Genomic DNA, 144,179 nt, shown 5'->3' with positions numbered 1-144,179 from the left:
AAGCCGGGGGACCTCCCTCCCCCAGCCAAGGGAAGCCATGAGGGACTGTGCTACCCGGCCTGGATACTACGTTTATTTCCCATGGTTTTTGCAATCTGCAAATCAGCAGATTCCCTTATGCGCCTACACTACCAGGCCCTGCGTTTCAAGCACAAAACTGGGCGACTGTTTGGGCAGACGCCAAGCTAGCTGCAGGAGTTTTTTTCATACCCCAGTGGCACCTGGAACCTCAGTGAGACAGAACCATTTACTGCCCTGGAAAGAGGGCTGAAGCCAGGGTGATCTCTCTCAGCAGGTCCCACTCCCATAGAGCCCAGCAAGCTAAGAACCACTGGCTTGAAATTCTCGCTGCTGGCACAGCAGTCTGAAGTCAACCAGGATCTAGCTTGGTGGGAGGAGGGGTGTCTGCCATTACTGAGGCTTTATTATTCGGTTTTCCCCTGACACTGCTAAGGAGGCTGGGAGATTTGGGCTGGGCGGAATTCACCACAACGTGGCAAAGCGGCTGTGGCCAGACTGCTTCTCTAGATTCCTCCTCAAAGGGCAGAGCATCTCTAAAGTAAAGGCAACAGCCCCAGTTGGGAGCCCTCTTGACCCCTGGGAGCCCTGTTGGGAGCCCCAACAGCCTCCCAACAGGGGTCAACAGACACCTCATACAGGAGAGCTCTGGCTGGCATCAGGCCTGTGTCCCGCTGGGACAAAGCTTCCAGAGGAAGAAGCAGGCAGCAATCTTTGCTGCTCTGCGGCCTCTACTTGTGATACTGCTGTTCTGCAGCCTCCACTGGTGATACCCAGTTGAACAGGGTCTGAGGTGGACCTCCCACAAACTGCAGCAGACCTGCAGAAGAGAGGCCTGATTGTTAGAAGAAAAACTAACAAACAGAAAGTAAAAGCATCAACATCAACAAAAAAGACCCCCACACAAAAACCCCATCCAAAGGTTATCAACCTCAAAGATCAAAAGTAGAAAAATCCACAAAGATAAGGAAAAACCAGCGAAAAATGCAAAAATTCCAAAAACCAGAATGCTACTTCTCCAAATGATCACAACTCCTCTCCAGCAAGGGCACAAAACTAGATGGAGAATGAGACTGATAAACTGACAGAAGTAGGCTTCAGAAGGTGGGGCATAAGGAGCATGTTCTAACCCAATGTTAGAAGCTAAAAACCTTGATAAAAGGTTACAGGAATTGCTAACAAGAATAACCAGTTTCGAGAAGAACATAAATGATCTGATGGAGCTGAAAAACACAGCATGAGAACTTTGTGAAGCATACCCAAGTATCAATAGCTGAATCAATCAAGCAGAAGAGAAGATATCAGAAATTGAAGATCAACTTACTGAAATAAAGAGTGAAGACAAGATTAAAGAAAAAAGAATGAAATAGAACAAACAAAACCTCCAACAAATATGGGACTATGTGAAAAGACCAAACCTATGATTGATTGGGGTCCCTGAAACTGATGGGGAGAACGGAACCAAGTTGGAAAACACACTTCAGGATATGATGGTGGAGAACTTTCCCCACCTAGCAAGAGAGGCCAACATTCAAATTCAGGAAACACAGAGAACATCATGAAGATACTCCTCGAGAAGAGCAATCCCAGACACATAATCATCAGATTCCCCAAGGTTGAAATGAAGGAAAAAAATGTTAAGGGCAGCCACAGAGAAAGGTCAGGTTACCTACAAAGGGAAGCCCATCAGACTAACAGCTGATCTCTCTGCAGAAACCCTACAAGGCAGAAGAGAGTGGGGGCCAATATTCAACACTCTTAAGGAAAAGAATTTTCAACCCAGAATTTCATATCCAGCCAAACTAAGCTTCATAAGTGAAGGAGAAATAAAATCCTTTACAGACAAGCAAATGCTGAGAGATTTTGTCGCCACCAGGCCTGCCTTACAAGACCTCCTGAAGCAAGCACTAAACATGGAAAGGAACAACCGGTACCAGCCACTGCAAAAACACACCAAATTGTAAAGACCACTGATGCTAGGGAGAAACTGCATCAACTAACAGGCAAAATAAATAGCTAGCATTATAATGACAGGATCAAATTCACACATAACAATATTAACCTTAAATATAAATGGACTAACAGACTGGCAAATTGGATAAAGAGTCAAGACCCATTGGTGTGCTGTATTCAGGAGACCCATCTCACGTGCAAAGACACATATAGGCTCAAAATAAAGGGTTGGAGAAATATTTACCAAGCAAATGGAAAGCAAATAAAAGCAGAAGTTGCAATCGTAGTCTCTGATAAAATAAACTTTAAACCAACAAAGATCAAAAAAGACAAAGAAGGGCATTAAATAATGGTAAAGGGATCAATTCAACAAGAAGAGCTAACTATCCTAAATATATATGCACCCAATACAGCAGCACCCGGATTCATAAAACAAGTTCTTAGAGAACTACAAAGAAACTTAGACTCCCACACAATAATAGTGGGAGATTTTTAACTCCCCACTGTCAATATTAGACAGATCAATGAGACACAAAATTAACAAGGATATTCAGGACTTAAACTTAGCTCTAGAACAACTGACCTAATAGACATCTACAGAACTCTCCACCCCAAATAGACAGAATATACATTCTTCTCAGCACCACATAGCACTTATTCTAAATCGACCATATAATTGGAAGTAAAACACTTCTCAGCAAATACAAAAGAACAGAAATCATAACAAACAGCCTCTCAGACCACAGTGCAATCAAATTAGAACTCAGGATGAAGAAACTCATTCAAAACCACATAACTAATGGAAACTGAACAACCTGCTCCTGAATGAATACTGGGTAAATAACGAAATTAAGGCAGAAATAAAGAAGTTCTTTGAAACCAATGAGAACAAAGACACAACATACCAGAATCTCTGGGACATCACTAAAGCTGTGTTAAGAGGGAATTTTATAGTACTAAATGCCCACATTAGAAAGCTGGAAAGATCTGAATTTGACACCCGAACATCACAATAAAAGAACTAAAGAAGTGGCCAGGCATGGTGGCTCATGCCTGTAATCCCAGCACTTTGGGAGGCCAAGGTGGGCAGATCACGAGGTCAGGAGATCGAGACCATCCTTGCTAACACAGTGAAACCCCGTCTCTATTGAAAATACAAAAAAATTAGCCAGGTGTGGTGGTGGGCACCTGTAGTCCCAGCTACTCGGGAGGCTGAGGCAGGAGAATGGCGTGAGCCCAGGAGGCGGAGCTTTCAGTGAGCCGAGATCGTGCCACTGCACTCCAGCCTGGGTGACAAAGTGAGACTCCATCTCAAAAAAAAAAAAAAAAAAAAAAGGAAAGAACAAAAACTAGAGGAGCAAGAGCAAACAAATTCAAAAACTAGCAAAAGACAAGAAATAACTAAGATCAGAGCAGAACAGAAGGAGATAGAGACACGAAAAACCCTTCAAAATATCAATGAATCCAGGAGCTGGTTTTTTTTAAAAGATTAACACAATAGATTGACCACTAGCCAGACTAATAAAGAAGAAAACAGAAGAATCAAATAGACACAATAAAAAATGATAAAGAGGATATCACCACTGATCCCACAGAAATACAAACTACCATCAGAGAATACTATAAACACCTCTACACAAATCAACTAGAAAATCTAGAAGAAATGTATAAGTTCCTGGACATATACACCCTCCCAAGACTGAATCGAGAAGAAGTCGAATCCCCAAATAGACCAATAACAAGTTCTGAAATTGAGGCAGTAATTAATAGCCTACCAACGAAAAGAAAACCAGGACCAGACAGATTCACAGCCTAATTCTACCAGAGGTACAAAGAGGAGCTGGTACCATTCTTTCTGAAACTATTCCAAACAATGGAAAAAGACAGACTTCTCCCTAACTCATTTTATGAGGCCAACATCATCCTAATACCAAAACCTGGCAGAGATAGAACAAAAAAGAGAAAATTTCGGGCCAATATCCCTGATGAAGATCGATGTAAAAATCCTCAATAAAATACTGGCAAACTGAATCCAGTAGCATATTATGAAGCTCATCCACCATGATCAAGTCAGCTTCATCCCTGGGATGCAAGGCTGGTTCAACATATGCAAATCAATAAACGTAACCCATCACATAAATAGAACCAATGACAAAAGCCACAATTATCTCAATAGATGCAGAAAAGGCCTTTAATAAAATTCAACATTCCCTCATGCTAAAAACTCTCAATAAACTAGGTATTGATGGAACATACCTTAAAATAATAAGAGCTATTTATGACAAACCCATAGCCAATATCATATTGAATGGGCAAAAGCTGGAAGCAGTCCCTTTGAAAATAGGCACAAGACAAGCATGCCCTCTCTCACCACTCCTATTCAACATAGTACTGGAAGTTCCAGGGCAATCAGGCAAGAGAAAGAAATAAAGGGTACTTAAATAGGAAGAGAGAAAGTCAAATTTTCTCTGTTTGCAGATGACATGACCGTATATTTAGAAAACCCCATTGTCTCAGCCCAAAAACTCCTTAAGCTGATAAGCAACTTCAGCAAAGTCTCAGAATACAAAATCAATGTACAAAAATCACAGGCATTCCTATACACCAATAATAGACGAGCAGAGAGTCAAATCATGAGTGAACTCCCATTCACAATTGCTAAAAAGAGAATAAAACACTTAGAAATACAAACGTGAAGGACCTCTTCAAGGAGAACTAAAAACCACTGCTCAAGAAAATAAGAGAGGACACAAACAAATGGAAAAATATTCCATGCTCATGGATAGGAAAAATCAATATTATGAAAACAGCCATGTTGCCCAAAGTAATTTATAGATTCAATGTTATTCCCATCAAGCTACCATTTATTTTCTTCACAGAATTAGAAAAAAACTACTTTAAATTTCACATGGAACAAAAAAAGGAGCCGGAATAGCCAAGACAATCCTAAGCAGAAAGAACAAAGCTGGAGGCATCACACTACACAACTTCAAACTATGCTACAGGGCTACAGTAACCAAAGCAGCATGGTACTGGTACCAAAACAGATATGTAGACCAATGGAACAGAATAGAGACTTAAGAAGTAAGACTACACATCTGCAATCATCTGATCTTCAACAAACCTGATAAAAACAAGCAATGGGGAAAGGATTCCCTATTTAATAAATGGTGCTGGGAAAACTGGCCAGCCATATGTAGAAAGCTGAAACTGGACCCCTTCCTTACACCTTATACAAAAATAAACTCAAGATGGATTAAAGACTTAAATGTAAAGCCAAAAACCATATAAACACTAGAAGAAAACCTAGGCAATACTATTCAGGACATAGGCATGGGCAAAGACTTCATGACTAAAACACCAAAAGCAATGGCAACAAAAGCCAAAATTGACAAATGGGATCTAATAAAACTAAAGAGCTTCTGCACAGCAAAAGAAACTATCATCAGAGTGAACAGGCAACCTATAGAATGGGAGAACATTTTTGCAACCTCTCCATCTGACAAAGATGTAATATCCAGAATCTACAAGGAATTTAAACAAATTTACAAGAAAAAAACAAACAACCCCATCAAAAAGTGGGCAAAGGATATGAACAGACACTTCTCAAAAGAAGGCATTTATACAGCCAACAAACATGAAAAAATGCTCATCATCACTGGTCATCAGAGAAATGCAAATCAAAACCACAATAAGATACCATCTCATGCCAGTTAGAACGGCGATCATTAAAAAGTCAGAAACAACAGATGCTAGAGAGGTTGTGGAGAAATAGGAACGCTTTTACACAGTTGGTGGGAGTGTAAATTAGTTCAATCATTGTGGAAGACAGTGTGACGATTCCTCAAGGATCTAGAATCAGAAATACCCCTTGACTCAGCAATCCCATTACTGGATATATACCCAAAGTATTATAAATCATTCTACTATAAAGACGCATGCACACATATATTTATTGCAGCACTATTTACAACAGCAAAGACTTGGAACCAACTCCAATGCCCATCAATGATAGACTGGATAAAGAAAATGTGGCACATATACACCATGGAATACTATACAGCTATAAAAAGAATGAGTTCATGTCCTTTGCAGGGACATGGATGAAGCTGGAAACCATCATTCTCAGCAAACAAACACAGGAACAGAAAACCAAACACTGCACGTTCTCACTCATAGTGGGAGTTGAACAATGAGAACACATGGACACAGGGAGGGGAACATCACATACCAGGGCCTGGCAAGGGTTGGGAGAAGGGGAGGGAGAGCATTAGGACAAATACCTAATGTATGTGGGGCTTAAAACCTAGATGACAGGTTGATAGGTGCAGCAAACCACCATGGCACATGTATACCTATGTAACAAACCTGTATGTTCTGCACATGTACCCCAGAACTTAAAGTAAATTTTATTTTAAAAAGAATTAATGGAAATGCAGAAAAGATCAGTGAAAAATATGAACTGGTATCATTATCAATTTGATTGCCAGATATGTCTTCTAAGTGTTTCACTTTCTATTCCGCTACTACAAAAGTTTGTGCCAGAATCTATTTAAAATAAATACAACACATAATCTCAAAAAAAAATGAAAGGGGACCAAACTACAGAAAGAGACTATATTAAAAAATTATTTTAAGAATACCGTATAACTTTTACACCAATAATTTTGAAAATCTGGGTGAAATGGATAATTTCTAGGAAAATTAGTCCAAGAATTGTCCTATGAAATAGAAGACTTACATAAACCTGTTAATCACTGAAGAATGTATAATAATAGTCAATAATCTACCTTAAAAGTCACCATTTCCAAAAATGTTGTGGGTGTTTGACAAAGCCATCTAGGAACAGAATAATGAAACTTTCCAAACATTTTTTCCATATTAAAAAAATGGTAAATGACACCACACAGCTATAAGGCTGGTATAATCTTGATACCAAAACTGACAAATAAGGGAAAGAAAATGATAGCCCACCTCACATATGAACCTTGATATAAAAGCATATAACCTTGATACAAAAATTGAACAAGCACAAGAGAACTACAGGCCAGCATTTTTCACAGGAGTGCTAATAGCATTTTTGTTGAGACCGTTCTTCATTTAGCATCGCTAGTCACCATTTCCTCAATTATAGTAGGACTCCCCCAACTCACACACTCAATAAACTGACAACCAAAAGCACCTCCAGATATTTCCAAATGCCTTCTTGAGGGGTAGTTTTGCCCAACTGAGGATCAACGCTATAGGCAATCTCATTTATAAACACAGATTTTTAAAATGCCAAATAAAATACTAGTCACTCAAATCCTGCAGTAGATTTAAAAAGATCCATTGTGCCCCAATAGGCTAATCCTAGGACTGCAGGGAAGGTTTAACATTTAAAGATTTGTCAACGTGGAACAGGGCACTAACTCCTTACTTAGAAAACTGGCAATTAAAGGGAAAGAGTTAAGAATTTACTGTGTCTTTCCCATAGAAACTGTGTTTTAGGCTTACCAAATAACCCTAGTAGATGAAGGATAGTTCTTCTTACAGAGGAATTCTAGCTGATGAATACTGAAAGAATGATAGAATTAGAAAATCATTACTTTGAAATCCCTAATGAAATAATTGATTCGAATAACAATTATCAAATAAATGGTAAAGCAATGCAAAAGGTGAAAGGATGATGGAGAACTTTACAATGAAGGGATCAGACTATCACCACCTCAATCCATTTTTAGTATTACTAAAAGTGAGACAACTGCAAATTACATAAAAGGAAGTATAATAATTTTAAAAACCTGAATCTAATCAAGTCTTTTTATTCTTTTTTTGAGACAAGGTCTCACTCTGTTGACCAGGCTGGACTGCAGTAGCATGATCACTGCCCACTGCAGCCTTGACCTCCCCAGGCTCACGTGATTCTTCTACCTCAGCCTCCCAAGTAGCTGGGACTACAGGCGTGGGCCACCACAGCAGCTCATTTTTGCATTTTTTTAAAGACGAGTTTTCACCATATTGTCCAGGCTGATCTTGAACTCCTGGGCTCAAGCGATCCGCCCACCTCCCAAAGTGCTGAGATTACAGGTATGAGCCACACCACCCAGTCTAATCAAGTCTTTAGCTTTACATTCCAGTTTACAAGAAACAACAGGCAATACAGAAACAAGTAAAGTAACACCTCAAGGAAGTAATCAGTCAAATCCAGAATATGGGACAGTCTAGAGGACAAATGCCAAGTTTCTTCAACAAGCCAATGTCATTATGATAAAAGAGAGGAGGTACTGTTTGGTTTTAGCTTTTAAAATTTTTTAAAGAAACTTAAGAGATATAACATATTACAATAAGGTGACCTCAATTGGATCTGGATTCCAACAAACCTCAATGGCAAAAACATTTTCAGACAATTAGAAAAATCAGATTATTCACCAAGTATTAGTGTGAAAATGGCATTGTGACTATATGAGAAGATGTTCTTTTTGCTATAATTCTTTTGCTATGCATACTGAAATATTGAGGAGTGAAATTATATGATATTCCTGATTAGCCTAAAATATTCCAGCATAAAAGAGGGGAACAGCATAGTTGAAACAAGTATGGCAAAATGTTGATGGCTACTGAAGCTGAGTTATGAGTATGTAGGGGGTTTTATTGTACATTCTACTGTTATGTACATTTGGAAATTTTAATAAAAAATTGTTAAAGCTATCAATGCAATTTTATGCATTAATAATGTAAAGGGAGAAAACTATATGTCCAACTTACAGGTGAAAAAACAATGGATAAAGCTTTCCTTTTTCATCCATTCTTGTTTTTGGTTTTTGTTTTTGGTTTTTTTGTTTTTGTTTTTGTTTTTGTTGTTGTTGTTGTTTTGAGACATGGTCTCGCTCTGTCGCCCAGGCTGGAGTACAGTGGTGCAGTCACAGCTCACTGAAGTCTCAACCATCCCAGGCTCAAGCAATCCTACTATCTCAGCCCTCACCAAGTATCTTGGATTCTGTACAGGCACATGCCACCACACCTCGCTAATTTGTTTTTATTATTATTTTGTAGGGACGAGGTTTTGCTATGTCTCAAACTCCTGGACTCAAGTGATCTACTCTACCTAGCCTCCCAAATTGCTAGGATTACAGGCATGATCATTCTTGTTTTTAAAAAGCCTCAAAAAGGCAGAAATTCAACAGAGTTTATTTGACTTAATAAAGGGTAACTGCCAGACACCCACAGCAAACCTAATACTTGATGACATTTTAGAAGCATTCCCATTAAATGGAAGGATAAAATAAAGATATTTGATATTGCTATGATTCAAATTTAAATCGGAGGTCCTAGCCAATGCATTAAAACACAAAAAGCACACATGGTATACAGGCTAAAGACAAAGAGACAAAAACTATCAGTATTTGTAATCATCTGTTTTCCTACCAAGAAAATCCAATAGAATCAACAAAAAATCTATTAGAAAGAAAAGAGAATTTATTAGTAAAGTTGCTGGCACAAGACAACATACAAAAACCAATAGCTTTCTTATACTCCTATAGTAATTACAAAATGAAAGAAAAAGTTCTATTCACGGTAGCAACAAAAATGAAGTTATCTAGAAATAAAGCAAACAAGATATGTTCAAAATATTTACAGAGAGAAGTACGAAGTATTACTAAAGGACTTAAAAATTTGGATAAATGGAAAGTCATACCATGTTTATTTATATAAAGACTCATTCATGTAAAGATGCTAACTCTCCCTGGTTAAACCTGTAAACTCAGTGAAATACCAAATAAAAATGCTAATAAGATCCACATGGGTGTGATAATCTGCATTTAAAATTCATTGAAATAGTAAATATGTAAAAATAACCACAAAAATGAAAGGAGGCTCTTTCAATGCCAGATAACAAACATATTATAAAAATATAAAAATGAAAAGTATTACAAAAATATAAAAATGAAAAGTGAATATAAAAATGAAAACATATTATAAAAATATAAAAATGAAAGGTGTGGATACAGGTATAAATAAATGGATCAACAGAATCAAATAGAGAATCCTGAAACAAACCCAAGTATTCATAAGAATCTAATATTGATTAAAAGTAGTATTTAAAAGTCAGTGGAGAAAAGAAAGAGGCATGTAAGATATTCATTACAGCAGGTTTTACACTGGCAAAAATTTAGAAATAACCATGTCAGTGGGGAAATGGCTACACAAATTATAGTCTATTTATTCTAGTAGAATATCCTAGTTTTATCCTAGTATTCATAGTAGAATACTATGCAACCAAGAAAATGGTAGATTTATATGTATTAACATGAAAAGCTGTCAGACATTATGTTGGGTGAAAGTAGCAAACAGCAAAACAATACATATAGCATAACACAATTCATATTTTTAAGGCCACTAAATAATATTATAAATTCCCTACACATGCAGACGTGTTTGTAAATGCTTGTGAATGAATTTTAAAAGATGCAAGAGAGATTCCATTCCAAGATGGCTGAATAGGAACAGCTCCAGTCTGCAGCTCCCAGCATGATCAACGCAGAAGGTGGTGATTTCTGCATTTCCAACTGAGGTACCTGGTTCATCTCATTGGGACTGGCTGGACAGTGCGTGCAGCCCATAGAGGGTGAGCCAAAGCAGGGCAGGGTATCGCCTCACCCAGGAAGCACAAGAGGTGGGGAGATTTCCCTTTCCTAGCCAAGGGAAGCCGTGACACACTGTACCTGGAAAATCAGGACACTCCCACCCAAATTCTATGCTTCACCAATGGTCTTAGCAAACGGCACACCAGGAGATTATATCCTGCACCTGGCTCAGTGGGTCCCATGCCCATAGAGCCTTGCTCACTGCTAGCACAGCAGTCTGAGATTAACTGGCGAGGCAGCAGCCTGGCAGGGGGAGGGGCATCCACCACTGCTGAGGCTTGAGTAGGTAAACAAAAATGCTGGGGAAGCTCAAACTGGACGCAGCCCACTGCAGCTCTGCAAGGCCTGCTGCCTCTGTAGACCCCACCTCTGGGGGCAGGGCATAGCTGAACAAAAAGCAGCAGAAACTCCTGCAGACTTAAACGTCCCTGTCTGACAGTTCTGAAGAGAGCAGTGGTTCCCCCAGCATGGTGTTTGAGCTCTGAGAAAAGACAGACTGCCTCCTCAAGTGGGTCCCTGACCCCCATGTAGCCTAACGGGCAGACACCTCCCAGTAGGGGATGACTGACACCTCATACAGGCAGGTGCCCCTCTGGGGTGAAGCTTCCAGAGGAAGGATTAGGCAGCCATATTTGCTGTTCTGCAGCCTCCACTTGTGATACCCAGGAAAACAGGGCCTGGAGTGGACCTCCAGCAAACTCCAACAGACCTGCAGCTGAAGGACCTGACTGTTAGAAGGAAAACTAATAAACAGAAAGGAACAGCATCAACATCAACAAAAAGGACATCCACACCAAAACCCCATCTGTAGGTCACCATCATCAAAGAGCAAAGGTAGATAAAACCACAAAGATGGGGAGAAACCAGAGCAGGAAAGCTGAAAATTCTAAAAACCAGAGCACCTCTTCTCCTCCAAAGGATCGCAGCTCCTCGCCAGCAATGGAACAAAGCTGGACGGCGAATGACTTTGACGAGCTGATAGAAGTAGGCTTCGGAAGGTCGGTAATAACAAACTTCTCTGAGCTAAAGGAGGATGTTTGAACCCATTGCAAGGAGGCTAAAAACCTTGAAAAAAGATTAGATGAATGGCTAACTAGAATAAACAGTGCAGAGAAGACCTTAAATGACCTGATGGAGCTGAAAACCATGGCACAAGAACTACGTGATGCATGCACAAGCTTCAACAGCTGATTAAATCAAGTGGAAGAATATCAGTCATTGAAGATCAAATTATTGAAATAAAGCAAGAAGAGAAGTTTAGAGAAAAAAAGAGTAAAAAGAAACAAACAAAGCCCTCCAAGAAATATGAGACTACGTGAAAAGACCAAATCTACGTTTGATTGGTGTACCTGAAAGTGACAGGAAGAATGGAACCAAGTTGGAAAACACTCTTCAGGATATTAATTATCCAGGAGAGTTGCCCCAACCTAGCAAGGCAGGCCAACATTCAAATTCAAGAAACACAGAGAACACCACAAAGATACTCCCTGAGAAGAGCAACCCCAAGACACATAACTGTCAGTTTCACCAAGGTTGAAATGAAATGTTAAGGGCAGCCAGAGAGAAAGCTCAGGTTACCCACAAAGGGAAGCCCATCAGACTAACAGCAGATCTCTTGGCAGAAACTCTACAAGCCAGAAGAGAGTCGGGGCCAATATTCAACATTCTTAAATAATTTTCAACTCAGAATTTCATATCCAGCCAAACTAAGCTTTGTAAGTGAAGGAGAAGTAAAATCCTTCACAGACAAGCAAATGCTGAGAGATTCTGTCACCACCAGGCCTGTCTTACAAGACCTCCTGAAGGAAGCACTAAGCATGGAAAGGAACAACCAGTATCAGCCACTGCAAAAACATTCCAAATTGCAAAGACCATTGACGCTAGGAAGAAACTGCATCAACTAATGGGCAAAATAACCAGGAAACATCATAATGACAGGATCAAATTCATACATAACAATATTAACCCTAAATATAAATGGGCTGAATGCCCCAATTAAAATACACAGACTACCAAACTGGATAAGACTTCAAGACCCATCAGTATGCTGTATTCAGGAGACCATCTCACATGCAGAGAAACACATAGGCTCAAAATAAAGGGATGGAGGAAGATCTACCAAGCAAATGGAAAACAAAAAAAAGTAGGGGTTGCAATCCTACTCTCTGATGAAACAGACTTTAAACCAACAGAGGTCAAAAGAGACAAAGAAGGCCGTTACATAATGGTAAAGGGATCAATTCAACAAGAAGAGCTAACTATCCTAAATATATATGCACCCAATACAGGAGCACCCAGGTTCATAAAGCAAGTCCTTAGAGACCTACAAAGAGACTTAGACTCCCACACAATAATAATGGGAGACTTTAACACCCCACTGTCAATATTAGACAGATCAATGAGACAGAAGTTTAACAAGGATATACAAGACTTGAACTCAGCTCAGCACCAAGGAGAGCTAATAGACATCTACAGAACTCTCCACCCCAAATCAACAGAATATACATTCTTCTCAGCACCACATTGCACTTATCCCAAAATTGACCACATAGCTGGAAGTAAAGTACTCCTCAGCAAATGTAAAAGAACGGAAATCACAACAAACTGTCTCTCAGACCACAGTGCAATCAAATTAGAGCTCAGGATTAAGAAACTCACTCAAAACCGCACAACTACATGGAAACTGAATAACCTGCTCCTGAATGACTACTGGGTAAATAAGGAAACGAAGGCAGAAATTTATTTGAAACCAATGAGAACAATGAGACAACATACCAGAATCTCTGGGACACATTTAAAGCAGTGTGTAGAGGGAAATTTATATCACTAAATGCCCACAAAAGAAAGCAGGAAAGATCTAAGATCGACACCCTAACATCACAATTAAAAGAACTAGAGAAGCAAGAGCAAACAAATTCAAAAGCCAACAGAAGGCAAGAAATAACTACGATCAGAGCAGAACTGAATGAGATACAGAAACAAAAAAACCCTTCAAAAAAATCAATGAATCCAGGAGCTGGTTTTTTGAAAAGATCAACAAAATTGATAGACTGCTAGCAAGACTAATAACGAAGAAAAGAGAGAAGAATCAAATAGACACAATAAAAAATGATAAAGGGGATATCACCACCGATCCCACAGAAATACAAACTACCATCAGAGAATACTACCAACACCTCTATGCAAATAAACTAGAAAATCAAAATCTAGAAGAAATGGATAAATTCCTGGACTCATACACCCTCCCAAGACTAAACCAGGAAGAAGTTGAATCTCTGAACAGACCAATAACAGGCTCTGAAATTGAGGCAATAATGAATAGCCTATCAACCAAAAAAAGTCCAGGACCAAACGGATTCACAGCTGGATTCTACCAGAGGTACAAAGAGGAAACTATTCCAATCAATAGAAAAAGAGGGAATCCTCCCTAACTCATTTTATGAGGCCAGCATCATCCTGATACCAAAGCCTGGCAGAGATACAACAAAAAAAAGAGAATTTTAGACCAATATCCCTAATGAACATTGATGTGAAAATCCTCAATAAAATACTGGCAAACCGAATACAGCAGCACATCAAAAAGCTTATCCACCATGATCAAGTGGGCTTCATCCCTGGGATGCAAGGCTGGTTCAACATACGCAAATCAATATATGTAATCCATCACATACACAGAACCAATGACAAAAGCCACATTATTATCTCAATAGATGCAGGAAAGGCCTTCAACAAAATTCAACAGCCCTTCATGCTAAAAACTCTCAATAAACTAGGTGTTGATGGACCGTATCTCAAAATAATAAGAGCTATTTATGACAAACCCATAGCCAATATCATACTGAATGGGCAAAAGCTGGAAGCAGCCCCTTTGAAAACTGGCACAAGACAGGGATGCCCTCTCTCACCACTCCTATTCAACATAGTGTTGGAAGTTCTGGCCAGGGCAATCAAGTAAGAGAAAGAGATAAAGGGCATTCAATTAGGAAAAGAGGAAGTCAAATTGTCCCTGTTTGCAGATGACATGATTGTATATTTAGAAAACCCCATCGTCTCAGCCCAAAACCTCCTTAAGCTGATAAGCAACTTCAGCAAAGTCTCAGGATACAAAATTAATGTGCAAAAATCACAAGCATTCCTATACACCAAGAACAGACAAACAGCCAAATCATGAGTGAACTCCCATTCACATTTGCTACAATGAGAATAAAATACCTAGGAATCCAATTCACAAGGTAAGTGAAGTAGCTCTTCAAGGAGAACTACAAACCACTGCTCGACAAAATAAAAGAGGACACAAACAAATGGAAGAACATTTCATGCTCATGGATAGGAAGAATCAATATCATGAAAATGGCCTCACTGCCCGAGGTAATTTATAGATTCAATGCCATCCCCATCAAGCTACAAATGACTTTCTTCACAGAATTGGAAAAAACTACTTCAAATTTCATATGGAACCAAAAAAGAGCCTGCATTGCCAAGACAATCCTAAGCAAAAAGAACAAAGCTGGAGGCATCTCGCTACCTGACTTCAAACTATACTACAAGGCTACAGTAACCAAAACAGCATGGTACTGGTACCAAAACAGAGAGATAGACCAATGGAACAGAACAGAGGCCTCAGAAATAACACCACACATCTACAACCATCTGATCTTTGACAAACCTGAGAAAAACAAGAAATGGGGAAAGGATCCCCTATTTAATAAATGGTGCTGGGAAAACTGGCTAGCCATATGCAGAAAGCTGAAACTGGATCTTTTCCTTACACCTTATACAAAAATGAATTCAAGATGTATTAAAGACATTAGTGTTAGACCTAAAACCATAAAAACTCTAGAAGAAAACCTAGCAATGCCATTCAGGACATAGGCATGGGCAAGAACTTCATGACTAAAACACCAAAAGCAATGGCAACAAAAGCCAAAATAGACAACTGGAATCTAATTAAACTAAAGAGCTTCTACACAGTAAAATAAACTACCATCAGAGTGAGCAGGCAACCAACAGAATGGCAGTAAAGTTTTGCAATCTACCCATCTGACAATGGGCTAATGTCCAGAATCTACAAAGAACTTAAACAAATTTACAAGAAAAAAACAATCCCATGAAAAAGTGGGCAAAGGATATGAACAGACACTTCTCAAAAGAAGACATTTATGTAGCCAACAGACACATGAAAAAATGCTCATCATCACTGGTCATCAGAGAAATGCAAATCAAAACCACAATGAGATACCATCTCACACCAGTTAGAATGGCAATCATTAAAAAGTCAGGAAACAACAGGTGCTGGAGAGGATGTGGAGAAATAGGAATGCTTTTACACTGTTGGTGGGAGTGTAAACTAGTTCAACCATTGTGGAAGACAGTGTGGCGATTCCTCAAGGATCTAGAACTAGAAATACCATTTGATCCAGCGATCCCATTACTGGGTATATACCCAAAGGACTAAAATCATGCTACTATAAAGACACATGCACACGTTTATTGCGGCACTATTCACCATAGCAAATACTTGGAACCAACTCAAATGTCCATCAATGATAGACTGGGTTAAGAAAATGTGGCACATATATACCATGGAATACTATGCAGCCATAAAAAGGATGAGTTCATGTCCTTTGCAGGGACATGGATGCAGCTGGAAACCATCATTCTGAGCAAACTATCACAAGGACAGAAAACTAACCACCACATGTTCTCACTCATAGGTGGGAATTGAACAATGAGAACACTTGGACATAGGGCGGGGAACATCACACACAGGGGCCTGTCATGGGATGGGGGGCAGGAGGAGGGATAGCATTAGGAGAAATACCTAATGTCAATGACGAGTTAATGGGTGCAGCAAACCAACACGGCACATGTATACCGATGTAACAAACTGCACATTGTGCACATGTACCCTAGAACTTAAAGTATAATTTTAAAAAAAAGATGCAGGAGAAGAGTCAAATAGTGAGTAGAGACAGAGGAGGTAGAGAGGAAATCAATGATGATCAAAGGAAGTGTTCAGCTTCCGTGTAGTGCTCTAATCTTTCAAAAGAAAAATGTATTCATGTATCATGTGTAATTAAATCAATAAATAAGAAATTAAAAGGCCGTATAACATTATGAATGAATCATGTTATGTAAATATGTATATAAATACTTATTTATTCACATAGAATGCATGGAAAGAAGATTGTAAGGACACTCACCAAACTATGGACAGTTGGCTGTTTATTGGGGGTTTTTTGGGTTTTTTATTTTTGGTGACATGTCAGAGAGCAGTCAGGAAAGGCAAGTTTCAAGATTTACTCTCTCTATACCTGTGTATTATTTTGATCTTTTACCACGAAAATATGCTTATATATTATTAATTTAAAAATAAAGGCATGAAAAAAGTCAAAGACACATGGTTGAGTGGAAAAAGCTAGTTGCAAGATAACACAGTATTAACCTATTACATAAAAAGAAAACCAACGCACCAAAAACATAAATATTTTGCATGTGTTTTATATAGTAGATAAAATTGCAAATGAAACAAAGAATAGTTGTCACATTTGAGGTAAGGCATTCAACTGGGTGGAGGTGAAGGAAAACAATCAGGTGACTAAGAGCCCAGCTCCAACAATAATTAGCTGTATGACCACATGCAAGTTACATGACCTCTTTGTGCCCTCAGTGTCTCTATCTGTAAAATGGAAAAAAATAACAGTACCTATTTCATGGATTGTTGTAAAGAGTAAACGTGCTAATCTCTTTAAAGAATTTAGAGTGGTGTTGGGCACAGTAAGGCCTATATAAGCATTTATTCTCATTGTTACACTTTTCTACATTTTTACAATTTTTATAATAATATATTCTTATATTCCTCATGTAATTCCTTGTGTATTCCTATAATTTTAAAAATAAAATTTGAAGCATAATATTAGAGAAAAAAGTTATAGAATGGCATATTGCAATTTTGTTAAACTTTTATTTTAGGTTTGGGGTATATGTGCAGTACAGGTTTGTTATATAGGTAAGCTCATGTCACAGGGGTTTGGTTTAGATTATTTTGTTATCCAGGTACTAAGCATAGTATCTGATAGTATTTTTCCTAATCCTCTCCCTCTTCCTACCCTCCTCCTTCAGGTAGTCCCCATTGTCTCTTGCTCCCTTCTTTCTGCCCATTGGTTTTCATTATTTAGCTCCCACATTTAAGTGTGAACATGCAGTATTTGTTTTTCTGTTCCTGCATTAATTTGCTAAGGATAATGACCTCCAGCTGCGTCATGTTCCTACAAAGGACATGATCTCATTCTTTTCTCTTTTTTTTTGGCTGCATAGCATTCCATCATGTATATGTATCACATTTTCTTTATCCAGTCTATCATTGACGGGCATTTAGGCTGATTCCATGTCTTTGCTATTGTGAACAGTGTACACTGCAAAATAATTTATAATTAGAGACAACTTAAATGTCTATCAATAGGGCAATAGTTAAATAAGTCATCACACATCGATAACATGGAATACTTTGCAACTCTTAAGAATGAGTTGGGCCGGGCTTGGTGGCTCACACCTGTAATCCCAGCACTTTGGGAGCCCGAGGTGGGAGGATTGGTTGAGTCCAGGAGTTTGAGATTAGCCTGGGCAAAACGGTGACACCCTATCTCTATTTGTATTAGTAATAAATTTTTTTTAAAGAAAAGAATGAGTTGGATGTCTATGTATGGACACTGAAATATAACCATTGTACATTTAGCATTCTTTAAAGTGATGAAATGGTATGTATCATTTTATATATTATATATGCATACATCTATTATACGCATTTACATATTATGTATTTTATGTATACACACACACATACACACATGCTCCCCTATACTAACGTACACATAAACTGGCCTTTCACAATTTATCCTATACGCTTATGTGTTTGACTTTTTTCTTTGAGACGGGGTCTCCTCTGTCACCCAGGCTGGAATGCAGTGGCATGATCACAGCTCACTGCAGCCTCAACTTCCCCAGGCTCAGGTGATCCTCCCACCTCAGTTTCCCCAGTAGCTGGAACCACAGGCATGCGCCACCATGCCTGGCTAATTTTTTATATTTTTTGTAAAAATGGAGTTTGTCCAGGTTGCCCAGACTGATCTCAAACTCCTGGGCTTAAGTGATCCACCAACTTTGAGCTTCCAAAATGCTAGGATTACTGGTGCCAGCCATCGTGCCTGGCCTGGTTATCATGTCATCCAAATATTACCAATGCTCACAGTATAAAGCCCAAATCCTTAAGGAGCCTGCCACCCAGCCTCAGCTCATATTACTCTCCTATGGCTAGAGTAATTCTTAATATGCTCTAGTCATAGGAGATATCTTTCAGTTCTTCAAATTACTATACATATTCTAGTTTCAGGTCTTTGCACATGCTGTTTCCTCTACCTGGAACACGTCTTCCACCTACCCACCATCCACCTCCATCTACCCTAATTTATCTTTCAGTCTTCATCACTTCTTCAGGGAAGGCTCCCCTAACTTTCCAGACAGGGTTAGTCTGGAAACTAACCCTGTTATAACACTTACAGAACACTTATTTTTCATTCATAGCTTTTTTTTTTTTTTTTTTTTTTTGAGAAAGTTTTACTCTTGTTGCCCAGGCTGGAGTGCAATGGCGCAATCTCGGCTCACAGCAACCTCCGCCTTTTGGATTCAAGCGATTCTCCTGCCTCAGCCTCCCGAGTAGCTAGGATTATAGGCACATGCCACCACGCCCAGGTAATTTTTGTATTTTTAGTAGAGATAGAGTTTCACGATCTTGGCCAGGCTGGTCTCAAACTCCTGACCTTGTGATACATCTGCCTCAGGCTCCCAAAGTTTTGGGATTACAGACGTGAGCCACTGCGCCTGGCCCATTCATAGCTCTTATCACAGTTTACAGCTTTCTATTTATAGGTAGGATTATTAATGTCTCTTATTACTCCTATTCGACTGTAAACTCCATGACAGCATCATTCTTGTCTGTCTTGTTACATCCTGACATCTAGTAAAGGCTCAGTAAATATTTGTGAAATAAATAACAGCCTTCCATTAATTAGGATGAACCTTGGCTTTGGCACTGGCTCCACTTTCGTCTCCATTTCAATCCCTGCCATCATGTAAGCAACATCAATGTCTGTGGATGACTCATCCAACATGTTAGCTTCACTGCCCTTTGATCTCCTCTACTTCAGCAACCTCTGACCACATGCCACTTTCTAAGTCATTACTAGTCATTAGTTTCCTAGACCACCCAATAGACATGGAGCTGCTCCACTTTAGAATAACTGAACTCTACTAGCCTAATCTCTGGCTACAACCTCCTAGTCCAGTTACTTCTTGGTTCTCAGAACACCCACTCCTCATTCTTTCTTTTTTTAAAAAAATTTCGATCAAGGACTCATTTCACAGCCAAACATTTTTCATTCTCATCAAGATCTCCCATCCTTTGATTTCTCCCATTCTGCAGCTCATTATCACCTCATGGCTTCAATCCCTACCCAGTGTAGGTGCCATGGTGCATCACTTCAACCACTTTCTTGCTGGCTACTTCACTGCCCTTGCATTTTAAATCTACCATTTATTGAGCAATTACTGTGAGCAACATTACATACATTATCTCTGCAACCTCTCACAAAATCCTTGAGGTAGTATCAGCATTGTCCCCTTTCACGGATAAGGAAACAGATTCTAAAAGAGGTGAAGTAGACTTCCAGGGCACTGGTGCTTGCTGGGGTGAGCTGGGTGGCAGTTAGGTGGCACAGTCTTGAGTGCCTCTGCTGCCAACTGTGAGCAAAGTCTTGCCACTGGCAGCCTGGCATGGCACTCCAACTGTAGCTGTGTCAGTGTGTTATGATGCCCTCCCACATCAACCTGGCTGGAATCTCCACTAGTAAAGTGAAATACTCAAGGCTCAACAGCACAGATGATGGCTACATTGACCTTCAGTTTAAGAAAAGCCCTCCTAAGATCCCCTATAAGGCCACTGCACTTGCCACTGTGCTGTTTTTCAATTGGTAACTTTCTCATTATCATAGGCTCACCTTCTGGCTACATCAGCAAAGCAGGGGCAGACTGGGAAGTTCCAGTCCTGATCATTGACATTCTGGTATTCCTGCCCAGATTTTACCACCTGCACAGAGCCTACTATGCATCCAAAGGATTACTTCTAGGGCTTACCAGGATTACTTCTAGAGGTTGCTCCTAAAATGACATTCCAAACTTTGATGACTAGCACCCACTTCAGCCCCTAGGAGAAGAGTTACATTGAGACTGTGCCCAGCTTCAGGATATTGAGCAAAAACCAAAGCTAACTAAGGGTTAGGGAATTCTGCAGTTTACAGAAGTTTAACAAAACAATGGCCAGATTTTATGGGTCCATCCCAAAAAATGTTAACTGAGCTTACAATTTGCTAATTAAAACATGCTCTATTTTTCATCTCCTGGCCCTGGCAAAAGCTCTTGACAAGTTTTTCCATATGAATATGTATTATGGAAGAATAGCAATGCTAACTGTCTAAGAAAATGGGAGGTTATTCTCTAGTGGAAAGTGTTGTTCCCACCACCCTCTTTAGAGTTGAACATTTCTTTTAAATAATCTTCATTGTCCATTTGTTCTTGCAGCAAATCGAATAATGCTGTATGTCTAACTTCTTATTACTAAGTAATTTGTTTTTAAAATATCTCAATATCTAATCTCCTACACTTATGTCTACCTTCATGTTCTGGTGGAAGACCTTGATAAAGTCAAATATCAGTGTGGGTCCATCTGTAACATTTTTCACTTGTTTTCTTATTGATAACAACCAGGAATTTTTTTAACCACAGAAGAAGTTTTCAAAGTGTAAACCCTTTCTCTATTTACCAATCCTTGGCCAGTTCTGATCCAGTTCACCAATAGGTTGGGCAGCATATAATTTGGGTCGTTGGGTCTTTTGTAGATCAGTATGTTCTGCATATGATGTCTTTAAGTAATGGACTTTTAGTTGTTTCCTAATGAAAAATGTAGATAAGTGGTTATTAGAGTTTATAACTCTATTGCTAGCACCTTATACTATGATGTCATTCTGCTAAAGATCGAAAGACTCAGCCTGGATCTCCAGAGGACTAGATTGTCTTAGGTTGAATCTGTTTCCTAGCTTGCAGAAAGTGACTTATATTAAAAAGAAATTAAAATGTTGAAATCCCCCAAAAAAGAAATCACGTAATTTGTGCAAGATCACACAGCTAGAAAGTGGTGGAGCAGGGTGCAATTGGGATCTCAAGGAGATAGGTCTGACTCCATGGTCTGTGCTCCAAACCAGTAAGCTATTTTGCCTCTCAGAGGGAAAGATAACTGACTGCAACATGGAGAATGAAAGAGGGAAGCAGGCGCAGGCAAATGTGAAGATTTGGAGACCATGGCAGCAATCCAAGTGAGAGTTGATGGTGGACTAATAATTATCTACTTGAACACTGCAAATAATTCCAAATAAAGTCCCACTTACTTCAGGCATGTGACTTTACAGGATGAACTTGGTGGGCTTTGGCTGACAGCACAACTAGGTATGCCTATAAGAAACCAAAAGAAATCAGTAGTTTAAGACATTATTTCAGAATAAAACTTTTAACTTTAACTTTTCTGCAAACGTATATATACACACACATATATAAAATATATGCACACATTATTTATTCCTAGGTATGCAGCTGTTTATTAAAGGCTTCCCATGTTCTGGGAATTTATTATAGTCTTATTTAAACTTCCAACTACCCTGTGAACTATCATTTTATAAATGAGGAATGTGAGGCTGGGTGCAGTGCCTCAGGCCTTTAATCCCAGCACTTTGGGAGGCTGAAGCAGGTGGATCGCTTGAGGTCAGGAGCTCCAAACCAGCCTAGACAACATGGAGCGATCCCATCTCTACAACAAATGCAAAAATTAGCCAGGCGTGGTGGTGTGTGCCTGTAATCCCAGCTACTTGGGAGGCTGAAACAGGAGAATTGCTTGAACCCGGGAGGCGTAGGCTGCAGTGAGCCGAGATTGCGCCACTGCACTCCAGCCTGGGTGACAGAGCGAGACTCAGTCTCAGTAAATAAATAAATAAATAAACAAACAAATAAAGTGATGCACAAGAAGATCAAGAAAACTGCTTAATGTCACAGTTAGTTAATCGTAAAGATGGGATCAGAAGGCAAGTCTGCTGCTCTCCTTCTAGTCACTTATCCAACGAAATACCAACCTTAGTTAGATTCATACTCCCTGACACCACCCACAGGCCATCAGGGCCGGGACCGGGGGCGAGGGGGGACGGGAATCACGCAAGAAAGCAACTACAAATCTCCACTTTCCAACCTTATCAAGGAACTAACCCGCAAAACCTGTGCTAGTGATCTGCCAGGGAGGGGCCGAGCTTTATTCTGAAGGCCTCGAGGCACCCTTCCGCAGTCTTACTCTGGGCAGTGATCCCATTTTACACTCCCCACTCTGCTGGCACCATGTCCAACAGGGGCAGCAAACCTAGCCTCAAAGCCACACCAACCCAAGGACAGCGGCTGTTCCATTTCTTCTCTCATAGAATCAAAAGACACAATGGCGGATATCAACGTAATCTATTTGGGTCTCTCCCCGTTTAAAACCATAATCTAGGATCTACAGATGACCATCAGTGGGTTCACGAACCCTCTGTGCTTACATGCAAATCATGGGCATTTTTTAAAAATGCCCAGGCTGAGTCTTTCGATCTTTAGCAGAATGACATCATAGTATAAGGTCAATTGGTCAATCGTTTTCTTTATTTTCAAACGGTGCCATGTGCATCCTACCGCCCACCTCAAGAAAAACAAACAGGTTAAGAATCCTAACTTAAAGCTCTGTCAGCAAGAGCTTCTAGGCCATTTTTACTCTCAGATACGCATGCATCTGGCTCCTGCCGTCCGTCGACCTTCCTTCCTGCTCTCCCCTCCCCACCACGCACGCAACCACCAAGCACGCGCCCCAAACGCACGCACCCGCCATGCACGCATCCCCACGTACGGACGCCCACGCACGCACGCACGCACTCCACGCGCACGCATATATATTATTAATAAATCTATATCCCCTCACGCACACCTCCACATGCACACGCACGCACATCCCCCAAGGGCTTCTCCATGTCACCAGTCGCACACTCCCACGTCCGCATCTGTGTAAATCACATCTTCGCATCTCCCCCACACATCTCCACACGCACACAAGCATTCCCGCACGCGCGCGCCTCCCCACGTACGCACCTCTCTACACCCTTTCATACACACTCATGCCTACTCACTACACGTACCAGCCCACTTGCACGCGCTTGCACTCTCCACATGCACTGCTCGGAGCTTTTCCCCCTCTCTCCTCCCAATGGCTGGCTTCTGGAGCCGACCTTTCCACGCCCCCAAGCTTCGCTGCAGCTAGGTCCCTCCCTAGCGCGCTGAGCTCACCGCGCCGGAGCCGGTCGCAGCCACACAGGCCCGTCCGACTGGGCCACAGCTTCCCACCTCACATCCCAGGAGACACCAGGCGGGGCGTGGCACCTCCCACGCGCGGCTCGAGGGAACTCCCAGGATTTCCCGTCCTTCCGAATTCGGGGGGGTCAGGGGACTGCGGGGAGGCGTTTCTCATCCTCGCTGGGGAAAGCGCTCACCTGATGCCCAAAGTCAGTTTGCTCTTCCTCTACCTCCTGCCGGGGGGAAGGGATTCCACGAGAAAGCCAAGGTCTTTGGGGCGGAGAAGGGGAAATGACTCAGAGAGGAGGCGGCCCAGAGGGAGGGGCTAGTCTGGAAAGGGAGGGCAATGGAGTGCCGGAGGGAAAGGGGAGAAAAAAAGAGGATGGGAAAATCGCGTCGGAGGCAGTTTTGGGGGTGTCTAGCAAAGACCTGGAAGGCCTTCTCGGTTAACCCTGACTTCAAGAGCTGCTGCACTGGGTCATTTATTTCCTCAGTGCTGGGCCTTAAACTTTACCTGATACCCAAAACAGCCATGGCTAAGACCCTTGGCTAGCAGCTCACCAGGCATATAGGAATCTGCAGGTCTGGGCATGGGCGCAGAGATTGATTAACTCTTCATGTTCGAGGGAGTCAATAATAGTCTTAACCTTATAGGATTGCTGGGAGGATTGAGTGAATCACTGCAGCTCAAGTGCTTGGCATAGTGCCAGGCACACTGTAGGCAACCAATGATAGCGCCTATGATTCAAAAAGTCTTCATTCCTTGATACTCTGTCTTCCCTCTAGATTATGAGTCTCATGAGGACAGGGATTATGTATCTTATTCATCACCGAACTCCAGCACCTGCCTCAAAGAGACTATCAATAAAATATTTGTTGAATGAGTGAATAAATGAATGGCGGAATGATAACTTGGAGTGGTGGCTGTACCAGGACTGTCTCTTCTGCCTTTTAAGGGATGTATTTGTGGCAGTTTGGTTTGGGAAGATCATAATTGGAGAAGGTGGCACACAGGATCCCTGTTAGTTGCTATATCAAGTGACCTCCTCTGGCCTTGGGAAGTAGAATATCTTTGGCAATTCCCTGCGTGTACACATTGAAGACTCTCAGATGGCTGACCTGAAATTTGAAACAGAGACACCACTAGCTAAAACAGTATTTGCATTTTGTACAGTTATCAAGCAGGATTGGGGAGAGGGCTGAAGCAGAAAGCTCAAAAGTAATGGTGGCAGAGTATTGGCAAGGGAGGTTCAAGTGAAGTGAAGTGTGTAAGGGGAAGGATAGTCACCCCAAAAGGGATTCTGAGGATGGTCCTAAAGTAACAGTAATGTCATCCACTTCTCTGTCCCAGTCCCGATGATCTGCCCTCATGTCCCAATATTCTTGAGGTAGGTATGCACATCAGGCTCCTGTCACTACATTCACTAAATTTGCATTTACGGTAATTCATACTGTTAGGGCTAGAAGGGACCTTAGAAATTACCCGTACTCTTTAATTCCTAGTTGAAAAACTAAGAGCCAGAGATAGCAAAGGACCCAGGCCTTGGAATTCTCTGGCCTTGGTACTGAATCTTTCAGAGATTGAATTTATTTTATATCCTAATTATGCATTTAATCTCTGCCCCATCCCCATCCCCACCCCCAACTCCCAAAATACTGAGAAAAATGAAAGGACGTGAATGGAAGGTCAGCAGAAGGGAAGAAGAGAAGAGGTACTTCAAAAGACCCTGACTTTGCTTCCTTTTGCTTTCCCCTGAGGAAGTTACCTGGCCCTTCAACTAGTCTCTGTATGAGAATGGCTCTACCCTAGCACCCTAGCCACTTGGCAATATCTACAATGATCCCTCGAGAAAAGGCTTGAAACACAGCTAATCTGAGTCTTGGCAGAATGCCTGTGATCCTTCCAGAGCACAAGGGACGGGAGGCCTGAGAGGAGCTGCTTCAAGATAATTTCCCACTTGCCTCCTTATCTCCCTTGGCAAGCTTCATGAGACAGATTTTCATAGCCTGCCACCTCTCAGGTATGTCTGATGAGGTACAAGACTTCCTGACCCACTTCCCTCAGAATAGAGCTACAGACTATAAAGCCACTTAAATGCAGTCTATAATTGGCTTCTTAGCAGTGAGGTATCCCACAAGTAATTTGGAAGTCTTCTGGTCCCTTGTGTTTCAGTGTCATCCTTTTTGTTGTTTGGGACAAGGACCATTTGGAGCTGGAAACTTTGACTGTGTTTCATTTCACTGTGTAAATAATAAACTTTGAATCTAAAAGTGATTCCTTGTATCTTTACCTACTAAATCAGTCAGGCCTTGGACTTGGACTTGCCATATGTGCTTGACAGCTGCTTACTGTGAATTTCACATTTTTGGGTCATCTCATGACCCTCTCTTATCACTGAGGGAGTTAAGTCAAACAAAGAGGTGTTGATCATAGTAGCTTTTTCGTATCACTATACATCAAAGGGAAAATCAGCCCAAATTCAATTTCCTGGGACTTTTAATCTGCCTGGAAGAGTAGCAGATCCTCTTTGTATACTGTGTGCAAGGCCAGCCCTTGTGCTCTAGAAGGATCACAGGCATTGTGCTAAGTGAGACTCAGTTGTCATCTATATCCCCTTTGAAAGAGTCCTCTTGGTCCAAAATATTTCCCCTGGCAGGGGCTTAGCCTGCCAAGGCATTGTCGGCTGACCCTGCTAAACTGGAAAGTCTGAAGCTTGCCCTCTCCAACTTGTCAGTCCCAAGTCAGACAACAAAAACATTTTCCCTGGAAGGTTCTTGTTAACATTTCTTGTTTTCTGAGAAACAATACCTTGTTTTCTGTGTGAATTTTGCCCACATTCCTCCATTAGCACATTATTGGTGGCTAATTTATTAATTCTTCTAATTGTTTCCTTTGAAGGAACCTGGCCTTAAAGAATAATGGAAAGAAGCAGTCATGGGAATCCTGGACCAGGAATATGTGCCTGAGAGGGATTATACACGTGGTGCTGGTGAGTTCACCCAACTTCACAGTGTATGAGGTGGCCTACTTGTCGTTCTGCTTATCAGATTCTAATTCTATTCAACCAGCATTTACTAAGCACATACTATGTACAAGTCTCCATGCTAGATCTTGGTAAGAGCTTCCACTTGCACTCCAGTGTCTCTAGCAAATGCTCCCTCTGTCAACTACCACTATTAACTCATTGAGTTCATAGATGTAAAACTATCTGAGAAGCAGTATTGAATTGGGTACTCCATTGTAAATGTTGGGAATATTTTTCATCTTAATATCCCACCACAGAAGTGAGAAGAGTACTAGGAACAGAACTAGTGGTTAATAACTGCTCTTGAATGACCCGACAAGATCAGTCGCAATTGTAATTTTTGTGTTGTGCCCAACAGTATAGGAAAACCAGCTTGATCTTCCATTCCTGGAAATTCACGGTGGAGGAGAGTCATTCTCATTAGCTGTCATGCTATATACATTTCTAATAACCTTGTAACAACCTATTTGGTCTCTGTTACTCCTAACCATCGTAACTGAGACCTCCTCCCTCCGAACTACAGGCTCAGATTCTCTGAAACTCTGGGACCAATTCTATTCTCAGATAGCGAAGCATAAAGAATCCCGTATCTGCCCGGTTCTGGCACATTAAATGGAGATGGCCTTTCCAAACATCATCACACACACACAAAAATATTAAAATCTTAGCTATGGGTAATAGCCCTATATTTGGTATTTGCCTAGGTTGCTCTTCAATTAAACCATTAAACACACAATGTTCCAAATTCTTTTCTCCTTTATATTTTACTCCTCTTACCTTTGGGCTATAGTTCTTATAGGCCCCTGGTCCGATGACCTGTTTCAAGTCACTTCTCTAGCTGCCACCCTTGACTGCCCTGCTTCATTCACTTCATATCGCATGATCCCTTTTAGTCTTAGTGCCACTACAAATCTGATTAAGATATGCCCAATTCCAGCCCTGAGGGACTTCTTAGCTTCCTCCCAGTCTCCTCCTGCGGGCCAGTTGTTTTAACAGTAAGTCAGCTCACTTGCTTCTGGTGCTACCCTAATTTTAATCAATGGGTTCCAGCACTGGGATTTTATTTGTTCTTTGATTCTCACCTTCTGCTCCAATCTCTAAAACTGAATGTGTCATGTTTCCTTGAACCCTATAGCTTCATTTCTTTGGTCTTCTTGACCACATCATGCTCCTGAAATCAAAGTCTTCTTGATTGAATTTTGAGCTCCAGATCCCCTGGGTCCTTTCTGTCCAGATCACTACCTATTATATGATCCTTGGTTTCCCCTAGTCACTTACTGAATTCCAGAAGAATTCATGGCTATCTTCCTTTTAGTCCTCCCCCAATTAAACTCCAGCGAGAGACAACCAAGAATTCATGAATACATATATATTTATTTAATTCATAATATAGCATTTCGGATGGACTGGGATATTGTAGAGAGGGATGAGGCTGTGTAATCCACAGATGCTCATATTTCTGTCACTAGCAGAGACACTGTTGGTCCAGAGCTCCCAATACAAACAGTCGTGGGGTAAAGCATTTTGATAAAAAATAGTCCAACAATAGTCTAATAAATAGTCTAGCCAATAACAACAACACAGCGTATGTCTGAAGCTGGCAGACTACACCATAAAAGGCAGTTTGCCTGACCTGATGGCAATCAGTTTGGCCAACCTGTAATACACAGCCAAATACAGCCATTGGTTCCAAGGCTGCAGTTGGCTTCAGGAGATAGAAATAACTGTAGGAGTGGTTCTTACCTACCTGCCTGACATTCTCCATTCCTTAAAAACACATCCAGATGCAGTTACTCTTAATTACAAGTAGCCAGAACCTCAATGTGGCATTAAAATTTCTTTCACACTCTCAAAACAGGTTTTACTTTATTTTTGATTATTTTTGTGCTTTCTTCAGTAAGACAATATAAAAAGTGGAAACAAGCATAAATTGCAGACATAAAATAATCTTCTGGTAGAAACGGTTGTGGAGAACAGGTTGAGTACAGCAACAGCAACAAAAGCTTATGGAGTCATCTTCTTTGAAAATGTTAACTACAGGTCCTATTCTCTTTGTCCAGCTGGGTTTAGCTAGAGGTAGCCAATTACTTCTCTTAAGGTCCATGGCAGTGCCAGGATTCTATAAAAGTCAAGTTAACTGAAGTAAATAGCTGGGGCCCATCACACCCCCACTGAGTACTTTGCCACCATGTTGTATCTTAGAAGTCATTTTTCACTGTTTGGCTCAGAAATTGGGACTTCAGAGTTAAACTTCATTGCTTACTCCAAACCCAGTTTAATTCTCCACTTTTCTAAGTAGGCTTAGCTCTGAGTGATTTTTGGCTATAACCAAAATGTAAATCCACCTTCAAAGAACAAAGTTTGACAAGATTGAAATGTTACTGAAAAGAATGGTGCCATATGCTCCAAAGACATTTCCCCAAGATAACTGCCAAAGAGTTTTTGAGGAGGACAATGATCATTTATTCTGTAGGAGCCTTGATACTTCTGCAAAATAGAATTAATACAGCTCAAATGGAGTAGTAGCCAAGCTTTTCTGGCCAGGAAGTAACAAACATCACTATGAACATGAGAGTACAAGAGGGAAACTTTCATAATTCAGTTTTTCATTGGTACATTAATTCAATAAACATTAGGCAAGCTAATGTTCCAGGCACTGTGCCAGGTATTAAAAATATAACAACAACAAAAGACACAGTCCTTCGCCTCAAGGTGTTCAGTCTAGTAGGGAAGATGATTATACATTAAAATTTTCTGTGCATCAAAATCATGAGGAGCTTGTCAAAAATGTAAATTCCTGCCTATGTTCTCAGATATTCTGGTTAAGTCAGGAGTGGGAATCCAAAATCAATTGTTTTGACAAACACTAAAGGTGATTCTAACATAGGTGGTGTGAGGACCATGCTTTGAAAAACACTGCTATACAATGTGATTATTGCTGAGAGAGGGGATGCTTGGGGTGTCATGGGATCTCCAAAGAGGGACACATCATCCAGTCTAGGGAATAGAGAGTTAGTCTGGTTGAGAGAGATAGAAGTGAGGAAAGGTAGTCCAAGATAGAGTCAAAAGTAGGGTGGGGAAATTAGAGCTTTGTCCCAGGGCACTAAAATATAAAAGACACCACAATAAGTGAACAGCTTTGGAGAGCAAAGGACAAGGCAAAAGAAATTGTTCTACTGGGATGGAGGTTGCATTTTCTGTACTTACAGCATTTTCACACTATTCCTTTAATTTAAGAAAAATTTCTGTTGTTTACTCTGGGCATTAAAATTGTTAATCATGTTTCTGCTGCAGGCCCAGAGAATAACTTGTGTAAATAGTTAAACTTGGCTAGCTTAATCAATGTGAGGGGGAAGTGGCAAAAGATGAAGCTGTATAAACAAACAGGGACATGAAAAGCCAAACTCTAAGGAGTTGGGACCTTCTACCGGGTACTAAGGGAGCCAGTGAAAAGTTTTATGAAGGGGAAAAAAATCATTTTTTTGTTTAAGAATTTGGGGATAGGCCCTAGGGAAGAGACAAAGGTGACTGAGAAATGAAGGACACACATTTTAAAGCACTGCTACACTGTATTGGAGCTGGGGGTAGGGAAAGAGATTAATATTGATGGCACACTTAAGAAATGTCAAGTGCTGAGCTAGACAGTTTACATATGCTATCTTTTTTAACCTTAGAAACAGCCTTGTGAAGTAGACATTATTTTACAGAGGAGGAAACAGAGGCTCAGAGAAGTGAGGTACTTGTCCTAGGTCACAACACTAATAAATGGTAGAAAAACTAGGATCATTTGAATCCAAAGGTTATGAGCTTTCCACTACAGCAAGCTATTTACCAGCACTGATGAATTTTACTGAGGTTGCTCATTTCCTGATTAGCAGTAAGTACATACGGTCTTTAAAACCAAAAAAGATGACCTTGCTAGATTTATATTTTTGAGCCTTCCTTGTGTGTCTGCATCAGTCTTGCTTTCCACATTAAGTGAACAAACAATACATAACTGTTATTGGGGAGGATTATATACTTTGTTTCTTCCACAGAATAGTAAGCCATTGGCAGCAGGTAGAGCATTTTATTAGTATGTGCACTCCCATGGCAGTAGTTTGGTACTTGGCATCTAATAGTTTATTGAATGAATTAATAAATAAGCATCCACCAAACTAGGGGAAAGGAAGAGGGGAGTTTTGACATTTCAAGTCTCCAATCTGGGGAAGTTGTTACAGCTACCACTTTGTAATTTTACAGCAGTAATATTTTCACAAATACCAGGAGAACACTTCTGAAGCCATCTTAGCTCCTGGAAAGGAGAAAGCTCTGGTTCTCTGATGTCCCCAATCCCTTCAATGGAAATTTTTAAAAAATCATAGACCACAAGGCTCCATTTCCTTCAACTATACTGGTCAGGACTGGGATGAAGTTTATGTCTGCATTTGCGTGGAGTGATTGGCTAAGACAATGAATACTGTAACCAAGATTGCAAAAGGAATGCTTATTTATCTCATTTAAGAAAACAAACTGTTTTCAGACATTCTTAAGTACTTCAGAAGTGTTTTATCTGAAAATGCAAGTACATTTATATGTGAATAGTTGGTGCATCAATAATACGCCATTTTTACTGATTAAGTAAAGTAGGTTCCTAAAGAGCCTTCACGCTGCAACTTTTTAAAAGCCTAATTCTCATAACTGTATGTACTTGGGAGTGGTAACTGTTTTTTAAATAGTCTATGACAGAATTTTTAACAATTTGGATGGCCATCCTCAAGTAGGTAGCATCACTTCTACCTGGATCAATTTTCTATCCAGCAACAGCATCTCTTGTGCAATCTTGTCTGCAAATCTCTCCTAATCCAATAGAGTTCTTCCCATTATCTATGTCATGGTTGCATGTGTATGTATGCGTGACAAGAGGGAGGAGGGCAATGATGGATAGAGGGAGGAAAGAAATGTTGATTGATTTTGATGTTTCCTTTAGGGGACAAAAATGGATGGCGTAACTTATTTTCCCTTGCAGTATATTTCTCACTCAAAGGAGCAAATTAAAAAGTTTTTTGTTCTAGTTTGAGTTGGTGTTTGGAAAAAAAAAAAGTTTTTTTGTATATATAATATATAAAGTGAATATACATATACATACATATGCAAGTGAATATATATAAAGTACATATATATGTTCACTTTACATATTACATATACACATTCATGGTTTCCTAACAAAACCTTGATGATAGGTTTTCATCAAAAGTAAAATATAATATGTGATAATTTGACATCGTTCAAAATTCTACATGGCCAAACTGGCCAGTACTAGAAAGGCTGACCACCCCCCTCTTCTGGCTGGCTAGCCCCTTATTCAGGGCATCTTTCCACATTATTTAACTAGAATTATCCTAATTGCTTCCAATATAACTTATATTCCTAAATCACTGGGAATTTTTAATTCTCCAGTGACAACAGAGGCATTTTCTAAATTTTTCTCCAATGGCTTGAACGCAGACTACTCAGATAATTTGTTCTGAGAAACTCAATATATTAATTCAAATACAAGCTTTAATGCACAAAAATTAAATCTGCAGTATCTAGTTATTTTGGATGCTTCAAACAAACTTTATTTTGTATCTCATATATTGAACGCTAACTTAGGTGTAGGAGGGAAGAACTGCTGAACTAGAGAGCCGGTGAATTATATGCTCTCCTGAAACTTAATGACAGGTTTTCATCCCAGAAACATAAGGGGATTCTTGAGGCCTGCAGTTGCATTCCTGCCGCTCAGGGTAATCAATAAAATCTGGGGCAGGCAAGCCAGACAAGATCATTAGGGATTTGTTCCAGATTGTAAATGTTGGACAAACTGGAAGAATGAAGGTCACATCAAAAGTATGAAGATGGAGAGAGTTAGCTGGGTCATAGAAAGACAGCATATTGTTGTCATAATCCAGGAGGACACCCAGACGCTTCAACTGTGGGGGCACATCCACCAGCATTTCCTTGTTGTTATGTCTCACCACGAAGTTACTATTGCAGCGAGAGAAGACCCATGAGGAGGCATTCTTGCCAATCCATTCATTCTTTGGAGCTGATTTGTAGGCAATGCCAATTGCATACCTGTAAGACAGTGGAGAGGAGACAGAAATAAACATTTATGAATGATCTGAGTTGTGTTAGACACCATATATGATATATAACAAATAGGATACATGTTTATTCCTTAAGTAGTTTACACTTAGATGCATAATGCTGATATCACTAGAGCTTTAAAAAGTTAGCAATTAGAACAATGTGGCAATTTCTATCTCCTAGCCCAGTATATTTTCCATTATTTTATTAAAAATCTGGCGAATTTTTCTAGAGTGGTTTTCATCACATACCTTTTAACCTTGACTTATTGGTATTATGGTTGTGCTATAGAATTGAATCTCCTAGGAACCTAATGACAGAGGACAGAAGGGAAAAGGAAAATGGGATCCACTTACCATGTTGAGGAACCCATGACCACCTCCCAATAGTGGCAGCCACTGTCAATGAATATATTTCCTGCTGCCCCATAGCACCCTGTGCCACTAAACCTCTCTGGGGTATGGCTCTTCTTTAGAGAGCTTTCATCCTTCTCCATCTGCAATCCATCATTGGAGATCTTCAACTTCTTGTGAGTCATTTTGGGATCCAATTTAAAGGGTTGGCCTGAAAAACAAAGTAGAAAAAAAAAAAAAAAGAAAGAAAAAGCACAGTGAAGTATCTTAAAATTCTACCTTTTCCACCAGCATCATCACTGGCAGGGTATGCTTGATATCATGATCACTCTTGGTCCAGTGCAAGTTGGCTGCTGTTTAAATTTTATTAAGAAAAGAGGCCAGAAGCCAGAGTTTTCAATAAAGTAAGAATAAAGGTCAATCTCCCATAAAACGACCTTCATAAAGGCATTTATTTTCCCACTGTGGGAAAAAATGTGGATCTCTCCTAAAAGCAATTTGTGGGAAGTCATATTCCAAGCAAAAAGGAGCTAATAAGCTGTCCCCTGCATCATATATTATCAAAGTAAAAGGGAGTGCTCAAAGTTTCATGTTGCCAAATATGTTTTGTACTTTGCTTAATTTCAGTGGGTTGTTTGGGATTTGGGTAGATTTTAAGGGAAATAGTGTTATGATGTCTGAGGTGAGGGGAATTGATGAGGTAATTGCTGCTTGATGGCACAACCAGAAAACCCTGAGAACTCAGCAACTGGACAATTTTTTTTGCCCTATTACAATTGAGATGTAAATAACATATAATTAGGCAATTTTGTTAGAGTGACTGTTGCATCATCAATGATCAGAGAAAACATTTATTGTGTAGGATCATTCACAACAGAGAATTCTTTATAACAATTGACAAAAACATTGTTACTGAGGGACCAGTTGCTGGGTATGGCAAGAGATTTATTATACAGAATGCTTCTGTGACAGACACTGTTGGCTAACACATTACCCTTTCTCAACTTACTCTCTCTTACTCGCTTTCACTATAGAGGCCAGAAAAGCTAAATACTCAATCTCCCAGCCTCCCTTGCTGCTAGGGGCGGCTAAGAACATGGAAGCAGATGAAAGCAGAAGTCAGACAGAGCAGGGGAAACTTTTAGGAAAGTTTTGGTTTTCCAGATAAAAGGGATTATGTGTACCAACTCTTTCCTCTTTCCTTTCTTGAGAAGAAATATGACATCTGAAAGCTGCAGTGGCCATCTTGCAGCCATGTGGCTAGAAGCCAATGCACACAGGGAGAAAGAGCCTGCATCTTTTATGACATCGCAGAGCAGCTGCACTAGCTCTGAACTGCCTACCTTCAAACTTCTTCCTATGTGCATGTGTGAGAGAGAAAATATATATCATTCATTTAAGCAATTAGCAAACGCTGTTTGTTAAGCTATGTTAGTTGCACTTTTTGTTATTTGCTGTCAAAAGCATTCTTAACAGATATGGCTTCTCTGTAGTAGGATTTTGCTAGATTATCACAAATAATGCTCTTTTATGCAATTGTCCCCCAAATATAAGGGGTGGATTGCAGAGAAAAATCTTCACTAACATCCTCCCAAGCTACCAGTCTTTTTGTGCATATCTCTGGGTCCACAAATCTTCCATGGGCACCAACACACTCCTTGCCCAAAGTACAAACTACAACAGTATAGCTCCTCTACCCAGTTCCACTGCTCCCCATGCACTGCTGTGGGTGCCTGCTCAGGCTGTGTACTCCCCTGGCGTGGAGAAGAAAATTGATCTTTCCTTTTGAAATTACCACAACGTACTGTTTGTTTTTAGTCGGGTAGGTTCACTGTTCCGGCTACCGGCTTGGTTTATGGCTTTAACGATGAAGATGTAGCGAGTCCCGCTCTGGAGTCCATGCACTGTGTAATGGTTCTGTTTAATGTTGGGCACAATCATCCAGCTGTCTACTGAATTATACAGGCCTGTAAAATGGGGAAAGACAAGGACATTAGCCAGCAGGTAAGAGAGACAGAATGAAAAACACACTGAAAATTCATCAAAAGCCACCCCCTCAAAAGTGAATTCATTTTGTTTTCTTTTGAGTCTTAGAAGATGTAATGAGATGAACCAAAGCTTATGATTCCACTATTTCATTACTGCCACAGAACTAGGCTTAGGCCAGGCTCCTTGCTTCTGGCAATTGAATGCAACCACTAGCAGAAGTTAGGTTATTTCAATTTTTATTTTTTGCCAGATAACACAGGAATGGCTACTATACAGAGTCACAGAATCATCACTCTTATTGAGTCTCTGGATATTTACTCCAAACATCCACTCCTCTGACAGCTGAGTCTGGTCTTATATGGATGGAGCAATCCTGTGCGGAGCACGGAAACATGGAAACTCAGCCAAAGGGACACCTAGATACTGAATGTCCCTTATTTCACAAGTGGGAAACTAGGATTGAGAGAAGCAAAGTGACTTGCCCAAGGCCACAGATAGTCGGCGATGGTGCTGAGAGTAGAACCCTGGTATTTTTTAAATGGTAGCCCAGTGTTCTCTCTACTACATCACAGTTCATGGGGCAAACAAAAATGTTCTTTTGTCTCTGCAAGGTAGTGAGGCTCTCAGGGCTTACAATTCCACTCTCCTACTCCATCCTCACCCTTACTTCCCAAACTAGCTGGTCTCCACAGCACCATAGGGAAGCCAAAGAGATGACATGATAACCAAAGCAAGATATCATCTCCCCATTCTTTCTTACACAACACATTCTGTTGTGTGATTCCCGTGTTCATTTTGGGTTGAGTGGTCCAAGAGCACATTGTTATCTGTAATCTTCCTCCCTTCCAAGTAAGGAAAGGGATCAGAGAACTAGGCTTCTGCTTTTGATGGATTTTAGACTGCAAATATTAACTTAAACAGGGGAAATGTACATAATTAAAACATATATCTGGAAAGCTTTCGATAAAAGAAAAACCAACATTCTAGTCTGCAGATTATCTAGACTTCTCGCTACTGTTACCTGCTTTTCAGTTAGTTTACCAGTTTTTAGCCATAGTTCTACTAGAGGGTAGAAAGGGAAGGGCAAGGAAAATAAGCAGTGAATTCAGTCATTTCTATGCAACTCCAGTACAAGATTTAGTGAGGCTGAAAATTGAAAATAATAAGTCATGAGTGTTTTGCAAGAGATCTGATCAAAGGTTTATAATTAATCTGAGGGGAAGTTGAAAAGTCTAAATTAAAACTAGTAAAAGAAACATAATGGAGGGCAAACAGATATGCTGGAGAAAGATGAAGAAGAATTGGTGGAGGTGCCCAGTGATTCTCATTAAAAGACAATATGGATTAAAAGGGTAGGAGCAATGTTTGAGGCCTTGCCTATGTTACCAATACACAGTATGAATCATAAGCTGCACATAAGATTTTAATACAAAGAGGAAAATATATAATCTCCAGATATACACCCAACAATACAAGGACAAACTTCACAATGAAGTACTATGCAGCTGTGAAAAAAGAATGAGGAAAAGATCTCTATGAACTGATATAGACTGATTTCAATGAAATTTTGTCAATTGAAAAAAGCAAATTCCAAAAGTATATATGTATATGTAGTATATATGCAGTACACTACTTTTTTGAGAGAAAGAAAAATAAGAAAACATGCATATATTTGCTTGGATTTACAAAGCAACAACAATAAAAACAGGAAAGATAAATAAAAAATTCATGAAGTAGATTATCCACAAGGGGTAGGGGGTGGAGGAACAGGATTAAAAAGATATGGGAGGAAATGACATTTCTCTGAATGTACCTTTTTGTATAGTATCCTCTTTGGGAAACACATTGTTTTACAAATTCAAAAAAATAAAATTAAATCAATACAGATGGGAAAAGTGGGGACTAAAACTGAAGGCAAACTGAAACAAACCCAACTGCATTTCAGATGAACAGCATAATTACACCAACGTGGTGGGGGTGGGAGGAAAACCTCAAACAAATCCTGAAGTATTGTTAGCCAGTTTGTTTTTGTAGTGGCATGGACAAAGCAATTCAGAAACTATTTTAGATGTATTATGGGATTGAGCAAATGAGTACATGTGTTGATGTTGGGAGCCAGGGTTCATACTGTGGAAGAAGGAACATGCAAACATAGAATGGAGAAAGGCAGGAAAGAACCTGTGGGGATGGACTGGAATTTAAGGTATTGATGTAAACTCATGACTCCTAAAATATACGTATGTTTATGTGCACATAAATAAAGTATGTATGCATGTATATTATATGTGGGTGCACATGCTTACATATATGGATGTTTGTGTGTATATCTAGCATATCTAGCACTCAAGCCTTGGTCTCTAATATTGTCCCACTAAAAGAAACCAGGGTTCCTTGGAAAAAAATGACTGATTTCAAGGCTGGGACAGAATAACGTCAAAATGAGCCTAGAACATTTTGTTATGCCAGAAAGTAAGGAAGTGCTCAAGAAAATGATGGGGGAATATTATAAGGACCCAGAAATCACCTTGAAAGGCTCCCAATGGGTAAATCTTGACAATTTGAACACCAACACAAGTAAGGGCAGTAAATAATTATTAACAATCGAAAAAAAGAGAATTCATCAGCCCATACTGATATATAAACAAATGGGAGGAAATGGGGAGTGGGGCTCTTGCTTATAGTAGAATGCCAAGCGCCAACTTGAAAATGTGGGAGGGAATACTCAACTGGAAAATAATCATTTTGCAATCATCATATTAATGATTGATTCAGGCAAGTATCGTCAACTGATAATAAAACAAGGGTAGGGGTGGGGATGAGATGGTTTGATGAAGAAGCAGGGTATTTTTATGGTTTTAAAATATATCACACAGATTACTTATTAGGGGCAAAAGAAAAAGTAGTAACTACAGTGAATAAGTCAGACAATATCTTGACTAGGTGATCAAAATTAGCATCATCAGTGAAGGGCAAGTGGACATCATGTGTCTAAGAAAGAACTGTACTGCTGAATATAATCATGAGAAAACTTCAGAAAAAATCAAAATAAGGAATAGTACAATGAAGTATAATAAAGACATAAAAGAACATTTTTTAAAAAATGTCAGTGTTGTTCAAGACAAAGAAAGGCTGAAGAAATGTTCCAGATTAAAGGAGATATGACAAAAGAGATATGACAATTAAATGTAATACCTGACTCTAAACTATCAAGGACAATATTGGGTTCTTTATATGTCATAAAGAATATTATTTGGTCAAATGTCAAAACTTGGAATATAAATGGTGGTTTAGATAAAAGTATTGCATCAAGGTTAAATTTCTTCAAGTTGGTAACTATACTGTGGTTATGTAAGAGAATTTTCTTATTCTTAGGAAATATACACTGAAGAATTCAGAGGTGAAAGACCATGATGCATGCAGTTTGCTCTAAAATGGTTCCAAAAAAACAGGGAATGTTAGCAAATGCTAAAGGAAGTTGGACAAATATTAACAGTAGGTGAATGTGGGTAAGGCATATACAGGTGTTCTTTGTGCTAGTCTCGCAAGTTTTCTGTGATTTTGAAATCATTTCTAAATTTAAAAAGGTAAATATATGATCCTCTAGGTATTACTGAGATTTAGTAAGATGGGACTTATGACTGAATTATGTCAGTGGAAGTATACCTTTTGTTCAAAAGGAGAAAATTACAATATGGAAATCCCTGAACCTGAGTGTAAATGTGTGGTAGAGAGTATTTGCACGAGAATGAAAAGGAAGAAAAACAGAAGTTATGTCTTTCTGGTAGTATGTTACAGTCTGCCTGGCTAGACAGAGTTTATGGCTAATGCTTTTGTAATGCAAAACACAAAGTTCAAACAGAGGAAAGATAATACAGTAATCAGAAGACAAACACACTCACATATTTGTTGGAATTCTCATTCACCTCACAACATAATCTGAAACATTATTGGTTGTGATCATTTCAAATCTTAGAAGAGGTGGGAAGAAAGTTAAAAATCAAGAAATAAAGTTGAAAGAAAAGGTGAAGGGGGAATAATCCTCACCAACAAGAATAAAATTTCTGGATAAAGAAAATGCACAAAAACGTCTAAGGAAAGTAGCTCTCAGAATGGAGGTTCAGTCAACTGTGGCAGGCCAGACTGGCGGGTAGGATTGGGATCCTGAATCTTCAAAAATACTTATTCCTAGTAAAATCGTTTCCCATTGCCATCAGAATTTTGCTTCAGGCCTCTGCCCTTGTCCTCGTTCTAACAAACTTTTCTATCAATAACTAGAGGAAGAAATAGAAGGCACGCTGTGAGGGTAAGCAAGTATATTTCAAAGTAGAATCTGTATCCCAAAGGATTTTAGCATGCTGAAATGAAGTCGCAGAACTAACCAGATAAAATGTACTAGGGATAAATTCAAGGCTTTGTATTTTTGTTTTAGACATTCAATTGTATAAGAACAGGATTTGGAATACATAGAAAATTCAGTTGATCATATGCTCAGTAAACAGTCAGTAGTCAAAGTGGCTGCTGAGAAAAAGGTAGAGGGCAAAGGGGCATCAGTTAATGTACAAGAGAAATAATCCAGCTATCCTCTGCAGTGGTCAGATCACTTTTGGAGTACTACATTCACTTCGTTGACAGAACATTTTATAAAGCACAGTGATAAACAGGAGTGTGTTCTTAAAAATGATACTAGGGTAGCAAAAGATCTGAAACTATGCCATATGAGGAGCAATTGAAAGAAAGGAAGATGCCTAGCCTGGAAAAGAGAAAATTTAGAAGGACATAGGAACTAACGAAAATTATTTGAGGAACTGCTATGTGAAAGATGGATTAGGTTTGTTAGTGAGGCACAAAAGGTCAGAACTAGGACTAACTGGTTGTTGTGGTTTACTTCAAGGAGCATTAAACTTGAAGTCTGACAGGCTCAAGCTGCAACCTTGACTCCAACATTTCGTAGCTCTGTGACTTTGGGCAATCACTCAACTTGAGCCCCAGTTTCTTCATCTATAAAGTAGAGTTAATAACATTTCATAAGCTAAGTAAGCACCCATAAGGACTAAATGAGATAATGTATGTGGGAGCATTTGTAAATGGCAAAGCATAATACACATGTAAATTATTATTGTCGTTATTATTTACTTAAAGGAAGAGTTAAGCCTCTTATAAGGAAGCACTGGCCATTATTTATAGGTGTACAACAATCAAATGGGTTGTTTTGTTAGAAGTGAGCTACCCACCACTGGAAATATTCAAGCAGAGACAGGATGATTATCTACTGAGTATCTGGCAGGAGGGAAGAAGATTAGACTAGATGACCTCTAAGGTCCATTCCAATTCTAAGATGCTACGATCCTATCACTGTTGAGAATTACCCTTTAAGCTTTTCTTTACAAAGGACTATATAACCTTGAAAACAGAGGTGACAACCTCTAGATCTTTGTCACTTCTCAGACTTCTTCTTAATTCCTGGGAGATGATTGCTTTCCCCATATCAGGAAAAAGAAGCACAGTTGTTGGCATTAAGACTTTCCAGAGAAGGAGAGACAAGTAAATCAGTGGGGCATTAGAGTTTGTGACTTCACAATCTGAAGAAACACCCAGGAACATAGCTATATGGGCCAAGTGGTTTAGGTTGGAGTTGCATGAGGCAAATGTTTTTTAGAGTTTGATCCCCAAATGTCGTCTCATCTCCCCACCCCACCTTGTTACAAAACAGAATTCTGCCCCAGATTTGTCACAAAACAGGAAAAGGAGCCTAATAGAAGGGGTTAGTTGGAAAAACTACTCTCATGCTGGCCTGTGAAGTCAAACACAAAAGCGGGAACAAAAAGGTAAAAGAAAATACTAATTTGCCACTATGGAGATGCTATTTTAGGTTGGGAATCTGTTCCAGTCTTGAATCCAGCTTTAATTTTGCTTTTGTTTCCATTTCCCCCCCGCGTCCCCTCCAACTGCCCCCACACCCAGGGCATTGAGGGGAACTTTCAGCTCATCCCCTCTTGACTAGCATGAGTGAAGTTCCTACTCTGCTTTGTCTTGCTCCAATTCACCAGAAAGTGAAACCATAACATGTGAGCTAAACAACAGCTTTGTTAACCTTTTTCATTTTGTGGCCCACTGACATGTTTTCATATTTAGCATAATTCTTAGTGGAAAGGAAGAAGTAAAGGGAAGAGTGACAGAGGCAGGAGGCTTGTCACCATGTTAACTGACAGAGGTATGTTTGGTAAAGGAAATGTCTTTGAACATAATGTATTTTACCATGATAATGAAGTAGAAGAAGAGTCAAGGAGAGAGATGTTCATACACACAGGACCAGCAATGATGGTGGCAAGGAACAAGTACCAACCAAGCTGTACTCTCCTTGGGAAAGTGGAGTGACATGGATTAATTGAGGAAAGGCTAAGGGTTCCATAAATGAATGAGAATGGCCCCAGTAACTGCCCAGCAAGAAAATATACAACTTGCTTGTTACCCATCAGTAAGGTCTTTGCAATGCTCTGGGGAGCTTACACTGTCTATGAAACACTATACTAAACAACCTAACATGTCTTACAAACACTTGCCTCGTGGCGCCCCGGCCAATCTTGAGCAGCTTACTGCTTCCTTACATTTCCTTATCTCTGGCCACAGGCCCCAACTACACCATGACTTACTGATGAAGTTAGCCTGGCCAGTGAATATGGTGTACTGAAGCTCATAGGAGCTGATGCTGAACTCATCATCCGAGATCCAGTGGACTGTAATGGTGTCATGGGAGGCAGTACAGAGTTCTTCTCGGATAGATGGTGGGTTTGGGGCTGTAAGGAAAGGTGGAAAAGAAAGTAAGGAAAGCATACTCTCTCTTCTGGAATTTTACAATTGTTACTCTTCCTGCCTAACCCAACATCTCTTGAAGAGAAGATTTTCTTAATAGAGAATCTTTAAATTGCATGAACCATGCAACCTGAAGCAAAATGCTAGGACCTCAAGCTCCCTAAAACCACTTTTCTACAACATAATATAAGCCTAAACTTTTCTACAACAAAAATATAAGCCTAAATTTTTGTGATGATTGCCCCAGCTGTCTAGTCTGCCTGCATAAACACTTATGTAGACATTAAAGTGATTATATGGTTTTCTTAACATATGGTCTTCAACTTAATTTTTTTATTTCAAAATGAGTATATATATATATTTAAATGGATTTTTGCTCTTGTTGCCCAGGCTGGAATGCAGTGACACGATCTCGACTCACCGCAACCTCCGCCTCCTGGGTTCAAGTGATTCTCCTGCATCAGCCTCCCAAGTAGCTGGGATTACAGGTGCCCACCACCATGCCTGGCTAATTTTTGTATTTTTAGTAGAGACAGGGTTTCGCCATGTTGGCCAGGCTGGTCTCGAACTCCTGACTTCAGGTGATCCACCCACCTCGGCCTCCCAAAGTGCTAGGATTACAGGCGTGAGCCACCGTGCCCGGCCCCATTACATATTTTTAGCTGTATAGTCAAGTGCAAAATGATGAGTTCCCTCATCTACAAAATAGGGGTGATAATTAACTTATAGATTTGTTGTAAGGATTAACGATATAAAATTAATATACAGTGTCTAGAATAAAGTAGATGTTCAATAAGGGGCAGGTATTTAATGTAGTAACAAAACAGCTGCAAAAATAGTTTGTGTATATTTTTTTCATGAAATGATCATTAAACAATCCTGAAAGTAGCCAGCATTTTCAACAGGCTAGTTGTGTCCCTCATTTTCTAAAATTGTCTGAGAGCCAGATATTTCTTACATTTTTCTTCCTGACCTACTAACTCCTAATTTTCCTTAAAACCATTTTGGTAGTACTTGTACCCACATAAGGCATTCTCTAACATTCCCTAATTGTCACCTGAGTTCTACTTTCATAACAAGCAACAATACATTACTGTTAGATTCATAAGGACAAATCTATCAGCAAATTTCTTGTGTTTTACTCTTAAGTATAGCTGGTATACCCATTTTGATCCTAGAAATAGTTAACAAATCATAAATCATCTTTTTTTCTGTTACATGAACTAAAATATATTCTGTCTGAAAAGATACATGCATCATTTTAAAGATTATAAAATATGTAAATTATAAATATTGTCTTTTTCAAATTATTTTTAAGTAAAATCATACCAGAAGAAAAAAAATTAAATGGGAAGGAAAGCACAGTATTTTCACACCTGTTAAATAATCTAACCCCTCTAGCAGTTTCTTTTCTCTGGAAAAATCTAAAGCAAAGTTTTCAAAGGCATCATTAAAATTGATGTCTGGAATCAGAACTTGAGAAGATGCAGTTGCCATAGCGACCCTGAAAAAGAGAAAAGTACATCAATATACATCAAAATAGGTTGCAACCTTCACCCAGTTTTTGATTTCTGATTTAACAAGGTGAAAATAAATGACTTGTAAGGCTTGATTTATTTAGTGAAAACATCATATCTGTGCCTTTCCAATGGGAACCATTTAAATTTTAATAATCAGGAACCAATTAAGAGTTATACCATATTTATTCACATATGTTCACCCCTCAAACACACTCCCCCATCCGGTCTTAATTCTGAGAAGTAAATACAGAATTTTTTCCCCTCTGCATCATTTTCCATCTGGCAGGCAGCATCAAAACTAGACCTTTAAAGACTTGGTAAAAACAGTTCGAGATTTTTCTTTTTTGTTTATGCTAGTCAGCAAGTCAGCATGCTAGGTTAACACCTTCCCTAAATATATCATTTATGTGATTTTTTTTTTTTTTTGAGATGGAGTCTTGCTGTGTCACCCAGGTTGCAGTGCAGTGGCACCATCTCAGCTCACTGCAATCTCTGCCTCTCCGACCCCCTTCCAGATTCAAGCAATTCTCATATCTCAGCCTCCCTAGCTGGCGCCCACCACCACGTCCAGCTAATTTTTGTATTTTTAGTAGAGACGGGATTTTGCCATGTTGGCCAGGCTGGTCTCAAACTCCTGACCTCAAGTGATCCACCCATTTTGGCCTCCCAAAGTGCTGGAATTACAGGCATGAGCCACTGCACCTGACCTATGTGATCTTTTATAGCATTTATATTTCACTTTATTATCCTCCGATTGTATAGTGCTATGATAGTGTTATCTTCCCAACTAATTCTAAGAGTCTCAAGAGCAGGGTTCATATTTTGTACCTCTTAATATCTTCCATGGCCCTAACACAGCATTTGACACATAGTGAAAAAATAACTGTTGAATGAACAATTGAATGACTAACAACAAAATAACTGCTAACATTTATCGAGTGCTTAGTATATACAATGCTCTCTACATTCACTTTACACACATTATCTAATTTACTCTTTACCATAACCCTATGTAGTAGATGTTATTTCAATTTTGCAAATGAGAAAATTGACACATTGAAATGCTAAGTAATTTGTCCAAGATCACACAACCAGTAAGAGTCAGAAATGTAATTGAGCCCATGTCCATCTGATTCTAAATTCTATACCCTTCACCATTTAGAGTGTTCTTCAAAAAATTGAGGTATACTTCAGCACTTCTTAGCCATCACTACACATCAGGATTATCTGGAGGAGCTTTTGCCAAAATATACATGTTTTAGTCCTGTGTAAGATCTTCTAAATCAGAGCCAATGAAGATCCTTGAACATGTAAATGATGGTGAGGAAAGAAAAATTCATTTGGCAACAATATGTAGGTTAGAGGAGAGAGAAAAGGCATTGAATGTAGGAAGACCAGAGAGGAAACTTTTACGGTGAGCTAGTTGTAAGGGAATGAGAAACTGAAAAATACATATCCTCATGTACATATACCCTGCTGTACATCTACCAACAACATCTCTTATTGTTTCTGAAAATAGAGATGTTTCAGGGATAAGCTACAGGCAAAATGAAAGACTAGCTCAGTACAATCATAAGGTCTCACGTGAATAGCCAAGATTTGGTGAGCAAGGAGACAACTTCTTTAGGATAACAGTTAATCTAGAAAATTAGCTCATGGAATTTCTTTCTGGCCTCTCCAATCTTCTTTATTTCTTCCATCCATCTATCCAATACTTATTAAGCACAACTAGTGTGCCAGGCACTGTACTGGGCACTGGAGATACACAAAGTGAACAAGTTTTGTTGTGGTTCTTGCCCTCAAGAGCTCACACATCATGAAGGAGAAAGACATTACATGGGCAATAGAAGTGCTGCTACAAAGGGAATAGAGCGTACACAGGAGTTATCTGAAGAGACTTGGGAGCTAAGGGAAATCTCCCCTGAGGAAGTCGATTTTAACTAATGACCTACCTAACGAGTAAGAGTTAACTAAGCAAAGACTATGTGGATGTGTGTGTGTTCTCTCTCGTTTGAAGCCTGGAGAATGAGACAAAATCATGCAGGACTTTGTAGGCCATGTTACAAACGTTGGATTTTATCCTAAGAATGATGGGAGTCACTAAGCATTTTAGGTGAGGAAGTAATATGCGGAAATTCATGTTTCAGGAATAGTACTATGGCTTCAGTGGAGGGATTGGAAAAGGTCAAAATTGGAAGCAAAGAGACCAGATTTTTAAGTGTCTTGGAATAAGCATACATGTAAACAAATAAAACAAAAAGGGTTAATTCACAAAGCATCAAAGAAAACAAAGTCAAAGCAAACAAATGGCAAATAAATATATTTAAAAAGTCCAACTATATGAGAAATCAAAGAAATGTAAATTAACATGAGATAAAGTTTAAATTACAAACAAATGACAGCATAGGACCTTTTATGCCTATATTCAATAATGCCTACATATTTGTATTAGGATTGAAATTGATACATATTTTGAAGGCCAAATTAGCATTAAATTTCAAAATAGCTTAAAATATAAACCTTCTTTGACACCACAGTTCTATTTCATAAAAATTTTATTATGGAAATAATTGAGATGTATGCAAAGATACAACTACAAGGGCACTCAACACACCATATGTAGCCTAATTGTCTAACAGTGGAGACTGAGTTAAGTAATGTACTATATATCAAAAGATAAAATAACATGAGGCAATTGGAAATCAGATTTTATAATAATATCCAATGATACAGAGAAAAGTTTGTGATACATTGTTTCAAATGTAGAGTATAATGCAGTATATATAGCATGATATCATGTTTGTGAAGTATATCTAAATAGAAATATTGGAATACTATATTCCTAAATGTTAACGGTGGATGAAAGGTTAAGAATGGGTTAAAAGTGACCTGGTGTGGGGGGCGGTGTGTGTGTGTGTGTGTTTATGTGTGTGTGTGTTTACGTGTGTGTGTGTGTTTATGTGTGTGTGTGTGTATCTGACTGTGTTTTTTTTTATTTAAGCAAAACACAAAGTAAGCTATATTGTTGCAGTCTCTTAAGGCCTTGGTGTCTATTACAAATAATATAAGGCATCATTTGTAAGGGGAAAGACATACCTCTCCCAGCTAAAATTTCATTTTAACTGAAGTCATGGTACCTTAACACAATACAGGGCATAAAGGTGGGGGAAAATTTCAGACCCTGTGGGAGACCAGTATTGAAGTTGGGAAGATGATTCTCAAGTCATATTACATAGACAGTCATCTATTCCACCTACACCTCAGGTTATATCTGAGCCTATGAAAATAAGATTCAGATAAAGAGTTGGGAATCATAGCCATCTAAATGGTAATTGAAGCCCTAGGAACCAATGAGTTTGCAACAAGGAGAACGTGTAATGAGAGAAGAGAATAACCTAAGACAGAATCACAAAGAACAATAGCATTAAAGGAATAGACCAAGGAAACATTGCTCACAAAGGCAAAACAAAACAAAAACAGCTAGGTAGGAAGAAAACCAGGAGTGTTCATGGAAGCTAAGGGCAGAGAAATTTCAAGTAAAAATGATCAGGAGGACAAATGCTACTGAGACATCAGGTAAGATGAAACAAAGGGGTGTCTATTATATTTAGCAACAAGGTATTCATTTGATGACCTTGAAAAGAATACTTTCAATGGTGTGGTAGTGGGACAAAACATTTCAGAGGGTTGGAGAGTAGAGATTATTAAATATAGTGGTTTGAATATATGTTTTATTTTTGCTTTCATGAAATCTCACTGAAATAACAGTCAAAGAATGAAATGTCATAAACCTACAAAGACAAAGAGAATGGAAAAGAGATGCCAACGAGTAAAAGATTGTCAACAAATGTTTGGAAGCTAGAAAGCAATGAATGTGTGGTAACCAACAACAGACCAGAGAAAGCTAGATCAGGAAGCCAACAACATCAAATTGATTTAGTGCCACAGAAAGTTGAAAGTTTTCATAAGGAACAACTAGATCCACAGATTCAGGCACACTAAACCAATAACTACCCTTCCTTCATTCTGGAAGGATATGTGAAGTTTACTTTCTGCTGAGCTTTGACATTATACTAAAAGCAGTCTTAAAACTCTCAGCTCCTTTTCCCTCCTTGGCTCCCAGAATGCTGGCAGCCAGGCTTATACCTTCCACACTGCTGCCCCTCCAATCAAAAGCAGGAGATTGGAGGATTCCATCCAAGGGAATCTGACCCAAGAGAAAAGACCTACGGAACTGACACTTTGGAGTCCTCAATAAAAAGCCAGCATTCTGCCTTATAATCCTATAGCAAAGTTCACCAAGCCATAAATTATTCCCATCCACTCAGAGTTTCCAGTCATCTTTCAGTGCTTAAATTCAAACACACAACCAGTAGTTTGCCAGATATTTAGGAAAAGACAGCAATTTAAACTAACAGAGAAAAGGAACTGGGAGGAAATCCAGACAATGCAGGGTTTAGAAGCAAACTTTTAAAAATGATAATATTCTCAAGAAGAAAACCAAATAGTTTGTATCCACAAAGCAAAAACAGAATGCTAAAAAAGAAACAAGGATGAAGGATGAGCTCTTGTGAATAAAATTAGGAATGCTGAAATTAAAATTTCAATAGAAGGATTTAATGAAAAATTAAGGAAGTATCTTAGTAAAACAAGAAGACAAAGTCATGGAAAATGGAAAAGATAAAATTAGAGAAAAAAGTCTAGGATGTCCAACAGTTCACTAATTAAAGTCCCATAAACAAAGAAGAGAAATAATAAAGGGGAGGAAATTATTAGCAAATAATACAAGAACATTTCCAGAGCTAAAGGTCACCAGTCTTTAGATTAGAAAGATTCACTGAGTGCCCAGGAAAAATGAATGATAAAAAGTCCACAATGGGCCAGGCATGGTGGCTCACCCCTGTAATCTCAGCACTTTGGGAGGCCAAGGTGGGCAGATCACTGGAGATCAGGAGTTTGAGACCAGCTTGGCCAACATGGTGAAACCTCATCTCTACTAAAAATACCAAAATTAGCCAGGCACGGTAGTAGTAATACCAAAATTAGTAGTGGCCCAAGCCTGTAGTCCCAGCTACTAAAAATACCAACATTAGCCGGGCACGATAGTAGTAATACTAAAATTAGTAGTGGCCCGAGCCTGTAGTCCCAGCTACTAGGGAGGCTGAGGCAGGAGAATCACTTGAATCTGAGAGGCGGAGGTTGCAGTGAGCTAAGATCATGTCACTGCACTCCAGCCTGGGCAACAGAGCAAGAAGAAAGAAAGAAGGAAAGAAAGAAAGACAGAGAGAGAGAGAAAGAGAGAAAGAGAGAAAGAGGAGAGGGGAGGGAAGGGAAGGGAAGGGAAGGGGAGGGGAGGGGAGTGGAGGGGAAGGGAGGGGAGGGGAGGGGAGGGGAGGGGAGGGGAGGGGAGGGAAGATCTACAACCGAGGCAAATCTTGGTGAAATTTCAGAAAAACTGGGTTAAAGATAAGATCTTTAAAGCTTCTAGATTGTAATGGCTATTATTAAAAAGAAGAAGGATAAGTGTTGGTGAGGATGTAGAGAAAAGGGATCCCTTATACACTGTTGGTGGGAATACAAATTACTACAGCCATTATGAAAAAAAATATGGAGGTTCCTCAAAAAACTAAAAATAGAACTACTGTAGGATCCAGCAATCCCACTAGTCAGTATATATCCAAAGAAGTTGAAATCAATATGTCAAAGAAATATCTGCATTCCCATGTTCACTGAAGCATTATTCAGAATAGCCAAGATAAGGAATCTACCTAAGTTTCTATCAATGGATGAATGGATAAAGAAAATGTGGTATAGATACATAATGGAATACTGTTCAGCCACTAAAATCGGAGGAAATCCTGTTATCCTTGACAGCATAAATGAACCTGGAGGACATATGCCAGGTTCTGAAAAATAAGCCAGGCACTGAAAGACATACCATATGATCTCGCACATAGGTGGAATCAGAAAAAATCAAACTCAGAAATAGAGAGTAGAATGGTGGTTACCAGAGGCTGGTAGGAGGAAGAGGGAATGGGGAGTTGTTGGTCAAAGGGTATAAAGTTTCAGTTAGACAGGAGGAATAAGTTTCTGAGATCTGTTGTGCAGCAGTGTGAATATAATCAATAATAATATATTGTATGTTTCAAAATAACTGAAAGAGTAAATCTCAATGGCTGACCACAAAAAATGGTAAGTGAGGTAAAGGATATGTTAATTGGCTTCAATTAGTCATTCCACATTGTATGCATATATCAAAACATCACATTGTACCCCATTAATGTATGCAACTGTGATTTGTCAATTAAAAGTAATATTAACTTTTGTTTAAGCTTCTGGATTTTAAAATATAGGTTATATTCAAAAGATCTGGATTCAAAATGGCAGTGAACTTCTCAACACAATAATGGAAGCCAGAAGACAATGAAGTCATGCCTTCAAAATTTATTTCTAACCTACCAAGTATGAAAATTAACTTGAAATATTTTTAGGCAAAAAATTCTTGAAAATTTACTTCCCATGTACTCTTTCTTAAGAAACTATAGGAGAGTTTGTTTGGAAAACTTAAGGGAATCAAGTGCTACAGGAAGGGGAAATCCAGGCAGAGCCCAATGAGTTCCCTAAAATTAAGGAGACAGAGCTGAGAATCCAAGTGGACGAAGTTGGCTGGAATTCACAGGACATAGTACCAGAGAGAAAAAAGCTCCAAAGAGAATTCTAGAGACCTTCAGAATCTCCCTCTAGTAGTCAACAGAATACTAATAAACAAATGCATGTGAGGAAACTACATAATGCTGGGGAAAGAGTCACCCAAAAAGATAGGAGGGAACAATCCCTGGTGCTCACATAGGTCTAGCAATAGTGTCTGTTCCTACCAGCTAAACTGGAAAATCTCATGACTCACAGGACCCTGGATAGAGTACTTAGAAGGGTTTTGCCTCAGTAGTGGGGAAAAATTGTCTCTAGACTAAACATTGCTCTGATCTCACCTATCAAATCTGAAAACCAAGACTTGAAAAGATCAAGCTGTTTTCAAGTAACTTAACTGTGTCTCAGAATGAAGTTTAAGAATATTTATAGGAATACAAAAATATACAGCATCCCAAAAGAGAAAATTAACAAAGTCTGACATCCAGTAAAAAATTACCTGATAGGCAAAAGTCAAGAAAATACAATCCATAATAAGAAGAAAAGGTAACCAACTGAAACTGACCCAGATATGACACAGGTATTAGAATCAGTAAGCAAGGACATAAAAGCAGTTATTAGAACTGTATTCTATATGTTCAGAAAGCTAGAGGAAAGGCTAAATATCTTTTTTTGTTTTCAGAGACAAGACATTGTCCTGTTGCCCAGGCTGAAGTGCAGTGGCACCATCATGGCTCACTGTACCCTTGAACTCCTGGGCTCAGAAGATCCTCTTGCTTCAGCCTCCCAAGTAGCTAGGACTACAGGCACATGTCACCAGATGCAGCTTTTTTTTTTTTTTTTTTTTTTTAAAGATGAAATCTCACTATGTTGCCCAGGCTGGTCTCAAGTGATCTTCCCACCTCAGCCTCCCAGAGTGCTGCAATCAAAGGTGTGAGCCACCACACCCAGTCTGAATATCTTGAGATATGGAAGATATTTTTTAAAAGACCCAAATCAAACTAGAGATGAAATCTATAATATCTAAGATGAAAAACACACTGGAGGGGTTAACAGCAGATTAGGTATCACAGAAGAAAAGGCTAGTGAACTTGAAGATACATCAATAGAAGCTATCCAAAATGAAACACACTTGCATGTGTTTTCACAATGGCAAAAAAAAAAAGACTGCAAAACAAAAATAGAGCATCGGTGAGCTATAGGACAATTTCAGGCAGCCAAATATACATGTAATTGGAATCCCCAATAGAGAGGAAGGAAGTGGCATAAAAAATATTTGTAGAAGTAGTGGTAGAAAAAAAAGTCCAAATTTACAGAAGTTAACTGATAATGTCTAAAGTTGAAAAAAATTAAAACTACCATTGTAAGGATGTTACTTAGAAATGTAAGGTCATGCTGATAAAAACACCTGATAGAGTTGAAATTGCTTGGCTTTGTTGTAAAAGTGTAGACTGTGGCACTAGACTCCCTAAATTTGAATCTTGCCTCTGCCCCTTACTAGTTGGACAATTGTAAGCAAGTCATTTAACCTCTCTGAACATCGTTCTCTCATTTATAAAATGGAGATAAAAGTAGTATCTACCTCATAAAGTTTTTTTTTAGGATTGAGTTAATACTTGTTAAGGCTTAAAATAATGCCCAGTACAAAGTAAGAACTCTTTTGATAATAATATTATCAGACAGCAGACATTGAGAATGAGGAGATTGCTATTTCTTGCAATATGACTTACAGTAACATTTTACTTTTTAACTATGCACAAGGTATTACTTGGATATAAATACATTTTAAATATTTCAGAAGAGTAAATTAGGGGTGAGGAAATGTAAAGTCTTTCAGGAAGTTTGCTGTGCAGGGAACGAGAGGGACAGGTGATAATTGGAGGGGATATGAAGTAGAGGAAAGTCATGGCGTTTTTCTGTGTGGTTGGTTTTAGGTAGGAAAGACATGAGTGGGTTAAAAATGGATGTGAAGTCAACTACAGAGAGGAATAAATTGAAGCTATGGAAAAAAGAGGGTGTTTGGCCAAAGCACAAATGAAGAGACATCTCTTCCATTTCAATCAGAAGGAAGGCAGAAGTAATGGATGTGGACCTAAGTGTGTTCAGCAGCTTGATATGAGAAGTTGAATTCATTATTTCACACTTACTGTTCTTTGTAAAATAAGAGCGCATTTACCGAGCATAAGCAGAAAAGTGGCAGAGTTGGAATTTTGAAGTAAGTACAAAAGATTTGAGATAGCCATTATGATGACAAGTTAGAAAGAAAGCTGACCAAAGCAATGCAGAAGGATTTCAGGTTAGCACTGAAGGCCCAGGTGAGGTTTAGAAGCTATAAATTTGTGATGCAGTAGTACCGACCTCTTTGGTTATGTGATTTTCTCCAGTAGCATGCTGCAACTCAAATATAGGAATGGGAAAAGTGGGACTGATTCAGGGTTGGGATTTGATCAGGTTGGTATGTTAAAAGGACAATGGGGCAAGGGGATTGAGAATATTGAAAAGAGAGTATCTGAAGTGAGAAATCACAGATCCTAAATAGGCTAAAGACAGGAAATAGCTGGTGGGTAGGAAGAAAGTATAGGAGTCAGGCCTTAGCAGTCTCAATGAAGTTGACGTATATGTGTATTTGAAGAAAAAAAGAATTTTTGGCCGGGGCTGTGGCTCACGCCTATAATTCCAACACTTTGGGAGGCTGAGGCAGGCATATTACTTGAGGCCAGGAATTCGAGATCAGCCTGGCCAACATGGTGAAACCCCATCTCTACTAAAAATACAAAAATTAGCCAGGCAGGGTGGTGCATGCCTATAATCCCAGCTACTTGGGAGGCTAAGTCAGGAGAATCGGTTGAACCTGGGAGGCGGAGGTTGCAGTGAGCCAAGATTGCACCACTGTACTCCAGCCTGGGCAATAGAGTGAGACTCTGTCTCAAACAAAACGAAACAAAAATAAGAAAAAAGTTTTTAAGTAGAGGTTATAGTTAAAAAATGGGGTGTTTTAAGTTATGATTTCAGTGCAATTCTGAGTGATGGTGAGGTTCAGCATGTGGTCCATGAAAATGGGTGGATGAGATGGAGCTCTGAGGTGACAGTCACTGTTGGAGGGGATGTTAAAGAAGCTAGATGACTAAGGCATTAGATGAGTCAACCATGTGGTTGTTGCTGAAGTCACCCAAAATGGTGGCAGAGGCAATGGGAGGAATACTGTGATCCTGGAGCCAAGGTCTTCAATGAATGAGAAGGAGATATAAGGAGGTCAAATCTGGCCTAATGAGCCTCTGCAGCCCCTTGAAGTCTTGGTGACCGTCCTGAACAATGTTTCACTTTGGACCATGGATTTTTTGGTCTGTGGATGGGCTTCTAAGGATCTGTGAGTCCTCTGAAATTGTATAGAAAATTATCTGTGTATATTTATTAAATGCATTGTTTTTCCTCTGGAAGAAGGTTCATGACTCTCATCTAATTTAGAAAGAGGTGAGTGATTAAATAAAGGCCTAAAAATTACTGCCGTAAAGGATTTATGTGCAGAATAATGAAATGAAAGCAATAGAAACTGCATGCAGACTGAGAAGAGCACATACCTATCAATATAGCTAAAATTTCTCTACCCTTATACCAACATCATCATAGAAAGCTCATGCACTGAGTGAGCAGCAGGGAGCTATGGCAGTAGCTAGGGCTAGTACTTGACTGTGCCTTAAAAGAGCTGATAGGCTGCAGAGACAGAGACAAGGGTTCAGAAATCCAAAGGGTAATTTACCACTGAGGCTCAATAACTACTTAACTGGTAAAATCTTCAGGTGGCAGCTGTTACATACATGCCTGAACTTTAAGTGACTTTAGATTGGCCTCTTTTCACAAGAGCAGGCATTTCAAAAGCACATAAAGAACTGACCTCTCAGCAATATTTTTTGCAGACTGTAGAAACCGTGCCTGGTCATTTTCTTTCAGGATATGCTCAGCTTGGTTGATGAGGACTGTTGACCGTTCAAGACACTGGCGGCAATTAGCAACCTGCTGTGCCAACTTTCTCAGTTTCATAACCTTTAAGGAATTAGTAAAAGAAAAAAATAAGATAAAACATGCAGTGCTTAATTAAAAACAATAAAACACAACATGAAGTAGGTATGCTGCAGTGCTTCTAAAAATAATGCTTATTAATATTCCATGGTCCCTGTACTAACCACTCACCTTCTCACCCTACCCACTGTGTCTCTTGTGCCAACCCCTCCTTCTCTTGTCTACAGCTTGCATACTTAGGCCGCAACACAGTCATATACTCTCAGTTATCTACCCCCTCTTTGTATTAGTAACATTAATTTTTCTGGTTCTAAATCAATGCATGCCCATTATAGAAAATTCTGAAAATAAAAAGTATAAAAGAAACACTACCACCCAGAGATTATCATTGTTTACATTTTTGTTTTGTTTGTATGTAAACAAACAAAATGTTGTCAATATGTTTTCATATGTGTTTACTAAAAAGTACCATCTTTTTATTTATGAGTATCTACAGTTCTATGTATATATTTCTGTAAGTGTCTTTATGCATACCTGTGTGTTCACAAATCTGTGTTCTTGGAAACTTTAGTTCCTGGATAAGCTATAACCACTCAGCATGGCACAAATTATTGGTTATCACTCTAGCCTCTCAAAACATCTCACATTATACACACAGCATGAACTTATAACCACTAACTCTGACCAGCAAGTCAACAAGCCTAAAACCATATAGCCATATGGAGGCTCACACTTGACCCTTATGATCATGATTCTTCAGTTCCCAGGCTCGAAACCTGAATGTCTTCACTGAGTCTTCCCTCTCTCTCATTCATCTTTTATATTTAAAAGTTCAATGTTTCTTATCATTTCCTTTCTAGCAATGCCTGTTGTGTTCTTCCCTTCCATTTGTGCTGCCACTACTCTGGTTTAGGTCTTTATCAACTGTTACAAACCATCATTCCATAAGTCTCGTAACTTGCTACCCTGACTTTGGTATCATCCCGTTTTGATCTACCCTGCATACCTCTGCCATATCAATCAGTCTTTCTCCCTTCCTAAGAAACTAGAATGGCTGCCCAACACTTTTCAGATTAAGCCCAGAGTCCTCATCCTGGCATTCGTGGTCCATAATCCTGACTCACATTTCTACCATTATTTTTTTCCTTTTCATTGAGTTATAACATACAACAGTAAAGCACCCAAATCCTAACACATACACCCACGTAAACCAGGTCAAGATATAGAACGTTTCTAACACCCCAGAATGGCCATCGTTTTTACTGGATTCAGAGCAGTAGGCCAAACATCACTTCTTTGCCTCTCCTCCTATAATCTCATTTCTTCTTGGTTTCATGATCAAACCGGAATCATCTGCATCAAATTTTGATATCTGTAAAGTCAGCTCTTCCTTGGATTCACTGAAGTGCTGTGCTTTACCTTTGTCTCTTTGATTTTGACAGCGATCATTTGCTTCCTCTGCTGGATGATCTCTACCAACTCGTCACATTCTTCCATAAGTTTTGCCTCATGCATAGCAGTGTTCACCTGCCAAGAAATTTCAGAGTATTACACAGTGATTATTGCCTTTGTCCCCTGCTGTCTCTAAAAGGTTCGGACTGACAGCTAAGCATGCACAACTTCTTCCATACCTCCCTCATAAGATCCACTCCTAGAAGAAGGGTAGAGATGATGATATTAATGATGCAAGGGCATTGAAGCACCACAGTTAGGAAGCTCTCCAGGCCTCTGGTAGATCATGATGGTTAATGGAAGGCTGGGCAGAAGGACAGATGAGATGGGGGCATGTTATTCCCACTGAACAATTCCCTTTACTCCAGTACCCTTTCCTCCTGCCATTCTTTTGGAAAGAGGGTAAGGAGATTTATGTATGTAAAGAAAAGAGTATCCTCCACAGGCACAATATTAAGAAAACATTACAACAATATATTGTGCTAACAAAAATGTTTTCAGTTTTCCTTGTTCCCCTGTAATTTTTCACATTAAATAGATCATTAAACATATATTCATGTGTATATATTTTTCACATAGTTGTCGTGTTTTAGTGGATATTTCTCACCTTGGGCTGTCCAGTATCTGAATACCTTTCCTATTTTGGAATACTGGCTACATCAAAACATCTTTACTGCAAAGTCAGGGTTGGAAAAAAAAAAAACTACCAGAGCCCCCAGGAGGGGCTAAAATGAGAGCAGGGGATTTGCGGGCTGCCCAAGTATAACAGGAAAGGAAGGAGGAAGGAACTAACATCATTTTAGTACTTAACTTGCCAAGCACTTCATAGGTAAATTATCTCATGTAATTATCATAACTATTTTACAATATCGGAACCATGTTTATTCCTATTTCACAGACGGGGAAACTGAGGCATAGAGAATTTTAGTGACTTGCTCAAAAATCACACAACTAGTAAGTGGTAAAACCAGAATTCAAACCGAGTTCTGTCAAGTGAAACCCCTGGGCTGGCTGGGTGGGCGGGCGAGGTTCAGTTCCATTTCAGCAGTACACAGAGCAGTCATACAGGGAAGCACAAGCATTCCAAGAGTCTATTCAAGGATCACTCGAGCAGAGCTCTAGAAGGCTGAGGAACAGACAATGGGTTACTTGAGAGCATCAAAACTCAAGGGGCTAGATGTGCTTCATTAGCAAGGTAGGGCTGCATCTCCAATTGCTATCCCTCTTCAGAGGGTTCCTCCAAATTCTCCAACCCAAGCAAAATACCTGTCACTGGACCCTACTACCCCCTCTCTCATACTTGAAGCTCCCTGATGGCTAATTTTCTGTTTCCTACTTAACTGAAATAAAATATGTCTGTTGGTGAGTGACAATCTTATGTTGCTTTTTTCCATTTTCTAGGGCAATGCCACAATGGGGGTTTCTACTTACTCTGAATGGCACTCTAGCCATTCTACTTTTTTTTCTCAGACACCTCACTCTTTCCCTAAATTGGATCTACGTTTCCAAGGCAGATATCTTACCAGCTCATGAACTCCTTTAACTGAGACTAAGAGATTCATTTAGTTTTCTCTGGGTCCTTGTTTACAGTATCTAGAAACTTAGACACTTGCCATTTATAATTTCTTTTTTAGGTGGCTACTGGTGTAGTACACAATGATGTAGTACCTTGTTTCTGAAAATGTAATCCTTGGACTAGCCTTTACATAACACTATATGCCAAGCATTGCTCTAATTAGTTTACATATATTGGCACTCTCAGTCCTCAAAACAGTCCTGAGGTAGGTACCTTTATCTGCATTTGACAGATGGGGAAAACTAAGCACAGAGAGATTAAGTGACTTGCTTAAGGTTACACAATTAGTAAGTAGGAGAGATGAGATTTGGGCTGAGAGAGTTCAACACTAGAGACTACATCTTTAACCTTACACATAGGCTGCTCTCCAGCTGAGTGTAACAACACCCTTTTCTTCAATTTCTGAAAATCATCATCTCTTTCAAATCATCCATCTTTATTCTGTCATCCCTTTCTCATTAGTCACTTCAGACTCCTTGTTGTTCCCCTAGAATGCCATGCACTTTCATGTCCTGTGCCTTTGCCCTAGACTATTATTTTACTTGGAAAGTCATTTCCCCATCTGTTTATTGAACACATTTCTACTTATCTTTTAAGGCCCTTCTCAAAGATCATCGCTTCTGTAATTTTTCTCACTTCCTTGGACACGAGCAATTGATCCCCTATTTATATTCTCACATACTCTATATATAGTTCAATTATACCATTTCCTATATTTTATCATATTAGTCTGTCTTCCTCACTCCATCACGAGTTGTGGAGGGCAAGAATTGTCTTATGTGACTGTATCTATCTCCAGTATCATGACGGGCACATAGTAGATGTTCCGTAATTATTTGTTGGATTGAATTAAATGTGACAAAAGGTATCTTTTTTTTTTTTTTTTTTTTTTGAGACGGAGTTTCGCTCTATCGCCCAGGCTGGAGTGCAGTGGCCAGATCTCAGCTCACTACAAGCTCTGCCTCCCGGGTTCACGCCATTCTCCTGCCTCAGCCTCCCAAGTAGCTGGGACTACAGGCGCCCGTCACCACGCCCGGCTAGTTTTTTTTTTGTACTTTTTAGTAGAGACGGGGTTTCACCATATTAACCAGGATGGTCTCGATCTCCTGACCTCGTGATCCGCCCGTCTCGGCCTCCCAAAGTGCTGGGATTACAGGCTTGAGCCACCGCGCCCGGCCGACAAAAGGTATCTTTTGCTCCTCATTAGACATGTTCACTTTGTTACTCAAGTTACCCTAAACTCAGTAAGTCTAAAAACAAACTTACCGCCTTCTCTCCAGATCTGGCTTCCACCTCTGATTTTCCTGTTTTTGTGTCAATGCTACTATCATTATTGCAGTTACTCAGGTTCAGTAAACTCTGACTGCTACTTCTCCTTTGTCCCCACATAAATTCACAGGAGTCCCAAAGTCCTTCCCTCCTTTCCTTTTTAATCTTGCTAAATTTCCTCGGTGGCTGGTCCAAGTGCAGTAGTGTTTACAACCAATTGATTGCAAACAGTTACAGGTTTCTTTGTTCCTTCTCCACTCCCACTGCTTCACGTGACTACCCTTAAACAAACAAAGTTCTTCGTTAATATAGTGAGGATCTGAGCCAAGGAACCAATAGGCTGAAGCCCTTATCACCTATTGTGATAGGACCATTGTTGCACAAACCTCCTTAATTAATCTCCCTACCTCCAGAATATTTCCTTTCCATCCTCATAATCCTTCCTCTACTCTGAAGCCAGGAAAAATCATGTCTTCATTACCAAACATCCTATCAAGCATCTTTTCTGTGCAAAGCATTATGCTAAGGCCCTGCCCTCAAAAAATTTGCAATCTGGATGGGGAAGAGCCATATACATATAAAAGAAACCAATCAAGGTAGCATAAATTAAATACTGAATGGGTGATATAGACTATAATCTACTGAAATTAAAAGGAAAGATTACTTTTGGTGGGTAAGTGGAGGAAAGAGGCGTGGATGAAATGGAACTTGAATTAAACCTTAAAGATGGAATAAGACTTTGATTAAAAAGGTGTGAAGGAGAGAAATTTCAAGCCAAGCAAATGAGATTGAACTTCACTTTTAGGCAATATGGTATCGTTAAGTAGTATTTTTGAGGGGAAGAAAGGTAAGGTGGTGCGAGAAGTACCACAGTGAACTTGTTTAAGAAGATGAACAGGGACTGATTTGATGGAGGGTAATAGTAAACCTGAGGACTATTTAGGAGGCTATTGTGATGTGGACAGGGGCTAGCCAAGGAAAATGTCAGAAACAGAAAGGAAATATCAAATATAAGAAGTACTCATTTGCTTACATATCTTCAATTAGACAGCAAGCTCCTTGAGGGAAGATTTTACACTACTTTATCTTTCCCATTATAACTGGTACAAAGCCTTACAACAAACATTTATTGACTGATTTAGCACAGTAAAAAATCAAAATAAGAATGCCAAGCATTATAAAATATACTCCCATGGGTGTATTTTGTAGAGAAAATATAAGGTGAAATGAGGGAGCTAGGGTAGGAATGTTTTTTGGACAGTCACATCAGGGGAGATAAAACCAGGCACAACTAATAGAGTGAAAAGTTGACTGAAGAGGCAAAATTCCAAACTAAAGGTAAAGCAATGACATTAAAATCTTTTCATGTCAAGAAGCACAACAGAAGAGCAGGGTCCTTAAGTGTTTTCTGAACAGGAAATACTTCAGGGAAAACCGGTCTTCGTGATGTGAATAAAACAACTCAAATTGCTTGGAAGGCATTTGAAAGCCCCTGGTATTTTCTTTGTTTGAAAACATAATACATTGAGGTATTTCACTTGCTTATTAACGCTTAATTGAAAATAACTGGGTTACCTTAATAAGCATACTTGGCTGGTTGGTTGGTTTGTGGAAGACCCTAGCTCTTTGACATTTGCTCTTTGTATCAGGTTAGTGGTTTTCTCTAAATGGCTTTATGTCTGTGGAAAAAAAAATCTATCCTCCTTGAAAATACCATTAGGTCAATTTTGGCAACCTACTTGTATAAATCCACCCACCCCAAAAAGACTTTTGGGAGGCAGTTTGTGATGTTTATGACTAAGAGTCTTAGCCTCAATTTTCCAAGTCTTAAACACTAGGCAACACGGGCTCCCTGGTAAGTCTCCAGGTCTTTGCTCTTTTAAGAGCAAGTCTTAAAAGAGCAAGTCTTTAAAGAGCAAGTCTCTCTGCTCTTTGCTCTTTTACTTTCTTCTTAAGGCAGCAAAAATTTGACTTGCATATTTCTTTCCAACTGCCCATCCTACCCTATTACCTCCCAGCCCAAAGATTGACTGTAGAGTAAGACCTAGTCTTCCCCAATTTCCACCTATCTTTAATACAAACACCTAATGCCCCTGCTGGAAGGACTTTACCACTGTTCAGTACAAGGAAATAAATAGGTGGGAGTTCACCAAAGCCATAAGTTGCTAAGATTTAAGAAACTGCAAAAAGTCATTTTGGCAATTGTTTTTCTTCTGTATTGAAATGCAAATGGGCTATATCTTTTTACCCTTAGCTTCTTTCAGAGAGCTTATTTGATAGTTAGGATTATTTTTGGTGGGGAGAGGGCAGGGGAGATCTCCCATTGCTCATTCTACAGGTATTTTATTCCTGGGTTTAAAGTTCATCAGCCTTCCCTCCACCCCACTTCCATGATAACTTCCCCACTTCCACTTTCCCCTCAGCTTACTCGCATCCATCTATACTATAAAGCATTGCACAGGAGCTCAGAAGGCACTGAGATTTCCTGTTCAGATGGAACAAGATATGTGAAATAGATGATCCCATATATCCAGACTCAAGTGAAATGCAATAATTATAATAATAATCATTATTATATGGCAGGGAATTCCTCCCTGGCTTCTCCATCTCAGTGCTCTCCACTCTTCACAGTAAATGCCAACCTAGTTTATTCTCTGAAATCTTCTGTCCAAATAGATCTCCCTTCCACCAGAATATTGTGAAATTTTCCATTAAAGATCATTTGGAGAAGTTTTTATTTCAACAAACATTTACTGAGTGTCTCCCACATACCACAGTATATCCCACATGTATCCAGCATAGTGCTGGGTTTCCCTGAGTGGGATATAATGATGAGAAAGACTCAGCTTTTGCCTTCAAGGCACTTACAGTCTAGTAGAGACTATGAGTGTGAATACAACTAATTATAATTTAAGGACCAGCAAAACAAGTAACATAATAGAATACAATCAAAGGTGTATGAGATCATAGGAAAGAGAAAATTTGGAAAAGGACAATCAGAGGATTAGATGAAGTTTCATGTATCTGAGCTGGTCTTCAAGGATGAACAAGACTTGGGCAGGTAGAAATGGAGCTTAAGGGGAGACAAGTTTAGGCAGAATGAATTACATGAATAGCATGAGCAAAAGCATAAGCAGGGAAATAGAAAATGTGTTTGGTTAAAGTAGATCAACCTGACAGATGCAATGGAGGGAAATAAGGCTAGAAACAGGGGTTGGAGATATATTATGGAGAGCTGTGCTGTCATTTTGAGTCTCCGAAAGTACTTGGATAAAAATGTCAGGATCTTAGCACTATAGTAATACCTTAAGAATTGTTAATTGACATGTTAGTTGAGAGCAAGGTGAAGAGAGAAGGCAGACACAGTACATGAAGAACTGGGAGGGGGGCACAACACACTTTCCACTTCCTGTTATTGTTCAGGACCACTCAGGAGATCACTATCCCACCTTCTCAGCTCCATAACAGAAAAAAGAGGCTGAGTTGGGCTTTATTTAATAAGTAGTCACTTTCTGTGCAAAGGAAATGAGAAGGAAAAGTGAGAGGTAAATTGGACATCTGATGAATTATCAAGAAATTGTTATGAACAGCCTTGTCACCTTACTGAGCTGCAAAGAATTCATTACTTTCTTAAAATGATGCATTTAAGAAAGCACAATGTGTATGAAGCAGACATAGCATTTGCTGTGGCAGCATCAAAGCTAAAGTGTTAACCCAGATCACACTTTAAGGATCCTTCTCTCTCTCTCTCTCTCTCTCTCTCCCACCCCCCCCGACTCTCTCTCACATGCACACACATACATGCACATCACTACCACTAGCACTAGCATCATGATCACCACCAGCACTACAGCCGTTATATCAGGAAGTTTCAAATGTATAAAAGGAAGAGGAAGAAGAGACCATCTTCTTTTTTGTTTTCTAAAGGTAAACACTGCAATATTTCAAAGATGGTCCTTCCAGCTTTATGTAACTATGACTAAATGAAGCAGGGATTTAAAAAAAATTGGTTATAGCTGTTTCTTTAGATCTGAGGGAGGGTGGTCACTTAAAGGAGCAAGGAATATATGAAATTATTAGTAGAATTTTTAGTCACCTGCACTGGAGTAACTACAGTTTAGCAGGCAAAAAAATTACTGAGACATAGTTAAGCAATGTACAGCTTTGGTGTGTAATTTTTTTTGGCCAGGGAGTGGGTGAGGGATTAGGAGGGTAGAGGTGGCTGGGAGATTGGCTGTTAAAGTTAGAAAAGTAGTGTGGATGGGGAGGTGGCAGCCAAGCCATTTCTAGAAGTATAACTATCCTAGTGAATTGGGCTCAGGGACTCATGCTATAGGAGGCCTTCAGATAGACATAGACTGAGAGAAAAGTTTTCTATCAGCTTGTGGGAGGAGTACATAAGAGTTAATACTTTTATAGTGCTTACCACATGTTAGGCACTATTCTAATTGTTTCATGTATTTTCACTTGTTTACTTTTCCCATTAACCCCATGAGGTAGGCACTATTATTAATTACCATTCCCATTCTACAGAAGAAACTGAGAAAACAGAGGTTATGTAACTTGCCCAGGGTCATATAACTAGTAAATATCAGAGCCAGGATTTGCACCCAGGCAGTCTGTCTCATGTCTATGATTTTAACCACTGTGTGTGCGTTTGTGTGTGTGTGTGTGTGTGTGTGAGAGAGAGAGAGAGAGAGACAGAGAGAGGGGGAGAGAGATGGGGGGAGAGAGAGAGAGAGAGAGAGAGAGAGAGAGAGAGAGGCTGTGCTCACAAACATATACTTCTTTTTCCTTTAGAGTTGCCTCTCACGACAATCACAATCTCTAGAGTTAACCATTGCAAATATTTTGTGTGTTTCCTTCCTGACTTTTGAAAAAAAAATAGTACCTGTAGAGAAATACATAATACAACATATTTTAAAAGCATAGACAGTTCACACACATATATATACACACATATATTTTGCATGTACTTTACCCTATGTCTAACTAATAAAAATAATGGAGACAGAGGGTGAGGACAATCTGCTCCATATACATGCCTGAAGAATGGCATTATGCCGTGTGGCAATTCTGTGTTGATTTTGGAGTCCTTTCTCCTCAGGGAACAGCCACCCAGCTTTTATAGACTTAGGTTTAGTTGGTTTCTCCCTAATAGTCTCTTTGTATGCAAAGTAACTGTTTATGTCTTATTTTTTTAGATGGAGTCTTACTCTGTTGTCCAGGCTGGAGTGCAGTGGCGTGATCTCGGCTTACTACAACCTCCACCTCCCAGGTTCAAGCGATTCTCCTGCCTCAGTCCCCGCCCCCCTCCCCGCCCCCGAGTAGCTGGGGCTATAGGCATGCACCACCATTTCCGGCTAATGTTTGTATTTTTAGTAGAGACAGGTTTCATCATGTTGCTCAGGCTGGTCTCGAACACCTGACTTCAAGTGATCCGTCCACCTTTGGCCTCTTAAAGTGCTAGGATTACACGTGTGAGCCACTGCGTAACTGTTTAGAACATGGAAGAAAAAGATGGGAGATATAACCTAGGTTTTTCATCTGGTATTTTATGTACATAGCTATACAATTTTTTGTGAAATGAGGCAGAAACCTCCTTTCTATCTCATCAGAACCATGTAATTAGATCTTTTTTTTTTTTTTTTTTGAGACGGAGTCTCGCTCTGTCGCCCAGACTGGAGTGCAGTGGCCGGATCTCAGCTCACTGCAAGCTCCACCTCCCGGGTTCACGCCATTCTCCTGCCTCAGTCTCCCAAGTAGCTGGGACCACAGGCGCCCGCCACCTCGCCCGGCTAGTTTTTTGTATTTTTTAGTAGAGACGGGGTTTCACTGTATTAGCCAGGATGGTCTCGATCTCCTGACCTTGTGATCCGCCCGTCTCGGCCTCCCAAAGTGCTAGGATTACAGGCTTGAGCCACCGCGCCCGGCCGTAATTAGATCTTAAAAAGACTGAAGAAATAATCGATTTCTACTCCATCACTTAAGAGATAGAAATATGGGACCTAGAGAGGGGAGAGGCTTATCCGACATCACATTGCTACTAAATGACAGGGCAAGGCTTGAGCCAGATCTTCTGAGTCCTATCCAGTGTTCTTTCCAATCTACTGCTTGTTTTGTGAAGCATGGCACTTGTTTATAAATCCCTCTGAAGAAATAAAACTCTCTAGCTCTCATCCTTGTGTATTTACCCTAGAAATATGAACATTTATGTCCACACAAAAACCTTACATGAATGGTCATAAAAGCTTTGTTTCTATTAGCAAAAAACTGGCAACAACTGAAATGCTCTTCACTGTGGGCACATATAAACAAATTGTAGAATATTCACACAGTAGACTACTACTTAGCAAGAACAAATAAAAAACTATTGATGTACACAACAAATCGAATGGCTCTTAGGGGCATTATGATGAGTGACATAGCAAATCACAGTATTTTACCTACTATGTGATTCCATTTACGTAACATTCTAGAAATGAGAAAATTATAGTAATGATGAACATATCAGTGGTTGCTGGGGGACAGATGTGCCTATAAAGAAGTAGCACAAATGAGTTTTTGGGGGATGATAAAACAATACTGTCCTAATTACAGAGGTGATTACAAGAATCTATAAATGTGATACGATTAATAGAACTGTCCGCCCGGTCCCCCCAAAAAAATTTTGAGTGCATGCAAAACCTGGTGAAAATCAAATGAGGCCTATAGTTTGCTCAATAGAATTATTGTACCAATGACAGTTTCCTAGTTCTGATAGTTATGTAGTTATATAAGATGTTAGCATTGGGGAAGGTTAGTTAAATAGTATGAGGGAACTCTCTGTATTATTTTAGCAACTTTTACATAAGATTAAACTTATTTTTAAAAAGAAAAAAGAAAGAAAACTCTCTTAAAGTCCCATAATGTTTTAGGCAGGCCTGGTCAACCAGCATTTCTGTAGTTCTCTGAAGTTCTAATACATCTTCAGGCCTTTGCTCAGATGGCGTCCTCTCTCTCTCTCTCTCTCTCACACACACACACAGACACACACTCACCCCACTCTGTAACCTAGTTTATTTTTATCCGTAATACTTATAATCCCTAATAAAATATGTTTGTTTATTGTGCGTCTCCTCCTATGAGAATGTAAGCTCCTTAAGTTTAAGCACTTTGTTTTGTTCATTACTGTATCCCTAATACCTAGAATAGTGCTTGTCACACAGTAGATGCTCAGTAAATATTTGTTGAATGAATGAATGTGTGTAGGCCTTGAAATAAAGGTATTATGAAAAATTGTATATGATGTTACATTTCTTTATTACATGAGACAAATTTCTCTTTCATTTTCTTTTTGCACACTCAAAATAGTTTTCCTTTATCTATTGTGTCATTTAAATATTCTTTTCTGAATTAGGAAAGATTTGGAGAGATGTTGGAATAACAACATCTCTAGGAGACCTAGGAGATCCTAGGAGACCACATATTCTGAAGTATGTCCTTTCCCTGTGTTAAAATAAAGAAAAAGTTGCCTTTCCTAGGTGCTTTACTCACCTGAGCTTTACTCACCCTTATGATGCATAAAAGATTGTGCTTACAACATCTGGCCACCAGAGGGCACTGTTTATCCAAATATCCTTTCTCAGTACCTATTCGTGTACCAAGCCATGAGCTGGGTATAAAAAAAAAAAAAGGATAGGACACCATACTCGGCCTGAGAGCTTAGCCTGGTGGGGAGACAAATCGGTATATAGAAGTGCTATGATGAAAGTATGCGCAGGTTACTCTGAGGACACAGAGGAGGAACATCTGAACCAGATGAGGGAGGCAGGGAGAGAGGCTTAGAGCATGGGTGATGGCTTCTTGAAGGAGGTGAAGGCTGAGCTGAGCAGTACTCCTACAGACGGAAAATTGAAGGAGTGTATGTTCTGTGAAGACAGGTGCCATGTCCACCATTATGTTCCCAGTGCCTGGCCCAATGCAGAAATGCGCTTAAATATTTGTGGAATGAATGAACAGCATATAAAGTACAGATGGCAAAAGGGCATCACTAGATGTGCTAGTACTTTATATCTTCAACTTTCAGAATAACTCTTCAAAGTACATACTATCATCCTATTTTTTAGATGAATAAAATGAGGTTCAGTGTACGCAGCTTATAAAACAGAGCCAGACAGACTCAAGTCTATCACTTGTCTTTCCACTTACATATTACTATTGTAATATAGTACATATTATTATCTCCCAGTGATACGTATTACTCCCTGTGAACATATTACTATTAATAAGTTAACTCACATTCTTCTTAAAAGGATTTGGAGAAGTGCTTCACAATATTGACATTCCTCCAAAAACAAGATAAAATATATCTACTTAATCGTTCCTTTTTAAAAGTTTTAAATTGATTTGTTTATTTTCATGTTAAAAATAGAATCAACTAAAAAGTTAAAATAATGGTGCATTCTCAAATCAGCTACCCAATTTCTTTAAGTAATAATGAGACATATATATGCCTTTTCAAGACAGGTTAAAGAATCAAATAGCAGATTGTTAACCTGAGATATTAACGAAACAAAAACATTCTAGTAATATTTCAGCTAATATGCAAAATTCAGTTTCGTATTCTAGCAGTAAAAAGAAGCACTGACAAAGATCATGTTTTTTACATGAAGTGAGAAGATCTGTGTAATACTACATTACAAGATCAAAAGGACATTAACTGTTTTACTGTTTTATAATGTTTATGGGAGATATTTCAATAATAGCACTGCTTTTCAGAAAGCCACAAGAACATGAAAGATTATAGACAGACATCACTGTTACCGTGGAGGATACGCCCAATTCTTGAAGCAGTCATGTGGATACCTTACAAGTCATTTCATATTACCATCAAACAAATTTTACTGTTATTATGTGCTATGCATTTTAGTAAGCTCTTAGCAATGTACGAGACAGATAAGGCCTCTGCCATCATCTCGTGAATCTTATGATGAGAAGGGAAGCAGATACTGAGCAGTTACCTGTTTGAGGAGTGCTACAAAAGAGGTTTATCATGTAATAAGGATAATCTTTGGGTGCTTATAAGACGGGGATTTAACCAACAGTTGTCAAGTGGGGAGCTTAGATGGTCAAGGACGTCTTCCTAAGGATGTGATATTTTTAAGGAATGATTAAGAGTTAGCTAGAGGAAGGGGTGATTCACAGCAGAGAAGACTAAGACAGAAAAAAGGGCTGGGAGACCATGCTAGAGAGGTAGGTAGGGTCCAGACCATAATGGGTTTTAAAGGCAATGGGGGAACCATTCAAGGGTTTGTGGTAGGGAGTGACATGACAGGTTTTGAATTTTACAAATTCATTCCCACAGCAATGTGGAAAATGGATAGGAGGGGAACAGGATGGGCCAGAGAGACCAGTTAGAAACTGCAGTTTCCAAAATGATTGTGGCATGGCCATGGCTGCTACCTTCAGGAAGCTTCTAGTCCAACCAAGGAAACAGCCTGTAACCAAGAAATTCCTTCATGGAAGAGCAGGCAGTCTAACAGAGGTTTGCACAGGCTGCTCCGCCCAAGTTCATGTGACTAGTGGGTGACAGAGCCAGCACCAGAACCCAGGTTTCCTGATTTCTAGTCCCGGGATTTTTCCAAGGCCGTCCTTTTCACTGCCTTCACAACCAAGAAATTATGGAAGGGGAGGAGAACAAGTCAAGCCAGTGAAAGTTTCTGCCTTCTTAAGTCTCAGATCAGATTGTGGGGAGCATTTAGCCACTCTCTGTACTCAAGTCTGACATAAGCACTCCTCCCAAGACATTTGTTTCTGAGGGATGGATTCACCATCCTGATACTCCCTGTATATATACAGAGCAAGGAATCTCTACTGGGAGGGCCAGGGAAATTTGAACTCTCATAGCTAAGGCTGAAAAGGGCATTGTTCTGAGAAAGAGGTCATTCTTTCTGAGACAGGGAACTCTGGATGACAAAAGGGGAAAAATCTGATTCTAGGCAGACAGAAAACAGTCTGATTCCAGCCCACTAGAAGAAGCAAGGGCCCAAGCGGAAGAGTGAAAATAGCTGAAGAAAAGCCTATGTTGCTTCTAAGCTGAGGGAGTAGGGAAATAAGATAGAGAAGTACCAGGAAAGAGCCTGAAGGACAAGGACCAGAGGAATTCTGTTTGCAAGCATCAGAGGGAAGGGAAGCCTCAGAATAATACCCAACGCTGAACTCTGTGACTGGGCAACAAAGAGGTCTTGAGAACATATTTCCAGGGGTCTCAACTACCTCGTGAGTCAAGAAATAAACGAACGGGTTTCTATGGGGAAAACCCTAAGGGAGTTGGAGGTCCTGAATAGGATGGGCCAGGCGCAGTGGTTCACGCCTGTAATCCCAGCACTTTGGGAGGCCAAGGTGGGCAGATCACTTGAGGTCAGTTTTAGGCTCAGCCTGACCAACATGGTGAAACCCTGTCTCTATTAAAAATACAAAAATTAGCCAGGCATGGTGGTGCATGCCTGTAATCTCAGCTACTCGGGAGTCTGAGGCAGGAGAATCACTTGAACCTGAGAGGCAGAGGTTGCACCACTGCATTCCAGCTTGGGTGACAAAGTGAAACTCTTCCTTTAAAAAAAAAAAATGTATGAAACAAACAGGAAGGAATCTCAACCTGCTGGGAAATTCCAAAAATCTGACCATCTTAATACATTGTTACTGCTAGTAAAAGAAATAATTAATTATGGTTGTATACTTATTGTAGCTGTATAGTTATTCTGGCTTGGCCTAGAAAGTGCTTTCAGATATATTTGATCTCTATATTTGATCTTCACAACAACCTGATTAGATAGGGTAGACACTACTGTCTGCATTTTATGGATGAGGAAACTGAGATCTAGAGAGGTAAATTATCAAAGTCATATAAGCTAGCAAATGACAGAGTTACAACCCAAACTGGGCATCCTAACTCCAAGGCCAAGGCTTCTACCATGTTCCATTCCAACCTGTCCTGTTTTTTGTTTGTTTGTTTTGTTTTGTTTTGTTATTGTTATTGTTCTCTTTGTAGCTAAAATTTATTTTCATTTTTATTTTTGAGGAAAACCACCTTTCCCTTTTTTTGAGGATTTTCCTGTGCTAAGTTTCCATTTCCACTCAGGCAACAGAGTAGAGTGGAAAAAAATCTGGAGTTTAAGCCAAGCTGGCCTGAATCTGAATTCCTGCTTTGACACTTGAAAGCCAAGTGACTTCAGACAAGTCACTTAACATCTCTGAGCTATCTTTCTGACTGGTAAAATAGAAACAATGTTACCTACCTCACAAGTGGTTGTGAGAATCAAATGAGATAACAGAGACAAAGGTCTTAGTACACTACCTGGAACATAGTAGGAATTCAATAAATATTGATTTCCATCCCTACTCCTCTCCAACTCCAAGTTGCTACCCTGGTCTGGTACTTCTTTCCTAAAAAGTACTTCTTTCCCAAAAAGCTGAAATTCAGGTTTTGATTTATGTCTCTACTTACTCATCTTACTATAGGATAGCTGGCACTTCAACTCTTGAGAGTTTATCATTTACAACTGATACTTCCAGGATATTTTCTTGGTTATTTGTGGTAGATTTGGAACTTATAACTTGGGTATATGTATGTACATAATAATGTTTCTAAATAATTTAAAGGCTTAAGTTTTTACTCAGAAATGACTTCCATTCTGTAAAATCTGAATAGATCATTCTTCTTAATCTCATCTAGAACCTAAAAGGCTAAGTTGTCCTTATTTGGATAGTGAGCTAACTTATTCAGCTACTTTGGTCTGAATATACTGTAGCAATTCAGATCTATGATCTCTTACTGAGTTCAGATCTCACATCCTCAGTACCAGATTCCAAATATATTTTCTAATAAAGAATGCATCTCCTTAGCAGCCACTTTCCCACAGACTGTCTTTAAACAATAATATGGCTTAGCTCTTACACCTGGATCTTTCCCTGTCATCACATTCTCCTCACTGAGGAGCTTCAAACAATGTAACGAAAAGGAAGATAAATTGGGCATGGGAGAAAACTAGGCTAGTCCTGAGAATGGGGATATAGGACTTTGATAAAAATGGATTTGGTATAAAAATAAGCTATGCCGTAGATTGTGTGAAAAGAGGGCAAGGAAAACTTAAAAATGATTGCTTTATGCATTTTGGCTTTTTAAAAAACTGGTTGCAGTGAAAATATGTTACTATTGCAATTTTAAACATTTTTATTGTGAAATTGAGCATACTTAAAACTAGAGAATATGATGAAGCCCCATGTGTCCATCCCCCAGCTTCAAAGGCCATCAACATTTTTCTATACTTGCTTGATCTATTCCCTCCTTTTTCTGCTGAGGCATTTTTTAAAATTATACTTTAAGTTCTGGGATACATGTGCAAAACATGCAGTTTTGTTACATAGGTATACACGTGCCATGGTGGTTTGCTGCACCCATCAACCCATCACCTACATTAGGTATTTATCCTAATGCTAACCCTCCCCTAGCCCCACTCCCCAACAGGTCCCAGTGTGTGATGTTCCCCTCCCTGTTTCCATGTGTTCTCATTGTTCGGCTCCCACTTATGAGTGAGAACATGCAGTGTTTGGTTTTCTGTTCTTGTGATAGCTTGCTGAGAATGATGGTTTCCCGCTTCATCCATGTCCCTGCAAAGGACATGAACTCATCCTTTTTTATGGCTGCATAGTATTCCATGGTGTATATGTGCCACATTTTCTTTATCCAGTCTATCACTGATGGACATTCGGGTTGGTTCTAAGCCTTTATTATTGTGAATAGCGCCACAGTAAACATATGTGTGCATGTGTCTTTATAGTAGAATGATCTACAATGCTTTGGGATTGCCAGGTAATGGGATTGCTGGGACAAATGATATTTCTAGTTCTAGATCCTTGAGGAATTGCCACACTGTCTTCCACAATGGTTGAACTAATTTGCACTCCCACCAAGTGTGTAAAAGTGTTCCTATTTCTCCATATCCTCTCCAGCATCTGTTGTTTCCTGAGTTTTTAATGATTGCCATTCTAACTGGCGTGAGATGATATCTTATTGTGGTTTTGATTTGCATTTCTCTAATGACCAGTGATGATGAGCATTTTTTCTTATGTTTGTTGGCTGTATAAATGTCTTCTTTTGAGAAGTGTCTGTTCATATCCTTTGCCCACTTTTTGATGGGGTTGTTTTTTTCTTGTAACTTTGTTTAAGTTCTTTGTAGGTTCTGGATATTAGCCCTTTGTCAGGTGGATAGTTTGCAAAAATTTTCTCCCATTCTGTAGGTTGCCTGTTCACTCTGATGGAATTTTTTTTTCCTCTCTGCAGAAGCTCTTTAGTTTAATTAGATCCCATTTGTCAATTTTGGCTTTTGTTGCCATTGCTTTTGGTGTTTTAGACATGAAGTCTTTGCCCATGCCTATGTCCTGAATGGTATCACCCAGGTTTTATTCTAGGATTTTTATGGTTTTAGGTCTTACGTTTAAGTCTTTAATCCATCTTGAGTTGATTTTTGTATAAGGTGTAAGGAAGGGGTCCAGTTTCAGTTTTCTGCATATGGCTAGCCAGTTTTCCCAACACCATTTATTAAATAGGGAATCCTTTCCCCATTTCTTGTTTTTGTCAGGTTTGTCAAAGATCAGATGGTTGTAGATGTGTGATTTTATTTCTGAGGCTTCTGTTCTGTTCCATTGGTCTATATATCTGTTTTGGTACCAGTACCATGCTGCTTTGGTTACTGTCTGCTGAGGCATTTTAAACCAAATCCAAAACATTATGTTATTTCACCCCTAATACTTCAGTTTGCATCTCAAAAACAAAAGAATATCTTATTGCATAATCACAATGAATAAAGTAATTCCTTAATATCATTCATCTAATGCTTGTTCTATACTTAAATTGTCCTGATTATATATAAAAAAGTGTACTTTTACAGTTGATTTGTTTGAATCAAGTACTTTATGAAGAGGAATTTAATACTGGTTTTTCAAATACCATGTATATTCCTAATGAATAACTAATGAGTGCTGTTTCCTAGTGAAGAAATAGAAGACCTCATTGGTACTATACACCCCATTCATGCTTAGAATTCTACTTTCAGGAATGTATGTCCTTTATGAAAAGGCAGATCACTGTACAGTAGTTTCTATTCATTCATATGGCATTGTGAATTTCAGTATCTCAGAAAACAAGTTTTGCAGGAGATATCAGAGAGAAGAAAAGGTCATCACTGGGCAGAATAAAGAGAGTGAGAAATCTAGAGGATGCAGGGATGACAGAAATTGTGGAGGGAACTACTTAACTCGAACATGGGGACATTTAACTGTTTAATCAAAGCTGTTTCTGATTTCTGTGACCTCTTTCTGTATTGAGCAACCCAAATCTCAAAAGTTCAACAGTCTTATTTGTAACAGTGGTACTATGCCCACTGGATGACATCCATCAGTTTTGTCAGCCCTAACCCTAACCTAGTGGGAGCTCCTGCTCGCGACTACTGCCCAGCATCCAACAATCTTTCTCTGAGAGATGACCAAAAAGGCTAAGTGTAGGTGACTGAATTTAGTAGCACTCTAACAGCATGGTAAAGGTAAATCTGCCCCCTTATACATTTCTGGTGCGAGTATAAATTGCCTTAGCAAATAGAGACTGTTGACAGTATGTGTCAATACATTGAAACATGTGGCTTTACTTTAAACTGCCAATTCCACTTCTAGAAAACAAATATCCTTGAAAATAGAAAGGGAAAAGATAAAAAAGAGATACAATTTTGAAATCGCCCTTGCAAAACTTATAACAGTGAGAAAACGATGTCAGTGATGGAAATTGGATCTAGCCTTTGACCTTCAAGCTGCCCTTAATTATTCCTGGGCTTAGGCCAAGCTAACTTTAGGAGACATGTAGTTTATAGTTTAAATGATAAGAGCCCTTCCCCAAAACTCGACCATCTTTGTAAAGCTAATGAGAGACCACCAGGCTCAGAGGATAGAAGAACCTGAATTCTGCTAAGGTGTAGACATAAATGATTACCTGCCATTATTCCAGAGTTCACAAAATATGCAAATTCCCCAGTTACTCCTGCAGATAACATCACTATTGTAGAACCTAAGATTGGCCTTTTGAGATACCTTTTCAGGTTTTTTGTAGATCTGACCATGAACGGCTTCACCTGTACCTGCCAACCACTCGTGTGCTCCAACCCAGAAGTGACTCAGCATGCAAGAGGACCACTTCCCAATGGCAATGACCAGCCACTCCCACCCCTTCCCCCAAACTACCTTTGGAAACCCTAAGCTGGGCACAGTGACTCATTCTAGTAATCTCAGCACTTTGGGAGGCTGAAGTGGGCAGATCCCTTGAGTCCAGGAATTCGAGACCAGCCTTGGCAACATGGTGAAATCATGTCTCTACAAAATATTTAAAAATTAGCCAGGTATGGCAGCATGTGTCTGTAGTCCCAGCTACTCAGGAGTCTGAGGTGGCAGGCTGACCTGAGTCCAGGGGGGTCATGGTTGCAGTGACTTGAGATCATGTCACTGCACTCCAGCCTGGGCCACAGAGCCAGAACCTGCCTCAAAGAAAGAAAAGAAAAAAGAAAAAGAAAAACCCTAGCCCCCAAATTCTGAGAAGCGTGGCCCACCTCACGTCAATTAAATTCTCTCTATTGCCAATTCCTCTGCTTGATAAGTCAGCTCTATCTGGGCAGCAGACAAGAGGAACCCACTGGACGGTTATAGTTTTAGTGTGAAACTAACAAAACAAGTTTAAAACAAAAATAAGCAAGGCTATAGAAAAAAAAACTATCAGTACATCAATATAATAGCTACATGTAAACTTTGCATCCTACAGAATAATACATTCTTCCCTTGTATTCATGGAGCATTTAAAATTGATCATGAAGAAAAAGTTTATAGTTTCTCATCTCTGATCATTATCCTGTAAAATAAGAATAAAATAACAAAAAGATAAACTCCTAAATCCTTAACCACTTGAAAATTAAGAAACATACTGATAGGGATAGGAGGCAGGGAAATTCTGGGCAGAAGACAGTGGGTCTCCGGCAAGCGTCCCACCCTCAAGCCTGGAACTGTCGCCCAAAGTGAGAACATCTATTCCTGTTTTCCCTCTTGAATGCTGCCTTTTCCAAAACCACCCATGGCCCACCCTGCCCACCATCCTGTGCCCATAAAAAACCCAGGCTCTGCCAGCAGAGAGAAGAGAAGAGGAGAAGCAACTGGACATCAGAGACTACAGTTGGATGTTGGAGAGAATCAGCTTGACTTCAAAAGGACAGCTTGACAGCACTGCTTCAGGGAGGAGTCCAGTTGGGGATGGCTGGACTCCAGGGGAAGACTATATTCCTGCTCCGTCCCCTTTTTAGCTCCCCTTCCCGCTGAGAGCCACTTTCATTGGCAATAAAATCCCCCAAGTTTACCATCTCCAATTTGTTCATGTGACCTCATTCCTCCTGGACACTGGACAAGAACTCGGGTGCGGGTGCAAAAGGTAGTCACCCTGACCATCCACTGAGCTGTTAACACTTAAGCCATCCATGGATGGCAAAGCTAACAGAGCACTAATTGTAACACTTTCTGGGACTTCAGGGGTCACAGGCACCCCCCTAGATGCTGCTGCAGATCTGCACGAAGTTTTGCTCCTGCCAGCGCCCAAAAGCACTTGCCCTGGCTCCTGCACCTGCTCATCTGCACTCCCCGTCCTGTGATGGGTGGAAGGCAGTGAGACCAAGCAAGTGGAGTCCATCCCTGCCAGCACTGAAGCAGCCAACTAGTTCTAGCACCCCTGCACTCGAGTTCCTGCCTGCAAAGGGGTCAGGGAAATTTTCTGCTCCATTTTAGGCTCTTATCTGGGATACATCAGAAGGGTGAGTAAATGCAAAAATGCAGATCTGTCTCTTCTTGTCCTCAGACTTTCCTCTGAGCTATGCCACTTGCAGGGGGCAGGATGCAACCCTGCCATTTCTCTCTTTTGGGTAAAAGGCTCTGTTTCCCTTCACAGGGGTCTAGCCATCATGTGGGACCAGAATAAAGTCCTGGGGCGGCTGAAGGCATCTGGCCAATGTCACTCCTCGGTGTTGCCAGAAGGCCCCTGAACTGGACCCCAGCCCTGATGTAATGGATGGTCCGCCAAGATGCTCAGATTTTTCTGTGGTATCTTTCCTTTCTTCTTTCATGGTTTAAAATGGCTCCTATTGCTTCTTTTATAATGTTAAGAGTTTTTCTGCAAACAGCAGAAATGTTATTAAGTAGAATGAACATTTGGCCCAGCAATCAGATACGCAATTCAGAACAATGTGATTTCCATTTGTTCTTAGAGGTGCCGTCCCCACCCCCACCCCAACAGCTGCAGACACGTGTGGCACACAGTGGGTTTCCTCTCCACCCCTTCCCCTCGTGGCTGGGGCATTTGGGCATGTCCAAAGCATGCATGTGCCACTTCCAACAGCCATGGAGAGCAGGAGAAAATCACAGCTGCCGCCAGGGCCTCAGGGCAGTCTTGGGGCCCAGGGGCCCCACACGGGGAGCTGTCCAGCATTTCCCAGTCACCGTCCCCTCCCATCACATGCCCATAGAGCCTTTACTCCTCTGGCTGAGGAGTTCAGCTCAGTCCAAAGCGGGGGAAGAATACAGTGATTAAAGGTACCCATTCACATAGAGCAAGGGGTTCTTCCCCCTCTCTTCAGCTGTTTTATTTTTTCTTTTCCTTTCTTTTTCTATGTGAGAGGATTCTTTTCCTACCTCGGCACTCTGGTTATGATAGGGCAGCAATGGAGGAGTGGCCCCGCTGGCTGGTAACTGCAAGTTTGGCACGGCCCATCATGGACTTAATCTAAATGAATCCATGCACCCCCTGAGATACCTTTTTGCCCTAAACTCAATTTTAAACCTTGGGTTGAAGCCCTAGAAAGGAAAACCAGATCTGAGGAATCCTAAGTGAGGCAACAGGAACAGTATAAATCGGTAGGACCAATTCCTACTGATTAAGCCTCTGCTTCATGGAAGGAGGCCATGCTCCATGGCATAGATAAAGCCCTTGGAACCCAAAGGTTGCCAGTAGTAAAGAGGATGAAGGCATAGGTGAGTGCACACAATTCCTATTCTCTAGGCCCTCCTTGTTTTATGAGTGCAGGCTGCAATGGCACCTGTGGGTGGCATCCATCTAAGGTTGCCAGGTCTTGGGGATAAAATGATGGAAGAGAAAAGAGGGAGGCTCACTTTCTCTCTCCCTTATACCTCAAATTTTCATTGAAAGAAGGAAATGAAATGAGGGACACCTATTTCCCTGTCTTTTGGAATGGGTAACCAGCTATCTTCACCACCCCCATCTATACTCCTCTGGAGGGTATCCTGAATCACTGGAACTGCTTTGACCCTCATACTCTGGAGGTAAAATGCCTCATAGCACAAAGGTTTAGCCAAATTATGATCTGCAGGAAGGACTGTCTTGGCCTCAGGAAGGAATCATTCATTTCAATACCATCATGTAGTTGGACCTTTTCTGTAAACATGAGGACAGATGGTCTGAGGCCACATGTGCAGACTTTATTTTCCTTGCAGGTAATTCAGACCTTTGCTGATAGTGTAGGATTGGTCCAGCCCTCCGGTTTGCCATCTCAGGAGAGGCTGCAAGCGGCAATCCCAAGGAACTAAAGAAATGAACCCCAGAGACACCTCCAGCAGGAGAGCCAGCTCCCTCCAGCCTTGCTCCTCTGGGTCCACCCCATCCTCCCCATCCAGCTTCTCTCTCACACTTGCCTCCTCCTAGAAATCTTCACCCTGGACAAGCCCCAGTCTCACTCTTGCCTCTCCAACAGATGCCTGGTGAATTTGACGCCAGTAAGGTCCAGTTGCCCTTCTCTCTACAGGACTTAAGGCAGATTAAGGGGGATCATGGCAAGTTTTCAGATGACCCTGACAATTATATAGTGGCTTTCCAGAATGTAACCCAAGTATTTGAACTCTCCTGGAAAGACATTATATTACTTTTGAATCAAACCCTAACATTGAGAAGCACACCATTCTGCAGCTGACAGAGGGATTTGGGGATGAGCTTAGTATCACATATAGTGTCAGGGAAGGAGTCAAACTTTATCCAATTGGAAGTGAAGCAGCACTATTGGATGACCCTAAATAGGATCCCAATATTGAGATGGGAGAGTGGAAGAGGAGACACTTTAGGTGTCCATGATGGAGGGCTTACATAGGACCAGAACTAAGCCTCTCAGTTATACAAAGCTACCCATGACAGACCAGGGATTTGATGAGAATCCTATTGCCTTCCTGGAGAAGTTAAGAGGGGCCTTGGTAAAGCACACCTCTCTATCTCCCAATTCAATTGAGGGACAACAAATCCTAAAGGATAAATTTATTACTCAGGCAGCCCCTGATATTAGGAGGAAACTGCAGAAACAGACCCTGGGAGCAGAGAGTACTTTAGTGAATCTCCTGAAAGTGGCCACCTTGATCTTTTATAATAGAGATAGGGAGGTCCAGGAGAGAGAGAGAAAACACAGGAAAGAAGCAGAGGGTTTAATGGCCACCATGCAAGTCCACAAACCTCAGAATTCCTGAGGTGCACCTGTTAACTGCTACAGATATAGTACGCCAGGACATTTTAGAAAGGATTGCCAAGGCAGCATGAGGAAGTCACCTCGACCCTGTCCAATCTGCAGTGGGGACCACTGGAAGGCAGACTGTCCCCAGGGAGGCTGGTCACCAGGTCCAGAGCCGATCTCCCAAGTGGTCCAGCAGGACTGATGGGTCCCAGGGCTCCTCCCCCCAGCTCCAGTGGTCCAGACCACCATTACCATCCAGGAACCCCAGGTAGTTCTGGAAATTGAAGGGAAGAAAGTGGACCTCCTTTTGGACACTGGGGTTGGTCTCTCGGTTCTCCTCTCCAATTCAGGTCCCTTCTCCTCTCTTAGCACAAATGTGAGGGGTGTCTCAGAAAGGCTCTTAACCCGGTATTTTTGCCAACCATTTAGTTGTAGTTGGGGAGACCTGTTGTTCACCCATGCCTTTCTAATTATGCCTGAAAGTCCAACTCCTCTGTTGAATAGGTATATTCTGGCGGGTATGGGGACCACCATTCTGATGGCCTCCAGACAAACTATTTGTCTCCCCCTAGTGAAGACTGATATTAACACAGAAGTGTGGGCAATTCAAGGGAAAATTGACCAAGCCACAAATGCCATACCAGTCCAGGTTCACCTTAAGGATTGCACCTCATTTCCTAATCAGAAACAATATCCCCTGAAACCAGAAGTTAGGAAAGGACTAGAAGCCATCGATAACTTAACGTTGCAGGGCCTCCTCAAACCCTGCAACAGCCCTTGTAATACCCCGATATTGGCAATACAAAAAACCCAACGGGGAATGGAGACTAGTTCAGGACCGCCACCTCGTTAATGAAGCTGTGGTTCCATTACACCCAGTGGTTTCCAATCTGTATACCCTGCTACCTCAAATACCTGAGGGAACTAAATGGTTCACAGTCCTGGACCTAAAGGATGCCTTCTTCTGCACACTCTGACTTCCGTATTTGTTTGCATTAGAGGATCCCTCTAACCAAACTACCCAGTTTACCTGGACAGTGTTACCTCAGGGATTCTGAGACAGCCCTCACTTGTTTGGGCAGGCACTGCCAAGAGACCTCTCTGAGTACCCTTATCCTTGGGTTAAAGTTTTACAATATATAGACGACACTCTCCAACTGAAGAAGCCTTTCAGGAGGATAGTAAGGCTCTTCTTAATTTTCTGGCTAATAGAGGATATAAAGTTTCGAAATCTAAAGCTCAGTTCTGTCAGACTTCAGTGAAGTACCTTGGTCTGATCTTGTCAGAGGGGACAAGAGCATTGGGCAAATAAAGGATTAAGTCCATCTCCTCCTTTCCCCTCCCCAAAACCCTCAAGCAACTGAGGGGATTCTTATGCATTACGGGATTCTGCAGACTATGGATACCTGGGTATGGTGAAATAGTTTGTCCCTCATATCATCTAATAAAGGATACTCAGGAAGCTAAAACTCACTGTCTAATTTGGGAACCAGAGACTAGAAAAGCCTCTGACCAACTAAAACAAACCTTGCTTGAGGCACCACCCCTTAGTCTCCCCATAGGGAAAATGTTTAATCTTTATGTGTCGGAAGCAAAGCAAATGGCCCTGGGAGTTCTAACACAAGCCCGGGTCCAGCCCAGCAACCTGAAGGCTACCTAAGTAAGGAGCTTGATTTGGTAGCCAAAGGATGGACAGCCTGCCTCCAGGCAGATGCAGCAGTAGCCTTGCTGGTACCAGAGGCTACTAAGTTAACCATGGGGAACAACTTAACTGTTTGCACTCCAAATAATGTGTCAGGACTGCTGTCTTCCAAGGGGAATCTCTGGCTAACAGACAACTGCATCCTCATGTATCAAGCTCTGCTATTAGAGGGATCTGAAGTCCAATTAAGAACCTGCCCCTCCCTAAATCCAGCCACCTTCCTCCCAGAGGAAGCTGAGAAGCTTGAACATGACTGTGAGCAGCTAGTAGTATGCACCTATGTGACCAGAGAGGATCTCAAGAGAATCTCAAGAGGTTCTCTTAGAGAACCCAGACTGGATTCTCTTTACAGACAGAAGTTCTTTGTAGAACAAGGGATCCATAAAGCAGGGTATGCAATAGTTACTCTGAATGATATTGTTGAGAGCGTGTCTCTCTACTCAGGGACAAGTGCTTAATTAGCCAAAGTAATTGCCATCACAAAGGCACTCAGTTAAGCAAACTAAAAACAGTTAACATTTCCACTGATTCTAAGTATGCTTTCCTAGTCCTCCATGCCCGTGCCACTATCTGGAAAGAGAGAAACTTCCTCACAGGTAATGGGTGTCCCATTAAATACCATCAGTAAATTAACAGACTATTATCCTCGGTTTTTCTCACATGTGAAGTGGTGGTAATACATTGTAAAGGCCACCAAAAAGGTATGGATGAAGTAGCTGAGCAAAATAGATTGGCATACCAAGCAGCTAAATCAGCAGCAACAGGGCCTCAGATTTCTGATCCACTTGAAGCCTCACTGATCTGAGGGGGCCCCATAAGAGAAATAAAATCTAAATATTCTCCTGTGGAAATAGAATGGGTAACCTCTCAGGGCTACATCTTTCGGTCCCCAGGATGGCTACAATTGGAGGACAGCAAGCTTCATCTACAGGCTGCTGACCAATACAAAAGTTCTTAAAATCCTTCACCAAGCCTTCCACCTAAGTAAGGATAAAACCTATCAGTTGGCCCAGAAATTGTTCTCAGGTAAAAACCTGATACAGTTAAACAGATCGTTAATGCTTGCTAGACTTGCCTTAAAAATAATCCCCTTAATCGACAGCTTCTTCCCCTAGGAATCCAAAGGACAGGAGGCTATCCAGGGGAAGACTAGCAAATGGATTTCACCCATATGCCAAAGGCAAGAGGCATCCAGTATCTCCTAGTGTGGAGAGATAACTTCACTAAGTAGAAGCAATTCCATGTCAGAGAGAGAAAGCCTCTGAGGTGATAAAAGTACTAATTAATGAGATACTTTCTTGCTTTGGACTCCCTAAGTACCTCCAGAGTGATAATGGCCCCTGTTCAAGGCAGCTGTCACCCAAGGGGTCTCAAAGGCACTAGGCATACAGTACCATCTTCATTGTGCTTGGAGACCACAATCCTCAGGAAAGGTGGAAAAGATGAATGATATCAAAATGCACCTCAGGAAACTGTCTTAGGAGACTCATCGCCCCCATAGCCCTACTATATGTTAGAAACACCCCTCCAAAACTGGGTTTGAGTTCCTTTGAAATGATGTATGGATGGCCTTTTCTCACCAATGATTTCTTGCTGGACCAAAAAAATCTCTGATTTGATTAAACATATAACTTATTTGGCCCATTTCCAACAGGAACTGAAACAACTGTTGGAGGCCCAATCCCATGAACTAGGGCCACCCCTATTCAACCCAGGGGACCTCGTACTGGTAAAGGTACTTCCTTTCCTTTCTCCCTCTATAAGCCCAGATTGGGAGGGATTATACTTCTTTCTACTCCTATGGCACTGAAAGTCACTGGAATCGATCATTGTATTCACTATACGTGAGTAAAGGCCTGGGAAGCTGACAGAGTTACCTGCATCAACCCAGAAGAGTACCCAAAGTACCAATGTGAAGCGATCGGGGAACTCAAGCTAAAAATCACAAAAGATAAGTGTTAATGATTAACCTTCCATGGATATCCTCTTTATAGTCTTGCCTATACTTGTTGTTTTTACCTTCATTCTGTGCTATACCACGGGGTATAATGTTGTTTTCAGAATGATTAGTATATTTCACTTCTTATTTCTGTAATCTTCGGCAATAGATTCTCTCCTTTTAACTCCTCTTTGTATACTACATATATTTGGTCCATGCATACTTAACCCTGTAAAACTTGTTTCTTTGCGCCTAGAGGCCATCAAACTCCAAACAGTCAGGCAACCAGAGCCTTAGACAATGGCTCCCTTTTGCCGGGGACCCTTAGGTAGACCTTGGGGAGGAATCTGACTGCTGTTCTTCCCATACTCACACCCCCTGTAAGCAGGAAGTAGCTAAGACCAGTCATTGTCCATATTATAACAGCAGTTAGATGTGCCTCTTCAGAGGAGGGAAATGACAGGGACAGGAGGCAGGGAAATTCTGGGCAGAAGAGGGTAGGTCTCTGGCGAGGGTCTCGCCCTCAAGCCTGGCACCGTGGCCCAAAGTGAGAACATGCATTCCTATTTTCCTGCTTGAATGCTGCCTTTTCCAAAACCATCCATACCCCAGCCTGCCCCCCATCCTGTGCCCATAAAAACCCCAGGTTTCGCCAGCAGAGAGAAGAGGAGAAGCAGCTGGACATTGGAGACTATGGTTGGAAGTTGGAGAGAAGCAGCTTGACTTCAGAGGGACAGCTTTACGGTGTTGTTTTGAAGAGGAGTCCAGCCGGGGACAGCTAGACTCTGGAGGAAGATGATCGTCCCACTCTGTCCCCTTTTCAGCTCCCCTTCCCTCTGAGAGCCACTTTCATTGGCAATAAAATCCTCCACATTTACCATCTCCAATTTGTTCATGTGACCTCATTCCTCATGGATGTCAAACAAGAACTCAAGTGCGAGTGCAAAAGGCCATCACACTGACCCTCCACTGAGCTGTTAACACTTAAGCCATTCACAGACAGCAAAGCTAAAAGAGCACTGACTGTAACACTCTTTCTGGGGCTTCAGGGGACATGGGCACCCCCCTAGATGCTGCTGTGGGGAAGCACAGAGTTTTGCTCCTGCCAGCACCCAAAAGCGCTTGCCCCAGCTCCTTCACCTGCTCACCTGCGCTCCCCCTCCTGCAAGGGGTGGAACACAGTGGGGCCAAGCAAGTGGAGTCTGCCCCTGCTGGCACTGAAGTGTCTGATTCGTTCTAGCATCCATGCACTCCAGTTCCTGCCAGCAAAGGGGTCAGGGAAATTTTCTGCTTGAATACTCCTAAATAACCTTGTAATCAAAGAGGAAAATGAAACTTAAGTTGTTAATTTTATAGAAAATAATGAAAGAGCACACACTAAATACTAAAATATATGGGATATAGTTAAAGCTGTACTCAGGAAAATATATAAAAATGGAAACTACAGGAATTCACTCAATTTAAGAAACCGGAAAAAGGCAATAAAATGAAAGTAAATAGAAGGAGGAAATTCACTTTTAAAAAGCTCAAATTAATAAAATCAAAATGAAACTACCTTGCAAGGGATAATTAACATCAAAAGCTGCTTCTTTGAAATTATTTATTAAGGAAAAAGGGAAAAAATAAAACAAAAATACAACACTAACAGTGGAAAAGGAGATACACTTACAGATATAGACAATAGTATTTTAGAAAATTCTAAATAAAACAGCGTTCATATATAATAAATAGCAAACTTCATACTAAATGGTGAAATGCTAAGGCCCTTTCCAGTAACATTATGAACAAGGCAAGGATGTATGATATCACCATAGTGTTTTAAATGTTTTAGCTGAGGCAAAAGAAAGACAGAACATGAAATAATTGGTATAAATATTGGTAAAGGAGATATAAGTGCCTCAGATAAACCCGAGACTCTAGTTTTTTCTTAAATATAAGATTGCCAGTATGGTGAGATTATTATACACAAGAAAATACATAAAATCAAAAGCTTTCCTCCATATGCTTTTAAAAATGGAAATAGAAAAGTAGCCCATTCACAGCACGGACAAGAGTACAAACTACTTAGGAATCAACAACAACAACAACAAAATGTACTGTACCTATTTGAAGAAAACAACTAAATATTAAAGAGGTGGTCCCAAAAATAAAACCTGAAAAAATGCGAAGATATACCGTGATTCTGGAAGGGAAGACATATCATAGGAATGTCTTTCTTCCAAAAACTAACACACAACTGTAATATAGTGATAATCACAATCCAAACTGAGTATATTTTGTAACTATACAAAATTATTTTAAAGTTCATATGGAGACACAAATATGTAAACATATGGAGAAACAAATATCTAAGACTAGTAAGGAAATATCAGATATTATTAAAAAATTAGTATAATGAAAATAGTAAGGTATTGGCATAAGAATGGAAAATTAAATCAATGGAACAGAATAGAGCCTAGAATAGAAGCAAGTACATATGGAAATCCAATATATGGCAATGGTAGCATATCTACTCAACAGGAAAAGGACTGCTTTTCTTTAAATAAATGGGCTTAGCATAATAGTTATCTATCTGAAAGGAAACACAACTACATGTCGTAAAATACATTTCAAAATCTCATATTCTAAAACAAATTCCAGGTACATTAAAGACTTAAAATATAAAAAATAAAACCACCAAAAATATGAAAAGAAAGTTTAAGGAGGGGGAGACCTTTCACAAGCAAGAAAAACCAGAAGCCATACAGAAAATAAAGACAAAAGACAAACTGGGGGAAAATATCACAACACATGACAGGTAAAAGGTTAATAATATATATTATCTCTATCTAATCTATATCTATGTCCTTTTCCTCACCTAATCAACTTTTCCTGGCCAAATTCATTCATTTTCATGGTTTTAAGTGTGACCTGTATGCTAATCACGGAAGCATAGATTGATTCCCCTTTAAATTTGTGGTGTCCAATTTCAAGCAGGCTTTCAAAGTTTCTTATTAATTCTGTGTTTCTCTTAACAGCTCTCTCTATATCTCCACAGTAGCAATCTCTACCATCCACAAAGCTTCAACCCTACCACCTCCCTTCTCACTCATAGTAAAATCGTAACAAATGATTTTACTTCCTTTGTCACAGAGAAAAAAAAATTATTCCAGGGAATTCTTTCAAATTCTCACAAAACAATAAGGAAACAATCATCTTTCCTTTCTCCTATTACAAAGAAGTGATATATCTCTCTAGAAAGTTCATCAGTCCTCTCCTAGAGGCTTTGCATTCCATCCTCTTCTACCTTCCTGGGGTCCTCATTTGATTAATCTTCTTCCCTTTCCTTCAGCCAACCTCTCTTCTGGTTCCACTCCTTCCTATTGACATTTCAAGATATTTAAGTCTTTCAAATCATTATTTAAAAGATCATCTATTCACTTCTTCTGAAAATACTTTCTTCTTTCGACTTCTATGACGCATATTTTCCTAGTTTTCCTTCTGATCATTCCAACTCCTTTGGCTGTCCCTCAAATGTCAGTATTCTGGGAGTTCTAGCACACTGAGTTAGGTGACCTCATCCATTTCTAAGGCTTCAATTACTACCTATGTGCCAGTACCTTGCTTAACTTTTTTAATTTTAAGAGCTTTATTGATATATAATCTGCATGCCACATAATTCACCCATTTTAAGTGGGCAACTCAATAATTTTGGTAAATTTACAGAATTTTATAACCATTATCACAATCCAACTTTAGAGCAATTCTATCACCTCAAAAAGATCCCCATTTGCCTTAATTATATTTATCTCTATCCTAATTCTCTCTCCTGAAATTTAGACCGATATAACTAACTGCTCACTGGACATTTCATTTGCACAACTACAGGCACTACAAACTCAGTGTTTCCAGAACTGAACTCGTCTCTTTCCTACATCCTGTTCCATTAAATCTGATTCTTCTCTAATGTTCCCTAAATGAATGAAGGGTATCACCAGCTCCTCAGAAACCCAGGGCTTCATTCTTAACTTGTCTTTCTTATTCCCCACATCCACTTAATCATCACATCCCCTATATTTACCTCATAAATATAATTCAAATCTATTCTTTTCTATCATCTTCCCTTATATTTCACTAGATCTGTCCACCAAAATCTCTTCCCTGAATTAATATATCCATCCAACAAGTAGACATTGAGTGCCTACTATGTGCCAAGCATGATGCTACTACAGTCTCCTAATTGGTCCCTCTGTCTCCAATCATTTATTTTCCCAATGTGTACTTAACCCAGCAGAGGGACAGTATGAACTTTAAAAAAAAAACACATTGCAGGCCGGGCACGGTGGCTCATGCCTGTAATCCCAGCACTTTGGGAGGCCGAGGTGGGCAGATCACGAGGTCAGGAGATCAAGACCATCCTGGCCAACAAGGTGAAACCCCGTCTCTACTAAAAATACAAAAGAAAAAAAAAAATTAGCTGGGCGTGGTGGCGCATGCCTGTAATCCCAGCTACTCAGGGGGCTGAGGCAGCAGAATCCCTTGAACCTGGCAGGTGGAGGTTGCAGTGAGCCAAGATCGCACCACTGAACCCCAGCCTGGAGATAGAGGGAGACTCTGTCTCAAAATAAAACAAAACTAAACAAAACAAACATAAAAAAAACCCACTACACCCATGCTTAAAATGGCTTCATACTAAATTTCAATTGGCTTCCCTTTGACCTTAGGATAAATGCCAAACTTCTTAGCATGGCTTTTAATGTCCTCTGTAATCAGGTCCCTCCATGCCTCTCTAGTCTCATTTCTACGCTCCCCTTGGATAAATCACTTAGCTATCTGAGTTTCCTCATCTGAAAAATTGGGATAATAATAGTGTCTGTCTCAGAGGTAGCTGAGAAGATTAAATGAGATAATACATGTAAAGCACTTGGCATGACACCTGGAGCACATTAAGTGTTAATGAACAATAGGTATTAATGATGGTAACAATGTTAGCCTTCTTCGATCACCCTCTCCCCCGAATTACTACATCACTTACAGTTACTGTCACACAGTTTAGTGCTAAATTATTTTATATTGCTTGGCAATGTTTCATATTGTGAGCTCTGTTTTCTCAACTAGACTATAAAGTCCTTGAAGACAGGGATAGAAACTTAATACAACTGCTACTATATTCCTCTGTATCACATAACACTATGCTAACCCCACAGTGGCGCTTAATATTTTTATAAAGGTTCACAGAGGAAAAAATGACAGAGGTTTTATAAGAGTGCTTTTTTTAAAAAAAGACAATAAATAATAAACATCAGACCCTCAGGAACACCATTTGCTTTCAACTTCTGAGCTAATGATGTGTCACTGGGTTAGCATGGGGTTTGGCAGTACTCACTGCAGGTCAGTGTTTCTTTTTTTTTTCAGATGACTTTCTGCCAATACCCTGTTTTTGACAGAAATGGAGTACAAAAGCATGAAGGTGTTTAATTTTACTCTGGCATGCAAACAATATGCAATTTGCATATTCATCTGTGATATCATATTTTTACTTCTTAAATGTAAGTGTTCTCTGTGAGCTACCAATATAATATAAATTCCATTTCATTCTAAAACCAATGGAATCCTCCTGAAATGGTTTGAATTTCTTGGCTGTTGAGTGGGTGGCAACTGGAATCCCAGAATAGCCCCAGGGTGCTAGAAGATTCAAAGCTCTTCAGATGCTAGAACACACCACAAATTTGGCAGGAGTTTCATTGTATGTGCACTATAGAGTAAACTGGCATCTTGTGATTGTTTCTCCTTCCTTTTCACATACCATTGTTATCCTTCCCTGCCTAGGTTGCTCACCCTCTTCTCTAATCCTCCTCATGTCCTGGGCTTTCCCCTGCACCTGAGATTTTTCTAATAAGACATCTTTGGACATTGGTAAACCTGCCGTTCTATGCCAGTGCAAAACTACCCATATATAGATTGGGATGAGGGAGCTCAGGATGGAACTATGTCTTTCTATGCGACTAGCATTGGTGCTATACACTTTTAGCTAGAGTTTTATTGATTTAGAAATTATTCCAAAGCCAATGATTGTTTTGTGCCTTTGATGTTACTAAGGAGAAGCTGGAACAGGCTTGGGATATGCAGAAGAGGAGGAAAACCTTCTCTCAAGGAAAGAGTCAATGTTTCTAATCAGAGAAAACAAAAGGCAACATCCTCCAGTTGTGTCCCAGTTTCTCGCCTTACATGGGGAAATCATCAAAGGACTGAAAAGAACCCTTTGGGGTGGGGGGAAACAGAGGTCAAAGCAATCCTCATGACCCAGTTTAAACACTAATTCTCTCACTGGGCATATATCCTTTTTTCCACATATATCCTCTGTACACATAAAACCTCCTCCCCAGACACACATAAGAGATGAACAGCCAGGCACAGCCATCTATGAAATAGACGGACAGATGCATAACATGTGCAGAGGCATTATGATGCATGCTCTGGAGAGATTACCATCACAAAGAAAGGCTTGCCCAAACATTTCTCTAGTATCACACCACATCATTCCCACAAAGACACATGCTCACATAGTACTGGTTTTCTGTCCTTACCCAGATCATAAGCACAATAATCAGTGACTTGCAAAACATTGCACATGGAGCCATGGGTTGTTAGTTTTGCCCCTGTTTTTTAATACAGCATAATCTCATTAAGAGCATAGACCTCAGTAAAATTGGATGCAAACTCTTAATTTGCCACCTGTGATTTTATACAAATAAGTTACCCCTCTGTGCCTCAGTTTCCCCATCTATAAGATGAGAATGAGAATAATACGTACTTCATTGGGTTATTGTGTGGATTAAATGAGCTAATGTATTTAAAGCTCTTAGGAGTAATTAAGAGCTCTTAGGACTGGCTGAGATAGGGTAAACTTGGATTCAAGATTTGATTTAGGTGAGAGGAGAGGTAGTGGGAATAGACGGAGGCATTGGATTCTCTTTCTGTCTTGAGGTAGTAAATAGCTGATTTCCTGGCTGTATGTATACTTCTAAGTAATCATTCCATCAAAAGACACCATTAATGGTAGCAATGCATTCACTCTTTTTTGAGGAAATCTATATATTTGCAGTCATTGTGGTACTATATTTGTTATTTATAGCCTGTTTTGGTATGTGCAAACATTAAGTATACTTTTGAGACTACATCTTTACTGCAAAACTCTTTGTAACTGTTAAGAAAACCTGTGTCTCATGGAGACTACTTTTACCCTGAAACATGGTCACATACAGCCCTAGAATGACGACCCATCCCAGCAGTCTCAGCAAGAAAATATGGGTCCCAGCGTAAACTCTATGGATGAGGACAGTGTTGATACCTGGAGCTGCCCACACTATTTTCACCCCCATGGCACAAAAATAATCTGGGCAAGTAAATGCCTAATTGTGGGCATTACTGCTTCCTTCTGCCAACTCTAGGCGACTCCCTCTCCTCTGTACCCTATGAAGGGCTGTCCGAATATGGAGAGCAGCTCTGGGCTATCAAAGGTAGGCCAATGGCAGGAGTACATAAGAGGCTTAGCACAGATTCAGGAACGCCAGGCTCCCAAATAGACCATATGTTTTTCTAGAGCTAGAGCTATTTTGTGGAGAAAAACAAGGGGTTTTCTGGAGCTGTCTCCTACCTATCTGAGCACAAATGAATCACTGGCAAGTAAACCAACAACTTATCCACTAGGTTGCACAGTGCAATGGAAAGAACATGGACTTTGGAGTGAGAGAAATGCAGAATTGCATCCCAGCTTACTTATGTGTGACCTTGAGTAAGGCATCTAATATTTCTGGCCTTCAAGTTCCTCACTTGCAAAATGGGAATATTAACCAGCTGTATCACAGGGTTGTCATAAACACTAAGTGAGATTAGAAATGACGTCTCTAGCACAGTGCCCAGAACAAATTATTCAAATAAGATTCTCTTCCTCCCAATCCTTGCTTACCATACCACACAGCTGGACTCCTCTTGACAGGCAGAGACAGTAAGGACATTTCAATGGCTGTCTGCCTATCTGCTGTGGTGATGGTTGTTTTGGTTTCAAGTCTGGGTTTTTAAAAAATTTGTTTGGTTTTGGTTGGGTTGATGGCAGGAGAGATTAGAGTAGAAGTGGAACTAGAAACATTTAAAGGTATAGGAAAAGCTTGATAGAACCTTAGCTGAATTATTAGGATTACATTAACTTTCCAAGAGCACATTAGAAATGGGGAATTGGGGTGGATTGTGAAAATAGTGGAGCAAACAAGAGGGGCCAAAATTAAGCAAGTGCTCTGGTCATTTAGTGAGTAACCTGGAATTTGAACACAGAAATGGGAACTAGAGGAGGGATGGGAAATGGGACTGTAAGATAAGCTTCACTATACCAAAGGAAAAGTGCAAAAGTGGGATGAAAGTGCATTCCTATGTGAACCGTTTCGGCTATGAAGACATGACCACACCTGAAAGCTTACCTGCCATATAGATGTGAGGGAGGAGGGGGAGGAAAACAGTATTAATCCTAACTAACTTTATCCTCAAACCCTGTCATGTGTTCATACGCTCCAAGTATTTCAACTGCAACATTTAATGTCTTCAAAAATGTTACTTTACTGACATATATGAAGAATTGTCACAAAGTATTTTTTAAAAAGGATCGAATGCATTAGATGTCTGAAAAATTATAAAGCACTTTCTTTTCTAGTATAAAAATAGGCTATGAACACACACTGGATTGCACAGTTAACTTAGGTTTTTCATCTATATTAAATGTCAATTGTTATATACTTAATAAGATTGAATGTAATATTCTGAATTAGTCATTACAGTAGTATAAACGAATAGACTGACTGGATCACTGCACTTATTTTCCATTTTTCATAGAAATAACTTTCTCCACCTATAATTCCACAGTGGTTTAAAACTAGGTATTTCATTTTCACAAGACACTGGTAGTTCTTCTCAGGAGCTCTTAAGCCTGCTCCCCTTGCTCTTCCATCTCTCACAAAAAATATTTACAGAACATTTTTGCTAATAAACATTTTAAATCGCAAATACAAAATTATAGAACTCTCTCTTTTTAAAATTACTAGAGGTGAAAGCATGTGACCCTCCCTAAAACTTTCTTTTGGCTTTGCTTAAAGGCAGTAATCAAGAAGAATTTGGGCAGGATAATGGGTAAATTTACTTAAGTATCAACACGAAGAATCTTTTGGATATTCTTGCAGAAGGGCAGTGACTGTTTCCTTACTAAATAAAATGTGTTTAAATTAGTAACTGCAAACTAGCAGCTTATTGAGCACAATAACCCTTTTCAGTCTATCACATCTGCAGTTACTGGTGGGCTATGTAGAGTCACATGGCTGAGATACCCAATATTTTTGCTGCTGCAATTTCATTACCACTCCCTCTTCCCAAGGAAAGTTCTAGTTGGTATATGTAAAATTTGAAATTGGTTATGAGTATTTGGGAATGATTGTTCTTCCCACTCTCAGAGATAGTGATAAAAAGCTTTGGAAGTCCTGAGGTCAGGGCTAGGAATCTCTGGCAAAATGTGTAGTGCCCAAAATTACTACTACTAGTACTACTGCTACTAGCAACTGTTCCTGCTATTACACCTCCTCTTCCTCTTTCTCTTTCTTTCCCTCCTCCTCGTCCTCCTGCTACTATGACTAGTACTACCACCACCACCGTTTATTGAGCTTTGACTATATATGCCAGGCACAGTAGCAGGTACTTTACATGTATTGCCTTTCCCTTCAATGTATTATTAGTCCAAGTTTTATAGATGGTGAAACTGAGGCTCAGAAAAAGTATGTGTTCAAGGCTGCACAGCTAACATGACTCCTGTCTGTCCAACTCCAAAGCTGTCACAGCACACTGCCTCCCAGGACCTACATACCATTTTTAGGAGAGGCAAGTTGTAGAAACTAAGGCTACAGTGTCCTGGGTTGGAGATGAAGCTGGACACCAAGTCAGGAAGGGAAGGGAAACATATGTGGATGAACGCAGTGGATCTAGTGATTCCTATTGTTAACTCACCAGTAGCAGAATAATACACAAACAGAGCATTTATGAGTCTGACTTTTCTGCCCTTCGAAAGGATAATAACTAACACCTTATTTCTTGCTTCACCTTCGTGATCAAACTTCTTGCAACCTGCATTTCCTCTTTTTTTTTTTTTTTTTTGAGACAGAGTTTCGCTCCCATTGCCCAGGCTGGAGTGCAATGGCACAATCTCAGCTCACTGCAACGTCCACCTCCTGGGTTCAAGCAATTCTCCTGCCTCAGCCTCCTGAGTAGCTGGGATTACATGTGTCTACCACCACACCTGGCTAACTTTTGTATTTTTGGTAGAGACGGGGTTTCACCATGTTGGCCAAGGCTGGTCTTGAACTCCAGACCCCAGGTGAGCCACCTGCCTCGGCCTCCCAAAGTGCTGGGACTATAGGCATGAGCCACCAAGCCCAGCCCTGCATTTCCTTATAACTTACTTTCTCCCTGACCTCTTTGAATTTATGTTCCATCTTCATATTTTCATAGAACCTTCTCCCTCAAAGATCACTAATGAAATCTTCTATGCCTCTGCTCCAATTGACTAATCAAATCTTCCACATTTTGAAGGTCTCTCCTTCCTCTGAGATTTTGATCCTCTGTTTTTGTTGGTTTTCCTCGTCTCTTGACTGTTCTTTGTTTCTCCTTTGCTCTCCTTCAGAATTCACATCCCTATCCTATACCCCTTGCTCACTATAAGTCATCCTCACAATGGGTCCAGGAACCACCAGTGATGAACAACAGACATCCAAGTGGCGTGTACCTTGGTCTTGCAAAAAAAAGTGTAATGGAGTGGTCAAGGGCACAGGCTCCAGAGCTAAAGTGCCTGTATTCAAATCCCCACTCTCTTACCTGCCAGTGGCATGAACTTGGCAAAACACTTAAATATTTCTTTATCTCTGTTTATCTGTAAAGTAGGAGTATTAACAGTGTCTATCTCCCAGAGCTGTTGTGAGAATTAAATGAGTTAACACATATTAAGTGCTCAGCTGGAACAGAGGAAATCCTCAGTGTTACTTATTATTGTAGTCTTTAAGATAATAATGTCTAAACCTTTGATTTTTTCCACAAATGAACAATTTACTTTTGATATTTAATTTTCAAAATGCATAGCATTCTTCAGTAATCTCCTCAAAAGCACCACAGACTTTCTATTTATTTGGAAAGTCAGTTTGTTATTGTATTGTGAGTGACAAACAATTGGGTTGGAATCTGTCCCAGGCCCTCTTTTCAATCTATACATTCTCTATGGCTTTAAGTGCTACTTAGATGCTAATGAATTCCAAGTATACCCCTTTCCCAGACCTCTCTCTTGACCTCTAAATCCAGGTAGCCAGCTTTCTACTGTACATTTCCTACCTGCCTTTCTGATCCAGAGAACAATAAACCTTGCAGGCCTAAAAAGAACTTTTATATTTCCTAACCTAGTTAAAGGCCATAGACCCATTTGGTCACCTAAACCGGAACCCTGTGGATCATCATAGTATTTCTTCTCCCTCACTCCTTCACCCATTAACTGATCACCAATTAATACTGATTTACCTCCTAGAAATATTTTGAATTTATCCCTTCTTCCCTAATCCTACTGCCACTGTCTCAAGCTGGGCCTTCACCTCTCCTTGGATCAGTAAAAATCTAACTGGTCTCTTTGTCCTCACTTTTTACCCTGGACCCTTGACCTTTGCTCCATACTCCATACTACAGCCATAGCAGTCCTTCTTCAGTGCAGATTTTATTCAGTTATTCACCTGCTTAAAATCCTTCCATGGCTCCCCAGACTTCTCAGGTTAAAGTCTAAACACCTATACATGGCCTACAAGGCTCTTCATTATCTGGGTCCAAGCTACTTACTTCTCCATACTCACCTCTTGCAATCTCATGTCTTACATTCTGGCCAAGCCAAACTTCTGATGGTTCCCTGAACATTTCCATGCTGATCACCCTTCTGTATTCTTGCATGCGGTCCCCTTCACTCCCTTATCTCATTTTTATTGGCAAAATTCTACTCTTATTTCAAGATAATTCAATTTTTATTTCCATTCTGCAGCCTTTCCTAAGTTTCTCAGGCAGGCCTGAGTGTTTCTTCCTCCATGCAAACTTGTCATCATGCATTTACATTCATTACAGTAATTATCACTTCACATTCTATTTGCCATTTTACCTGTCAGGTTTTTAGCCAATCTGTGTGTTCCTTGAGGGCGGGTGCCATTTCCTACTTATCTGTATATACCCAGTGCTTAAGGCACCGTTTTCCCCATAAAATGTGCTCATTTACACCTCCACTAATACCTCTGCTTTCTGTCTCTCCAGAGGGAGTAATTATTTTTTCTCCTTCAACATCTGGCTAAAATGCATTTTTTCCATTAAATTTTCCAATTATACTAATTTCACTGACTGCTCCTTAAAGAGGGCTCCACCAACAAATATATTTGTGCTCTAATGGTTTAGATTCTATTCTTTCTTCTAGCTCAACCACCTTAAAATATTTAAGGATTATCTGCTGAAATCATTCATAGTAGTGTTTTTTAAATTAATTTATTTTAAAATATTTATATTTTATGCTTGGAGAAGCAGCCAGACATCTATTACATAGACTCCAAGATTCTTGCTCTTCCCAGACCAAATACCCTTCCAATGAGCAATAGAAGCAGAAAGAAGAGAATATCAAGCCATCTAAAGTTTGAACTCTAAAGAGAAAGACTTCCAAAGTGGATGAAGCTAAGACCTAGTAGCAAGACAGAAAGCTAAAATTCCCCAAACTAAGGGAAACCTCTCCCTCTCTTCCAACCAATCTCCTTTCTTTCTTCTTTCTCCTAATGCTAAAGAGCAGTGCTATCTAACTCTTTAAAAGGATTGAGAAGAGTCAGAAGGAAATCAACCTGCCCATGGAGCTTCTGGGATGGATTAACCCATTGTATCACAGCAGTTCTGGAAAGAAGAAAAAGGTGGCACACAAAATATCCAGGAAAGTGCTTTAATTTACTCAATGCCATACAAGCTAAGAACAAGACTAAATAAGTAAAATTGAAAGGGCTATACTACATTCATTTGTATTTTCTGCACTTCATGCTGCCTCTATAAATACTCTTTCTCACTACATACTGTGTTTTCCCTAACTAGACTGAAAGTTCCTGGGGTCATCAACCACATATATTTATTTTGTAGCCCCCAAATTGCCCACCACACTGAGTACACAGTGTATGCTCAAGAAATGCTGTTGACCAACTGATTACTAAGTATTTAACTGTATTTGCCCCTTGCTATGTTTTAGAATGCCTATTATTCACAGAACCATGGAGTATTGGAAGCGAAGAGGAAGTATTCATCTGTTGGTATATATTTTCCCTTGGCTATGCATCATACAGAGGTTTCCTTTGGAAATGTAAACAAAGGATGCCTGATGAGCCAGGACAAAGAACTATATATAGAGATCAAGTGGCTATAGTAGCAAGGTCAAAGCATGCCCTTCCTTAATTAGATTAAAGGGAGTCTTGGAGCTGCCTCTACCTCTTTCCCATGTTCTCCAGCCCCAACAGAAAACATTTCCCAACTACCCATCTACTGAATTCTATAATTACTTCAGCAGTAATTATAACAAGATACATTACCATAGAAGTCAGCTAATAAATCTGTAGTGATCTTAATCTCTGTTTCTGTTATAATAGGAAGACTGCAGCTTTGTTTACTTTCTGAGGAGAATAGAGAACAGGGAGAAAGAACCATGATAGGGAGGCAGTATTTATGGCCCCTTTAGGAAAAGTCAATCTGTGACAAAGACATTTGCAGACAATAAAGAAGGGGAACGGGTTTGACAGGAAAATACCCTATTCCAGTTTTCTCAGAAGCACCTTAGCTGGTATTCTCCGCCCCCACCCAATGTGAAATGCCTGGTATACACTGTGAATATAGTCATTCCCTATAGATGAATCTGGATTACATAAAATGAAAAAATTTCAAATCACCCATCAGTATCTGACTTTCATGACTGAAGTATTCTACTATACATTTCATTTTATACAGTATTTATAAGCATTTATGAAGTCTCAAGTCCCTTCATTAACTAGATTTCTAATCCTGAGGCTTGTCCTGAAGGCTTTTGGAGACACAGGCTCTGTGTTGAATGAGGATAATGAGTAACCTGGATTCACGTATTATTAAGAGGAAGTTGGCCACGCCGGGTGGCTCACGCCTGTAATCCCGGCACTTTGGGAGGCCAAGGCGGGTGCATTGCCTGAGCTCAGGGGTTCGAGACCAGCCTGGGCAACACAGTGAAACCCCGTCTCTACTAAAATACAAAAAATTAGCTGGGCATGTTGGTGTGTGCTTGTAATCCCAGCTACTCGGGAGGCTGAGATGGGAGAATCAATTGAACCTGGGAGGCGGAGGTTGCAGTAAGCCAAGATTGTACCACCGCACTCTAGCCTGGGCGACAGAGCGAGACCCCATCTCAAAAAAAAGGAAGTTAAGGGCACATCCCTAACTTTTCAGAATGGATAATGTCATAGAAGACAGAAATGGCCTTCCATAAGCCATCCTGTAGGGTCCCTGTGATCAAAGACAGAATCCTAAACACAACAGACTATGAAGTGAAATCCCAAAATACATTCTCATTCTCAACAATATCTCACTATTCTTTCCCCGTTCTCAATTAATGTTTATATTCAATTGTCTGTATTTCTTGCACATGTATATCTACATCAGGGTGGATTCTTGTAGCATGTAAGCCCTCAGAAGGTAGATACTGTGCCTATGCTGGTTTCTTTATACCTGGTACAATGCCAGGCATAAAAAAGGATTAGTAAAAGTCGACCTTTTGTGTATCTAGGGCTGACAGTGGCCTACATGATGGGATTTAGCAAGCATCCATAAAAGAACACTTCTTGAATATCACTGTACGGGCTACTCTTTCCCCTTACTCTATTTGCATGTGGCAGCGCTAGTGTCACCTCATTAAGACTCAGGCAAGAATACTAACTTCAGGAAGGAACTGTTAAAACACTGCTTGTTACCTAAAAATCCAAAGTGGGTCCTTTCCTATTAACACAATGATGGATCGTTTTATGAGACTTGTCACTTAAAAAAAGAGTAGGGCCCTGAACATAAAGGTTTGATTGGCAGGATGGGCTGGGAAAGGTTGGAACAGGCTATGTTTGGGTGAGGCTGGCCAGGTTGATAAGCTCTTCAGAGTGGAAAGATGAGTCCTCAGAGAGGTCCTAAAGTGAATGAGCTATAAAAAATAAACTGCTTACTTTGCTATTTTCACTACAACTTGTTCTGTACTTAATAGTCTTTTTGATGAGAACAAGGAAGGTGATTATAATTTCTAACCACATTTTATTCACTATTAGCTGTTACTCTACATTCAATCATGCAAATTCTAAATCAAGGGATCTCTTATCTTGTCTCCTGCTTACAATACTCCCTTGTCCCTTTGCCAGTGTGGATGTCTTATACTGTAATCTAACAGCATAATGAGAACTTTGACAGAGTGGAACATTAGAGGAATTCTGATCAGCTGAAAGCCACTTTGAAATACTTTATATTTTGTTTCTCCCCTCTTGGAAAGAATAAGCCAGGAGAGAAAAAGAACAGAATAAAGAAAGTAACCATTCACAGCATCATGACCTGTGATATCTAGAAAGAAGTCAAAGGTCATGTCATCATTCAACTCCTCATTTTATAGGTAAGAACACTGAAACTGAGAAGCTAAATGACTTATATTCATACCATCAGTTCATGGAAGAGCCAAGTCTAAAACACAATTTTCCAAATCACACTCTAGTGTTCTTTCTTTTCATTCCTTATGCTTCTTCCCTAATCCCCGACTTCATTTTACAGTCTCACATCTGAGTTTAACCAGTACTGTATGGACCCTACATACAACACCACTCTCTTCCACAAATGGAGTGCCCAGGAGGGATTAAATTTCTATGGTATGCTCATCATACAGGTACACTCTACTTGAATAAACTCAATACTTTAAGAGATCCAAATGATTGGGGGTCAGAAGGTTACTCATATAATAAGAGGATTCTTTGCCTTACAAGAAGATTCTCCACAGTCTCTTAAATAGGAATCTATAGACTGGATTAAGAGATGAGATCTTAATAAAATTGAAATAAAATAAACTTGAATTGTTACATTTATCTGTCATACAAGTAAGATTAGAACCAGATTATCAGGCTCTAAATGGAATTAGAAACATTTTTATCCAACCACTGCCCATGAGGAATCCTATAATATTTTACCCAACCCTGTTTACACTTGAAGCCCTACCATCAGCTCTTCAACAAAATCAACACAAAACCAAATGGTATGAGTTTCACGCTCTTGAGAAAGAGAAATAACATCTTTATTTTATTATGTCCATTTAAGAAGAGGTCAGCTCTTCTTCTAAGCTCTGCTCTAAGATTTGATGTAGATGACAATTGATTAAAACCTCACACTTGTACAGCACTTTACAATTTACAACTTTAAGATAGATATGATTTGTTGATGACAAGAATAAGTGGAAAGGTAATGAGTGAGGACCAGGTGGGGTGCATGGTATAGATAGGACCATGGGCAGGGGATGAAGAGGGGGAGAGGCTAGAAAGAGGAGAAGCAGTCCTGATAATATTGTTACAGAAACAATATTGTGCTGAATTAACCTCACTTTACCCCAAGGACCCAGGATTCTCAACTTCCCTATGACACCCCAGTAATCTCTTTAAGGAGCGATAATGTCCAGTTTGATGATAGATGAAGCACACTTCATGTCTGATTTTCATACTGCCTGCTGTTTGGAAAGGAGAATAGGTTGCCCCTTGAACTATTATCCCCCCACCGTCCATCACCACCATCTGTCTGTTCTTTTTAAACCATAAGTTTCTCACACATTTTTTGGAACAAGCATCCTAAAGGAATGAGACTTTCTAGAACTGTTATTCAGTCCTTCATTCCAAATGACTGGGCTACACTCTGACAAAACTGAAGTCCTCCCAAGGGGTCACCCATTTCAGGTCCTCTGAAAAATCACAAATGTTTCTGTTACATACCTCAACCTGCTGGCAGATCTGTATTAGTTTGGCCATTTGATTTTCTAGTTCGCTGTTGCGCTTAACCAGGTTGGTGAGGTTCATCTCCAGAGTTTGCTGTCATCGCAGAGAGTATGAATCCAGAGGGAAACAGAGAAGAGGGGAAAAAAGAACCATGAGCTTTAGAACCAATGTCATGTGAAAATCGGTTAGTCAGTAGACAAATGTTTCAAAGATTCATTTAGTATCTGCCATGAGCCAAGCACTAATCTAGGTACAAGTTAATAATGCTGCACATTTGCTCATTATTGGGGAAAATATGACATTCATGACTTTGTGGATGTGCGAATTTATTGACATTAAAGAAACCTTATATTTTCGATAATATCTTTAACTTTTCAAAGTATTTCATAGGCAATATCTCATTTTGCTCTCGTAGTAATTCCACAGCATATGAAGAACAGATATTATTATCCCTTTTCCAGACGAGTAGACTAAGAAAACTATTACACGTGTTCCTCAACTTATGATGCAGTTATGTCCCAGAGAGGGCATTTTCAACTTAAGAAGTTTTCAACTTATGATAGGCTTATCCAGGTGTAACCCTAACGTAAGGCAAGAAGCATACTGAACGCATATCACTTTCACACCACTGTCAAACTGAAAAATCATAAGTTGAACTATGGTTAAGTCAGGGACTGTCTGTAATTATTGAATGAATGCCAGACACTATGCCAGGCAATTTCATATATACTACTTAAAAACCATAACAATGCCACAAAGTAGAAGATGCCAGTATTTTACAAATGGGAGTAGCAAGCTTCAAAGTGGAGTTAAAGTATTTTGCACAGTCATATTACTACCATGTGCAAAACTAGGACTCGAACCCATGTATCCAGCCCTCAGTCACAGTTTTGCCACAGTATTCCCTGATTTTTTGTGGTTTTGCTTATAATATTTTATATTTATCAGTAGGGTCCTTCAGGAAAAAAAAGAGTATTTTGAGTGTGGAATTCATCAAAATCTAGCATTGTATCTCATAACTTTCCTTCTTTGGCACCGAGGCTTCACCCACAAGAGAGGCAGGGCTTCCAAATGCAAAGCCTGACTGTATCAAGAGAGGACATCAGCCAGGCACAGTGGTTCATGCCTGTAATCCCAGCACTTTGGGAGGCTGAGGTGGGCAGATCGCTTGAGCCCAGGAGTTCAAGACCAGCTTGGGTAACATAACAAAACCCCATCTCAACAAAAAATGCAAAATTTAGCTGGGTGTGGTGGCATGCACCTATAGTTCCAGTGACTCAGGAGGCTAAGGTGGGAGGATCACTTGACCCCAGGAGGCGGACGTTGCAGTGAGCCAGGGTCACACCACTGCACTCCAGCCTGGGTGAAAGAGCGAGACCCTATCTCAATAAATACATAATAAATAAATAAATAAATATTTTAAAAAGAGAGGATATCCATTGCTTATCATCGTTTACTGGTACATAGATTCTTTCAGGTACATATTAGGAGTACTTTGCAGATCTGTTGAATATAACATTGTTACAACAGTAGTCGGAATTCTAGCATGTTTTCAGTTGAGCACGCTACTGTTTCCCATTCCTTATGTGAAAAACAGAGTATCATTTCACTCTAGATTAATCATGAGCTTTTTTATTTCTCCCCAATCCGAAGTCTTTCAGCCCTGGTAGCTGCTTTTCCTCTAAGACTAACCCCAATATCTACTTCTCTCTCACCCACTATCCCAATACCCCATAAAGTCTGTTCCAAATGTAATACCCCAACTTACTGGCCCTTATTCTGCTAGCATTCCTTCCCTCAGTCATGTTAAGTACTACACTGCTATCTCCATGGTTCCTATGTTTTGTAGTTCAAAGTTCATGCTTTTGAAAAAGTGGATGGGGGGATGTGGGGGAGAGAGGGAACATGAAGGAAAAGAAGGGATTTGTGTACTTGGCCCCTTTCCTGTCTGCTAAGTACCTGTAGCTCCTTAATATCTTTGGCACTGTTCCCATGAATAGATGGATATATTCACATAGATGCATGTGTTTGCAGGCTGGGTAGTGTGATTTCACATTTTCTCAAACTGGATTATGAGGACCAGCTGAACCCTTGCTTCCCTTCCTGCCAGGTCTCTCTTGGCTTCCTTGGCTTTATTCCCATGGAAGTAATTTTTCACCATTTATTATATTTTTCTTGTATTGGGGCACAGTGTCTCCCCTGACCTCCTTTAATCCCACTACCATCTCAATCTTTGGTCTTCTTGGCAAAGAAAAGGGAAAGGAAGAAGAAAACAGGAAGCAATCATTGATTTGGACATGATCTCTAAGCTAAATTGATGTCAGAGGAATAAAAGAAGTGGCAGTTCAGAAATTTAATACAAAAATGTATTGAACACCTACTCTATTCAAGGTAAAGTGACTTCACAGATAAAGAGGAAGTAAAATTAAGATGAGCCTTGAAGGACGAACAGAATTTTAATAGACAGAGATGCATGGGAGCAGGATGTTCCAGGCACAAGGAATGTAATGAGCAAAAGTACAAAGAAATAAGGCCATGAGCAGTGGGTGGCTCACACCTGTAATCCCAGCACTTTGGGAGGCCGAGGTGGGTGGATCACCTGAGGTCAGGAGTTTGAGACCAGCCTGGCCAACATGGTGAAACCTCATCTCTACCAAAAATACAAAATTAGCCAGGCATGGCGGCGGACACATGTAATCTCAGCTACTCGTGAGGCTGAGGCAGGAGCATCACTTGAACCCCGGGGGCAGAGGTTGCAGTGAGCCAAGATCATGCCATTGCACTTCAACCTGGGCAAAAAGAGCAAAACTCTGTCTCAAAAAAATAATAAATAAATAAAAAGTATAAAGAAATAAAATACATGGCATATTCAGGGAATAGTAGTTTCGTTTGGCTAGAACAGAGGGTAGAAAGAGAGTAGTGGGGGACTTAGCTGGAAATGGAGACCAAAGTCTTGTTATAAAGGTCTTAAGTGCCTAGATTAAGAGTTTGTAGTTTTGTTTGTTTGTTTGTTTTTGTTGTTGTTGTTGTTTGCACTGAGGACTTACCAAAAGCTGTTGAGCAAGGTAATGGCATAATCAGGGCTGCATTTAGGAGATTAACCTAGAAGCAATATGTGGGGCAGACTGAAATAGGAAAGTCCGGGGCAGGAGGGGGAGGAGGGACACTGGTTAGAAGAAGGCTGCAATATTCAAGGCCGCAGGGTAATGCAAGTCTGGGCCAAACTGAGCATAATTGAAAGAAATGTGTTTCAAGAAAGGATTTGTCACTGTCAAATATGCAGAGAATGCAAGAAATATGAGGATTGATAAAAAGCAGCTGGATTTTGTAATTAGAGGTCACAGATGACCTTTTGAAAAGGTGTTTCAGTAGGGCTTTGGAAGGAAATGTGAAATCCTGAGGTTAGAGTATGGTGTGGTGACAAATTAGAGACTGCAAGTCTAGACTCTTCTTCAAAAGTTTGGCCATAAGGTGAATATAATAACTCTGTAGTGTGATGAAAGGGTCTAGCTTGAGTTAGATAGTGGGAATTGGTAGTGAACCCAGTTGATGATTTTCTCTAGCAGTGGCCCAAATTCCTATCAATGGGAATTCCACGTATCCCAAATGAATATATTGATATATTCAGCAAATATAATGTAGATCGATGAATGCCAAGCAAATGCAATATTAGAAATTTGTGTTTCCAACTGTAATGCATTTCCATTCAAACATGGGATTCTATGAGGATAATGTTTTTAACAAATACCTCAACCTGTTGCAACACTGGTCATGAAACTGATATCTCATAAATAATTCACAGTACAGAGCAGGACTAAAATCCCTGCTATGTGTTCCTCTTTTGTGGCCCAGAACTGAGACTCGCGGCTTCTATGAAGCCACCAAAAGCAAACATTATGGCTGAACACATAATTTGGGGTCTGGTTAGACTATGCGCCTTGAGTTACCATCACAAAATTATGGCAAATGGTTAGTTTGCTTTGCCCCCCTAGCAATTTGCAGAATGCCAGCACGTGTTAACAACACAGAGCTAGAACTGACAAGATGACTCTAATTTCAACCTTACTTCATTAATATGAAAATGCTTTGAAAAATAAATATTTGGCTAATGAAAACACCATCTGTTGATGGCTTTTTGCCACTGTTTTCTTACAATATGAGACATAATTTGAGGAAAACACCGAACATTTACTTACTCATTTCCTATTCATTTACAAGGAATTAAAGCCTCCTCTCAAATTGGAATTTATTCTCAATAATGAATATATGCAAAGGGAAGCAGAGAATTGAAGCGATTATGCAATCTAAGGAAGTCACTCTTTCCTTATCATGCCTAGCACTGACGAATCATTTAGAACAAAAAATTCTGGGCCACTCTAGGTTTGAATAATTTGATTGATTTGGCCAAGTAATTATCTTGTCTGTACTCTGGTTGAGTAAACAAAGAGGGTGTGTGTGTGTGTGTGTGTATGTGTGTGTCTAAAATCTCTTTATATAAAAGTAAACATGTCTCTTCGTTGTTGTTCAGTTTTGAAATATTGGTTTGTTTTGCTCTGCTCTTGTGCAATGTAGTTAAGGACTGGGCCAGGTTCTTTATTTCAAGCCCAGTTAGTGCAATTTTCTCAGGACAGTTGAACCGTGACAGCAAGAGAGTCAAAGTGGCAGGGCAGATCGGAATGGAGATATCTGCTGGTAGGAAACAGGACAGGAGTTTGGCAGCCAGGGGGCAGGATGAAGCTCCCATTTCCTGCTGCAAGAGGTTACCTCTGGGTCTTTGTGTGCTTCCCTTTTGTGGGTGTTACAGAAGCCATTTTAGTTTATGAAACTGTGAGACCTTCTTCACCTCCAGATGACTACATCATGCTAGCTCACACAAAATTGTACATGTGTCTAAATGGCCAAAGTAAGGGAAAGATTTGGCTGATTTGCATAACAGATTTTAAAAGGCCTCAGTTAGCTAAGTCGGCAATCTACACTGATTCCATTTTTACCCAAGTTTTACTTCATTTGTGTTGTATGGATTAGGCCTCTTTGTGCTCTCTTATTCCCTTCCCAAAGAGGAAAATGTTTTGCCATCTGAGAAAGCTGGGCACAGGCTATTCTTCTTCCAGACAGCATCCCATTAACAGAAATGGTTTCTTCAACTCTCTCAAATAATTGCTGGGTTTTTTTTTTTTTTTCACTTCTGTAGACACAGATTATTTCAGGTAACTTTCTCATTGGCTCCCTCAAGAAATCTAGCCATACATCAAAACACCACCTCTTTATTAAAGCGAGGTAGATTACCCCATTATGGCACAAACTGGACCATGATCTCCATTTGTCATACTCCATGAAGGCATATGTATTCACACATACATGAGCACACCTACACACATCAACCTGACACAATAAGTACTGAAGCCTAAAAGGCGGTGTAATCTGTATTAGTTCTATTGAAACATATCATTTCCATTGAAACATGGCACTGTCATAGAATGTCTGTATTCTCTCTTGCTATCTAAAAGGTACAAGGGAAATATTATCTAAACCTAGACAAGACCCTGACTGCTTTTATGTGGGAATTGAAACTTGGAGTGAGCATAGGAAGGGGAGAAGTGAAATAGGGCAGAAAGGCCAATTCACCCCAAACCTGAGTCTTCCTGATTGACAGAAGACAACTTCATCTTTAAAAATAATCTGAGCCAGTGGCCCCATTACTATTCTTTGACATGCTCTTTTTTGACATCCTGTCTATACACCGACATTTTCAGCTTTTCCAAAAGCCAGAAGCCAGAATCTTCACATGCTTTTAGGGTCACAGTCTGCTTTCTTTTTTTAACTGCTTGTCTTAAAATACTTACTTTGCTTTTGCTTCAGTCTGACACTTTATATATCAATTACATATGGCCTCTCAACAACAGAATACGCCATCTGGTGGTTCACAAACTGAAGCCCACACCCTTATGCCAAAATTTATTCTTCCCCCAAACATTTATTTGCTGTTGTATAGATACAGGCTATGTTTCAGAATGAGATGGTGATATACTGGATGTATATCACATAGGTCTACTCTACCCAAGGTTTGTTAAGTAGAGGTTTGTTAAGGTTTGTTAACTACTTAAGTTTGTTAAGAATAACCTGACCCTCAAGCCAGGTGAAAGACTTGCCATCTTTTCAAAAGGCTCTGCGATCGTCCAGCCAAGACCCACACCTCCCCCATTCCCCTTGTCAGAAATGCTACCCAAACCTCCCCATATTCTTTTCTTTCCCCCATCTTCAGGTGCATAGCATGATTACATCTCTAGCTCAAATTCATACATTATTATTTGGACATTCTAAAAGCAAACCTGTACTAAAAACTTAAATCTAGTGTTTATTTTGATAACACTCAGACTAGTGAGCCAAAGTCAACTCTACTTTCCTGGAGGACTCAGGGTTATATTCCACTTGCACTATTCCTCTTCACTTCCTGCCTCTCATACACATCCCCCTCTTTCTCTTTCAACTGCTATTCCTTCATGCCTAATTTCTAGACCATGAGTGCTCTACAAGGCTCAATCCTTGACCCTTGCTCAGCTCACTGCTGCATGGCTCTATTACCATGCTGAGGATTCCCAAATCTATTTCTCCAGACCTAATCTTTCAGCCACTGGGAAAGCCTAAATTTTAACCCCTTCTGGGACACTTGCCCTTTCAGTTCTGAGAGATCCCCATGCTCTCTGTCCTCCAGATGTTTCAACAAACTCTTTTCTCCTGACTAGAGCACTCCCCTTCTCTGCCCCAACTCCTGTCCCCTAACAGGGCATTCGAAAACTCACCCAAATTCTATCTTGCTATTCCTCCTAAGCTCTGTAACAGCCCCTGCTCTTCCACTGTCATTGCACTTATCACACCATCTCGTAACTGTGTCCTTAATTATCTGCCTCCCCACACTAACCTGAGCGCTTCATCAGGGCTGAGACTGTGCTTTCTTAATCACTGTAACCCTAACACCTATCCTGGTACCTGCCACCTAATAGATGTTCAAGAAATGTTTGATGAATGAATGATTGTTAAATGATCCACAATCACATCAAACTCAAATCTAAAGTCAGAGTATCCCCCAAAAAACTGCCATCCCTTCTTAATTTCATTTTTGTCCTCCTCAATACCACCATCCTTCAAGACATCTCCACCTCAAAAGTCCTTTTTAATTCATTCTCTTCATTGTGCATGATCACCATAGTCATTCACCAAGTTTGGTCAATTTTTTCTGCATGGACTATCTCCAGTTTGGCCCTTCTTCTCCAACAAATTCACTCATGATTCCCTGTTTTTGAGCTCAATGATATCCTTTCCCTGACCCCTCCACTGTGCTTCAGAGAATCCTGTGCAAACCTCTGTCATGGCACCTACCATACTGAATTGGAATTTCCCACTTGTCTATCTCCCCTACTAAGCTCAAAGTCGCTTTAGAACTGGGATTGTGCCTTATTTCCTGTGTCCCAGCTCCTACCACAGTGGTCATAGTGTTTAGTAAACAAAATGAATGTTCATTAATTGTTTGTTAAATGAATGAATGAATCCCTAGCCTAAATCCCTGATGCTACGGTTTAAGTTATTGTCAGTTCTACCTTCGTGTGAGACAAAGAATAAGGTATTACCTCATTATATCAACCTTTCATGAACTTGAAGGCCATTATCACATTTTTAAACCTCACTTCTTTGGGTTCAGTAATTCTTGTTTCCTTAATCTTTCCTCACCTATATTATATTTCTGTAATAGGCTTCTTTGCCCAATAATAACAGACAGGATTTCTATCCACCCAAGAACAATCTCTGTGTCAACATTTTGCAAATTGTTCTCCAACAAATGATTGTGAGCTCCTTTCAAATATTGGTGAAGAGAAAACTTGAGTCAAAATAAATAACAGAAAAACAGAAACATAAGAGTACAGATAATAGGAGTATCTACTTGCTAAATTTGCTCTCAAACCAAAGAAACAATGGAAAACATCTTCCAACACAGGGTACTGTTAATAATAAATGAGTTAAGAGACAGAGAAATCAATATAAGTCTTGCAGAGAAAAGAATAGGGATTCAAATGAGTCTTAGTGCACAGTTTGAGTAGAGATGAAATGTATTTTATCCTCATACACACATGAAACATGTACAGATTTAGACATATTGTATGTGATGGGGAGCAAGTCTGGAACAGTTCAGAGACCACAGAGAAGGCAGATCTACAAGCAAGAATGATTTTATGAGCATGAGTTGAAGGCTGGCTTAGCTGCAAAACCTGTCAGATACTGTCCCCAACCCCATACAAACATGTTCACCACCATCACCACCAGATCTTAGAGAGCATAAATCTGGCCTCAAATGTTTCATTCTTATTATATTTAGCTACTGTGATTTAGTACCTGACTGAGAGTGAGAAACAACATTTTTCTTATCCCTCACCTATAGTAACCCACTCTGGCCTCCATTGAAAATTTTTCTTATCATGCATATGTTTGATCTGGCTCATTCATTAGATTGATCCTTAGCCTCAGGATGGGTTCTGCTGAGGCTCTAACTCTCCCTAGGGTGACAACAGAAAGCTTACCTTACACTCATGGCCCTCTCCTACCCAACTTATCAGAAGATTTACACACTCTCACATCTTCACATGCAATGATACACATTTTATAGATATACTTTCATACACAGACACAGAGTCATTCTCAGCCACATATTTATGCAAGACTATACACACTCATATACAGCGATGCATACATGTGTATGCAAATATACTCTCAACTGAGTCTCTCAAAAATATATTTCACTTTCTTTCCCTTATATTTATACTTATACTGGTTGAGATACAGTCATACGCCCATTAGTACATTAGTTGAGAGGGTATCTGTCTTGGCAGACAGTAGTGAGTGTCAAGTGGGTGAGTAGATAAATGACTGGGAGAAGGTGGTGACTGAGTGAGAATGGGTGGGTAGATGACAGAGTAACTGAGTAGGAAGAAGGACAAGTAATCAACTGTGATAAGATTCTAGAATATTATATTTTCCAACCTTTTAACTCTCATTGTGGCTTTCCTTTGAACATCCTCCAAGTCTCATATCTCCCTTCTCTTTGTCTGGCAATCATTAGCTTTCTCTGTCCCAGTCTCGCTGATACAGTGTTTATTTTTACTTTTTGGTTCTGGAACTTCACTGTTGATATTTGTAACTACTTTTTATATACAAAACTCCCTGATTAGGATTAGTGGCTTCTAATATTTATTTGTTCAATAAAAAATAAACAAACCATTATGTTATAGATGAAAAGTCAGAATAACCAGAAACTAGCCTGTCTTTTTAACATATACTCAAAGTGGATTGGAGGGCTTGGGGTACTTAGTTTAGTTTCATGATCTTACTTAGTTGTCCAGTCTACCAATAAGGTTGAGATGCAGGACACATGTCTTTCAGCAGGCTACCAGTAGTTCAATTAATTATTCAATTTTAAAGAATATTTTTATTCATGACCGTTATTAGAGTAGTAAGTCCTATCAGAGTAATTATTTTCTCCATCACCTCTCACTTTTCACTCACTAGTCCCAATATATATCTTAGTTCGTGATATATGGGGTGTTTCTATAAAACAGCTTCACATTTTAGAATTTTCATTATCACATGAGTTTCTATCCTTATAAAAGATTGTTGTTATTGTTTTAATAAATTTTGGCTTCATAAAAGAGGTCGAATTTCAGTGACTGTCTGTTGCTGACAGACTTCAACTCAATATTATAAGTCCCGTACAACTTTTTTCTTGTGCTGCTCATGTATTTCCCCCTCTACTCCTCTAAAACATGCTACCTTCATCTACTCAGGCGAGTCTCCTAACTGCAAAACATGCCATTCTCTTTTCTGATTCTTAACTGTCACTAGTGTTCTTCTCTTGGCCTGTTTACAAATCCTATGTATTCTTTAATGCATAATTCAAACCCTATAAGACCACTCCAAAACATCACAGCTATGTCATAATCTCCTTTCGGTCAGAAATAATGTCTTTTATTTCATTAGTATTCTCCTTAGCTTCTAGTACACATAGCATTTGATCAAGAAATCCAAATGAATTCAGTTTTCATAATGGATTTGCAGGAAATATACCGGTGTCTATAGCTTGCTTTGGATCTCATTTTAGAAGATATAAATCTGTCTTGCCATTATATATACCCTGAAAGTCTGAAAAAAGATTTCCTGTGAACTACTGACAATGTTCAAAACCAGAGTGCTAGCAAAAGTATGGCATGTCCTTAATTTTAAGTGCCTATTCGTTTTGATCACTGGATTTTCCAACTGCCTAACACTATGGTGACATCTGCGTAAATCAGATGTGATTATTATAATTCTCTTTGAGAGTGATGTCTTCACATTTCCATGCCCACAGCCTGCCAAAAATATAGCTGATGAAAACCAGGGGGAATAGAGGAATTTCCTGAAAGGAATAAACAAGCACCTTTTCTTTTTCTCATTACATTTCCACAAATTCATTACTACAAATAATTCTTAAATGCAGTTACGTTTACATATCAGGGATCTTGTTATAAAATATTACCTGGCACTGGAGTAAGCCTTTTATCATGGGAAAGTAAAACACACACACACACTCTCTCTCTCTCTCTCTGTCTCTCTCTCTCTCTCTCTCTCTCTCAGCAATCTTTTATAAGGATAGAAACTCATGTGATAATGAAAATTCTAAAATGTGAAGCTGTTTTATAGAAACACCCCATATATCATGAACTAAGATATATATTGGGACTAGTGAGTGAAAAGTGAGAGGTGATGGAGAAAATAATTACTCTGATAGGACTTACTACTCTAATAACGGTCGTGAATAAAAATATTCTTTAAAATTGAATAATTAATTGAACTACTGGTAGCCTGCTGAAAGACATGTGTCCTGCATCTCAACCCTATTGGTAGACTGGACAACTAAGTAAGATCATGAAACTAAACTAAGTACCCCAAGCCCTCCAATCCACTTTGAGTATATGTTAAAAAGACAGGCTAGTTTCTGGTTATTCTGACTTTTCATCTATAACATAATGGTTTGTTTATTTTTTATTGAACAAATAAATATTAGAAGCCACTAATCCTAATCAGGGAGTTTTGTATATAAAAAGTAGTTACAAATATCAACAGTGAAGTTCCAGAACCAAAAAGTAAAAATAAACACTGTATCAGCTACTGGCTAGAAAGCCAACCTCCTAGATACAGGGGAAGAATGATAGAGTATAACCCTTTCTCCTACAGGACTCCTGTGCTTTTCTCAGGGCCAGGGCCAGGGCGAGGGGAATATACTCAGGCAGACTCCCCCATAGCTTCTGCCAGACAACTTTCTCCCTTTCTCCTTGGGGAAGAATCAAGCAGACTAAGGGGGTAATCCTAAATGATTTTCCAATCTAAAATTAACCCAAAGAAGTGAGTATATGTGACACTAAAAGTCAGACTTCGTCTCTGCTTAACATGGAGAATTAATATTCTTTTACACTTGGCACCAAACCAAAGTGACCCCTACACCCCCACAACACACACACACAAGCAGTACCTCTCTCACCCTCCCCAAAGTCCAAGATGTTTCAGACAACATAACGAACCACACGGTTGGGAATGATTCATATGTTTCCACTCTCCAACCAAAAATGAGCAAAAATAGTTTCCACTTAATTTATAATCAGAATTTTCTGCACATTTCCTAAAATATTAAAAGGGAACTATTCAAAATCTGGCTTTCTTTCTCCAAAAATTACTGATTAGTCACAGACTAAAATGTATTTTGGTAAAATATGTCCATGTTCCATCCATCCCTGGAGATGAGGGCTATAGCTTCATGATGCCAAATATCTAATCAATCATCCAATGTTTTCATGTTTTCGGATATTTTCAAATAGCTAGTTTTCTTTAATACAAGCTTACACTAGCCAGTCTTTTTGTTATCTCAACAGTGCATATGGGCACAGATTTTTCTGTTTGGAATATTTCTCAAGGCCAATGACTTATTATAGTCCCAACACCTGCAAATATTTGGCAGAGATAGTTCTGTCCTCTTCACATCCCCCACTCTTCCTATAACCCCGCTCCTATCTTTTGCCATTATGCAACTGTAAGTTTATACAATCTGTCCCTTCCTTGATGTCATTAATCATTTATCTATGACCATGAAATGTACAGTTGCAGGAGCATAAAGTTAAGTTTCAAATCACATTTCATGGGGAAAACTTAGATCCAAAACAAAGTGGCAGCCGGCTACAGTACAAAGGATAGTTAACTCAATCTAGACGCTGAGTTCCAGTTCTAGCTTTCCCATTACTAATCATTTCTTTGATTTTGACCAAGTCACTTAATCTATCAATGTCTGTTTATATAACTTTAAAGTATAGTGCTTCAACTAGACCAAGTCAAAGGCCTAACATCTTATGAGTCTAAGAACTGAAGTCAACAAGATTATTCCCCTCTGCAGCCTTGATATGAATGAGAGTATAACCTTGAGTGAAATTAAAAAAATTAAATTTTGTACACATTTATACGTATCAGATATAAATAATAACCAAAAGAGGCACAAACCATAGTCACTGTGACTACTCTCAATATTATTCGCAGCACATTACAGGTCAAATATATCCTATTCTGAGTACTGCTACTCTCACCAACATTATACTTTTTACAGAAGTTACAGTAATTCATCCACAGTATGGCAGGAGGAAAATTTCCATTTCCTTCTTACCCTCCTTTTATCCTATTTGGGTCTTTCTTCTAGCTTGGCTTATGTACTCAGGTCCTATTTGGAGTGGTAATTTTACTATCCGTTTAAACATTTTATTTTTCTAGAATATCTTCTAAGTAGCTCCCTTCTTAAGAGAAATTATACCACATAGCAGACAAGCAATGGGAATAAAACAATTTGCTGGATCATCAGTGTAAGGTAGGAGGGCTTTTTTAAATGGGCACTTAGACTTGTACATAAATATTATATGACACAACAACTTCAGAAAACCCTGTCCACTGAACACACATAAATGACTAGGAACTTGTAAGGCAGGAACTATAAACAAGTGCTTCAGTTTGTAGCCCATAATAGTGAGCACTGTCACAAAATTTGATAGTGGATTAAATATTTATTGCCTTCAGTTTAAATTGTTAGTTCAGACATTTAATTATCCCTCCCAATTTCGTGGTGTACTGAAATTTCTTCAGTTCTTTGTTTTGTTTTGTTTTGTTTTTAAAGACAGGCTTAGAATTAGCCCTGTGTTAAACACTTAATGGCAATTTGTAATGGCCAATGCCAAACTTCTGTTTCTTTAGTGCATTCAGTACACAAACACAAACATACGCTAATGTCCTCCACAAAAATCTCTCACCTACCTAGATACACTCAGACACCTCCACCCACCCACACCTACACAGAGACACACCCTGCCTTCCTATTACCATATACCCACATATGCAAATCGGCACGTATGCTAATTGTAGTACACCTACACAAGTACTCACATACTTAAAAGAAGAGGTGGAAAGATCATAGCAAAGATATATAATAAGCAATAATGTCACTGACAGAGGAGAGAGGGTGCTGTTTCCCTGGATGAACTACTGGTGTTGCAGGCCATGAGCTGACTCCCCAAAAGTTAGCCAGAAGTGTATGAATGCAAGCATGTTTATGCAACAGATGAGATAGGCTCCAGGGAGAGCTTGCAGGTGAGCAGGTTACTCCTCATGAAAACAACTTAAAGTTAATTCACTAGTCATATAGGAAAAGTTACCCATTTTATTAGAGAACTTGCTAACTGCATAACTCTATTATGAGACAAAGTTGTGTAAGAGATGTTCCCCAGATCCCTTACCTTAAGTTTCTCAAATCGATCATTCAGGGATGCGACCTGATGGTCTCGGTGACGACCCACCAGTTTGCATAAGGCACAGATCAATTGGTCATCAGATACACAGTACATGTTCACTTTCTCATTCTCATGGTCCAGGCAGGTGATCCCTCGAAGATGTGTGTCTGGCACTGGTTCCACCAGGCGATGGCTGGTGAAAGGTTTCTTGTTCGGGTGCGTGGCCCGCAGGCAACGGTCACAGTAGGAGACCTCACAGGTGATGCATGTTTTTACTGCATCCCTTGGTGGGTCCTGCTCACAGAATTGGCAAGCAATTCGCTCACTAGACATGGCGGTGCTGGGCCTGTAAGTCCTTTCCCGGCGGCTCTCACTAGGGGAATTGGGCCCACTGACTGAAGCCTTCTGGAAGCGATCAATAATGTTCTGCAGAGTCACATTCCTCTTGAGGCCATCCAGGCCCCGGTGGTTCAGCGAGATAACATACCTGCAGGTAGGACACTGGAAAGCAGTAATGGGTTCAATGGATTCACCAGAGCTGCAGCTTGAGACCAAAATGCGATGGGCACAGCTGAAGCAGAGGCTGTGAGCACAAGGGAGCAGAAGTGGGTCTTCAAACAACTCTAGGCAGATTGGACAGGTCAATTCAGACTCCAGTGTTTCCATCTTTAGTGAAAATAATCCTCCTGAGGCATTAAGAACCACGGAGGCTGGGCTTTCACCTGCAAGGAATACAAAGCAAGAGTCATTAAGCATTTCCAAAGGAAAATGGATATAACATAATTATACACTAACCAATGGGCGCGTTTACGTGCTGGATTCCCCAGGGATGCTTAAGCAATAGAAAAGCAATTTGGGAATTAATCAGGAAGACTTTCCCCCCCTTCAAACCTTGTTTTAGACAAATGCCTATGTTTATTTTCATGCACAAAGAGATAAAACCAAATGGCTACCTCTGAATCCTGATAGACTGATTAACATTACCATTCCAGCTTACAATATTTGAATGGATCATTCTCTCACATATTCTCCACTGACATTTCTTTTCCCAGACTAAGATGAGGCTGAGACCCTGCAAAATTCCCAATCTCTATTCTCCAGTATTGTTCTCTATTTCACTTTAAGGTAAACTGTAGGGCTGCTTCTATGTGACATCCAGTGTAAGGAAAACAATGCCATATTTTAAAGTAACTCTGTACTTCCTGAAATGATTCCATTCTGAGAGTCTGCATAAAAAAGAGAAAGCTTTAGAAAAATGTAGCTCTTGGTGCAGGATAATAAATTTTTCCTCAGAGTGTGAACTTAAATTACTTCTTATTATCACACATGGAAATTTCTGTTCCATCCCATTCCTAGTAAACTGAGTTAGTTGAGACAAAAGATGATAGTTTTCACTTTCATCTTCTTCCCTCACCTTCAGAAACCCCTTCATTTCATCAAACTGAATGGGGAATGATTTCGAACTTTTCAACTTACTCAGTAATCATTGCTGATCAATAGTAAAGTCATATTGCCTTGTGGCTCCAATTTGGTTTTATTACTAAACACCTGCTGAACTAGCACAAGCCTGCTATGAAGATCACCTCCCATTTGTCTTTTCATACTTTCTAAAACATAACGGGATGCAAATCAATATCTAGATAGAAATTAGCAAAGTGCCAGAAATTTTCATATCTGGTAACCTTCAATTAAGTGAGCATCACTAAGTAAAAGAGGTCACTCGGCCGGGAACGGTGGCTCATGCCTGTAATCCCAGCACTTTGGGAGCCTAAGGTGGGTGGATTCTGAGGTCAGGAGGTCCAGACCATCTTGGCCAATATGGTGAAACCCCGTCTCTACTAAAATTACAAAAATTAGCTGGGCATGGTGGCGCTTGTCTGTAGTCCCAGCTACTTGGGAGGCTGAGGCAGAAGAATCGCTTGAACCCGGGAGGCAGAGGTTACAGTGAGCTGAGATCATGCCACTGCACTCTAGCCTGGGTGACAGAGCAAGACTGCATCAGAAAAAAAAAAAGCCACCCAACTGACAAGAAACCAACCTCTTGGTAAATCTATCTATTTTTCCACAGGAATTTCTGTGCTCAACACACAGGTACCTAATTCTTAATTGCCTTGAGTCTTCCATTAATTAAACTACACACATAAATATTCTAAGTTGGCTTTAACTAAGGAAAAATATAAAACATATCTTATTGACTGAAAATGTTAATCCTATGTATAGGAAAGAAAAAGGGCTTTGTTGTTGTTGTTGTTGTTGTTGTTTTTAGACAAAATGTCCCTCTGTCATTCAGAGTGGAGTGCAGTGGTACAATCTTGGCTACCTGCATCGTCTGCCTCCTGGGCTCAAGCGATCCTCCTTTCCTGGAACTCCAGGTGTATGCCACCAAGTCCAGCTAATTTTTATTTATATTTTTTGTAGAGACGTGGTTTTGCCGTGTTGCTCAGGCTGATCTTGAACTCCTGGGCTCAAGCGATCCGCCCACCACAGCCTCCCAAAGTGCTGGGAATACAGGAGTGAGCCACAGCGCTGAGCCCAAGAAAAGCATTGTTTGCTTTTGAGTAGCTTTTGTTCATCATCTCGTCATCATTGGAGACTCTCATCATGGCTTGAAAATTTCACGCTGCCATTGATACTTGTTCAGATATTGTCATTTGTTAGTCATATCTGTATACTTCACAGGATACATAAATACTGAGTACAATTATACTTTATGCCTAAGTACAATAGATGTACACCTAAAAGCTGTTTCTAAATCAAACCTTTTAAATGCGCTGAACTAACTACTTATTTAATGAAAATCTATATGAAATGGGGTTATAAAAGTGAAGAATCTTTTTGTAAATCAGTCACTCTCAGTTGGTTTAGTAGGTTCAGATGTTTGTACAGACACTTTTTTTAAGTGAAACATGGCATTTTTCTTTTAGAATTTACAGGTGCTTGAAAGTTGTTGGCCAGTATTTTGTAGCTTGTAACATCTATCAATGTTCACCTACACAGATGAAAAAGTAAACAATTAAAATGTATATACATCATTGAATCTTAGAATTGGAAGAGACTTTTGAGAGATGAAGATTCCAACTTCCACTGACAGTAGGAATATTGCCTTAGAGAGCTCCATTTGATATATGACTCAGATTCTCAAACTCAACATATCTATAAATGAACTTGTTGTGCTCCTCCTCACCTCCACAAAACAAAACAAACAAAAAACACCTGCTCCTCTTCTGATTTTCCCTGTCTCGTGAATATCACCATTCAAGCCTGGAAATCTAAGAGATCTCTCATCGACATGTTTGTATCACCTCAACTACTGGTGGCTTCCAGAATATTCTGTTTTATTTCACTTACATAGCTGTATCTCCAGCTAACTCTTCCTTCTCCTTGAGGGTATCAACTATTTTATATTTTCATTCACAGCACAAGTTTGTGCTTCACACAAACTGTATTCAATAATTGTTAATGAAGTATCACTTAAACTAGGAGTAAGAAGGGGCCTAGCATTCATTGAGCATCTCCTGTATTCTGAGTACTATGTTAAGCACTTTACACATTATTTCACTAATTCTTTCAGGAAACTTGTGAGGAAGTTACTATTACTGTATCCACCTTACAGTTAGGAAACTGGGGCTTAGAGTCATTAAATAAATTAACCAAGAATATACATACCCAGAGCACAGGTCAGTGTAATTTCAACGCCTGTGCTCTTTTCCTACACCTTTATTTCAATCAGCTCACCTCCTTCACTGAGGTTTATCTTGGCTATTTACAAGACGGTTTTTAAACAGCATGTTTCTACTTCTATTTTTATCTCTCTCTGTCTCTCTGACTTTCTCTGAATCTGCCTATTTCATTCTGAGTCCCTTCCAGAATCATATCTCTGTCTTCTAGGCCCATCTCCACCTCACACTGCACTTCTATTACTATGTCTTCTAGAACTCTATGCCTGCATTCCTCAATGTCTGTGTTGGAAGCTATCTGGGTGGGTCAGAAGTATTGCTGAAAGCCATGTCTATGTGTGTTGAAACCTACGTAAAAACAATTGGAGTACCACAGCTTTCCTAAGGCTTAAGAGGGTGCCATATAAATTGTCCTGTACATAGGAAAAGCTCTTAAATTTTGCTTGGAAATCTAAAATTTGTTTCCAAGTCAGTGTGACACTTGAACCTCACCATGAAATTAAGCTTGGGAAAGCATACTATGGGTCAGGATTGCTTTGGGTAAGGTCAAAATAGGATTTATTAACTGGGGACTTCTGAACTTCCTAGAACTGTTTGCAGAATGTGGTTTGTATGTCATATATGCATTTTTCCTGGGGAGAGGATTGCCCATAGCTTTCAAAAGATTCTCAAGAGTCTTTGAAAGAAAAAAAGCCAATCATTAGTACTCTAAAATAACCTACCTTATTTCAGCTCTGTAAAGAACATTATAAGATAGTTACTGCCTCTTGCTTATTTCAGCTTTTCTATACTGTTTCAAATGTTTGATTTTTGATTATCATATATTAACTGTTTTAGCCAATTTTCGGGAACCAAATACTTTTATCAACTTCTTCAGATATGTTCAATCATCTTTCATTTATGAGGCTTTCTTTTTCTGGGTACTCCTAATATTTTAGAATCCTTTCAATTATCCCCAATTTTCCCTACCTTTCTGGTTATCTAAGAACTTTAACAATACCCTTTATGTGCATTGTCTCATTTACTTTTCACAACAACTCTCTAAAAGGTAGCTACTATCATTATTTAAAAAAAAAAAAAAAAAAAAAAAAAAACGTAGGCTGGGTGCCGTGGCTTACGCCTATAATCCCAGTACTTTGAGGGCCGAGGCAGGTGGATCACAAGGTCAGGAGATCGAGACCATCCTGGCCAACATGGTGAAATCCCATTTCTACTGAAATACAAAAAATTAGCAGGGCGTAGTGGCGTGCGCCTGTAGTCCCAGCTATTCGGAAGGCTGAGGCAAGGGAATCCCTTGGACCCAGGAGGCAGAGGTTGCTTGAGCCAAGATCGTGTCATTGCACTCCAGCCGGGTGACAGAGCAAGGCTCCGTCTCAAAAAAAAAAAAAAAAAAAAAATTAATTAAAAAAAATAACCTGTACAAGGTCACACTTGTTTCTAAGTGGCTAAACTAAGAGTCAAACTTAGGACAAAACTTTAAAAATAAACCTATATATATCTATGGTCAACTGATTTTCAACAAGGGTTCCAAGACCATTCAATGGAGAAAGAATACTCTTTTCAACAAATGGTGCTTGGACAACTGAATATCCACATGCAAAAGGATGAAGTTGGAGTTCTACCCCATATCATTTATAAAAATTAACTCACAACAGATCAGTGATCTAAATGTAAGAGCTGAAACTATAAAACTCTTGGAAGGAAAGACAGGCATAAATCTTTGTGAACTTAGGTTAGGCAGGCAACAGTTTCTCAGACGACATCAAAAGCATAAGCAACCAAAGAAAATATACATAAATAGTACTTCATCGAAATTTAAAATTTGAATGCTGCAAATAGCACCATCAATGAAGTAAAAAGACAACCCGCAGACTAGGCAAAAATATTTGCAAATCATATTAATATATCTGATATAGGTCTAGTCTCTAGAAATGTACTCTTACAACTCAACAACAAAAAAGGTAAGTAACTCAATTTAAAAGTGGGCAAAGGATTTCTTTTTTTTTTTTTTTTTGAGACGGAGTCTCGCTCTGTCGCCCAGGCTGGAGTGCAGTGGCCGGATCTCAGCTCACTGCAAGCTCCGCCTCCCGGGTTCCCGCCATTCTCCTGCCTCAGCCTCCCGAGTAGCTGGGACTACAGGCGCCCACAACCGCGCCCGGCTAATTTTTTGTATTTTTAGTAGGGACGAGGTTTCACCGTGGTCTCGATCTCCTGACCTTGTGATCCGCCCGCCTCGGCCTCCCAAAGTGCTGGGATTACAGGCGTGAGCCACCGCGCCCGGCCGGGCAAAGGATTTCAATAGATTTTTTCCAAAGAAGATATACAAATGGCCAATAATCAAATGAAAAGGTGCTCAACATAATTAGCCAGTAGGAAAGTGCAAATCAAAATCACATTGAGATACTTACTTCACACTAAGAAGGCTATAATATAATAAAACAAAACAAACAAAAAGTGGAAAACAGCACATGTCAGCCAGGATTTGGAGAAGTTAGACCCCTCATACATTGCGGGTGGAAATAAAAAAATGGTGCAGTTGCTTTTGGGAAATAGTTCGACAGTTCCTCAAAAGGCTAAATATAAAGTTACCATACAATTCCACTCCTAGGTATATACCCAAAAGAATGGAAAATGTGTTCACTCAAAAACTTGTACACAAATGTTCATAGCAGCAGTCTTTATAGTAGCCAAAAGGGAAAAGCCCAAATGTCCATCAACTGATGAAATGATAAACACAATGGAATATTACTTGGCTATAAAAAGGGAATGAAGTTCTGATACATACTTCAACATGGATGATCTTTGAAAACAGTAAGTAAAAGAAGCCAGTCACAAAAGGCTCCTTTTGTGTATGATTCTTTTTTTATGAAATATCCAGAATAGGCAAACCCATAGGAACAGAAAGTGGATTAACAGTTGCCAGGAGCAGGGCAGGGGAGGATGGGGGATGAGGAGTGATTGCTAACAAATGTGGAGTTTCTTTTTGGGATGATGAAAAGGTTCTAAAATTAGGTAGTGATGATGGTTGCACAACTTTCTGAAGATACCAAAAATCACTGAATTGTATACTTTAAAATAGTGAATATTATGGCATGTGAATTACATCTCAATTTTTTAAAGAAGAGATTCAATCCCACGTGTGTCTGATTCGAGGGTGTAAACTGTAAATCATTATACTATACTACCAGCTGTGTGATTATGTAGTATTTATAAGCTCTATTGGATTGCTTGTTCCTTTCAATTGTTTTTCTAGGTCAATGATTCCCTGTCTAGGTTTTGCAATACCCTGGGATACCTCTAGTGATCAATGAGTGTCACAAAATTCTCAGCTCCCAATTTTTATTCACTTCAAGAAGTATATAAGTGACTCCTGAAAAACATTTGACTCCTATTATCATGAAATACTTTTAGCAGGAGGAAGTGGCATGACAAAAATTAAACAATGGCAAACTGTTGCAATTTCAAAAAGTTTGTGAATCACTAATCTATACAGGGTTAGACAGTATGCTAAGGATGAAGACAGGATGTGAATCTGATAGGGTGCGACTCAATGACAGGTAATCTTGAAAGTTTTTACGATTTGTCATAAAAATGCATTGATGACATGCCTGAGAGGGCAGAACCAATTGCCATATTAAGAAACAAATGTGCACATACACACACCCTGATTCGTTCCTTTCCAAACCATTTAGTTACTGCCATATATAGTCAGATATGTATGTTTAATTGTTTCTGTATGGCTTTTCTTTACCTTGCACCTTACTACAGGGTGAAACCTCTGAAAAAAGAAGTCGATGAGCATCAACTAGAAGAAGGTATCAATGGGCTGTGTAACTGGGTAGAAATACAAAAAGAGTTTTGATGAAGGTGATTAAGATAAAAAATAATGGGTCTGGCGTGGTGACTCACACCTTTAGTCCCAGCACTTTGGGAGGCAGAGGCAGGCAGATTGCTTGAGCCTAGGAATTTGAGACTAGCCTGGGCAACACAGCAAGACCCCATATCTACAAAATATACAAAAATTAGCAGGGTGTGGTGGCATGCGCCCATAGTCCCAGCTACTTGATAGGCTGAGGTGGGAAGATCACTTGAGCCCAACAGGTCGAAGCTGCAGTGAGCCATATTTGTGCCACTGTGTTCCATCCTGGGTGACAGAGTGAGACTTTGTCTCAAAATAAATAAAAATAAAAAATAAGTTAAAAAAACAAAATTTTTTAAAAAGATAAAAATAATGTATCCTACGCTTATGAAATAAATGACTGATTTCAGCATTGTCCTCCAAATCTAGCCTTTAGCTAACTCTGATCAAGAGAGAAGTCGTGATCTGTACTTTGCATAATTCTATTATTTCAAATGTTACTTGAGCATAATTAAATGCCCACTTAATTAACAATTATTATTCCATCTAGTTTTTTTTTCTTCCAAGTCTGCAAAGCATGAATCTGAGCTCTCACTACCTTCCTGAGGAGTTATAGTATCCCCTTCACAGAAAATCCATGAGTGTGAAGCCAAGCCTGATCTCTGGGCTGTAGATTGAGAATTGAGCTGAGCTGTAGGGTTTTTTTAAATTAATATAAAATAAACATTCTTCAGGATATTAAAATTAATATCCCATGAGTTCTTCCTTAAAGTATTAGAAACTGTCTCCCTGCCTTGGGGGAATGAGCAAATGAGTCCTGGCCTAGTCTGATGTTTCCTCAACTGTAAAATGTTCAAGCTAAACTAGAATCACCAGATGATCTCTTTAAGATGCTTTCTAGCTCTGACATCCTATTATTATAGAGCTCTTGCTATCTGTTACCACATAAAAAGACACCTTGGATTATTGTAAACTAGCTCCTAAAAACACAACTTTTATTTATTAGTGTGACTAGGAAGGCTAACAAGTGATGGACATCATAGCCACAGGAGCTGGAAATAAACAAAATGCATTACCAAGTGCTCAAAGTACAGTAGTTTTGTCTGTTGTACCTCAAAAAAGATATAATGGATGTTCCAGAGGACAACTAAAGGGAAGGAGAGTCCCATGGGAATATAAACTAATGAGAACATATTTGGGGACTGAAAAAGAAACCAAAATCCAAATCCCAGAACACCATGATTAGAAAAGAACTCCTTGAAGCTCAAAGCAGATCATTTTGGAACACAAAAGGCAGCCAATGCATCAAATTCACGCTCTATAGGATAAGAACTGAAAATAGAAACCTAGACAAAAGAGGCTAGGTGGCCAGTAATAATAATCAATAATAGTCACCTTACATTTGTATATCATTTTACACTTTTCAAATTATTTCAAAGCCATTATCTCATTTGACCCTCATAATAGAACCTGGTTGTAGTCCTGGATCTAAACCAAATTAGCTGAGCAATCCTAGGTACATTTAAACTCTTTGGGTCACAGTTTTTTCATCTATCAAATGAAAAATACCTGCCCTGCCCACCTCACGGGCTATTGTGAGGATCAGATGAGGATAAAATAAAAGTATTAGTTTACTTTACAAATACAGGTATTCTCATCATACATTCATAGATTATAGATACAAAGCAAATTATTAAGAAAAGCCAAAAATGTACAAAAAACTAGCCGGGCAAGGTGGCGGGCGCCTGTAGTCCCAGCTACTCGGGAGGCTGAGGCAGGAGAATGGCGGGAACCCGGGAGGCGGAGCTTGCAGTGAGCTGAGATCCGGCCACTGCACTCCAGCCCGGGCGACAGAGCCAGACTCCGTCTCAAAAAAAAAAAAAAAAAAAAAAAAAAAAAAGAAAAGCCAAAAATGTTTGGAAATTCATCCCAAACACATGGTTGACATAATGGCAGACAATCACACTCCTCCACAAGACTTCTAGAAGATCATGGGACTGATCGTGGTATTTGTTATGCTCATGTCTTCCCTTTTAGACTGGGATCCCCACCCCTCTCCAAGTGAAGGGCTATCTCTCTTCTTTTCTCTTAAGCTTTCATCCTGCACAGGGGTAACTCAGAACTGGAGGCTGATTACCGACCGGCAGACAGCACCAGAGCCAGTTCCTGTCTAATAGGTTATTAAAGCCTACTTAATACTTTATAGTACATGGAATTAATGTATGTTATTTTCAATAATTAGTTTTTAAATCCAAATGTTGAGTGTTTTATACAAAATAGTCATCATATAAACATTAAAATGAGTATCAAAATAGCAGAACTAGAAATCCTAGAGCTGCTATAAACACAAAAGGTTAATCCAAGTAACCAACAAACAGATTTGCCAAGGTAACACATGAAAATTGACAGGAATCCTAAACACAATTCATGACACCTTTATCTTAATGCAGATTACACTAGCAGTTGCAGGGTTGAGGAACAAATGGAGAACAAACTTAATTTACCTGTGACTGCTGGTACAGCTTTCCATCTCCTCTAGGATTGCTTTTCTTAACCTCTGTTACCTAACGAAATATTTGTAAGTTTTTAAATGTTCAGTGGTTCACCTGGACAGGCAGTCATCTGCACAATAAAATTGGCAATATATGTATGTAGGACATGTTATTGAATGTTAGGCTGAGAGGATCCCAAGTTCAGGTCAGAAACAAGGGACAGAGAACAGAGGCCTATTTGAAATCAAGCTTCTACTTCCCTGGGAACCACATGGATCCTAGCAACACTGAACAAAGGGCTATAGACAAAGTGATCAAGGATCTGGACCGTAAACCATTTTTCTATCTCTGTGCTGTATTTATTAAGACACTTCACTGTCATGAATTAGTATTGTCTGCCATGCCCATACATTATGCTCCTATCCAGGAAAATTGGAAATACTGGGATTTCATGTTTCAGGACGATTTCAGATTGTATGATGGGTTTGTTATCAGATTGTCTGGTCTCTGTAAGACGATGATCCAGAGACTGAGGATGCTGTTCATCAACCAGCGGAGTCTGACCTAAGGGAAAGAAGCTGAGACAATGCCCAAGGTCAGGCAGCCAGAGCTCTGCAGGGAGACCAGAACCCAAGTAGGATAACGCTTACAAATGATACTTTGCCAACCCACTTAGGCTGAACCAGCATCCTAGAGTGTATTCAGGTGAATCCCACAAGGAAAAGGAAATAATGGGATACTGGCACATTACTCAAAATCCTTCTGCCACCCACACTTTAAACATCTTATACTATCTAGTATTCTCAGTAATTTATAGAATTTCTAAAAGAAAACTCAGCATCTGGGAGACTCATCATCAAAAGGATTATATCTGCCTATGGTCATAAAGAAGGGAAAGACAGAAAGAGAGAAACAAATAGAAACAGCCACAGACTACCTGAGCCCACAGAAAACTCTTAGCAGAGTTTTAATACATGAAAGTGGAGAAAGGAACATATTTAATATATTGATCCATGGATGAGAAGGTAAATAAAAAGTAGATTAGCCATCTGCACAAGAAGATAATTACAGCTGGAATTTCTTGTCTCAACACCACCCATCTGGTCTTCTCACTTGCTAGTATGACCCAATACACTGGTTGAGAAACACTTTTCTAGTCTCTTCTGTAGACTGCTTAGTGATGAACACAATATTTTTTGAGAGACCTGAAGTACAGATGTTAGTGCAACACCATCTTGGTACCAAAATTTCATTCATCAAAATGTAAATAATTTTGAATTATCCAACACTGTTGTATATCCAGTATCAACATGCTACATCTCATATTTTGATGATGCAATGTTCTAAGTCAAGACACCCAGCTTAATGAGTAAGGAGTACTTCATGAACACAGAGCTTCATTCTCACCTTTGTGCCAAAGAGAGGACAAAAACTTAATGCTAAATGGAAACGGAGCACCCCCTGGCCTCTATTAGCAGCCAAGCCCCATAGCCCAACAGCAAGGATATTATCAAGATTCATGAAGATTGAATAACAGACACACACAAGACCAAGCAGGTACTTCCAAGAGCAGCCATTTGGGACATATTCTGTGCCCACAGCTCTGTCTTCACCCTTTTAAGAGCTCTATGTCCCTGTTCCAAAAGACAGAGCTTGAGTTCTATGGGATAGAATGAGAAGACAACATTCTTTCCTCTTCTCCAAGCCAATGGGGTTTGCTGAGTGATGAAGACAGACATACTCCTTGTGTAATTCCCTTGTCAATTATTGTGGTGTCAGCAGATTTTATGGGAGGAAGGATGAAGGAATGGACAGGCTCACTACTCAGAGCAATATTTGGATGCAATTGTGAGACTCCACTGGCACTACTTTAGGATCTGCAAGTTGAAGCAAGTTGCCCTGCTCTTAGGTAAGGGATTAACTAAATCAATTTTATCTAAATCAATTTGCACCGTTGAGATGATATGTTCATAAAGCAACCAAGTCACTCTGATTTACAGGAGTACTTCCCAGAGGTGGCCTTGCAAGGTACAACATGCCAGATGAGAATTCTAGTAGTCATGAAAACAAATAAGAGGGACACGACCACCCTTTCATGTCCCTAGCCTCTACCCATGTCCTGCACAGCCCCTCCGTGACCTAATCCTGGAGCTGCAAGTATGGAGTTTGGCCTGGAACAGGCAGGAGGCCAAAATACTGGGCTAAATCTGGGGCCTCAGCCCAATCAGCAGAGGTCCTCTGCACATTACAGGTGCTTAATATTGTTGACTCTGCTACTAGGTGATAATTATGCTTATATAGCCATTCCCCAAATTATTTATGCCACTTTTCATTAGAAACTAACAAACTGCCCTTATATAGGCTAAAAATGGGTGAGGTTATGTCTTCAAATTAGTCTGACTCAGATTGTTAGGTTAGAGTGCATTAGATATGATTCAAGCCCCAACTTAAATGATCATTATTACTCTGTATGCCTAGTTGTATGTATGTTTTCATTCAGTTGAACATGTATTGGAGACAAAACAGATTTAGGACCTAAGTACAATGATAAGATTTGACTCTGGGGGTGGGAGGCTAATAATGCTAAAGTAAGATTTTCAGTAAGCTAAGATTCCTACTTACACCCAGTCAATCCACTAACTCAGTAAAAGGTAAAGGAAGTGCTTTCTTTGAAAAGTATAATGTTGGCCGGCTGTGGTGGTTCGCACCTGTAATCCCAGCACTTGGCTTTGGCAGGTGGATCCCTTAAGCTCAGGAGTTTGAGACCAGACTGGGAAACATGGTGAATCCTGTCTCTACAAAAAATTCAAAAATTAGCTAGGTGTGATGGTGTGTGCCTATAGTCCCAGCTACTAGGGAAGCTGAGATGGGAGAATTGCTTGAGCCAGAGAAGTCAAGACTGCAGCAAGCCATGATCACGCCACTGCACTCCAGCCTGGGTGACACAGCGAGACTTCATCTCAAAGGGGAAAAAAAATTATAATGCTGAGGGTTTACAGAACCCTTTCATCTTCAAAGGACCAAGTCAAGACTAACAATACCCAGTACACAATATTATAGCTTTTACACAAGTGCACCAACTAAGAAAGAAAAGTCATAGGAATGTCCTAAAGCCATAAGCCAATGTAACATCACATTTGGGATGAACTCTGATCTTCTTGACTCCTGGACCTGTGTTTTAACCACTGCATTAGCTATTCTTGCATTGCCTTAAAGAAATACCTGAAACTGGGTAGTTTATAAATAAAAGAGGTAGGCTGGGCATTGTGGCTCTTGCCTATAATCCCAGCACTTGGTGAGGCCCTCAGATCGCTTGACCTCAGGAGTTTGAGACCAGCCTGAGCAATATGTCAAAACCCCATCTCTACAAAAAATACAAAAATTAGCTGGGTGTGGTGGCATGCACCTGTGGTCCCAACTACTCAAGATGCTGAGATAGAAGGATTGCTTAAGCCCGAGGCAAGACCCTTTCTCAAAAAAAAAAAAAAAAAAAAAAACAGAAAAGAAAAGAAAAAAAAGAAAAGAGGTTTAATTGGGTCACAGTTCTGCAGGCTGTACAGGAAGTGTGATGCCAGCATCTGCTTCTGAGGAGGACTCAGGAAGCTTACAATCATGGAGGGAGGCAAATGGGGTGCAGGAGATTCTCACATGGTGTGAGCAGAAGCAAGGGAGAAAGAGAGCTGGGGGGAAGTGCCACACGCTTTTAAACAACCAGATCTCAGGAGAGATTACTCACTATCACAAGGACTCACAGTCAACCAAGGTGATGGTGCTAAACCATTCATGAGAAATCTGCCCTCATGATCCAGTCACCTCCCATCAGGCCCCACCTCAACACTGGGGATTACATTTGTACATAAGATTTGGGCAGGGATAAATATCCAAACTTTATCAAACACATGAATCAAGTTGTGAGGAGCAATCAGGAGAAATCTAATTCACATTATATACCCATGTTAAGTTCATTGATTGGGCAGGAATATATAAAAATAGCAAAGACAGTTTCTCCCTCAGTACAGTCATGAGAGGAGACAGACAGGGGGATGTGAGTGTCGGGGGGGTGGGGAGGGGGAAGCTAACCATCTGGGGTAGAATGAAACCACTCCCCAAACAGAAGAAAAGTAGGGGAGGAGAACTCCCTATTCAGCAACTCCCTTCTATTGGAATATTGCCAGAGAACTGATTAGAGTACTGGGACGGAGCAGAATGGGGTTAAAGGCAGCCCTTCTGGCCCAAGTTGAGAATCAGAGGGATCAACCCACACACGGTACTTCTCTATTTAGTTTCCAATATATTCCTTTATAAGGGCTCATCCTCAGAGACACACAACCATCACCATCTATCCGCCCCACACTCAGAAATCCTCAAAAGGCAAAGTGGTTGAAGAAGTAAGATGCAGCATGGCTGGGAGGCTGGGAGGGCACAGGTTGATGGGGAAAGCCTGGGGTCCAAGGCGCTCTAGTGGGGGATTTCCATAGTCATGTAAGTGTTGTGACATAGGAAGGTGAGTGATCATGAAAACGGTAGGGGACAGTGGAAGAGAGAGAGAAAGTAAAGAGTAAAACCACTCCAGGATTTCAATTTCTTGCTCTAAGAAGCAATATTTCTGAAAAATAATGTGCAACACACGAAGTGCTAAGTAACCTAAACCTTATCATCACCAGTAATATTTCTGTAAATCTACTCTGCCGTTATTTACTTAATTCTTACAAGGCAGGAATGGAAAATCCCCACTCTCCCTGGTTGCGTCGCAGTCTGTCCTGTGGACATATGTAAGTTTTCCCTCTCCCCCACAGAGCTGGTTTCACAGCTAGGCCAGAAATAAGGAACCATCCAGACGGAGACTCGAGGATCGCTCCCCTGGCAGAAAAGGGATTAAGTTTCACCGGGCCTCCCCGCCGGCAGGGCGTCCGCAGCCACGCCGGCTGCTGCGACAGCACCGCCCGGCAGACGGCCGGCCAAGGGGCGACGCCGGGGACTAAGAGGCTGCCGGCTGCGGGAGCGTGGGAAGGCGGCCGTGCCCTTTCCCAGACTCGCACCCAGGCGCCGGAGGATTCGCTCGACTGCCCGCGCCCGGCCCGGCCCGGCTACGCAGAGGCCTCGGCCGCCCCCGCCCCGCACCCCGGAGTGCAAACTCTGTCCCAGGAGGGCAGTGGCAGGAACCCGAGCCCCAACAGCATGACTGGGAGCCAGAGCTGATCTGGGGCCCCCGTCGCCGTCTCGAGCCTCGCGGGCCCCATCACCCTGCCCCGCCGAGCCCGAGAGCCCTCGGCTAACGCCGGGCCCCGGCGGCACCTGAAAAGCGGCCGGAGCCAGGGCCGAGCCCTGCGAGGGCGACGACGCTCGACCTCCAGGGCCGCGGCGAGGGGGCGCGTTTTACCCATAGCGTTCCCAGGTGCCAGCCATCTCCTCTGCTCGCTCGAGGGCGCTGGGCGCTCGTCTGCCTCCGCAGCGGGCTAGCTCGGGCTCCGGCGCGAGCTCCAGGGCCCCGGTCGCCGCCGCCGCCGCCGCCACCACTCTAGGCCGCCGCCCGCCTTCGCTGCAGCTGCCGCTACGGTCGCCGACGCCGCGCAGCAGCCGGGATCCGCCAGCCCGCGCGCCCCGCAGGGGATAGCACGGCGGCCGCGATGCTACCGCGGCTGGGTCTCCCGAGCTAAAGTTAAGAGTTTTCGCCCCTCAGTTCAGGGGCAGCACCATGACACCACGGCAGCACCACACTGTCATTTCCGCCGCCGCAGAGGAAAAAAAAAGGCAATCCCTTCCAAAAGGGAGGCGGAGTGGGGGCAAACGGGGTTGGGGCTGACACCCCAAGGGAGCACTGGGAAGGGCCAAAGAAAAAGGGGCGCTCGGACACCTTCCCAGGCTCACCTTCCGCCGCCCCCGCCACTCCCAGCTCCCCCAGCCCTTCCTCTGGAGGCACGTTTACATGTCTTCTCCCCTGGCAGGAGTGACCAGAGAAACCTGAGCAAGCAAAGGCAGCCGGTGGGTGGGGCTCGGGTTACTACTGTACCTACCAGCTGATTCCAGCAGCCTTTTCTCCAGCGCCCTGTCATCTTGAAGGAAGACACAGAGAGAGGGACCCGGGCGGGTGTGTGTGTGTGTATGTGTGTGTTGTGTGTGTGTGTGTGTGAGTGAGTGACAGAGCGACAGAGAGAGCAGAATGTGTGTGAAATGCAGAAGGAAGACTATGGCTAAACTCTTCTCCCACTCCCCACTCCTCTGTCCCCCAGCCCCACAAACCCCAGGTTAGAACAAGGAAGAGGCCTTTGCAACCGGTAATAAGAAGAGAGTGCCCGGGTCCACCGCACAGATCCTCTCCATGAAGCTGCTCTATGCAAAGTTAACTACAGAGTAAAACAAAAATAGTGGAGGAGATAGAAAAGGGCAGACAATTGAAGGAAACCCAACCCCTCTTTCTTTTTACAAAGAGAGAATGGCTGTGTTTTATTGGCCTCGGGCAGAAGTTGTGGAGGTGGATTAAAGCCATCAAAAGAAAAAAAAAAAGCAGGATTTTTCTTGTACCTTCAAATTGTTGACCAGTAAAACAAGAGGGTCGTTACCACAAGGACAATGAGGCAGATGCTAGCTATCCAGGTATTCCAGGTCCCTAATAAGCTAATTGGTCCATTTGGAATCCAGCATCTTCCCATTGGTCTGGAGTGACCCCCACTCAAAAGGTGGATGGGAGAGGGAAAGAGCAGGAAGCCCCATAAGAGACTGTTTCTAACTTGGGGCAAAAAGAGAGAACAAGGGGAAAGAAATGAGAAAATGAGAGGACCTGCCCCAGCGCGCGCGCGCGCGCGCGCACACACACACACACACACACACACACACACACGCCTCCCATCATTGTGCATAAGAACAAGCCCAGAAAAATTGAGGTATCTCTTGGTATATCCCTTCAGGGAACCAATAGTAATCAGTCAACACTCCTGTGAAACAATGTGCTAGAGATCACTGAGGTGGAAACCAAGGCAAAAATCACAACCAGGCTGCCCTGATGAAAGTCTGGCCCCGGCCGGGCGCGGTGGCTCAAGCCTGTAATCCCAGCACTTTGGGAGGCCGAGACGGGCGGATCATGAGGTCAGGAGATCGAGACCATCCTGGCTAACACAGTGAAACCCCGTCTCTACTAAAAAATACAAAAAAACTAGCCAGGTGAGGTGGCGGGCGCCTGTAGTCCCAGCTACTGAGGAGGCTGAGGCAGGAGAATGGCGTGAACCCAGGAGGCGGAGCTTGCAGTGAGCTGAGATCCGGCCACTGCACTCCAGCCTGGGCGGCAGAGCGAGACTCCGTCTCAAAAAAAAAAAAAAAAAAAAAAAGTCTGGCCCCTAAGAGAAGTAAAAGTTAGTGAGGAACACCTAAAGTCCAGGCAACAAAAGCAAAAATAGGTAAATGGGACCATAAAACTTACAAACATCTGCACAGGAAAGGACTCAATCAACAGAGTGAAAAAGCAACCTACAAAATGGTAGAAAACATTTGCAAACCATATATCGGATAATGTGCTAATATCCAGAATGTATAAAGAACTTGTATAGATATACAAGTGGCCAACAGGCATATGCAAAGATGATCAACATCACTAATTGTCAGGGAAATGCAAGTCAAACCCCAATGAAATATCATTTCACATCCATTAGGATGGTCACTATAAAAATAAAAATTAAAAAATTAAAAAAAAAAAACAGAAGAAAATACAGCAAGGTGTGGTTCACACTTGTAATTCCAGCTACTCAGGAGGGGATGCTAAGGCAAGAGAGTCACTTGAGGCCAGGAGTTAGAGATCAGCCTGGGTAACATGAAGAGAACGTGTCTACAAAAAATAAAATTAGAACAGAAAATAGTAAGTGTTAACAAGGTTGTGGAGAAATTGGAACCCTTGAACACCATTGTAAAATGGTACAGACACTACCCAAGGGAATGTAAACTGGTGTAGCTGCTATGGAAAATAGGATGGAGGTTCCTCAAAAAATTAAAAATAGAACTGCTATATGATTAAACAATCTCACTTCCAGGTATATAGCCAAGCAAATAGAAAACAGGATCTCAAAAAGATACTGGCAAACCCATGCTTATAGCAGCATCATTCAAGGGGTAGAAGCAAATTTAATGTCCATCAAGGGATGAATGGATAAAGAAAATATGGTATATACACACAAGGACATATTATTCAGCTTTAAAAAAAGAAGGAAATACTGTCACATGTTACAAAGTTGATGAACCTTGAGGACATTATGCTAAGTGAAATAAGCCAGTCACAAAAAGTCAAATATTCCATGATTCTACTTATATGACTGTCTAAAATAGTCAACTCATAGAAACAGAAAGTAGAATGCTGGTTGTCAGGGACTGCGAGGAGGGAAAAGGAAAGAGTTGTTCAGTGGGTGTGGAATTTCAGTCATGCAGGATGAGGGGGATGTTCTGGGGATCTGTTGCACAACAATGTGCATGTGGTTGACAATATTGTACTGTACACTTGAAAATTGTTGGAAGGATGAAGTTTATGTTATGTGGTTTTTGGCACAAAAATTATTTTTTTAAAAGTTAATGAGTCAGAAGTCTGCTGAACCCAGCCTAATAGAAGAGGGGATAAATAAGCTATGTAGCCATTAAAATAATTATATATATGCATATGTATGATACACACACATATATATATATAAGAATCTCAGATATTATGAAATGAAAAAAGCAACATGCAGAACTGAGTATGATTTCTTACTATTCGCGTAAAGAAGCAGGCAGGTATATGTCTATGAATGCTTGTATGAGCATAGACTCTTCTGAAAGATACCTAAGAAACTGGTTACACTGGTTGCCTGGGGGTCAATCATAGGAGGAAGTATTTAACATTGCATATGCTCTTTTGTATTGTTTAAGTTTTTTATAATGTTCATGTATTACCTTTTCAAAAACAATTATGAGCAAGGAGCCTGGAGACAGAAAGTAAAGTGGAGGTCACCAGGAACTGAAGGGAGAGGAAATGAGGAATTATTATTTAAAGAATACAGAATTTCTGATTGGGATGATGAAATAATTCTGAAAATAGTGTTATGCAACATTGTGAATGTACTTAATGCCACTGAATTTTACACTCAAAAATAGTTAAAATAGTAACTCTTGGCTGGGTGCAATGGCTCACGCCTGTAATCCCAGCACTTTGGGAGGCCGAGGCAGGCGGATCACAAGGTCAGGAGATCGAGACCATCCTGGTCAACACGATAAAACCCCGTCTCTACTAAAAATACAAAAATTAGCTGGGCGTGGTAGTGTGTGCCTGTAATTCCAGCTACTAGGGAAGCTAAGGCAGGAGAATTGCTTGAACCAGGGAGATGGAGGCTGCAGTGAGCCGAGATCACACCACTGCGCTCCAGCCTGGTGACAGAGTAGGACTCTGTCTCCAAAAAAAAAAGATAAATCTTATTTTATGTATATTTACCACCATAGAACAAATCAAAAAAATAAAAGGAGGAGGTCTACAGAACAAGTACAGATTATTCTATTTTGTAAGAAAACAGATATAGTCTGGACACAATGGCCCATGCCTGTAATCCTAGCACTTTGAGAAGCCAAGATGGGAGGATTACTTGAGCACAGAAGTTCGAGACCAGCCTGGGCAACATAGTGAGAACGTGTGTCTTTTTATTTTTACAAAAAAAATAAAATAAAAAAAGAAAACAGACACATATATATATGTCGGCAAATGCATAGAAAAGAACCTATAAGGGGCCGGGCACAGTGGCTCACTCCTGCAATCCCAGCACTTTGGGAGGCCGAGAGCAGCACAGAGCCCAGTCTGTTCCAGAAGGAAAACCACAAAAGGATGGTTTTGTTGTGTAAGAGATTCTGCAGAAGGGGACCTTCCTACTAGTTGTCTGAAATCCAGAGGTTGACCAAAGGCTTTTCTAACCAGAAGTTCCAGACCAGCCTGGCCAACACAGCGAAACTTTGTCTCCACTAAAAATACAAAAACTAGCTGGGCATGGTGGTGGGCACCTGTAATCCCAGCTATTTGATAGGCTGAAGCATGAGACTCATTTGAACCCGGGAGACGGAGGTTGCAGTGAGCCGAGATCACACCATTGCACGATTGCACTACAGCCTGGGCAAGAGAGTGAGATTCTGCCTCAAAAAAAGAAAAGAAAAGAACCTGTAAGGAGCATCCTGTAAACAGTGTGGGCCTGGAATTGGGGTGGGTGTTTGAAAGGATATTTCCATTTCGATTCTACTTATTTTTTAACTGTTTGAATATTCTGCAATGACACTTTCTTTTTGTAGTTTGAAAAAAAAATTTAAGGTATGTCTCCAAAAAGAAGTTGAACCCAAAGTTCAGTCAGAAGTCAATTGATCTCTAAAAATTCTTCAATCTCACTTTGTGTGATCTCCACAGAGAGCTGGAGAGTTTTCTAAAAATGTGAAGAAGTGATCTCTTTCATTATGGACATACCTGAACAAAGCAAGCTAGCTCTTAGCAAAACAGGCAGTAAAGAAGATTTGCTTTTAATGACCTTAACCGTCCATTAGAAATCATCTTAGCCTTCACTTGTTAGCAGTCTCCCTTTCACCTGAGCTGCCAATGCTTTCAAACTAGTCTCTAGCTTACCAGAGCTCTATACTGAGCTCCAGAACCCTATCTTCCCTCTCCAAGCATCAGTCCATGTTCTGGACATTTCTTTTCCCTTGTCAAAACTTAACTACTTCTGGCTCGTTTTCACAAAGGACCTTACTAAATGATTAAGGAATTCAATCAACCAATTTTAGCTAACTGTTAATAGCTTCATTTGTCTCCCTATTAGTAGATAATATTTTAATTTTAACACAGGCCTTCAATGTATTAATTCAAAGGAATGACTAATAGCGTATGTGGGTGGGGATGATGGGGTGGGGAGGGGAGATTTTGCTAATCATATCACATAAGCAGCTGCTTTGAAAATATCCCCACTTTCACTGGTTTTATGCAAATTGCTCACTGTAAATTTATGAAAAGTAAATGTTTTGTATCTGGCAGGAGATGCAAAATTGCCTGGGAGTATGTCATGAAATTATGTGTTTATAATTATTTAATGGTTACCTTTGTATATAACATATGTTGATCCTATTAACAAAATAAATCTGACTCATGAGAAAAAAAAAGACACTTGACAGATTCAGCTTGAGGTGTTTTAATTGGATTAATCTGAAGCAGGCTAACTGTACCACAGACCGACAATATGAAAGGGACAGCTCATGGGCTGCTTTTTCCTGCTAAGAATGTTGGGAGGGTATTGGAGGAACGGCTCCAGATACTTTCTACAGAGAGCGGCACAGAGCCCAGTCTGTTCCAGAAGGAAAACCACAAAAGGATGGTTTTGTTGTGTAAGAGATTCTGCAGAAGGGGACCTTCGTACTACACTCAAAAGAAGCAGCTAGTTGTCTGAAATCCAGAGGTTGACCAAAGGCTTTTCTAACCAGGGGCTTTTAACAGGATGGTGAGAAGAAAAGCACTTTTGCCATGGACTCATCAATAGGACATTGTTCTAAAACTAGTTGTGAATAAGCCCTCTAGGCTGCTTAAGAGAGAGTGGTTTAAAATAAATATGTCCCCAGTATGAAGAAATGGCATGCCCCTGTGTATTAGGCTATTTTGGCATTGCTACAAAGAAATACCCAAGACTGGGTAATTCATCAAGAAATGAGGTTTAATTGGCTACAGTTCCACAGGCTGTACAGGAAGCATGATGCCGGCATCTGCTTGGCCTCAAAAAACTTACAATCATGGCAAAAAGCAAAAGGGAAGAGAGGCATCTCACATGGTTGGAAGCAGGAGGAAGACAGAGTGAAGAGGGAGGTGCCACACACTTTTAAAGCACCAGGTCTCATGAGAACTCGTTATCGTGAGGGCAGTACAATGCAAGGGATGGTGATAAAGTATTCATGAAGGATCCACTCCCATGATCCAATCACCTTTTACCAGGCCCCCCTGTCAACATTGGGGATTACAATTTGATACAAGATTCAAGTGGGGCACAGATTCAAACTGTATCATTCTGCCCCCTGGCCCCACCCAAATCTCATGTCCTTCTCACATTACAAGATATAATCAATTATGCCTTCCCAACAGCACCCCAAAGTCTTAACTCATTCCAGCATTTACTCAAAAGTCCAAAGTCCAAAGTCTCGTCTGGAATAAGGCTAGTGCCTTTCACTTCTGAGTCTGTAAAATCAAAAACAAGTTAGTTACTTCCAAGATACAATGGGGTTACAGGCATTGGGTAAATGCTCCCATTCCAAAAGGGAAAAATTAGTCAAAAGAAAGGGGCTACAGGCTCCGTGCAAGTCTGAAACCCAGCAAGGTTCTCATTAAATCTTAAAGCTCCAAAATAATCTCCTTGGACTCTACATCTTACATCCAGTGCACACTGATGCAAGGGGTGAGCTTTCAAGGTCTTGAGCAGCCCCACCCCTGTGGCTTTGCAGGGTTCAGTCCCTGTGACTTCTCTCAAGGGTTGGCATTGAGTGCCTGTGGCTTTTCCAGGAGCAGGGTGCAAGTTGTCAATGAATCTATGATTCTGGGAGCTGGAGGATGGTGGCCCTGTTCTCACAGCTCCATTAGGGAGTACCCCAGTGAGGACTCTGTGTTGGAGATCCAATCCCACATTTCCCCTCTACACTGCCCTAGGAGAAGTTTTCCATGAGAGCTCTGCCTCTGTATCATGCTTCTGCCTGGACAGCTAGGCTTCTCCATACAGCCTTTGAAATCTAGGCAGAGGTGCTCAAGCCTCAACTCTTGCATTCTGTGCACCACAAGCTTAACACTGTGTGGAAGCCACCAGGGCTTACAGCTTGCACCCTCTGAAGCAGTGACCTGAGCTGTACTTGGACCCCTCTAACCACAGCTGGAGATGGAGCAGCTAAGATGCAGGGAGCAGTGTCCCAAGGCTGTGCAGGGCAGCGGGGGCCCCGGCCCTGATCCAGGAAACCATTTAGTCCTTCTAGGCCTCTGGGCCTGAGATGGGAGTGACTGCTGTTCAGTTCTCTGAAATAACTTCAAGGCCTTCTTCCCATTATCTTGGCAATGGGCAGTTGCCTTCCTTTTAGTTATGCAAATTTCTGCAGCTTGCTTGAATTCCTCCCTTGGAAATGAGTTTTTCTTTTCTACCACATGGCCAGGCTGCAAATTTTCCAAACTTTTATGCTCTGCTTCCCTTTTAAATGTAAGTTCCAGTTCCAGGTCATTTATTTGCTGGTTGTTAGAGGCAGCCAGGCCACATCTTGAACACTTTGCTTCTTAGAAATTTCTTCTGCCAGATACCCTAAATCATCTCTTTCAAGTTCAAAGTTCCACAGATCCCTAGGGCAGGAGCGCAATACAGCCAATTGCTTTGCTGAGGCATGACAAAAGTGATCTTTGCTCTAGTTCCCAATAAGTTCCTCATTTCCATCTGAGACCTCACCAGCCTGGCCACTTCTGTGCATATCACTGTCAGCATTTGGGTCACAACCATTCAACAAGTCTCTAGGAAGTTCCAAATTCTCCCTCATCTTCCTGTCTTCTACTGAGCCCTCCACAGTCTTCCAACCTCTTCCTATTACCCAGTTCCAAAGTCTCTTCTATATTTTCAGGTATCTTTGTTGAAATGCCCCACTCTTTGGTACCAACTTTCTGTATTAGGCCATTGTTGCATTGCTATAAAGAAATACCTATGACTGGGGAAATCAGACATCTCATATGGTGGGAGTAGGAGGAAGAGAGAGCAAACAGGGAAGTGCCATACACTTTTAAAGGACCAGATTTCACGAGAGCTCGCTATTGTGAGGACAGTACAATGGGGGAGATGGTGCTAAACTATTCATGAAGGATCCACTCTTATTATCCAATCACCTCCCACCAGGCCCCACCTCCAACACTGAGGATTACATTTCGACATGAGATTTGGTGGGGCCACAGATTCAAACCATATCACCCTGCTATTTTTTAGTCTTCTTTGATCTATATTTTGCTATTGCCTTTATCTATTTTGAACTTACCTGAATTACATTTGTTATAATAAACATGTATGTTGGATAACTATATTACATTGGTAAACACTTTTCTGGAGTTTTAATGTGTCTTCAACCTAAACCTTACAGCTGGCCATGCCTTCCTAACCAGCAGCACCCGGTCACTTAGAATCTGGCTTTCATGATTCTACATCCTGCTGGTTTTCCTCTCATCTCACTGCCTATTCCTCTGGTTCTGTTGCTTCCTCCTCCTGCTCTTCTATTGTACCCGTGAAGGTTAATGTGCCTCAGGACTTAGTCCTTGACTCTCGTCTCCATCTACACTCACTTCCTAGGTGACCTCCTCTAGTCCCATGATTTTAAGTATAATCCATAAGCTTATGGATCCCAATTTTACCTTTTTAGCACAGATTTCTCCCTTGGGTCCAGACTTGCATATCTACCTATTTTACATCTCCACCTGACTATCACACAGACAGTACTAACTTAATGCAACCAAAACAGAACTCTTGGTTTCTATTCCTCTCCATTTCAGTAAATGGCACCATCCAACTGCCTAAGCCAGATACTGGGATGTCCTTGACACCTTACTCTCCCCAGTGTCCAACATTCAATACATCATCGAGTCTTATTTTGGTCTCTCCACTTCCACTTCCAATCAGTAATGCAGCCAAAGTAATCTTTTCAAATGGAAAGCTGATCATTTTATCCTCATCCCCTGATTGAAACCCTTCAGTTTCAATCAGTAAACTGCAATTAGAGTAAAATTCAAATTATTTAATGTGGTCTATAAGACCTGGCATTAGCTGGTCCTTGCCTCCCTCTCTGAACTCATCCTATTCCACTCTCACCCTTGCTCACTACAATCCAAACACACTAGCCTTCTGACATCCCTTGAACCATGTCATGATCCTGGCTACCCCAAGAAGTTTACATGTTCTTTTCCTTCTGCTAGAGTGCTCTTCCTTCTGATCTTCTCATGGCTATCTAGTGCATTCTCTCAGGTTATACACATCACCTTCTCAGAGAAGCCTTCCCTAACCACCCTATATAAAGTAACCCTTCTACATTATTCTCTAATATAGCACTCCATTCCTTTCCTACAGATCACTTATCACTAGCTAAAATTATTGTATGTGTGCCCATGCACACGCGCACACACACACACACACACTAAATATACATATCATGAGAGCAACAACCTTGTCTGTCTCTATCACTAGTATATCTCCAAACCTAAAACAGTACCTGGCTCATAGTAGGTGCTGATATTTGCTGGATGAACAGCAGTAAACAGAGGGAAAAGTACGGTTCAGAGATGACTTTCACAACCCTGATATAGACTTACCCCAATCTTCAATCTGCAGTAAAAATATCACACTCAGAGATGTCCTTTTGGCAGAACTAGTGCATTTACAGCAGGTTCATGCTGGGAGGTCGGACACATTACTCAGGGCCTCAACTCCCTATATACCAGCAATTCTCAAACTTACTCAAGAAACACTAGAGTCCCTCAAGATATTAACTGGTGTTCTGAGGGAAAAAAATGACTTGATCTAACATGTTTAGGGAATGCTGCAGACTGAATCTTTCTCTTGGAGATTCACAGTACACATTAGCATATTAAGGCTCTAAGGAGTCTTGTCAGAAATAAAACGCATTGTAAGTTTGTTTAGCATTTCCCAAACGTATTTGACCATGGAACATTTATGTTCTACTCACTTATTAATATCTCACAGGTCACTAGTGTCTCTCAAACTATAGTTCTGGAAGCACTGCCTAAATATATAATATAAAGATGGAGATGTGTGTATATGTATGTGTGTGTGTGTGTGTGCATGTGTGCATGTGTGTGTGTCTATATTATGGATATTAATCAAAGTGAACTTAAGACTCATGGCAATAAATTCCAACTCAAAGATGTCCATGAGATGAGATGGAGGAAATTCAAGTTTACGGTAAGGCAACAATTGGAGATAGTGCATTCAATTAAAAACCTTTTAGGAGGATATTGGCTTATAGTTAGTTATGAGTATTGCTCTAAATTAGTTCCAATATTCTGGCCTGAATGAATTACCCCTAGGCCACTGAGAACCTGTAAATAAGATTGATGAATCCCTGTCAGTGATTTCTGGGGAAATATACAACTGGGAGAAGTATCAGTATCAGATCCCCAAAGACTACAAATGACCAGCTTTCAAAATTGGAAAGGTGGATTCTACAAACAAAAGACCAGTGCAGTGGGCTTAATGTTGATTTGAGACAACATTCATACCACTCTTCCTCTCACCCATTCCAGAGCTTCTTTCTCTTCCTTGATCCCTCTGTGCTCATCCTTGCCTAGGGTTTTTGCATTTGCTGTTCACTTTACATACAGCAGGGATCAGCACACTTTTTCTGTAATAAGCCAGTGGTAAATATTTTAGGTTTTGTGGGCTATATGATCTCTGGCCCAACTACTTAGCTCTGCTGTTGAGTGCAAAAGCAGCCATAGATAATACATAAACAATGAAACTTTATTTTCAAAAACAGGCTGTGAACCAGATTTGGCTCAAGGGCCATAGCTGTTCCATCTGGAGTGTACTTTGCCAGGACCCTCACATGAATAATCTTTTATGTTCATAATTCAGCTCAAACATCATTTTCTTAGATTACATCACCCAATCTAAAGTAATTACACACTGAGTTGCTTTCAAATATTCCAATTTTAATTATCTCCACTGCACATATCACTAACTGATATTTTGTTGTTTATTGACTTGTTTCCTCCCCACACACAAACCAGAATAATAATTAACATTTATTAAGCTCTTATTATGTACCTGGCATTGTTCTAAACACTTTATATATATTAATTCTTTTCATCTTAATAGTAACCTCCTGACAATAATCCTTAATCTCCCCATTTTATAGGTGAAAAAACAAAGGCTGCGAGATTAACTATTTTATTCACAACCAAATATGTTAGCCAGTGGTGATTTCAGGATTTAGGTCCAGGCTTATAAGCATTGTTCTATACTACAACTCAATTATAAGCTCCACAAGAGCAGAGATTTTGTCTTGTTTACTGATGACCCTAGAACAGAGCCTAGAAGAGTGTTTGACGTATAATAAGTGGTCAATAAATATTTGCCAATTTAATAAAAATTCTAAGACACTCAGATAACTAAAGGGAGACAGTATTTACCAAGAATGAGTCACACTAACCTGATTTCCTTCTTTGATGAGGCTAATAGATACAGGAAACAAGGAAATGGGAATAGAATCCCATTTCTTTGGATTTTAGAAAAGCATTAAACAAGATCTTTCCTGAAACCTTTTTTTTCTTTTTTTTCAACTTTTATTTTAAGTTCTAGGGTACATGTGCAGATGTGCAGATTTGTTACATAGTTAAACATGTGCCATGGTGGTTTGCTGCACAGATCAACCCATCACCTAGGAATTAAGCCCAACATCCATTAGCTATTCTTCCTGATGCTCTCCCTCCCCCAGCCCTCTACCCGACAGACCCCAGTGTGTGTTATTCCCTCCACCACCGTGTGTTCTCATTGTTCGGCTCCCACTTATAAGCGAGAACATGTAGTGTTTGGTTTTCTGTTCCCGTATTAGTTTGCTGAGGATAATGGCTTCCAGTTCCATCCATGTTCCTGCAAAGTATATGATCTTGTTCATTTTTATGGCTGCATAGTATTCCATGGTGTCTATGTACCACCTTTTCTTTATCCAGTGTGATGTTGGTGGAAATTTGGGTTGATTCCATGCCTTTGCTATTGTTTTTCACTGCAATGAACATACATGTGCATGTATTTTTATAATAGAATGATTTATATTCCTCTGACTATACACCCAGTAATGGGATTTCTGGGTCAAATGGTATTTCTGCTTCTAGATCTTTGAGGAATCACCACACTGTCTACCACAATGGTGGGACTAATTTACATTCCCACCAACAGTGCAAAAGTATTCCTTTTTTTTTTCTTGCAACCTTTCCAGTATCTGTTGTTTCTTGACTTTTTAATAAGCGCCTTTCTGATTGGCATGAGATGGTGTCTCACTGTGGTTTTGATCTGCATTTCTCAAACCCTTTTCTTACTAGAACTTTCTTTGTCATTTAATGCTGTTAAATTTATTGCTGTTAAATGTTTAATGCTTTCTTTATTGATTTCCATGACACCACACTTTCCTAGTTTCCTGAACACCTTACTGTTCTTACCTTGTCCTTCGTGTGATCCTCCTTCATCATCAGCCCCTAAAATGTGGATGTTTCCATTTTTACCCTCATCCTGATGACACCTCAATCTATAACTCCAGGCCTGAACTTTACTCCAAGCCTAAAAAATCACACAGGGACTTCAAGTTTAACATGTCCAAAACCAAACTCACGATCTCTTCCTCAAATCTATTCCTTTTCTTATATTCCCAGTCTCAATTAATAGCATCACTCAGTCGCCCCACACTAGAACCTGAAAGTCATGTTTGCACCCTCACCTCTCTCACTCACTCCATATCTAAACACCGACCCAAACTAAATGATTTTTACTTCTTAAATATTTCTCAGCTCCACACACCTACTAGCCATAACCAACTCTTAACCAGTCTCTCTGCCTCTTGTTTTGACCCTATCCAATTCTCCACACAGTCATCAGAATTTTTAAATGAAAACATGATCATGCAACACCTTATTGCCTACAAGATGGAGTCCAAGCTACATCAGGACCATATAAATCTCCTCAAACTTGCTGGCTACTATTAAAACTGCCTTTGCAAAAATTACAACAGCGTGAAAATTATGGTAGTGGAGGAGATCTGATCTGGCCAACCCCCATCTTGCCTTTGACCTTCAAGCTGCCCTTAATTATTTCTGGACTTGGGCCGAGGTAACATTGGGAAACATTTAGTTTATAGTTTAAATGATAAAAGCACTTCCCCAGAACTCAGTCAACCGCCTTTGTAAAGTTAATGAGAGATCAACAGTTTAGGAGGATAGAGGAGCTTGAATTCTGCTAAGGTGTAGACATAAACAATTACAAGTCATTATTTCAGATGTCACAAGATATACAACTTACCTAATTACTCCTGCAGATAACATCACAATTGTAGAACCTAAAATCGGTTTTTTGAGATATGTTTTCAGGTTTTTTGCAGATCTGACCACGGATGGCTCCACCTGGATCCCCCAACTGCTCCTGTGGCCCCACAGAGGAGTGACTCAAGGTGCAAGAGGACCATTTCCCACCCCCATATGATTGCATCCCCAACCAACCAAGAGCAAGCACCCATAATCTAGCCACTCCCACCCCCTCCCCAAAACTGCCTTTAAGAACTCCTAATCTCTGAGCTTTCGGTGAGGTTGATTTGAATAATAACTCTGTCTTCCAGGTGGCATAGCTGGCCTCTCATCAATTAAACTTTCTTCACTGTAATGCCATGGGCTCTGTGAATTGATTTTGTTTGTGCGGTGGGCAGGAAGAATCTGTCGGGTTACACTAGTTTACTCACAGCTAATGGTTCCACAATTCCAAACTGCATGCAACATTGCAATTCTCATGTAGGTACTTCTCTGCCTTTGTTTATGCCATAGCTTCTATACTGAGGCTCATCCCAACCCTTACCACTTACTCCCATTTTGCCTGGCTGACTTCTTATCATCCTCTCAGATTGAGCCCATGCACTATCTCCTCCAGGAAGGCTTCCCTTAACGTGCCCCATCCTGGGCTGGGTTAGGTATCCATCTTCTATGCTTTCAAGGCATCCTTTTTTGAGGGGTTGGGGGGATGGGGTCTCACTCTGTCGCCCAGCCTGGAGCGCAGTGGTGCAGTCTAGCTCACTGCAGCCTCAAACTCCCAGGCTCAGGAGATCCTCCCACCTCAGCCTCCTGAGTAGGTGGAACTACAGACATGCACCACCATGCTCACCTAATTTTTTAAATTATGATTTGTAGAGACAGGGTCTCATTATGTTGCCCAGGCTGGTCTGGAACTCCCTGGCTCAAGCAATTCTACCACCTCAGACTCCCAAAGTACTGGGATTAGAGGAGTGAGCCGCCATGCCCAACCGAGACATTCTAAATTTGCCTTTATCACAGCACTTATTCTTCTGTATTTTTCTTGCCTGTTCACATGCCTGTATCCCTCATTAGACTATGTAGTTCCTGAGAGCAAGAACTATACCTTATCCAAAGTTGTACCCACAGTGTTACGTACAGTACCTGGCACATGGACAGAATTCAATTAATGCTTAATGAGCCAGCTATTTTATGACCACCATACACTGTTGCCTCATTTCATTGACTTATAACAACTTTAATTCTCTTTCACACATGTAATTATTACATAGTGTGGTAAGTACAATGATAGAGGTAAAGCAAAACAACAGAAAAGAGACACCTAACTTGGCCTGAGGTGAGTGGAATGGAAGGAAGAGGAGATACAGAAAATACACTAACTCAAACTTAGGCAGCAGTAATAGAAATAGAGTACACAAATCCAGGGAGGAAACAGTGTGGATCTATTCTGCATGGCCAAACTACACCTGAATAACAGGTAAGTTGGATTATTCGATAAATGGCAGTGGTTCAGAAAAAATAAAGCTAAACCTCAGAAATGGTTGAAGGGGCTGGGTATAGTGGCTCAGACCTCCAATCCCAGCACTTTTGGAGGCCAAGGTAGGAGGACTGCTTGAGCCCAGGAGTTTGTGAGCTGGGCAACATAGTGAGACCGAGGCTGCTCTACAAATAATAAAAAAGTAACTGGGCATGGTGGTACATGCTTGTAGTCCCAGCTACTTGGGAGGCTGAGGTGGGAGAATCACTTGAGCCTGGGAGTTCAAGCCTGTGCTGAACCATGATCTCACCAATGCACTCAGCTTGGGCGACAGAGTGAGACCCTGTCTCAAAAAAAAAAAAAAAAAAGGGTTGAAGGAACAGGGAAGGTTTAGCCAAGATAAGGGAAGACTGTGAGGTATTTGATGGTTTTCTTCAAATATTTGAAGGGCTGTGTTATGAAGGGAATTGTGTGCCCCCTGCAAAATATGTGGATGTCCTAACCCCCAGAACCTCAGAATGTGACCTTATTTGACAATGGGGTCTTTGCAGGTATAATTAGCTAATAATATAAGGTCATATTGGAAGAGGGTGGTCCTTTACGCCAATAAGACTGGTGTCTTCATGAGAAGAGGGAAATTGGGACACAGACATAGAGCGAAGACAGCCATGAAAAGATGG

General features: G+C 40.3%; 1 protein-coding gene across 2 annotated transcripts; it reads right to left on the bottom strand.

Moving 5' to 3' along the window:
• Positions 1-32,611: 32,611 nt before the first annotated feature.
• MID2 (midline 2) lies at positions 32,612-128,936 on the bottom strand. 2 transcript variants are annotated; one of them, XM_025372567.1, is made up of 10 exons: positions 128,355-128,936; positions 112,953-113,668; positions 99,106-99,201; positions 55,953-56,060; positions 54,409-54,557; positions 43,725-43,852; positions 42,099-42,332; positions 35,355-35,516; positions 33,553-33,760; positions 32,612-33,184 (listed from the first exon to the last, which is right to left on the bottom strand). In XM_025372567.1, exons 1-10 carry the CDS (start codon positions 128,356-128,358, stop codon positions 32,782-32,784), a joined length of 2,208 nt encoding a protein of 735 aa, XP_025228352.1. In that variant the 5' UTR covers positions 128,359-128,936; the 3' UTR covers positions 32,612-32,781. The 2 variants fall into 2 exon arrangements, with proteins under 2 accessions (XP_025228352.1, XP_025228353.1); XM_025372568.1 differs by having other exon boundaries at positions 32,663-33,184; positions 42,189-42,332.
• Between the last annotated feature and the right edge of the window lie 15,243 nt (positions 128,937-144,179).

Source organism: Theropithecus gelada, chromosome X (genome assembly GCF_003255815.1).
Source record: "Theropithecus gelada isolate Dixy chromosome X, Tgel_1.0, whole genome shotgun sequence".
Taxonomy (NCBI): Eukaryota; Metazoa; Chordata; class Mammalia; order Primates; family Cercopithecidae; genus Theropithecus; species Theropithecus gelada.
This window is presented reverse-complemented; position numbering and strand designations above follow the sequence as displayed.

Bases quoted from the DNA above. Each gene is read 5' to 3' on its own strand.
- MID2 (XM_025372567.1), bottom strand. The intron at 99,202-112,952 runs GTAAGGGATCTG...CTGCGATGACAG, and splicing joins ATCGATTTGAGAAACTTAAG to CAAACTCTGGAGATGAACCT. The intron at 54,558-55,952 runs GTAAAGCACAGC...AATTCCTTAAAG, and splicing joins TCAAAATCAAAGAGACAAAG to GTTATGAAACTGAGAAAGTT.